Genomic DNA, 122,251 nt, shown 5'->3' with positions numbered 1-122,251 from the left:
GAAAACTATAATTCAAAAAGATACATGCAGGACTTCCCTGGTGGTCCAGTGGTTAAGAATCTGCCTGCCAGTGGGGTTCAATCCCTGCCGCAGGAAGATTCCACAGTCATGGACCAACTAAGTCCAGGCACCACAATTACTGAAGCCCACACTCTCTAGAGCCTGTGCTCCACAACAAGAGATGCCACGGCAATGAGAAGCCTGTGCACTAAAATGAAGAGTAACCCCTTGCTTGCCACAACTAGAGAAAGCCCATGTGCAGCAACAAAGACCCAGCACAACCAAAAATAAATAAATAATTTAATAAAAAAGAAAAGTAGAATAATAAAAAATTGGAAAAAATAAAATAATTTTTAAAAAGATATGTGCACCCCAATGTTCATAGCAGCACTTTTTACAATAGTCAAGAGAAAGAGACAACCTAAATGTCCATAGGCAAGTGAATGGATAAAGATATGATATGTATACACAATGGAATATTACTCAGCCATAAAAAAGCAGAATGAAATAATGCCATTTGCAGCAACCTGGGTAGACCTAGAGATTATTATGCTAAGCTTGAAGTAAGTCAGACAGAGACAGACAAATATATGATATCACTTGCATGTGGAATGTAAAATGTGATGCAAATGAATTTTTTTGCAAAACAGAAACAGACTCACAGACATAGAAAACAAACTCATGGTTACCAGAGGGGAAATCTGAGGAGGGAAAAATTAGGAGTTTGGGATTAGCAAATGCAAGCTACTATATATAAAACAGATAAACAACAAGCTCTTACTGTATAGGACAGGGAACTGTATTCAATATCTTCTAACAAGCCATTATGGAAAAGAACTTGAAAAAGAATATATATATTTAAAAATAAAAATAAATTAATTAAGACTGATTCTATTAATTTTTAATTAATCAATTTTTTGAAGTATAGTTGATTTACAATGCTGTGTTAGTTTCTGGTGTACAGCAAAGTGATTCAGTTATATATCTTTTTTTCAGATTCTCTTCCCTTATAGGTTATTACAAAATATTGGGTGTAGCTTCCTTTGCTATACAGTAGGTCATTATTGGTTATCTATTTCATATGTAATAGCATGTATATGTTAATCCCAAACTACTACTTTATGCCTCCCCTAGGGCTTCCCTCATATCTCAGTTCGGAAAGAATCTGCCTGCAATGCAGGAGACCCGGGTTCGATCCCTAGGTCGGAAAGATCCCCTGAAGAAGGAAATGGCTACTCACTCTAGTATTCTTGCCTGGAGAATCCCATGGACAGAGGAGCCTCACAGGCTAAAGTCCATGGGGTCTCAAGAGTCAGACACGACTTAGTGACTAAACCACCACCACTGACTTCCCGTTTGGTGACCATAAATTTTTTTTCTGTTTGAGTCTGTTTCTGTTTTGTAGGTAAGTTCATTTGTATCATTTTTAAAATTCCATATATAAGTGATTTAATATGTATTTGCCTTTTCCTGGCTGGCTTACTTCACTTAATATGATAATCTCTAGGTCCTGTTGCAGCAATCTATGTTGCTGCAAATGGTATTATTTCATTCTTTTTTACGGCTGAGTAATATTCCAGTGTGTGTGTGTGTGTGTGTGTGTGTGTGTATACCACATTTTCTTTATACTTTTCTCTGTCGATAGGCATTTAGGATGCTTCTATGTCTTGGATATTGTAAATAGTGCTAAAATGAACATTGGGGTGCATGTATCTTTTTGAATTATGGTTTTCTTTGGATCTATGCCCCGGGAGTGGGATTGCAGAATCATATGATAACTCTATTTTCACTTTTTTAATTAATTTGTTTCTTTATTCTTATGGATGCACTGTGTCTTCACTGTTGCACTGGGGCTTTCTCAATTTACAGCGAGTGGGTCTACTCTTTGCTGTGGTGTGTGGATTTCTCACTTCGGTGGCTCTCCTTGTGGTGGGGCCTGAGCTCTGGAGCATGCAGGCTTCAGGAGTTGTGGTGCATAGGCTTAGTTGCTCCGTGTCGTGGGGAATCTTCCAGGGCCAAGGATCAAATCCGTGTCGCCTGCACTGGCAGGCAGATTCTTAACCACTGGACCACCAGGGTAGTCCTATTTTTAGTTTTTTAAGGAACCTCCTCCATACTGTTCTCCATGGTGACTGCACCAATTTACATTCCCACCAACAATGTAGGAGGGTTCTTTTTTCTCCATACCCTCTCCAGCATTGATCATTTGTAGATTTTTTGATGATGGCCATTCTGATGGGTGTGGGGTGATACTTCATTGCAGTTGTGATTTAATGTAGATTCTCTTTAAAATAAAACAAAACAAAAAACACTTCCCTGCAAATGAGGGATAGAAGAGAACTTCCTCAAACCAGACAAAGGGCATCTACCAAAAAACCCTATCGCTAACATCATAATGGTAAAAGACTGAAGGCTTTCTCTGAAAGACCAGAAACAAAGCAAGAGTGTCCTTTTCTTGTATTTCTATTAAGTGTTGTACTGGAAGTTCTATCAGTGCAGTGAGGCAAGCAAAAGAAATTAATGCATCAAAATTTGAAAGGGAGAAGTGAAACTGTCTTTGTTTATACACAGTATGATCACATGTGTAGAGGATTCTAAGGAATCTATAAAACAACTGTTAGAACTAATAAGTGGGTTTAGTAAGGTTGCAGCGTGCAAGCCCAAAACACAAAAACCACTTGTGTTTCTGTTTTCTAACAACAAAGCATCAGAAACTGGAATTTAAAGTAATAGTGCTATTTATAATTGTATCAAAAATATCAAATAATTAAGGATAAATCTGACAAGATGTACATAATCTATACTGAAAACTACAAAACATGGCTAAGAGACATTAAAAACATACATAAACAGAGAGATAGACTTTGTTCATAGGTTCACATAATTCAAATGTCAGTTCTTCCCAAACTGATCCGTGTGTTGTCTTGTTTCCTTGCCTTAGTAGTTGAGAGTCCCTGTAAAACATCCAGGTGGGTACTGCTGCTGACTTGGAGGGCTTCAGTGAGAGAGGGAGGTGGGAACACTGTGCTCACATTGGTGACGCCTTCCCTGGGCAATGATGCTTCTGGTTCCTGCCAGGGTTCTGCCAGCCATTTACCATCTGGTCTCTGGTCCAAGCTGCCACTCCCACTGTTTTCATTAAAGGCAGCCATCCTCACCTTTGCCCCTTGGCCCATGGAGAGGAGAATGTGCAGCCATTGGCCTGGAGGCTCCCCACATGGAATCCCAACTAATCATGCCGTCACGGCCCCTGTGGTCCTTCGGCTGTTGGTGCCTCCTCTAGGCGCAGAGCTGTGCAGAAGTCTCCCGAGCTCTGCTTTGAGGTTTCTGAATGTGATTTTTCATCTGTTTTCTTTTTTTTCTTGTAAGATTGAGTGCTTGATTTAGCTGTGCCAAGTCTTAGTTGTGGCATGCAGGATCTTGTTCTCTGACCAGAGATCAAAGCCAGGCCCCCTGCATTGGGAGCTTGGAGTCTTAGCCACTGGACCACCAGGGAAGTCTTCCCATCTGTTTTCTGTCTTTTCTGAAATCCTGCTGTTTCTCATCTAGTGGGAGTCCCCCTTCTTCAAATGGAGCTATGTATGCTGTTTATTTGGGTGTTTGGCTGGTTTTTATTACCTCTATTATTCCTATGAATTTGGTCCAGGAGAACCAAGATTGTGGTATGTAATCAGTTCAGTCCACCACCTTGAAACTGGTGCCTTCTCTCCTCCTGTCTCTGCACTCCCTTCCCAGGTCTCTTTCTTCCTCCAGGATCCTGACCCCAAATCTCAACACCTGTCCCCGTGATCAGGAAGTCAGGAAGCCCCAAACCTTCTTGAGAAAACAATTCCAGAGCTGCATGATCTTCTTGGTGTTCATTAGTTTTACCCCCGGTCACCCTCAGATGTTAACTTCTGGATTCTAAAGTGGAGTCCAAAGCCCACCATGACCCACCCCTCAGGGGTCCTTCATCCCAGGTAGAGCCCAGCATGGGTTTTGTGAAAATAGACTTTATTATAATAAAATGTCTTTTTAAACAAATGCCCCCACCATTCAACACCCCTGGAGACCAAGGTGGGGGTGGGAGTTCAAACAATCTCCCACCACAGCAATGGAAACATGCAGAGACACTCACCCAGCCAGAGAGTGAGACGAAGGGTGCTAAGGGGAGGAGGGGGACAAACCCCCACCCCACTCTGAACAGGGAATGTATGAAAATAGTTGCATAAATCTGTCCTCTCCCCCAGCCCCCAGACTCCAAGAGGGGCCAGAGGAAAACGATGCAAAAGAGAAGTTGAATCCGATGAGCAAAATAAGGCAAACCCAACTCCTGCTTTCTGCCCACTGGCCCAGGGTCTCAGGTCTCAGGTCTCGCAGTGGGGTGCAGAGGGGCGCTGTGGGGCGGGGTCAGGCCCGCTTTGGCTTGGCCTTTCTCCTTCCCGGGCTTGTGTGTGGAAGCGAGAGGGAGGAAGCTGGGCTGAGGCACTGAGTATGTACATCTATATACACAGCTCTGCCCCCCAGGTCCGGGGCTCGGCAGAATCCAGTGCAAACTTTCCTTCAGGGAGGGAAGACATAAAGAGGATGGCCAGCGCCGTGTGAGGGAACAGGATCTCCCCAAGCCAGGCACGTGGAGGCCGAGAGGGGACTAGCATAGCGCGGTGGACAGCAGGCGCAGAAGGGTGAACCAGGAGTGACAAGTCCGAGTCCCCCGCCGGCTCCGGGACCAGGTGCTCAGCCCCTGGACTCGCTCCCGCACCGGGGCTCATGGTCCCCGCCTGTAAGAAGACGATGCCCATCCGGAGGACCAGCTGCTCCTCTAGCTCTGACCTTCACTGAGTCTGAGTCCTGTCCCAGTGCCATGGTGCTCACTGGGGAGAACCAGAGTCCAGGGTCTTCCCCGCGCAGCTGGGGCCTCGGTCGGGCCACAGCATCACTCCTTCTTCCCCGAGCCCAGTTTCCTGAGAAGCTGCTTCCCCTTGGAGAGGAGAACCCACACCTTCCTGCTTGGGCCCTGTGGCAACCCTGGTTCAACCTTGAGGAAGCAGCGAGGGCCAGGAGCACAGGGCCAGCCTGGGGGCGCTGGGGGCCCCTGGGTTGAGCTAACCCAGTCCTAGAAAGTGAGAGAAAAGGGGCAAGGTCAAGGCCTGACCCCCACCCCACCCTGCCTCCTTTACCCCACGACCTCAGGAGCCCACAGCCCCCAGGTCATCACAGAAGCACAGGCGAGAACCAGAACCCACAGTCCGGCCGCCACCCCATGCAGAGCACCAAGAGGGCACGATGATGGGGGAGCACGGAGCTGGCAGTCAGAAGGGATAGACGAGGAGGCTCAGTTCTGCTTCAGTTCTCTTGGACGGGAGTGAGCCCCTCCCCTCCTCTGGGTCTCTCTGCAGGATGCTGGGCTGATGGAGTTCAAGAGCCCTTGGACTTGACCCTTGGGATAGGTGCTCCAACACCCCCCCCCAACCCCGTCATCCCCTCCCAGCCAAAGGGAGAGCAAGGACAGGGATGCTGGAAGGAGCCAGACACTCCAGGGAAGGTGGCTCCTGCACCACCGCATAGACAAGGAGCAGGCCCACGCGGTGTCCGAGGGCCTTCAGGGAGGGGAGGAGTGCCCACTCCACGGGGGGAAGGTGGAGACTCTTCCTTGGATGGCCCCGGAGAGGGCTGCAGGGAGGCAGGGCCAGAGGCACTCACACTCACCATGAGCTCTCTCCAGAGGGAGCTGCTCCCCGCCCACCCCTCCCTGCCCTTAGCATGCCCCCTCTGCAGAATCTCCTTGTTCTATGAGCCACCATGAGTGGCTCCCTCTGCCACACGCCCACGAAGACTGTGCTGCAAGTGGCCTAAAAACAGGGACTGGACAAACAAGAGAGCCACGAGGAAGCCTCCGCCCACCCGCTGAATTCCCACGTCCCCTCTGTGACCTCCTGTGCCTGGTACAGCCCCGTCAGGTCCTGCCTCCCTGTTCTCCACCCCCGCTCCCTACTCCCTTCCCACCAGGGCCTGGCAGTCTACTGGCAGAACCAATCACAGAGCCCAGGTGCCGGGTGCCCAGCTTGGGGCCCACCTCCACCTAAGACCCTGGTGATCTGGCAGAGCTGCCCGCAAAGAGGTCTACTGGCACCCAGAGGGGGCTTCCCAGGTGGCGCAAGTGGTAAAGAACCTGCCTGCCAATGCAGGAGATATAAGAGACGTGGGTTTAACCCCTGGAGTCGGGAAGATCCCCTGGAGGAGGGTAGCACCCAGAGGTCAAAGAATCTCTTTCCAACTAGCCAGGGCTGATGGCTGGCCAGGGTGGGGAGGAGATCAGAGACCCTTACCACTCCCGCCCAGGGCTCTCGGAAGGGCTTGCTGGGGAGACACACAGAGGGGCCCCAGAAATGAATGGTTTGAGGTTATTCATGGACTCCGACTGTTTAAACCTCCTCTTTTATACCCACCCCCAGCAAGAAAATGGAAAGTTGGACATAAAATCATGCCTCTGATGCCCCTAAGAGGTCATGACACAGAGGACAAGGGTGGGGAGATGGAGACTATTATTACTGGTGGCATTAGGATCACTCTTCTGTCACCAATAATAATCACAATATTATAATACCATAGTCATATAGTATCATAATACACTGATGAGCCACAATGTGGATGTCACACAACATTCTATGAGCCGCATGTGCTATAGAATACGGAGAGTCAGCTAACGTGGGACAGTACACACTAGGATGACATGTGCTCCTAAGGCAGCTGGCACTGCCCTGAATAAGGTAAGGGGAGGGGCTGATCCGAGTTCCCAAGAGGGCTCACAGCAAGAGCTCCCTCCCCTGTTCCTGGAAGAAGGTGGACAAGCCCGTGTCTGAGACAAGGAGCACTATCTGATCGTGTGAGATGAGGAACAGGGTGACGTGGACCCAGGGGGTCAGTCCCCACTTACATGTCGCTCTCTCTACATATATCTATCTCCATCTAGCACTGGACTCTTCTCCTCCTCGTTCTCTGAAGAACAGGGAACAAAGAGAGGAGATGGGTTACCGGCAGACCACGAGCTCTCCACCCAGTCTCCAGGTCACCCGGGTCACTAGGTCCTGCTTGCACAGCCCCTGACTCTGGAACTAGCGCAGATGGAGGCCCAGGGCTTTCTGGTGGGGGCCCGGCCCCCTCAGCCTCTTCGTGCCCTGGCAGCCTGTAAGTATACTCCACCCACGCAGGAATTGGGGCCTTGCTGGGCGTCTGGCTTTAAAAAGCGCCTGAGAGCCAGGGAGCTGCAGCACGGGATCAGGGAGGGTCCCTGTGATGGGGGCTGTGATGGGGAGAGGTGTGGGAGGCTCGAGGGTCCTTTTCCAGGGGCCCTCTTCTGCTCTGGCCAGGGGTGTGGACAGCCGGGTCAGATGAGATGGGGATCAAGGTCTCGGCCTTGCCCCACTGCACAAAGGGGCACACGCTAGGGGGAGGGGGGCAGGGGGAGTCACCCTGGCTGGTGGGCACAACCCCTGGCCGTGGGCACAAACCCCTCCTGGGCACCATGGGCACCTGGACCGCTGCACGCAGCTGCACCCCTCCCACGACGCAGTGTAGAGACCCAACTGCTGAGCCTGGAGCCCAGGTCCTCACTGACCTGGCCCTCGGATGGGGCTGCCCCAGGCTCCCTGTCTGAGCCGCCTGCCTCAGGCCCAGGGCCCTCCAGGAAGTTGGATGGAACCAGGCCCCGCTGTCCATTCAGCTCCCCCTGGGGAGGAGACGCGGGTGAGACAAGACCAAGAGGGAGGGGCCTCAACAGCACCCCCGGACCCTGAAGCCCCGGGGGGGACGGCCTGGGGTCGACGTTCCCATCACGGGAGGCGACTGGCCTGTCCCTCTGGGCTTCCATCAGGAACCTGGCTCCCCACCATGGCTCCAGGAGAGCCCCCTTGGGCACACCCCCACCCCCACATCCTCACATAGTAGAAACCGTCATCGTCCATGGCCCCGAACACAGTGATGACATCCCCTGCCCGGAAGGGCAGCTCTGCCTATGGAGAGACCACGAGGCAGGAGTCAGGCTGGGGCAGGCGCGGTCACCACCCTGCCTTGGCTGGGCTCTGAAGGGGCTCACCTCCACATCCATGTTGGGAGAGCTCTCCCGGGGGTTGTAGTCAAACGCAGCCACCATGGAATGGGGAGCTTTCAGGCCAGCAGAGGAGGCCAGCGCAGGGGTTCCTGGACGGGGAGGAGAAGACGACTCAGGACTCTTTCTAGGCACTCCCACCCCTCTCCTGTCCTCGGCACTGGAGACCTGCCGACCCGAGTCGCCACCTCCACAGCAGCTGTGGCTCCGGGGGAGGCTGGAGGCGCAGGGAAGCCCCTCACCTGCACAGGGCTGGGCGGGCCCTTCCCACTCAGCTGCGGAAAGAAGGGGCCTGTGAGCCCTGCCCCTCTGTCCCTACCCTCGGGGGGCAGGAGAAGGCGGGGGGCTGGTACTGGGCAGGCAGGATGCTCAGCCTCACACAGGGAGAGATGCAGGAGAAGGACCATCAGCCCGAGAGCAGACCCGCCCTGTGGTCTTCACAGTGAACTAAGGGCCAGACAGGGTCGGTGACTTGCTCCAGGCTGCACAGAATGTATAGCCAGGTGCTTTCTGGAATGGGGCTTCCCAGGCGGTGCTAGGGGTTAAGAGCCCGCTTGCCAATGCAGGAGACATAAGAGACAAGGACGCTTTCTAGAACAGAGGTTCCGGTAAAACACTGCCCACCCCCATTAGAATGAAGCTCCCCATGGGACGCATGGCTGTGGGTAAAGGTGGGGCCGGTTCCCTCCACCTGCTCAAGACACACCTCGCATGTGTTTCCTGAGAGCCAGGCAGTGCCCCCGCTGCCTCCCTCCTCATCCTCAGGGGCCCTAGAGAAGAAGAGTATCACACCCACCTTTCTTGGAGCGGCGGGGCTTGGGGGGAGGCCCGGCCGTACGGGCTGCAGAGTAGACGAACAGGCCGTTCCCTGATCCAGACAGGTAAGCAGACGTTAGAGGGAAACCGAGGTGAGGGAGCGAGATGGACAGTGACTCTGGTCTCCTCTCGGGGCTGTGCTGAGGTTCCTGCGCTCAAGCCTCTAAGGCCACTCTTCCCTTCCCATCCCTGACCTCCAGGATCCAAAATACACGGCCAGTCCCCCTGCAGCGGCCCCCATGCCGCGTGGCAAGCTCACTACTGCGGCCATGCGGGCCCAAGTCTCTGAGGGCCCCAGTGACTCTGCCAGTCTCTGAATCAACCAGATACCCTGGATGCTCCTGACGTCCAAATTACTTGGGGTTGGGGGGTGCTGAGTCGGAACTGGGGTGGGGGGCAGTGGGCGAGGGGCCAGAGCCAGTCATACCTGAGCCCTCGGCGAGAACCTCTGGGGACAGATGGCCCTGCTGGAGCAGCTGCTGTGTCCCCGCAGGGCTGTCCACGGCCACCTCAGCCACCATGTTGCAGGGGATGTAGCCCCACCGGCCCCCACCCTCACCCTGGTAGAAGCCATCTGCATCCTTGTCTCCAAACACCTGGAGGCAGAAGAGACCAGCTGTGTCAGCAGGCCAGTTCTGCATGCTCCCTGCACCCCGAGCCCACAGCACCCCCGACCCGGGACTGCAGAAGAATGCTCTACCTTTCATGGAACTGGAAACAGGGGGAAATAGCCAAGAAGGATCAGAGGGATGACAGAAAACAGCTCTATCCGTATGATCAACACTCATGATCCTCACATTCATTCCCCCAGTCCACCCCAGACTGGATCTCCCTGACCTCAGAGTTTTAGCCCAAAGCCTTCAGGAAATCCTTGGAGGTTCAGTAGAGGTCGTCATGCTAACAGCAGCAGTATCACGCTGTGCCATGTGCCAGGCAGTTTCAGCGCCCTGTGGGTACTGAATCCTCTAATCCTCAAACAAGCCTGTGAGGCAGACACTCATGTGATCCTCACTTTACCCATGAGGCCCGAAGGAAAGAATCTACTCCGGGTTTCACAGCTCGAAGTGGCACTGTCGAGACCCCACTCCACATCACCTGGCTCTAGATGCTGCGTTCCCACCCGGGTGTGGCTATGATCCCTCCAGGACAAGGCAGGAAAGGAGGGAGGAAGCAGGACCAGACAGCAAGTCAGTCACCTTCAGGATCTGGCCCTCCCGGAACGGGAGCTCCTCTTCCCCAGCATCAGGGTTGGGTGACATTGACACGGGGTCGTAGTCAAACAGAGCCACAAAGACCCTGACAGGGAGGTCCCGGAGGGCCAGGGATGCTTCTGGAGGGCTCCTCGGGGGAGCTGCGCGGGAGAAACAGCAATCAACTCTGGCCAAGGAAGCGGGAGAGGACCCCTTGGCCTGGCCCAGCCCCCGCAGAGGCTCACCCAGCTCTGTGGAGCCTGGCCTGGGGGCCCAGCCCCTTCTCCGCTGGGAGCCGCTCTGCCCTGGGCTTTCCAGCCCTCTGGGCTCCCCAGACTCTGCTGCCTGCAAAGAGAGGGCAACAGACAGCAGGAGTGATGCACCACCCCTCTGATGGGCGCCTCATTAGGGGCAGGACCCCAGGAGCGCTCCCCCCAGCTCTGCCCCGGCTGCGGAAGCGGCACAGCAGAGCAGGGACACATTCCTCTCCTGGAGCCGTGGCCCAAGCTCACTGGAGCCATCGGACACCCCCACGGGTGGAGGAAGGGCAGGAGGGGAGGCCCCGGCTCCGGCCACCTTAGCAGATGAGTGCAGTAGAGGGACTAAGGTTTAGATCTGAGAGCTGGCCGAGGAGCGTGTGAGAGGAGGGCCTCTTCTCGGTGTCAGGGTTGGGCGATGCTGGACATCGCAGGCTGGGTCCTGAAGCTGTCACTAGCTAAGCGGAGGAAAGGGTCACGTGCCCCAAAGGCAGGGGGCCTGCTGGCAGCAATGGGCGACTTATGGCCACAGAACATCAGCGCATCCCAGTTCCGATCGATCGGCAGAAGCAGCAAAGCAGTGGAATGTGGGTGGGAGGAGGCAGGTGAGGGAGCCCCGAGGCCCCACCCCACCTCTGCTGATGGAGGCGGCAGCGTGGAATGGGAGCGGCTGGTGGGCAGCAAGCAGGGCCACCAGGCGGCGGTAGGCAGGGGGCTGCCCAGGCAGGGAGAGGGCACGGACCCGGGGGGGCGGCTCCTTGGCTCTGCCGGTCGCACTGCGGCCTCTCCGTTCCGGCTCCCCCTTCTCCCAGGCCGGGGAGTACGGATAGGGGTGGGGGCCTGAACCGGCCTTCGGAGGTGCCCTGGGCCTTCCCACGGGGGCTGCACCCCAGGCCCCCCCATCTCCGAGGCAGCCGGAGCTGGCGATGCTCATGTCCCCGCCGCCCATCTCTTGCTCATCCTCAGAGTCATATTCGATGCTGATTTCCAAACACTTGGGGGAGAGGCAGCTGGCCAGGCCCGGTTCCAGTTCCGGGGCTCGCCCCCGGGGGCACTTCCTCGAGGGGGCGGGCCTCGCCCTCCCGCCGGCGTCTGGCGGAGCCCTGGGGCCCTCGGCCGCAGAGGGGCCGCCCCTCTCGCGCGCAGGGCCCGGTGCTCGGCCGGGGGCCTGGGACCCGCCGCCGCCGTTGCTGAGAAGCCGGCTGCAGTGTTCCCGGGGATCCGGGGACCGCCTGCGGCCAGGGGGCTTTTCGGGGGAGCCACTTCCTTTCCTCCAGCTGCTGCCACCGACCAGTCCCAGCGGGTCCTCTGGGCGGTCCCCAGCCCTACAGGGCTGGGGGGACGAAGCGCAGAGGCCAGGTCCGCGGGGCCGCGCGCCGTCGCAGCCCAGACCCGGAGGCAGGGGTGCAGGCGGGCCGGGGTCTCTGGACGCAGACCCTGCCCCTGGCCCCTTCTCCTCCTGCACGGCCTCTCCGGCCTCCTCCTCCTCCTCCTCCTCCTCCTCCTCGGGGATGCTAAACAGCTTCTTGCTGCGGAAGTGCTGGAGGGGCGGCTCCAGGATCTGTTCCAAGATCTCCTCGTCGCTGTCGGTCTCACAGAAGGGGTCGGGCTGGGGCTGGGGCTAGGGGTCCGGGGGCGGGCGCAGGGAAGAGAGGTCCGTGGGGAAAGGACAGAGCTGTGACCTTTGCCCTCAAAGGAGGGCAGGGGTTTCAGGTAACCCAAAGCCCGGCCCCCCAACCCCAGTCGCCTCCCTCCAAGAAGGAAGACCAGAGAGAGTCTGGCCCAGAGCCACACAGCGTGTCCAGGGCAGGGCCACGGGGACCACTAAGGAGCCCGCCCAAGAACTGGGTGCGCAGAGGGGCTGAGTGTAGGGAGCAGGCCAGGCCTGAGATGATGGGGGGGCCTCCCAGCCCCTCCTCGGAAGCTCCCAGCACCGCGAGGGTCTCAGAGGGTGCTGCATCAAGCGGGCTTGAGTGGGAGAAGTTACAGAACGGGGCGCCTCGGTCCCCCCTTCCTTTTCAGGAGGGTCGAGGCTGGGCCTGAGCTACTTCCTAGCTGCCGCCCGGCAGAGGGCCCAGGCCGCACACCGAGAATGCTGCTGGCAAGCTGAAGCAGCTGCTGACTCTGGGGGTGGAGGCCACGGGAACCTGAGGGGCCCCCCAGCCCCTCCTCACCCCAGTACCTTGGCCCCCTGCCCCCCGATGCTGTGGCCAGCCACCTGCTTCGGGAAGGAGCAGGTGATGACACCCAGCTCTTCTTCCTCCTCCTCCTCCTCTTCTTGGATGTCTGACAGATCCGAGTTGCGGCCCTGGTCCACAAGGGCATTCCCCGGACGGACCCCCAGCTCCGCCGCATCCTCCTGCAAGAGGCCAGACATGGGAGGACAGCGGGGAGGTGAGCAAGGGCACGTGGGGACCTTCCAACAGGGTCAGCCCCAGCCAGGATGAATGGGGGGTCCCCCTGCAGAAGGAGAGAGGGGCATGCCCCCAAATTGGGGCACAGGCACTGTGCGGGGTGGGAAAATAAACCTGGAAGACAAAACGGCAAACACAAACAGCCAGGCACACAGCGCAGAGCAGAGCGAGAGTGGGGTGGAGAACGGGCAGAGTGGGCAACCAGCTCTGGGCTGGCAGAGGCAGGGAGGAGGCCCTCGACTCCTCATGGTGGCCCGGGGTGCCCCTGCTCCGTACCTCAGCCCTGGGCCTCAGCCCGGACCCTGTGTCTCCTCCACGGCAGGCCTGGGCACAGGGCAGCCTCTGGGCCAACGCTCCCTGGGTGGTGCCGGGTGCCAGGCAGGCCTCTCCCACGGTCTGCTCAGTGTCCTCCTTGGCCACGGAGTAGGTGGCAGGGCCAGGAATGCACTCTCCCAAGACGGGCTCGCTGGCCTTCCCATCCCCAGGGGCACCCAGCATAGCTGCCCCAGCCTGCTCCTGGAACAGCAGGCATTGAGGAAGGGTCCCCCACCCCGAGCCCAGACCCTCCTCCCAGCCTCCGCCAGCCACCCTCCTCCCCAGCCGGGTACCTGCGAGACAGGCGCTGGGGGCTCCTCTGAGGATCCTCCTGCCGTTTCTCTGGGAGGGCTGGCTGGAGGGGCGCCCGGGGGCTCTTGAGCTCCACAGGGGTCGGGGCACCGGAGAGGAGAGCTGGGATCCCCCAGTCCCGGGGAGGCTGGAGCAAGGGGTGGTCTGGCCTCTGGGCCTGGTCGTGGGCAGGCACAGGGGACCCTGGCCGGCCAAGAGGCCTCAGCCAGGGCGGGGGCGACGGGAGCTGGGAGGGAGTCCGCCGACTCGCCATGGGGTGACATGGTGCGCACGGCCACTGCGCGGCACGCCTGCAGCAGCTGCAGCTGCGCCAGCTCCACCAGCACGCTGCCCGCCGTGGGCGAGGCCACCTCCATGATCTGCGGGGGGGTAGGGACAGAGCACGGGAAAGGGGGGCTGCAGTGACGCCCCCACTGGCTGCTGGCGCTGTGCCGGGAGCCGCACCCTCGGGTGCCTGGTCTCATCTGAGCCTCCTGGCCACGGGGCCTCAGGGCTAGAGTCCTAGTCCATGGGCAACCAAAGCCCAGGCTCTTAACTAATCTGCTACCCAGTGCCCAGATGCCTGGGGCGGGCAACTCCACGCCAGGCCAGGGAGACAAGGCCTCTCAGTGTGGAAAGGAGAGAGACCCATGCCCCGCTCCCAGGGTATGGGAGCGGGCAGAGACCCATGCCCCACTCCCAGGGTATGGGAGAGGGCAGAGACCCACGCCCCGCTCCCAGGGTACAGGTGGGCACCCCCGGGCCGTACCTTCTGCCCATCAGCATAAACGGCATAGCCTGTGACCCGGACACCGTTGGAGGTGCCAGCCGCATCGATCGTCACTGGGAGCCAGCTGATGATCAGGATCCCAGGGGAGGGCCCTGGCTCGACCTGCACATCCAGGGGGGCGTCAGGTGGACCTAGGGGAGGGGGCACAAGACCCAGGATTGGAGCACTCCCGCCAGAGAGGACAGCCCACTCTGCCACTTCCCTAAGGATGCAAGTAGCAGCCAGTGTCCCCCTGGGGCTACCCTCCCGGGCCTGACCTCCCCAGGGCTTACACACACCAGGCGCCTGTGCCCGCCTACCTGCTGGCAGCGTGGTGAACTGCAGGGTGGCAGCCCGCGGCTCTGGCCTCTCCCCGCCTGGTTCCCAGGACCCTCGAGGAGGGAGCTGAGCCTCCACTCGGGCCTGATAGAGGGTACCAGGCCGCAGGTGGCAGAAGGTGGCCCAGTAGGTGCTGGGGCGGGCAGGGGGGCATTCTTCCCCGTTGAGGTAGACAGCATGGGCCAAGCTGCTGTTGCTGGGCACCCAGGCGATCTCGGCAGATGTGGCGGTCAGCCGATGGACCCGCAGCTGGCTAGGAGCCACGCGGGCCCGAGCCCCCAGCAGCAAGCAGCAGCGCAGAGGGTCGGAGCCACCCCGGCTGGTCAGGGCCTGCACAGAGACCCGCAGGGGCCCCGCCTGCAGGTCCAAGTTCTCCAGCACAGCCGTGGGGGGTGCCCCGGACCCCAGGGCCTGCCGCAGCTCCCCATTCACACAGACATGGTAGCCACACAGCTCCACGCGCTCAGGAGGCGGCTCCCAGGCCAGCACCACGCTGTGGGCCAGCTGCTTCAGGACGGCCAGGCGGCGGGGGTAAGGCACGGCAGGGGGCTCCCCCAGGCCCTCTGGCGGGGGGCTCGGGCTGGGCACCTCCCCAGCCGCCTCGTCCTCCGGTCGGGGCTGGCTGTGTCCCCCGCTGCTCTGGCCTCCACTACTGCTGCCGCCTCCGCCACCGCTCAGAAAACTGAGCTCGGGGCCTGAGCTGTGGGACAAGTCAGCCAGCTCCGGAGGCAGGGAGGCCAGCAGGTCGTCGTCGGACACGCGCTCAACAAAATTGGAAGGGACCAGGCCCCGCCGGCCGTCCATGAGCTCCCCTGGGGAGAGGAAGACAAGAGAGGAGACAGAGAAAAACACAGCCCGATCAATGCATTGTAGCAAGGCTTGGTGAGTGATCCGAAGCATGTGATTCACCTGTTGGCACTTTTAAAAGAGCAGTCAAGATGTGGACTGGGAAATTATTGTTAATTTTCACTGGTGTGATAACAGTACTGTAGTTCTATAGGACAGACGTCTTAATTTTTAATGGGCAGATGAATCACCTGGAGATTTGTTAAAATACAGATTGTAACTCAGCTGGGTCTGAACAAGGCTGAGATTCTGCACTTTGAACAAGCTCCCAGGCGATGCTGCAGGGATGAAGGATGTCCAGGTTCTACGGAGATGCACATGGAGGTATATCTAGGTGAGATATCGTGTGTCGGAGTTCCCTGGTGGTACAGTGGTTAAGAATCTGCCTGCCAATGCAGGGAACACGGGTCCGATCCCTGGGCCAGAAAGATTCCACATGCCTCGGAACAACCAACCCCGTGCAGCACAGCTACTGAAGCCCAAATGCCTAGAGCCTGTGCTCTGCAACAAGACAAGCACTACCCTCTCGCCTCAACTAGAGAAAGCCCATGCACTGCAACGGAGACCCAGTGCAGCCAAAATTAATCCATTCAATTAAAAATAAAATATCATCTGTCAACAACTTGCTTTTCAATCCTATTTTTAACCCAGGTGGGGAAAAGGCAGTTATGACAAAATATTAATAATTGTTGAATCCAGGTGGTGAGTACCTAGATATTCATTTTACGATTTAACTTTTCTGTCTGTTGGAAACCTGTCATATTACATGGGTCTGAGGAGTGAGGGCAAGGGCACCCCTCAACCTTCCTGCGTGGAAAGCAGACATCCTCAAAGGGAGAGGGAGGTCCCGTCTGGCTAGAAGAAAGGCAGGAATCTTTAGAGACAAAAGACATACATGCCAGAGGAAAGAGCCCCCTGTGGGTTCTAGAAGGCATTGGGATCCGCAGCAGGCCTGGGTCTAGGAGCATGACCAGCAGTCAATTCTTCTTTTAACATTTATTTGTCTGCGTCAGTCTTAGTTACAGCAGGCAGGGTATTTGTGTCACACAGACTCCCTAGCTATAGTGTGCAGGCTTAGCTGATCCGAAGCATGTGGGATTTTAGTTCCCCAACCAGGGATCAAACCTGCATCTGCTGCACTGCAAGGCAGATTCTTAACCTCTGGACCACCAGGGAGGTGCCTGTCAGTCAGTTCTGACAGCGTTTGCAGGAAATGGACCAGCTCCCCTGAACACTTGGTAACAGAACATTATAAAACATTTCTTATTGTTTGTTTGTGGGATGTCAAGGATCAAAGAACCTGGACAAACGGCCTATCATATCACAGCTAATTTGGGAACAGGAAAAAGAGTCCCAGGGCACAGAGGAGCTGGTGGCTGCTGGGCCTTCTTGGGAAGAAAGGGGAACAAGGGCCAGGTTTAGGGCCATGGGTGGGTGTAGGTGGTCCTGAGCAGCAGGAGGACGTGGAAGCTTCCCCAACATCATCTCTCTCTACTTAGGCTAGGAGTGGGGGGTGGGGGGAGTAAGAAAATGAAGAGAAACAAGAGACTTTCAATAAGTTAGGTAACAGAGTGTAAGTAGTGGGTTGAAAGGTGGCCTTCCCAAAATATGTCCACATCCTAAACCCTGAACCCTGTAAATACAGCAAAAGTATCTTCCCAGACGCAATTTTAAGGAGCTTGAGATAAAGACTGTCCTGGATTATCTGGGTGGGCCCTAAACTCAATGACAAGTGTCCTTATAAGAGGACACGCAAGGAGAGGCGCTGAGAGAAGAGGAGGAGGCGACGTGACTGCAGGTGCAGGGACTGGAGTGATGCAGCCGCAAGCAGGGAACAACTGGACCCCACCAGAAACTGCACGGGACAAGGAGCAGAATCTCCTCTAGGGCCTCCGGAGGCACAGTGGCCCTGCCAACACCTTGCTTTCAGGCTTCTGGCCTCTGACACTGTGAAAGGACACATTTCTGTTGCTTTAAGCCACCACCGAGTTGGTGGAAACTTTTTACGGCAGCACTAAGAAATTCATCCAGGCACTAACACTGCGGGGTGTGATGCTAATGGGAGGAAACATCACACTAAGCAGGTCCCTGCCCTGCAAGGCTGGTGCGGGAGCCGGGGCCACAGTCAGGCTCACGGTCTGGAAGCCCCTGTCGCTGAGAGCAGCACAGCTGTGGGATCAGATACTGATGAAGCCACCAAAGTTAAGAAGAGGAATAGGGTGTCTGACACCCACTTGCCTGCAAATGCCTTTCCAGCTATCCTAGATCGCATAGTTCAAATTCTAGTAACTTGGGGTTAGTTAATATTTATGTTGTTGCTGGTGCTGATGGTGGTGGTTTAGTCGCTAAGTCGTGTTCGACTCTTACGACCCCATGAACTGTAGCCTGCCATGCCCCTCTGTCCGTGGGATTGGACAGAGTTAGTGTTTAGATTTTTTTTTTCTCATTAAAAAAGCCATTTTTCTGGGAGCTATTTAATCCTTCTCTCCATCGTCCATCCCTAGAGAGAGTTTAGTTGTTTTCCATCATTCCCAGCACCTGCTCAGATAACAGGCATGGGGCCCCAGGAGGAGAGACTGAGCAGGCCCCACAAACCAAAGCTTTGGGTGATACAGACCCAGACCTGAGCACTTTGCTGAATCCGCACACACCACTGCAGCTCTCACCCTGCCCTGTCCACCCCTCATCCTGGTCTCCACACCACACCGTCCTCCATGCTGTGAAAGGACGCAGCCTGGTGCCCAGCCAGGGCACCCTGCAGAGTCTGCCAGGCCCTGCCCTATTGCCCAGTCACTAATGCGGTGTCTGCCTCGGTGATCTGATCACCCCACAGGCACCACAGAACTGCCCTGGGCACTGTAGAACCGCCCTGGAGCGCAGCCCTGCCTGGGCCCTGGCAACTGCTGACCACTTGCTGACACCCTCTCCCAGGCCCTGGACCCTGACCCCTCCTCCCCACACTCACTGGGTTCAGCATCAGATCTATACACCACGTGCCCGACCTCGAGGTCATTAGTGCTCAGCGCTGCAATGCCCTGTCTGCCAACAGAAAAGCGAATTTAGCTGAAATTCCCTGTGACGCTCTGTCCGCCCTCAGGACTGTGCTGGGCCCTGTCCAGTCCTGCACAGGGCAGATGCGGAGTCAGACCAGCTGCCCGCAGAGCCCTTTCCCCACAGGCCATCAGGTCTTTCTTTGCCTTTCCGCCGGGTCTGAGAAGTGACGGTGGGCTCAAAGGGTGCAGATGGGTGGAGGGCTTTGGGAAGAGGAGCTTCAAAGTAAACGTATGGATGTGACGGTCCCCGCTACCTCCTACCTTCAAAGAAGCCATCCTCGTCCATGCTGCCGTAGATGTAGATGTACTCGCCGGCGGTCAGCGGCAGCTCAGCCTCTGGGTTCTCGTTGGGGCCCTCGAAGGGGTTGTAGCTGCGGGGAGGCCCGGAGGAGGAGGGGGACGGTGACCAACATCCTGTCTCCTCCCCCCCGTCACTTGGCCTTGGGGACACTTTGTTGTCCACCGTTAACCACAGGGAGCGCCCGCTGCACCCACCCCAGCCCAAGGAGGTGAAGATGACTTCTCCCGCCGTGACCCCCACCATGCCCCCTCCGTCTCATTCCCCCCTCACACCCCAAATGCCGGAGGGCCGGGGCGCAGGGGTCAGGGCCCACCTGTAGCGAGCTAGGAAGACCTGGACCCTGGCTCCGCCCCGGCCGCCCTCTGCCACTGCCGGGAGCAGCGAGACGCTGTCTGCCTCCAGTTCCTCCACCTCACTGGCCGTATCCACCTAGGGGCAAGCAGAAAAGGGCCAGTCCTCTCCAGGACTCTGGGGCCGACCGCAAACTCGGCAGGGGAGGCCCCGCTGTCCTGAGACGAGAAGCAGAGCAGATGCTGGTTGAGGCCAGCGGCGGTGAGCTCCGCCAACGCTTTCTAAACCAAAACGTCAGCCCTCGGGGCCTGGTGGAGCCCAGAGGTCCTGGGTCAAGGGACAGGGGTCAACAGTGACCCCTCCCTGAGCCCCGGCCTCTGCTGCACCAGCTCAGTAAATGAGACCACCGTGCCCAGCGCAGAGGGGACAGCCACTCTGGTGGCGGGGGACAAGGGGGCGCCCAATGACAGTCTGTGTCTTTAAGGTTAAAAAACTGCAATAAAGCACTCTAGCTGGAAGCAAAGGGGCAGAAGGGGCTGAGAAGTCCCTGGGACAGAGGTACTGCCAGGGTAAGCGGGGGCACCCAAAGCCAGCACCTCCACTCATGCCCACAAGGGGACGGTAGAGGCCGCAGCTGGGCTCCACCGCTTCCCACACCCAAGGCTGCAGGGCTCCTCCGGACACCCCCATCCTGCACCACCCCCACCCCCCGCACTTTCTCGGGTTTGGGAGGGAGAGAGAGAGAGGGCTGCGGTTGTGAGTGATACCAAAGAACTTGGCAGTAATACCAGCTGCCATATGTTAAGCATCTACTGCGTGCCCCACACGGCGGGAGGTTCCGTCCTTGTTTTGTTTTCCCATCATCCTCCCCACAACCTCACCGGGCAGGCTTGTTAGTTCAAAACTCAGATGACAGCGAAACCCAAGCCCAGAGAGGGTCAGCGACCTGCCTGAGACACAGCTGGGACCTCAATCCCAGAACCGGTGCCCCTTCTCACAGCGCCACCGGCTTCTGCCACGGACACTCTCGCCACCAACCTCGTGATGTGGGTCCTGGCCCCAAAGGGTCTCCCTCCCTGCAGCCCAAGACTCTGGGGCCTCGTTGGGCCCCAGAGGGGCGGGCTGGGCAGCCCCTGAGTAGGAACAGCAGGCAGGACTGGCAGGCAGGGCAGGCCCCATCAGAGCTCCCTGCCCGCCAGGAGGAATCCACGGGCCCCTCTCCTCCGGGGCCTGGCTAGACCCCCGACACGGGCCAGCAGCCCCCCAGCTCCTGGGCCACCCCCTCCCTCCACCCGCCCCCCCTCAAGGCAGAGCTGGAGCCCAGGCCCCTCCCCAGCACTGACCTCGGGGGTCGGGCAGGACTTGGGGCTGTTGTGGATGGACTCAGAGCGAGAGGAGTTGGACAGAGACTCTGCCCTCTTGGCTGGCGTCCTTCGGGAGACCCCGGCAAGGGTGGCAGAAGCAGTCTCGGAAGACTTCGGGGTGCAGCGTCCTGGGGAGGCTGGTGGGAGGTCGAGGTCTACGGGAAAGATGACACGTGGCCTTGGGGGTCGGTGTCCTGAGGAGTGACCAGTGACCACGCGTCCTCTTGGAGCTAGCGATCAGGCCCTCCGTGGCCAAGTTCCCTTACAAGAAGGGAAATCCTGGGGGAGCTTACTGAGTGGAGATGGAGGTGACTTACATGTATTATATCACAGCATCCTCAGAGCAACTTGATGAGGTGTAGTGGACGCCCCTGTCTCAGAGCCTAGGACACATGGCCCACAGAGCTTTAGCAGCATCACTCCCTGAGTGAGTGGAGCCGGAACCACCTGATCTGACCGATGCCCAGCTGGCTCTTCGCCAGCCCACACTGCCTGCCACTGACTCCTGGTGCCCACCTCCCAGCCAGGACCACAGAGGAGGGGGAGGAGCAGCTACCTGAGATTCTCCAGTGGGCTCAGCTCTTTTCCTCCCCACCTTCCCCCACCCAGAGCCTGGGTCAAGCCAGAACGGGCTCTAACTTGCTGTGTGACTTTGGATGAGCTGCTAGCCTTCTCTGACCCTGAACTCCGCTCGGGACAAAAGCACCAGGCTGACGGCGCTGGGGGTCTACCTCACCTTTGGGGCCGGATCCGCGGCAGGGCTGCGGGGTGGAGCAGCAACAGGGGTGTGGCGGGCTGTCCCCCGGGGCACCGCAGCCCAGGGCGGAGGTGAGCAGGTCCAGGGGGCCAGGGTGCAGGCGGAAGGCCTGGAGCTCCCGCGCCAGCAGGCTGAAGCGCTCAGTCTGGCTGCGGCACTGCTCCTCCAGCTCCCGGACCCGGACCTGGGCCGAGAGGCAGGATGAGCCGCCGGGCCACGCGGCTCCGCTTCAGATCACACTCGCCCAGGCCCCGGGGCTGGGCACGAACCCTCAGCCTGGCCGCCCGGCTGCCCCAACATAAGGTGGCTGAGGGTCGAGACACCGTCACTCCCAACCCCACCTCCAGCTCAGCTTCATGCCCCAGGCGGTAGCACTTTCTGGGCCAAAAGGGGTCGCCCCACCCCATCACCACCACGGTATCACTTCAGGGGTTCTCTCCGCTCCATGGCTCATCACCCTCCCACAGTCAGAGACCCACATCCCTGCCCACAGAAATGTCCCCAGAGACCCCAGAGCTCGGGACGTTGGGACAGGAGTGAGCCAACTCCCAGGAGCTTTTCTCAAGGATCAGGAGAGTCCCCATCAAGGGGCTCATGGGTCAGATTGGCTGGCTTTGGAACCTCCTCCTGGTCTCAGAGATGGGCAGGGCCTGTATGTGCCAGGCACAGTGGCAGGTCTGGGGCCGGGGCAGTGAGAATCCCAGCCCATCTACAGAGTCTCAGCCTGTGACCGGTCACACCCCTGTCGTTGGACAGGAGGGCTGGAACCGCTTAGGCCTGAGGAAGGAGACTCAGCTCAGCCAGCCTGGAGGGGTGTTGAGGAGAGCCCCCCGCCCCCGCTCCCCAGGGAGGTGGGGGATCAGGAGGCTGTACCTGCATGGAATCCAGGGTAGACTGTGGCGGGAAAAGAAAGCCCACAGGAGAGATTAGAACTCTTACCCAGGGGGCATTACCCAGAGAGGGAGAGAGGGGCCCAAGTGGACACAGCTCAGTCAGCTCCCTGGACCGACTAAGCAAGTGCTAACTGGAAAGATATTTCAGGGCCAAAGGTGGAGGGGATCGCCCCAGCCCCCAGAGCATTTAGGGGCCCTTCCTGCAAGCCCACATCCCCACCCACACCCCGGCAACCCCCTGCAGCACTCTCTGAACTGCCCCAGCCTTCCCCCTGGCTGGAAGCACGGCGGCCACCTCCAGGGACCCTACCTCCAGCAGCTGCACAGCGCCTTCATGCTCCCTCTGGGCTTCCGCCTGGGCCTACAGGTGGGAGGAGGCAAATGCTGGAGGAGAGGGGTGAGGACTGGGGTGGGATCAAGGGAGGAGGACAGGCAGGACGAAGGAGGAGAGAGGAGAGGGCAGGGGGCTGGGAAGGGGCTGTGGGTGCCTCCCTCCGGCTCCCACTCTGAACTGCACCTCGAGTCCAAAGGCGAAGGGGCCGAGAAGAGGGGCCTGGGACTGCTTCCTGCTTCCCAGACCCTCCCCCTTGGGGTTTTTTTTCTCCTCCTGTCTCTCTTAATGCTCTCTGCCTGCTCATCTTTTGCCCCTTGTGTGTGTGAGGGCCCCACAGGGCACAGTGCTGGGCCCGCAGTCACTCTCTCTCTAGACTCCCATCTAGTCGCAGGACCAGATGCACTGAATATTCCGAAACCTGTCTCCAAGACTGACCTCCCCAGGACCCAAGACTCACAAGTCCAGCTGTCTATGGGGCTCTCCACTCAAGTGGTTAACACACAGCCCAAACTTGGCCGAAACGGAACTCAGAACTTGGGATGCCCGACCTCGCAAACCTGCTGCCCGTCATCCCTCACTCCTGGCGGGTGAAAGGCCCAACCATCCATGTAGTCAGCACTTGGGTGAAGGTGTGGGGCACTCAGTAGGAAGCCCACAGTGAGTCCTGTCGATACTCTGTTCACAATGTACTTCGGATCTGCCCACTTGTTCCCCGCCATGGATTATACTCTCACCCAGGCAGACATCATCTCCCACCTGGACCCCTGTGGCCACACAACACCTGAATGCCTTGCTTCTTCGCCCACGCCCCTGTTCATCATCTGGAGTGCTGCCAAGTGACTCTCTAAATGACGAATCAGACCATGCCACTCCCCTGCTCGGGACCTTTGAACGGCTTCAAACGACTCAGACAGCAGAATACCCAAACTTCTCCCCTGACTTTGAAGGTCTGATGCTATCTGGCTCTTGCCTACTCCTGCCGTTCCGTCCATCCTACCACATGCTAGCCACACTGGTCTGTACCCCTCAAGCTTCTCCCTACCACAGGGCCTCGGCATGAGTATGCCCCCTCTCCAGAATGCTCATCAGCTGACTCCTTGTGACCCTCGAGGTATTAGAGGCCTTCCTTGCCAAGCTCGCTGAAGAGGCCCCTCACCCCATCCCCGCCACCCTGTGTTACTTAACCCGGTAACTTTCCCCACTGTACTTGTCAATGCCTGTGATCAGCTCACGCATGAATCTGTTTATGTGCTGCTCGGTCAGGGACCTGGCCTTTGCCCCTCACAGTCCCTCCAGGGCCTGGCACAGTGCCTGGCACACAGTGTGTTGGTTAGATAGTGTTAGTTGCCCAGTCGAGTCCGACTCTGTGATTCCACTGACTGTAGCCCCTAGGCTCTTCTGCCCATGGGATTCTCCAGGTAAGGATACCGGAGAGGGTTGCCATGCCCTCCTCCAGGGGATCTTCCCCACCCAGGGATGGAATCTGGGTCTCTGCATTGCAGGTGGATTCTTGACCATCTGAGTCACCAGGGGTTCTCTATAAATGCCCACATTGGATGAGGGTCCAGAAGCTACAGCTGGGGTCTGGCAGCCCCCCGCTCTTTCCGCCCCCGCCCCCGGATGCCGCCCCCACCTGCTGCAGCCTCCGGACCTCCTCCCGCTTCTCCTGCAGGCTGAGCCGAGCCTGCTCATGTTCCACCTCCAGCTGCTGCCGCCGCTGGGCCACCTCCCGCATGTGCTGAAACGCAAGAGCCTGCATCAAGGCCCGAGCCCTGCTCTACTGTCTCTACAGAAGATCTAAGATGAGGGCGCCTCAGACACCATGTGTTCCAGACACTCTGTTAAAAAGGAAACTGCGGCTAGAGAAGGAAAGGGCCACGGGCGCCCGGACTCAGCCTACACCCCCGCGCCCCACGCAGGGCACATGCTTCGCCAGCCCGCTTTCGCCCCGTGCCGCCCGGTGTCCTCACCTTCAGCACCTGCTCCAAGCTCTCCAGCTTGCTCTGCAGGCTTTGGCTCTTGAGAAGGGCCGAGTCCCTCTCCTGCGTCACCCCCAGGAGCTGGCCCCTCAGCTCTGCATTCTCCCACTCCACCTGGACAGGGGGGAGTGCAGGGAGCTGAGAGCGTGAGCCTCACCCCCCAGCACCCCCGCTCCCAGGGGCCACAGGATGCTCTATGCTCTCCCCAACTGGGGAGCTGGCAGAGGCAGCGCCTTGCCCGGGTACGGGGCCCTGGCAGGACCTGGGCAGAGCCTCTACCTGCTCCTTCTCCGTGGCTCTCCCACTAAGCCGAGAGTTCTCCTCCACAAGGCGGGCATTCTCATTCTGGGCTGCCTTGAGCTGCAGTTCCTGCGAGACCAGAGGGGCGCTCCAGGGAGGCTCCCAGCGCCCACCTCCTCCTCTCCCCACACAGGCACACGTGGGACCCTGTCGGCCCCTTCCTGCATCAGCCAGGAAAGGGAAGCCCCACCAAGCAGGAGGGAAAGTGTGCTTTCGGGGCATAAGAGAAGGAACTGGCATTCTGGGGGAGCCCTCCACCTGGTGGGCCTGATGGACCCAAGGAGCCAGCCTTCCAAGGCCCCACAGAGCTCACCAGCTCCTCACATCGCCTCTGCTTTTTCCGGGCTTCCTGCTCCAGACTCTCGCATTTCTTCCTCTTCTTGCTGAGCTCTGATTCCTGCGGGATCAGAAAGGAGGTCCTCACACAGGAAGGCAGATCCACCCGTAAAGGGTCTCCTCCAGCGCCTTAACCCGGGTCTTACCAGTTGCTGCACCCTCTGCTGTTTCTCTGGCTCCCCTAGGACCACAGCCGGGTTTTCCACATCCTCCTGGGGTGTGGCCTGAAAATGGCCAGGGGCAGTGGGCTGGCACCTGAGGGCAAGGCCTCAGGGCAGCCTGCCCCTGGCCCAGCCTGTCCAAAGGGGGTTCCCACCCCACCTCACAGTCAGCAAAGAGATCCCTGCTCAGGAAGGGGAAGGGGTGCTGTGTGCCCCCTCTCCCCCATCTCCAGTTGATCCTGAGTGCTTTGAGATCCAGAGACCCATGATTGCCCTGGGAGATGGGTCCTCTATCCAGGCCAAAGCTTTCCCTTTTTAGCTTGCAGCCCTGCTCTGCACTCAATAACTGTCCTGGGTGTCCTTCAGCGACTGGCAGAGAACTAGGAGGCTGCCTGGGCCCCCAGGGAAGTGGTGTCCCCAGACCTAGGGGTCATGGATCCATAGTCTTGGCCTAGCGCCTACAGACCTGTTCAGACCCTCCTCCCAGCTTCCCCAAGCCCACCCTACGGGCACGCCCCGGTTATCCATCCGTGCAAACTCTGGAGGACAGGTCTTGATGAGTGATGCTCCCTCCCTTGACCAGGCAGAGGGGCCAAATCCCTTCTCCCTATCCTCTTCCCGGAAGGAGGGGGACCCAGGTGCCGTCCAGGACAGAGGATGGAGAGGAGCCAGAACTCTAAGTTATGGAGGTCCGGAGCGGGGTCCCCAGCTTTCGGGCCAGGGGCCGCCTAAGCCCGACGCCCAGTGAGGGTCGCCCGTACCTGGAGCCGGGGAGGACACCGCGCCGCCCCCGGGGAGCCGGGCCGGGTCTGACGGACCGGGCAGGCGCTGATGGGGGCGTCCCCGCGCTGCGGCTGCGGCGGGAGGCAGCGGCGCGGGCTGGGCCCCGGGCGGCTGCCAGGGCAACCGGGGATTTGCGGCCGGGCCGTACCACTGGCGGCGCAGCAGGGGCGGCGGGGCGGGCCGCGGGCCTCAGGCCTGCGGAGAGGGGGGCCCGAGCCCCCGGGGGCCCGCGCGGCTCGGGTACGAGCCCTGGGAGGCCGGGCCGAGGACCCGGCCTGGGCCGTGCGCGCGCCGCCACCTCCTCGTCGGGGCTCTGAGCGCGGTGCACAGGGAGGAGAGAGATCCCGGAGCCGCTCCCACCCCGTTCTCCGCAGACCTACACACCTGCCCTGGCGTCGGCGCTCACCTCTCCCGGGGCCCCCGGGGCGGGCGCCCCTGCTCTGGCCGGGACAGAGGGGCCCGGGGGCCGGGGCGGCGAGGGCGGCTCCCGCTGGTTGCGCAGGGCGATCTGCCTCTGCAGCCGCAGCACCTCCCGCTGGGACTCGCGCAGCAGCCGGTCGAAGTCCCGCACGTGGAGCCACTGGGGGCCCTCCTGGAGTCGGGGGACCGGGAGCCGAGTCGGGCCTAACCCCGACCCGCCCCGCGCCGTCCCCAGCTGAGCCCGCCCTCCGCCGGACTGCATGGGCCCTCGGGCGCGGGCAGGTGCGCACCCTCCCCATGCATCTATGCCCGGTCGCAGATGCATGCCTACACAGCCCCATGCTTCCGCTCGCCCGTGTGCAAACACTCCGGGGAGCTCGTTTACTGGACACTCGCGGTGTCCTCGGCACTGTGCTCAATGCCTTGCGAACATCTCTGCACCCCAGTGTGAGGTTATACGTGAGTTCATACAGCCAAGCCCACTGGCTTGCAGCCTGAAACCTGGAGCCCAGAAATGGCCAGGTCTGGGACTCACGGCTCCACCCCCTTCGGTTCAGGCGCCCGGTCCCCGCTCCCACCTGGGCCGTTGCCAGGGGAACCTACTCCCAGCAGCCTCCACCTGCTCGCTTCATTTGCATCTCATTAACATCTCAGTCTGCATCCCACACCGCCAGGCCGGCGGCCCTAGATAGGGCTGAGCCGGAAGGGGTGACCAGGGCCTCCTCGCACCTTGCCCGCCAGGGTGAGCCTGGCCTGCAGCTCCCTGCACTCCCGCTGCAAGGCAGCAATCTGCTTGTCCTTGGCCAACAGGGCGCTGGCTGTCTCACTGAGGTCCCGGGCTCGTTGGCGCGCCAGGGCCTTCCGGCACAACTCCAAGCTGGCCCCTGGACTGGGCATGGGAGCACTCACCTGGCCGGGGGAGGGGTAAAGCCACTGGTCATCTGAGGGCTGGGGCACTTCTCCCACTTCTCAGCTCCTCCCAAAGGAAGGGTTAGGATGAACACCTTTGAAATGTGGCCTTCACCTGCTTCCACCCTGAGTCCGGATCTACCCTCAGCCTCGCTTGACCCCTTCCCTGCAATCCTCAAGAGGGAGTGAAAGGGTTAACTCCACCTCCTAGCTTAGGCCCAAAGGATGCTGCTAATTGAGGGCTGCCAGTGTGATGGGTCTTGTCCCTGCCCCCACCAGCTCTGCACCCAGAGATGAGTGCCAGCACTGGCAATCCAGAATTCTGCTCTCCCTGCCCGGGACACCCCCCCCCCCCAGCCCTTCTCTCCCTCCTGCTAGCCTGGCTGGCACTGGCCCTTCCTACACCTCAGCTGCTGGGTTCCTGCATCCCTGGGTACTAAGAGTCCACGATGCCCAAGCCCCACTGCCCTGGCACCCCTCTGCCCTGGTCGCCCAGCCTCCATCCAGTGGCCTCCCATCCTCACCACCCTCAGGTTAGTCTCCTGCAGCTTTCGGGCCCTCTCCTCCAGGCGCTTGGCAATGACCGCCAGCTCGGCATTCTTCCGCTTCAGTCTCCGCACCTTCTCCTCCGTCTCTGGGAAGCTGCTCTTCCTCTGACAAGGGGTCAGCCAGAATTGGGGCATGTGGGGAGAAGCCCGGCCCCTGCTCCAGACCCAATCGTAACAGCCTGGGCCTTGGGCTGGACTCTTGGGCTCACAGTGGGGCTCCTTGGCAACTCTAGGTAGGGGTTCACCCTCTCTGGGTCTTGGGGTAATGTCAGCTCCATGTAGCTCCCACTTGGAGGGATGTTCATGGGATGAGAAGGATGCTGAAGCAGAGAGCCAGGGTGTCTGAGTCTGCCTCCCCACCCCCCCCCCAGGACCCAGGACTTGCTTTCCAAGCCTCACCAGCATCTGGTTCTCCTCCTTAAGGATGGCACAGCGCTGCTGCAGCTCCCCCACGGCCCTCAGCAGCTCCAGATTGGGCCTGTCCCCGAAGCCCATTTTCAGCTTGCCCTGGCATGGGAAAGGATAGGGTGCAGCCCCTCAGGAATCACCCTACCTATGGAAATCAGAGCCCTCCGTATGGACGTGTTCCCCCTCCACAGTCCAAGGAGACATGGAGACAAGAAGGTTCTCCCCCATGCCCCAAGCCTTCAGAGTGGAGTACAGGAGGGGCTGCTTAGTACACGAGCATCTCCCAACCCTGGAACCCTCTCTGCTCGTCCCCAGTTCTTCCCACCTCTGCCCAGCGTCGCCTTTCGGGAAAGACCAGCCTGAACTCCCACCCCCACTCCTCCAGGCTCCCCCAGGTCCTGAGTCCCCCAAAGTCCAGGTCCCTTTGTCATGTACAGGAGACAGCTCACACCCACCCCAAACCTTATCCTCCCTGGCTTGGCTCAGCACTGAGCCCCCCTCCACTGAGTCACTTCCTCCAGACTCTGATTCCATCACACACACCCGCACACACTCCCCCAGTATCCCCCAGCCCCCAAGGACAGAGAGGTGCAGAGAAGAGAGACAGACACAGACAGACTGTCAGAGAGAGACTCACAGAGGGAGGGGGAAGGGGAGGGTTCAAGGCAGACAGACAGGCCAAGTCAGAAGGACAGACAGATGGTGAAAAACGGAACCACTGAGATTTCTGCCCAAAGAAGGGAGGACAGACGGTCACTGAGATGGACCCCCAGACAGAAATAGGCCCGGAGAAGACAGGGGGCAGTGAAGTCCCTGACCATGCCCAGGCCGGCAGGCAGGGTGAGAGCCCCAGTCTCGCAGACCCTGGCCGACCTCAGCTCCCTTACCTTAGAGAAAGCCTCTGCCTCCGGGTCCTCCAGCCTCTGACAGCCGGGTCCGGAGCTCAAGGCTCCCCGCGCAGGGCTGGGCAGCCCAGTTCCTGTTCTTCCAGGCTCCATGCCCCCCACAGGCCCCAGGCTTCGGGCTCCCTCAGGCTCGGAACTCTCCTCAGGCCTCAGTTCTCCAACACGCAGATCTGTGGGGGTACCAGCCATGCTTGGGGATGCACCTCCAGCATCACCCCCCCGGCCTGGAGTCCAGCTCTGCCAGGCGGGCAGTGCCCATGGCTCCATGTTTCCTGGGTCCCCCAGCGATGGAAGGGATGTCAGTTGCTCCATGGTTCTGCCAAGGGTCCCTAGGACCCCGGCCAGGGGACATCACCCAGCCAGCTGGAGGGGCCGATGAGGGTCGTGCCAGGCCAGACCCTCTCCTCTCTGAGCTCTTGGCTTCACTGAAATTCCATCCAAGGTTAGCTGAGTGCTTCCTTCCCACAAAGGAGGCTGCGGGAGCAGGGGCTGCCGGAGGAGCTGGAGCCAGGGGTGTGCGATCTGTGTTTGCTCGTGGCTGTGTGCACGAGCCTGTGGAGGAGCAAGGGTGTCCCCGCAGGGGTGGGGAGAGTGTGCTGAGGCCACCGACAGCAGCTCCGGCTGAGGGTGCGCGCGTGTCTCCAGGTCGGCCTGCGCTGGTCAGCACTGCTGTGTGTGTGTGTGTGTGTGTGTGTGTGTGTGTGTGTGTGTGTGTGTCTGGAGGATGGATGCTCCTACTTGTGTGTGCTGGGGGCTGTGGTTTTGTGTGTCACTGCCTGTGCCTGTTTCAGAGTTACCAGTTGTTTCTGCGTGTGTGGGTGTCTACTGCAGGGCTGTGGCAGTGTGTGATGCTGCCACTGGTTGTATCTGAGTGTCTCAGTGCTGTGCTGCTGTGTGCATGGCTGTCATTGTGTGTCCGTTTCAGCATCTGTGAGTCTGACCATCCATCACGATCCCTGAGCCCGGCTAGGGTCCACAGGAGCTGCTGGGGGTGATCCCCAAAGGTCCGCTGGAGTCCTTTATCTCCCGCTCCTCCCTCTGCCGCTGCTGGCCAGCTTGCTGGGCGGTTGGGCTGGTCCTAAGGAGGCCTGGGTCGGTGGGCTGCTTGCCTCATAGTCTCTCTCCCTGCTGGCCTCAGCTCTGGGGACTAAAGGGGTTCCCTGTAGTCCCAGAGCCCCGAGATGGTGGGCGCGGAGGAGGGCCGAGCCTCAGAACCAGAGGGGTGAGCGAGGGCGAGCCAGCCCTTCCCTCCCCCTCCCCCTCCCTTCCCGCCCACCAATAGGAACTCGGCTGCTGGTTTCCATGGGGATGGCGCTGGACTGGTGGGCTGGACCGGCAGGCAGGGCTGGGACAGAGGGAAGAACAGGTTCCTTAGGATGTCGACCCAGTGCCCCCAACGTGTGAGCGCCCACCCTTCCCACACACACACCCACGTCTTCCGGGATACGGAGACGGGGGTCGGGGGGCTGCAGACAGGGAGGCTGTCTCCATAGCTGCCCCAGTCCAAGCCGGGTAGAGACTGAGACAGGGTGTTGGCATGACAGAGATCCAGCCACGGAGAATGGCAGGAATAGAAAAGATGGAATTTAAGATGAAACAAAGAGGGACAGGGAAATCGAGATAATGAAAACAAGAGGAGAGAAACAAGGAGACAGAGGTGGAAATAGGCTGAGATAATTGCTTTTGCTTCCTCCTGGGGGCAACCTGGCCATCTCGGGCCAGCAGGGAAGGCCACGTGGCTCGTTAGGCTGGCTTAGCCCCAAACTGTCAGGAAGCTCACCTTCTGTCTCGTCCTAAGCCTTTTTGTTAGGGTAAAATGGCATTTTGGGGACAAGGATGTGGAACTCCTCCACTCTTAAACCAGCCTCTATGTGGCGGCAGAGACCTAGATGGAGTCCCCAGGAACACGGATGTTGGGAAGGACCTCAGAGAGGCCTCTGGACCGGAGACTCAGTCCCTCCAAACCTGAGGCTCAAGCCAGTCTCTCCTAAGGGAGGGGGCCCCCGTGTGGCAGCCCCGGGGGATAGCACCAGCCGTGCTAAGCCACAGAGCCCGACAGTGGGCTCTACCTAGGCCAGAGCTGATGAACTGTTGGCGGTGGGGAAGCATGAAGAAGACGTGTCATCCTCACTTCCCTAAATCAGTATACAGATCCATACGTGCAGGGTGTATGCACATGCCATTATGTGCATGCGTATGTGTAGTACACATATATAGGACATAACTTTGTCTCTGTGTATGTGGGCATTGTGTTGCTTTACATACATATGCACACGCATATATGTATGCATGCGTGTATGCTATTATGGGTCTGTGGGCCTCCCTGGGTATACAAGTATGCATGTTTCTGTGTATGTGCCACTGCATATATACTTGTCACGTCATCCACGTGCTGTGATATGTGTGTGAGGCTATGTTGTGTGAGTGTATAAATTACAACATGTAAGTCATCTTAAATGTATATGGATATAGCACACTCTCATACAGTCACGGATCTGTAATGACATACAGTGACATGGTTTTGTTTATATCTATATGTGTAGTTATATACATCACCATGTCTCTCTTGTATATTCATTGTGTAGGAACGTGTCACTATATGTGTATGTGTACAGAAGCAATGTGTTTATGTGAATGTCACCATATGTGTATTTGTATGCTCTTCTGTGACACGTATTATATGTATTTGTATCATTGCATGTGTGTTTACTATTGAATATATTTGTGTCCTGAGTGTGGGTATATCCCTGTGTGTCACTGTGTGGCATGCTGCCATGTATATGTACCATTTCAATTTTTTTTTTTTTCTTTTGGCTGCACCTTACAACTTGTAGGATCTTGGTTTCCCAACCAGGGATCAAACCCTGCCCCACCCCCATAGTGGAAGCGCAGAGTCCTAACCATTAGACCAGCAGGCAAATCCCTATACAGTTTGTACTGATAGCTTATGTATATGCGGCCATGTGTGTGATTGCACTCATGTGCTGGTGTGTGCTTTGTATATTAGCATCTGTGCCCTTGTCTTATGTATAAGATGCTTTTTGTGTGTGAGCCACAGTGAGTTTGTTCCCAATTCTTAGACTACCAAGGAGCCCCTAGACTTTCTGAGATTACAGCTTAAAGGTAGGCAGCCTTCGTCTGCGGGTGTGAAAAGCAGGTGGAGGGCAGCGCAAGGTCGGAGCTCGGGTAAAGGGCAGGAGGTCCTCAGAGCCCTGCCCTTGACGTCCTGCCCACTTTCCTCCTTTGCAGGGAGGTCCTCCCCCGGGGATGGCCCTCCGCAGGCCTCCAGCCAACCAAGCCCAGAGCCCCCTTCTGGTCTCTTAGGCAGAGCCAAACCCATTTCTCTCAGGAGAGAGTGACTTTCCCTCCGGCTTTTCTGCGTATCCATGTGCCTGCTAAGCCCATTCGCTTCACCGCACCCAGCAAAAGAGTCTCAGACAAGAGAGAAGGAGTCCACTCTTTATTAGTGTCGGGTTCCCGGGCACTGCTCCCGCCTCCATGCCGTCTTCCCCCCTTTCCCGCCTCTTGCTCATCCGGCATCCGTCCGCCGAAGGCCGGGCCGCTCGGGGGGCACCTCTCTGGCTGCATCGGGTCCAGACGTCCACCTGCCGGCCCTCGGGGCAGCCGAGGAGCCCAGGCCGCGTTTCCGCGCGGGCCACGGCGGGCAGGGGCGGCCGTGCGGGGGTCCGGGCGGCGTGCGGGGGGCGCCCGCGGGGCTCACCTGTCCCACGCGGTCCCGATGGCGGGGGATTCGGCGACGGCGGGCGGCGGCGGCGCGGTCTCCGAAGCCCACAGTACACTCATCCATAAAGTAGGAAACACTACACCCTCCAGTGCTGTTAGTAGTGCTTTCTACTTTATGGGTGACTGCACTGTCTGTCTGTCCGTCTGCGGTGCTCTTCAGGCCGCCGGCTCTTCCTCCAGGCTCCGGCCCGACGGCCCCCCGGCCCTCCCCCTGCGCCCCGAGACCCCGGCCCCCTGCCCACTGGCCCGGCACTCTGCCCGCCCGGGCCCTGTGGGCGGTGACTCAGCATGGCGCCAGACCGGGCCTCCCTCCCCCACTTCCTCTTTGGTTCCCTCTTCCCTTCCCCCCCCCACGAACCCGGCTCCACCCCGTCGCCCCCACATTCGGGGGCACTCAGGTGGAGACCGTGGCCACTCAGGAGGCCTCACCCTAGTCCCGGGTTCTGACCCCTGGCGTGATGCCCTCCAGAGCCAGACCAGAGGCATGGGTCCCTGGCCTCCTCTCCAGCCCAAGGCCGGAATCCCTCACCACCCACCGCTGTGGCTCCCCATGTAGGAGCCCAAGGCCGTCTTGACAGAGATGGTGGGCATGTTGGGTGGAGGGAGACCTGAGCACCTCTCCGTGACACCAAGTCCCCCTTTCCAGCCTCTCCTCACCCTCTGCCATCCCCATCCTGTTCTCCCGCCCTTGTCCCTTGAAGCCTTGGACGCCTCTTTCTTCACTGAGGGCCAGGAGCCATTTTCATTCCCTTGTCTAGAGAGAAGTCAAGGATTTTGAGGTGCTGGCCTACCACAGAAGCTGTAGACCTGAGGGGTCTTGCCCCTCTTTGCCCAGCACTCCGCTTGGAAGCCTTGGCACCAGAGCCTCCCAAGCCCCTCCCCAGCGCCTCCACCCAAAGCCTGCAGCCCAAGCCCCTCTTCGCCCCTTGAGGCCCAAAGTCCAGGAGCCCCAGCTGGGGCTGAAGTGAAGGTTCAGATCCTTACCTAATGCTGCAGGGCTGAAGGGCGCAAGCCCTGTGCTCCAGGCTCCCAAGTGGGGTTCCCTTCAGGGCGGGCAGGGCTTATAACCCCGAGGCCACGTGGGTCAGATCTCAGGGCGCCCAACGGTCTTGGAGCCCGCCCCCACACTGCGGTGCCGATTAGCTGCCCCTCCCCTCCCTGGGGAGGACAGACTGACAGGAAACCAGAGACAAGGCTGGGTATTGGCGGGAGGGGGCTGAAGAGACCATGGCACACACCCTGGCAGGTGGCTTCCGGGACCCCAGACCTGCCCTTCCCCCCTGACACCAGCCACGGGGGACAGTTCAGAAGTCCGGGGGCTGCCATGGGAATAACTCCAGGACGTAAGGGCTGCCTTTCAGGGCCTAAATTCTAGCACAAGAGAAGAACCTTTTCTCTGAGCTCCACCCCCACCGACCCCAGCCCAGAAAACTCCCCTTCCTTTGGGACAGCAGTGAAACTCAGACCGGGCCACGGCTCCTGTACATGCTGCCCAGAGAGGCCACTGAGGAACAGGTGTCCGATGGGGGTCTAGGGCAGCACGTTACGATAACCTCCAGGTTGCCCCCAGCACCCCACAAAGCACCCCTCCCCCTGCACCTCCTGCAGGAGACCAGACCCCCTCAGCACGCTGTGGGGGTCACACCAGGCCTGTTGGCCCTAGACTTGGTGTTTCCACGCCCCGCAGGGCCTGTCAGGATAAGAGGGCAGGGCAGGGCAGGGCAGTGATGAGGTCTGGGGTCTCAGGCAGGGCCTGAGCGTCACTGGGCTTGGAGGGCTGGAGGGAGAGAGCCTTGGAGAGCAGAGGTTCTAAGCTGCTACCGGATGTGGGCACGGGGCCCGCCCACCTGCATGCCACCCCCGCTTTCCCCATGGGGAAGGCAGGAAGCTGCCCATCCCAGGGCCCCTGACTGGGGGTGGGGGGAGCGGGAAACAGGGTGTGGGTCTGGGTGGGGGGCTAGGGTGAGTGATTCTCCAAACCTCTCAGTGGGCTTGGCTCTGGCATCAAGAGGGGTGGATTGGGCCAGGGCCAAGGAGGCGAGGGAGCAGGTAGGATGGACGAGAATCACCCAGGGACTCCTTCCCATGGGCATCTTCTCTGGGTCCCCCATTCCGGGCCAGGCACACACAGACTGCGGGAACTCCCGGATTCAAAGGCCCAGAAGAGGACTGGCCTGCCGGGGAGGCAGCAAGGGAGAAAACTGTCTTGCATCTTTTCCTTCAGGCTTGGCAACCCTCAACCTGGAAAATAATTACCCATCTCCAGGCCCATAAATAGGACAGAGAAGGGCAAACACGGTCCTTCACCTGCAGGCCTGAAGGACAGTGGCGAGGAAGATGAGCTGGCCAGAAATGGGACAGTGCTCCTTTAACAGACCACTGTAGCAGACCCTGGGTGGAGGGGAAGTGGCTGCCCCAGGCGATAAGAGGATAAGAATATCAGAGTCGTGCAGTAACCTGGGTTCCTAGACTCCCACCCTTCAGGGTTCCTCCTCCATGAGCATCTTGCCGCCCCCATTCTGCCTAAAGTATCATGAGAGTCATCACCTTAGAGGTGTTTCATCCCAGCAAACGAGTCACAGGCTGGAGGCCAGGGGGCCTGGCTTCGGGGCCCAGCTCTGCCGCAGGCTCCCTCAGCGTGTGACCTGCGGCAAGTCAGACCTGAGCTTCCTTCTGAGAGACATGCTTGTCCCTCAATAGACCCCAACCCCAGCCTGGCCTCTCTCCTGACCCGAGCTGGGTGGGGGGCACCCCTTATGCCTGCCCCTCTGTGACAACAAAGGCTGCTTTCCCTGTCTGACCTCAGTGCTCTAGGCCAAGGACCACTGATTTTTTTTTTTTTAAGGAGCGAGCTGGAGGCTCAGCCTCTCCAACCACAGAGCTTCTAGGGTCTGGTGGTTTCTGGACGGGTTGGGCCTTTCCCTAATTCCATCCTGAGGCTGGGGTTGAGGACGCGTGGAACTGGTGCGGGGGTGGTCAGGACCTCCATACCCTGGACTTCTCCCCCAGCCCTGCTGGGCCTCAAAGGAAGAGAACGTGGACACCAGAGACAAAGTCAAAGACAAGGAAGGGTCAGGGTCTGAGATAAGAACAGAGACAGTAAGAACCACCCAGGTGAGTCAAACAGGAGTGCTGGGCTGCTCTGTGCTGCACAGCCCATAGGTGTGGCCTGAGTGAATGACTGAGCTCAGGCCTGCACACACGCATGTACACACATGCACACTCTCATACACACATGTACATGTACACACACGGATAGACACATACATACACACACAAATATACAAACACACATGCATGGACATACACATACATATACAAACACACACATGCATGCATATATACACATACACACACGTACATATACAAATACACACACACACACTAGCATGCACATATACACACAGGGCCTGGAGAGTCCAGAAGGCTCACAGTGCCCAGTCTAGAGAGGCACAGCGAGCTCAGACCCACACAGACGCCCTGCAAGTGACACCCCAGCTCAGGCCTACACTCTAAGGAAGACCCCTTGCACACTCCTGGACACAACCTGCTCCTCCGTAGAAAAACCCCGGGGAAGCTCACTTGGGAATCTGAGGCCTGTGCTTGGGAGGGTGACTGTGCGGAGGTGGGGGTAGCTTCAGGACACCGGCGACCTTAAGAGAGGAGCAACTCCCACTCCTGCCTCCAGAGCTCCCCGGGATGAGAGAAAACAGCCTTGCTGATGGCCAGTGGCTGACTGAGGAGGTGGCCGAGACAGGAGACCTCTCTTTGTGAAGGAGAGAGGAGTTCGAGTCGATTCTTCCAACTCCACCCCGTGGTGGCTGGCAGGTCTGGGCTCAGCCAGGCACTCAGTGGGCAGCCTGGGCTCACTGAGACTCTGCTATAGAGTGTCCTCCATGGTCCTTCCCAGTTCTGACACTCCTGGAACTCGCTCAGAGGCAGCGAGAGGGGAAGAGGAGTCAGGACCAAGCTAAGAAGGAGGAGGGATGGGGCCGCTGAAACAAAGCGGGACCAACCTTTCCACCAGGGCAGGGCCCTGAGGCTGTTGGGTCCAGGACCGGCCTCCTGGAGGGCGCCAGGCTCACAATCTCCAGCCCCACCCGACCTCGCTGACCTTGGGGACAGCCTGTTTTGTATGCCAGGCTGAGGCTGCGGGCAGGTAAAGGTGACCCTGAGGAGAAAAGGACACAGCCCTGTCTTCAGGGCTCCCCAGTCTGAGAGCCAGGACACATACACATGCAGGGCATGGGAGCGTCACGTGTCGCTGTGAGCGAGTGGCTTGTACCTGAAGCAAGGCTTCAGGCCTAATGGGGACACAGGACTCTTGCTTGAGCAGGAGCTGAATCTGCGGGGTGAGGGGGGACATACCACGTGCCTTCACACACGCCGACATCTTATAAAACGGTAGCAACGAGACTATGTCAGTTCTGAGTGGGGCTGAGGGGCCCATGGGGCTGGACTGACAGATGCTTAAGTGGCCGGGGCCCATCAGAGAAGGCTTCCTGGAGGAAGTGAGCACAGATGGAAGAGGATTGGAAGGGGAGGAGATAGAGAAGGGAGCAGTTGACTAGGCAAGAAGAAATGGGGAGCAAATGGCCTTTTGAAGGTGTAACACCTGCAAGGGAGAATGGACACCAAGGGTGGGAGAAATTCAAGGGTCTTGTCTGCACAGGAAAGTAGAGAAGAAAACCAAGCCTCCCCTCCAGCTGCACGGGCCCAGGGCCCTCAATCAGCAGACAGGCAAAGATGGCAGCCCAGATAACCTGCCCGGTGCGGAGACATCAAGAGAGAAGCCACGGCCCGCTGCACAAACAGGAAGTCAGGGGAGAGCGGCCCGCCCTCCCTCGGGCGAGGCTGGGGGACGGGCCTGGCCACAAAGGAGGGAGATTGAGCCCCCGGTGCTGCACAGTGGGGCTAAGGGCGATTGGAGTCGGTAGCCCCAAATGTTAGGATGTCACACTCCCTCAGGCTGGGGGGCTACCAAGGGAAGCAGGGGCTCAAAGAAGAAAGCCCTTTGACAGGCCAGGTCCCCAAGGACGCTGCAGCACCTAAGAAGGCTGGTGTCTCAGCCCAGAGCCTGGGAGGACAGGGGAAGGGGCACCAGGAGTGCTGAGCAGCCTCCAGACAAGGAGGGTGGGCATGCTCTGCCCTTGGCCTTGCCTGCACAGCCCAGACATCCTCCAAGTTTAACCTCATGCTCTCCTGTGCTGCTCTGTGATAGGCAGCTGCAGTGAACCCTGGGAGGCCAGCTACGCTCAGGGACGAGGTCAGGATCAGGCAGCAAACTGACCTGAGTGAGGAAACGGAGCTGCAAGACCAGAGACAGGCCAAAGGCAGCCTGAGGTCACAAAGCAACATAGGGCCAGATTCAGGGTTTTGTCCGCATCATCCAGGAAGAGGCAGGGTGGGCTGGGTAGGAAAGAGGGTGTGGGTGTGAGGAGGAAGACCACCCTGACCACTGCCGTGGGAGTGCCCATGGAACCAGACACATCCTCCACCAGATCCCCTAGGGACACAGGAAGGATGGGAAAAAACACCTTCCCGGCTCCCTCCACACAAAGGTACGAAGGTGCCTGGTTTCACTGCAGATCTGCACCTGCTCCAGTTTTAATTGCTACAAATAAACTCTGTGTGTGTGTGTGTGTGTGTGTCCCAAGAGTGGGGCTGGTCAGCTCATCCCTGCCTGGAACCCACTATGGTCTCTCATCAGGCTAATTGCCTACCCCCAACATCAGGACCACAAAAGTGAGGGTAACCCCAGGAAGTGGGAGACCAGGAGTCCGGTCCCCACCCTGGGGCTATTCACAGTGTGACTTTGGACCCATCCCTGAATCTGGCCCCCAACCCCCAGCCTTTGTTTCTTCGTCTATAAAATTGAAGAAGAGGTTGACCAAAGGACCTGTGTGTACTCTAGGAAGTCCCCAAGAGCAAGGGGCCCTAAGGCCCTTGGAGGAAGAAACAGCAGGCCTGTGTCCCAGGACCTGCCCATGGATTTCCCCACTGAGTTCACAGGCAGACCTCCCATAGCTCAGAGACAGCAGTGGCTGGGAAGGGAGCTCGAGCTGAATCCACCCCTCCTGGTGGCTGAGAACAGGGGCAGGGGGCTGGGGGTCTCCTCCGCCTATTTGTTCCCTCCTGCCTGCATCCTGCCCTCTGGGGCCAACCTCACATCCCAGGGGCAGCTGGAGAAGCAGAAGGTGAGGGGGTGGAAAGAGCAGAGAGCTTCGTGAGGACTGCTCTGTGAGCTGCTCTGGGCTGTTTCTTCATTCACCTCCACGGTGTGCACACTGAGCTAGGGGGCGGGGGGTGGGGAAGGACAGCAGCCAAGAACTTTATAAAACCTCATTTGATCATCATGCTGACCCAGTGATGTAAATGAGAGTATCCTCATCTCAGAGATGAGGAACCGGAAACTTAGCGAGGTTAAGTTTCACCTTCCTGAAAATCAGCCAAGAGCCGGCAACCCATTTCTGTTTCCCTAAGGAACTCCGTTCAAGTGCCCCCAGGGGACCAGACGGACTTCAGCGTGGACACTCAACAGGACAGTGAGAGGCAGCCTGCCTCCCTCCCCACCAGCCCAGTCGGAGAAGAGGGTTGGAAAAGAAGCAGGGAGAGGAACCCAGGGCAGACTTCCCGGGCCCCAGGCTCGGGAGTGGGGGGAACAGAGGGGTCTAAGTGGGTCCCCAAGTGGTCAACAGCGAGGGGCCACCCCAGCTTCTTCCCTCAGAACCCGTTAAAGTTGTCGGGTGGGGGGTGGTGACCACCAGGGCTGGAAGCTGCTTCTGCAGCGGCCGCTGCGGCAGCTCACAGCCCTGGAGCCGTTAAAAAAGTGACTCAACCAGAAAGTGCGTTTGAAGCGACGCCCGCCAGGGCCCCAGAGCCAAACCTCAAAAAGACGAAGTGAGAGAGACGGGCCTGCGGGGGCTGGGCTGGGGGTGGAGGCCGCCTGGAGCAGCCTGGCCAAATAAGGGCAAATGCTCCCAGGCCGGCCAATGGGGCGCAGGCCGCTGTGTCCTGGGGTTGCGGCTGCAGGGAGGGGGAAGGGGTGCTGGGGAGAGTCCTGGGGCCAAACGGGGAGTGGGGACAGGGCCGGGGGCCCAGGCCCCTCAGGAGGGGTCCACGGGCCAGTGAGCCCGGGAGTGAAGCGGACGCCTCGTCCCCAAAACCTTGGTGCTGCAGTCGGTAGACCCGCACCTGCAGACTGGGGCTCGAGGGGGCGAAAGGAAGAACTAGCCCTCACCCCTGCCCCAGTTTTGTGCCTGTGTCCCCATCTGCCGTGGAGGAACCGAAGAGGCGCCGTGAGGACAGCTGGGCTGAAAACCAACCCCCCGTACAGCCTTGCCTGGCCACAGACCTTGGGCAAACCATGTTCCCTGAAACTCAGTTTTCCCATCTGTGAAAGGGAGATAATGCCCCACAGGATGGTACTGAGGAGCAAATGCGATCATGCAGGTGGCCAAGTTTTTGAACCGAGTAATTGTCATCCGGACAGAACAAATTATGACCGTGGAAGCTCTAGCCCGAGGGCCACTTCTCCCTTTTATTCTGCCTCCCAGTGGCTGTGAAGATCCCTGGGCTGGGACACCACGTGGTCCCCAGTTCTGGCCTCTGGTAGGGGGAGGAGAACTACGGAGGGCAGGGCGGGCAGGTGGGGGGGGGTCTTTCCAGTCTGAACTTAGGCCCCCCTGCTGCAGGGTCGGGGCGGGGCGGGGGGTCTTCTAGTCTGAGCTTAGGCCCCCCTGCTGCAGGGTCGGGGGTGGGGGTCTTCCAATCTGAGCTTTGGCCCCCTGCTGCAGACGCAGTAGGCACTCTCGCAGGTTGTCAGCAGGCGAGTCAGTGCCCACCTGGACCCCTTCCAGCTCCTCACCGTCTGCCTGGCTCTAGGAGCTCCAGACCCCACCCCCTCCTCCTGCTCCCCCGGGGTGCAGGGCTGAGGAAGTGAGTCTACTCAGATGCCCAGAGAAAGTGCCTGCCCAGGGTGGGCGGAGGCAGCTGCTGGCTTCTCCCGGGCCTGTGATCAGGCCCCACAGGGGGACCACAAGCCCAGGAGGAAGGCTGGGCCTCAGCGGCCAGCCTCAACCTCCCCGTGGACTTCTTCTCTCTCCCAAGCATAGATTTGCATTTTCCCCTCTGCCCTCCGCCACTCAAGCCCCCCAGGGACCAGGTGACAGTTAAACCCCTTCTTCCGGCTAGTGGCCCAGAGCACCCACTTCCTTTCAGGTATTTTCCGGGCTCGGGGGAGGGGTTGAAAGGGCGGCAGTGGCTGAGTTTGGGGAAGAAGGGATGGGGACTCCATTTTGGAGAGGAGCTGGGGTCTCCCCACCCTGGTGTCCAAAGCTGTTCCTTATCTCCCCCCGACCCAGTTCTCTCTGGAGCACAAGACTCAGTGCAGAGGAGGGAGAGGAAGCAGTCAGGAAGCCGCACAAGGACTCGAAGCAGCCTTCTGGCTCCCTGACTTCTAACAGGCCTCCCTCTGCTATGGGATGGCCACCCAAGGAAAGCCCGGGCTTCAAGTCCTGTGTCCATGCCCCTGTAAGGCCTGCGCTCCACTCAGGGGTGGGCAGTGCTGAGACTAGGAATGCCCAGGTCCACAGGGGAGATGGTTTCTATCATATGCTCAGAGGTTCTGGCATCGAGGTACCAGCAGCCCGTGGTAGTGTTTTCTCTGCGCTCAGTTCCTGCTTCCTGAAATCTTAAAGCAAAGAAAAACAGCAGTATCTATAGGTGAAAGGTGCTGAATCGGGCAGTGGAGGACACACAAAGTCGCAGTGGCCCCTCTTGAGGGCAGGCTGAGCCCTGACTCCGGGGCTCGGTCTGTGTCCATGCAGTGAGGCCTGTCGTGACTCTCCCAGCCCGCGCATTCTCTGCGTGACCTGCCTTCACTCTTTCCCCTGCCACAATGCCCTGGACCTCCACCTCCCAGTGGTGAAGGCCTCTGAGCCCCAAGGGCCATGTGCTGTCTTTCTCAGTCCAAGTCTTACTGGCTCCCACAGCAGCAGTTTTTATCAGTGAGGCTATCTGTTCTAGTTCAAACAAGACTGAATCTGAGTGAACTCCGGGAGCTGGTGATGGACAGGGAGGCCTGGTGTGCTGTGATTCATGGGGTTGCAAAGAGTCGGACACGACTGAGCGACTGAACTGAACTGAACTAAGGACTTCCCGAGTGATCCGGTGGTTAAGAATCCGCCTGCCAACGCAGGAGACATTGGTTCAATCCCTGGTCCAGGAGGATCCTACATGCCCTGGAGCAACTAAGCCCAAGCACCACAAGTATTGAGCCCGGGCTGTAGAGCCCTTGCTCCACAAGAGAAGCCACCACAATGAGAAGCCTGCGCCCCCCCACAGCCAAGAGAAGCCTCTGCTCACTGCAACTAGACAAAGCCCACACATAGCAATGAAGATCCAGAGCAGCCAATAAATAAACAATTTTTTAAAAAAAAACTGAAGGGGCCAGCCACTCATGAGCAGCAAAAGTTACATCTGACAGGCTGACATGAATCCAAGAGGGAGAAAACTAATTAGTCCCAGAGTCATTTCATCACATTATACAAAAATGGAGGTCTTATAACAAATGATCAAAGCCAAGTAGAGGTTAAATGACATTCACAATCTCAGATCCAAATAGAAAGGAAGTACATATTTTTTAAAAAATACAAAGTAGGTCATAAAAATTGAAAGAACAAAGAGATTAAGATAAAAAGCCATGGTACTTGAAGGAAAATGTTGCAGTTTTGATAAATTTGTGAATGATAGATACACTTGAAGATCTATTGCCCAAGAAGGTTAGAGTGATGACATTCTTACTTAGAACTTATCTAGAGGGGGATGACTTTACATGGAAGTCCCATGTACAGCCTTAGAAGTCACAGCTCTCACATTGCTCTTACCTGAATGCTTACATTTGATTTTCAAGACTATCCTAAGATAAGAATTGCCGATTCATCTTTCAGTATTTCGATTATAACTTACAAACAGAAAAGTGAACAAATGGTGAGTGTGTAACTCGGGAAATTTCCAGAAAGAGAATCAACCTGTGTTACTAGCATCCAGATCAAAACACAGACCATAACCAGCACCTCAGGGGCCCCTGTGCCCTCTTCCAACCCCGCCTTTCACAAGGAACCGCTGTCCTGTCACCTAAGACCAGGGTTTTGTCAACTGCGTTTTATAAAGAGGAAACTTACTTTTGGAGAAGTCAAGTGACTTAGAAAGGTCAGGGCTAGTGGGCGGTAGAGGCAGCAGGGCTGGGAGGCAGCGACATCGCCCCTGGTTCCAGTGGAGGGTGAAGCTGCCATAACCCTGCGCAGATGGAGGGTGGCAGCCAGCAGAAAAAAGGCAGGGGAGACTGGAGAGGGTCTGGCAGAGGGCAGCGGATCCCTGAGAGCGGCTAGACGGAACAGAGTTTGCGGCCAGGCGGGAGCTGCAGGCCTGAACCAGTTTCCCAATGCTCCACACGGGGATCCTTCTGTAAGCCCCAAGCATCTCCTCCCTGGGCCATCCTCCCCATACTTCCTCCCCGTCCCTGGCCAATTTTAGACTTGAAGACTAGAGATGTAGGTAGTGAGAGTAGGGTGGTTGCGGCGGCTCCATGTGCAGGGACATGTAACTTGCTGGTTCTGTGGAAAAATCACAAAGGGAGCAAAGCTGCTGCGTTTGGGGAGAACCGTGTAAAACACAGCCCTAAACCGGGTGTAGGCAATGCATTTCCTGAGCTAAGGCTCCACCGCTTAATCGTGGCCCAGTCCCTTTACTTCTTAGAGCCTCAGTCTCCTCATCATCCCCTCAGGATGTTAACCATGACACAGGGGGTTTTGTCGGGGATTAAATAAGATAATGGATGTGAAAGCCCTTTTGTCAACTTGTAAAATGCCATTTTTTTTTGTTTTGGGGGATATTTTGGGAGGACTGGGTATTTTGGTTTGTTTTTTTTTTTTTGGCTGTTCTTGGTCTTCGTTGCCATGTGCAAGCTTTCTCTAGTAGTGGTGAGTGCGGGGCTACCCTGCATTGAGGCGCTCAAGCTTCTCACTGTAGTGGCGTCTCTCGTTGCAGCAGCTCTAGGCGCACGGCCTCAGCAGTCATGGTACACGCGCTTAGTTGCCCCGAGGCCGGTGGGATTTTCTTGGACCAGGGATCAAACCCATGTGCCCTGCATTGGCAGGTGAATTCTTAAGCACTGCCCCAGCAGGGAAGTCCCTAAAAGGCTGTTTAAATGAAAGACTTTACTGATTCTAAATATGAACCAGAGTGCCAGACAGAGTGAGATGTTAAGCTGTTCTTAAATATTTTCTACCTGACTCTTATACACACACACACACACACACACACGCACGAACCAGGTGTCATGGAAGGGACTTGAGGACCGAATGGCAGGTCACGGACAGGCTGGGAATATGAAGGTAATGACCAGGCCAGAGGAGTGAGGCCTCGGTGCCCAAACCTGAAGAGAACGGTTTGAATTTAGGCCCTCAGCAGCCCATCCCACTACTCTTAGGGAAACTGCTCCCTCTAAGACCAGAGTCTTCTGACCCTTGTTCTATCAGCTACCTATCCCTGCTTTGGGCTGGAAGCTGCATGCACCGTCAGTCAACCCCTCCATTTTGGGGAGACCCACTCTTTGCTACCCCGTGAACTGTAGCACACCAGGCCCCTCTGTCCGTGGAATTCTCCAGGCAAGAATACTGGAGTGGGTAGCCATTCCCTTCTCCAGGGGATCTTCCCGACCCAGAGATCAAACGCAGGTCTCCTGCACTGCAGGCGGATTCTTTACCGTCTGAGCCCACAGGGAAGCCTAAATCGCCTGCAGTGCAGGAGACCCGGGTTCCATCCCTGGGTCAGGATTCCAGCTTTGTTAGGTTCCTGACAGGGGATGAGCCTCCAGCACCTTCTCGCCTGTCTGGGCTCCTGAGTGGGTTCCAGGACCAGAGAAAGCCAGAAGGTGGATTCAGAGACAGCTCCCAGGAAGAGGCTGCCGGCACCCCAGCCTGTGAAATCCGGTCACCGTGATGGGCCGGCCCTCCCCCACAACCGCCAGCGCCTGTGTCTCTGGCTTCCTGTGGAGCTGACAGTTAGGGCCCCTCTGGTGTGGAGCTGAGGCAGCGTGAGTGCGGTTATTTGTGCACAGCTCCCCTTGCCCCCCCCCCCACAACTGTTTCCATTCTCACAGAACAGCTACGTCCGGGTCAGACACGCAGGACGGCTGCCGGGGGATTTCCAAGGGACTTTCTGAGAACACCAGTGAAAGTGGGGCGTTGGCTACACAGCCCGGGCACTCTTGGTAAAACCCACTTCTTCCCTGCAGGACATGTCAGCTCCAGCCTGGTGGGGCTGCTTCCCAAGGCCCCTTTCAGACTGAAACTGAAGAACAGAAACCACTACCCCTGGAGCTTGGTCAGCTTGCTGGGCTGGGGAAGTCCTAGAAAAACTCAGTTGGGATTGGAGTTAACGGAACACTCCCTGAGCTTGAAGGCATCAGAGAAAATGGTTCCAGATGGAAGAGGACCTGGGAGGGATGACGTGAGCAGCTGGGTCGCGCCCAGCTTCCTTCCCTGGGCCTGAGAGAGCGCAAGGGATGCAGAGGGTCACTGGCGAGGCAGCGTCTCCCCGCCTTCCCACACACTCCAGGTCACAGGTAAGACAGAGACACTGACTCACTAGCAACACCAGGTGGCTGAGAGACACACAGCCCCAGTGCAGGCCCCTCGGCTCCTGAGTCAGAGCTCGGCCCGCGTGCCAGTCCTCACACAGTACTTCCCTGCTACTTTGGTTGACTGTATACAGCTCAGATGGTCAAGAATCTGCCTGCAATGCAGACCTGAGTTCGATCCCTGGATTGGGAAGATCCCCTGGAGAAGGGAAAGGCTACCCACTCCAGTATTCTTGTCCAGAGAATTCCATGGACAGAGGATCCTGGCAGGCTACAGTCCATGGGGTTGCAGAGTTGACATAACTGAGTGACTTTCACACATGTTGTGGATATATATTTAAGAATGGCTAATAAAAGAGTGAATGTTACCGTTTATAAAACTGAAGTTACAGAATTTTCACATCCCTTTATTTTCATAATCACAAAAACCCTGAAGTAAATGAAATGTAATCACTTTCGTTCTGAACAGATGGGGAGCAAGAAACTTAGGGAAATAAAAATGAGGACCCTGGGACTTCCCGGGTGGTCCTGTGGCTATGACTTCATGCTCTCAATGCAGCAGGCCTGGGTTCAAACCCTGGTCAGGGAACTAGATCCCCCATGTCACAACTAAGACCTGGAGAAGCCAAATAAATGACCACAGTAACAACAAAAATGGGGACACTAACAGGATTTATTACAGAAATTTAAATAGATGAGAATTTATGATAAATATTTAATTCTAAAACAAATAATTCACCTTGGCCAGTAGCATGACGTGACTCAAGAACCCCTACTAGGCCAGAGACAAAAGGAGAGGCCCACCTCCTGGGGAGGCCCGAACTAACCAGAGCAGGACCCAACAGTAACCTGAGGGTCTCCAATTAGGGGGACATTGGGAAGGTGGGCAGGGGGAGGTCAAGGGTGCCACTGGTGTGCCTGAAGTATAGGAAGAAATGAACAAAGAAGAGAAAAAAGGTATTAATCATGGTCAAGGGCAAATAATACTTGCACAAGTACTATTTGCCCTCAGGATTTTAAGGGATACCTGCTGTGCCAGGTCTAGAGGGCAGAAGGCGGCAACCACAGACACCAGGACTACCAGGCTGATACGGTTGCCTAGACTCAGGACAGCAGACCTTCCGAGACCCAAAGAAGCACGTTCGAAAGGCTACAACCCTGGAGGCTCAGAGACGGATCACGAAGAGCAGAAGGCCTCTGCTGCTCTGGGAAGACGCCTACTGGGCAGTGCATTCTTACTGCGCCCAGCTAAGGGAAAGAGGGCAAGAAGGCTTCTGCTGTGGGCTTAAGAACATTTCTAGGGGTTCATGTTTATTGCCATCTGACCCAGAGTCCTGCCTATGAGCAAGGGTGCAGCCCTGGGCTGTAGGTAGGAAAACTAGCATCCTACTTCCCACGGAACTCAGTCTCTACCCACCCCCCACAGTAGTCCAAAGAGGGTAAAAATGGCCCAAGGACACATTGGGCTGATCTGTTGACAGTCGGCGGAGTCTTAGTATCGGAGGGCGGGATGTGTTTGAATTTCTGCCCATTTAGCTCCATGACAGAAAACAAACGGCGGCAGAGACGAGGAGGCAAGATGCTGGCAGCCGTGAGCCTTCCTAGGTCTTTATGGCTGTGTCTCTGGACTTGTAGGCCACGCCTCGACTCTTCAGTTCCCGTACGATTCCTGCAGTGGGAAGAGAAACAGCTCTGTGAGGGGAGAAGAGTCAGAAGACAAGGAGGGTCCCCTGGCTCCCACATGGTGAGGGGACGGAGTGGTACGATCTAGACAAACCGGAATTTCTGGACTGCTCATCAGAACTGCGTGGCTGGAGTGTCACCCCCTTGAGGACCCAGGCACATGCTTGTCAGTGACTTAGTAAGAACAGGAAGACAACGGGGGACACACTGTAGCTGTCAAAAGCAAGGGTTCTGGAGCCAGGATGCCTGAGTGGATATCCTGGCTCCTTACCAACTAGGGGATCTTGGACAAGTTATTTAACCTCTCTGAAGCTTTGGTTTCCTCAGAGAGTCATGAGCAGTGGCATTAATTCACATGAGAAACTTCCATAAAGCCTGGCACAATAAATGAACAAGGGCTGTTACTATAATTATTATTACCTTGGGGCAGGCGACCAGTGACGGACACTGCATACACGCCTGGCTTAAAGTTACCTGAAAGAGAAGAAGAGACTGCGGTTAGGAGTCAGTTACGACAAAAGACTACACACAACCTTAAGCTAAAAATGAAAGAAATGCTGCAACTCTAAGAGAAAAGCAGTTGCTTCTTTTGGCTACAAGTTTTAAGTGACAGGGCACAGGACACTTTTCGTGGCTTTCCTCCGACCCCATCTTTCTCACTCTGGGGCCACTTACCCGTTGATTGAAGACTCCCCAACCCAGCCCAGACAATACCTCTAGGCCAGGATAAAGACAAAGGGAGATACTTACTGACTCGCTGCCACTTGGAGACCCAGCTGTCCTCTGGACTCATCATCGCGATGATTCTAGGAAAGGGAAAGAAACAGAGTCAGCCTGAGCTGCCTCCACTGGAGAAAGCGAGGCTGAGGGCACTGCCCAGCCCACCCCGGGCACCATGCCCACCTTTACCTCGTTCCCAGCTAGCACAGCAGTTCTGGGAGAGGAAACCTCAGGAAAAGCCAAGAAATGAGCTTCTACCAGGAAACAAGGAAAACTCTGCACAGAGTTCTAGTGCTGGGAAGGGACTGACTCAAGAGCTAGTACTGAGAGTCCTTGGGCTTAAGTCCCTGGCCCCCAGTCACAGGTCAGTCATCACTCGCCCCCCGAAAAGACTGGTGCCCCAGGGAGTGGGACAGCTTTCGAGGTAGATGGCTGGTTACAACCAGCACGACCACTGAAGGCTGGGGCCCAGGGCAAAGGGGAGGCTGAGTCTAAACAGTAGGTCCCCTTAGTAGAAACAAGTTAGATTTAATCAAGCTCTGCCTCTAATGAGCTGTCTAGCCTTACTTGCATATGAAGAGCTCCCTCAGAACTTAAGATGAAATTAAAAGGGTGAGCTAATACATGAAAGAGCCCTAGCACAGAGTAGAAGCTAAATAAACATTAGCTCTCCTTACTATCCTAATCATTCCTCCCAGGGTAGCTGTAAACCCAGAGCACAGGCCACAGAAAGGGCCAGAAGTCTGCTACTGAGCATGACAGCTAAGCTTCAGGTGCTTTCAGAAGCTACAGAGGTCATTTCTGTCACCCCCCCATTCAATCAGATATTTACTGACTGCCTCCTGGGACAGACCTGCACTGATGTTTGTTGACTGCCTCCTCAGTAGCCACTTCTCCTTCTCTTGCTAACAATCTTGGATTCTTGCTTAGGAAGCCTCCCTCCCCATCCAAATCCTATATTCGCAGTCATATGCTTCGAGTGGAACTGACCTCATCTCTAGAGGTGGCAAGTAGGGTAAGGCCCACTCTGGCCTGGCAGACCAATCTGGGGTAGGCATGTACACAGGCTGTTCTCATGACCAAATGTGTATTCTCCTCTGTCCTTCTGTCCTTCAAAATCTATCCTTCCAGCCTCACAGTGCCTGTTAATCCAATCTGATGATTTAATCTAATCAGAATCCCCACCACTCTCCAAACATACCCTGCTTTACCCACTCCATTCCTTTGCCCAAGTCAATCCCTTTGTTTAGAACGCTTTTTTTCTCACCTTGGCCTCCTCAAAAATCCTATACTTCTTTTCTTTATTAAGAGCCTGATTCATATGCTATCTCCTCCACTTCTGGCTGACTTCATCAAGCCCTCCTCTAATCTTCTTTAGCCTTGGATATACTTACTCTTCAAATCTTAATATGCACCAAAATACATAAATAACTCCTACAACTCAATAACAAAAGACCAAAACCCTGATTCAAAAATGGGCAAAAAACTTGAAGAGACATTTTACCAAGCAAGATATATAAATGGCCAATAAAGATATGAAAAGATGCTCAACCTCACTAACCATTAAAGAAATGCAAATCAAAACCACAATAAGATAACCACATCACACCCAATAGGATACCTATTACCAAAAACAAAACAAAAACAAAGCAACAAGTGAGGACAAAGATGTGGAGAAACTGGAACCCTTGTACTCTGCTGGTGGCAATGTAAAACTGCTGCTACAGAAAACAGTACGGCAGCGTCTCAAAATGTTAAACAGAATAACCCAGCAATTCTACTTCTGGACATATACCCCCAAAGAAGTGGAAGAAAGCAGGGACTCAAACAGGTATTTTTAAACCCATATTCATGGCAGCATTATTCCTAACAGCCAAAAGGTAGAAGCAATCCAAGTGTCCATCAATAGATGCACAGATAATTAAAATCTGGTATATACCTAAAAAGGGATAGCATTACACTTAAAAAGGAAATCCTGACACATGCTACAACATGGATAAACTTTGACGACATCATGCTATGTGAAATAAGCGAATCACAAAAGGACAACTGCTGTATGATTCCACTTATATGAGGTACCTAGAGTAATCAAATTCACAGGAAAGTTAAGTGGCGGTTGCCAGGGGCTGGGAGGAGGAGAAATGAGAAGATGTGCTAACAAACAAACGAAAGAACTGGAGTATCTGAGCGTGTACATGCCTGTCTACACATGTACAAAGTAAAGGTTCCATGAAACATCTTTTCTGCCCAATCCTTTACTCTCCCTTAAAGGAAAACAAAGAAGAATGAAGTGGGCCCACCTTGAAGTAGTTTTAGCAAGCACGGGTTTGGGCCCAGTTCATGTATAAACCCTTCATTGGCCTAGAGACCAAAAGAAACTTAACAGTCCCTCCTTAACCCCCAAAGAATACTGCCTCCTGGCTCCTCCCTTAGGGAAAGAAAACTGAGACCCGTCTAACTTAGGTTTCTCTCATTCCCCTGCCCCCACTGGATAATCTCGCTAAGTGAAAACTTTTTCTCATAGGTCCTCTTAGACATATCTAAAAGTATCAGCTTTGGGGCCAAAATTTACCCTTCATTTTCAAAAAAGATCCTCCTGCATTTAATAAACATGTATTAAGGCCCTATGCCAGGTTGACAGTGCACGAGACAAATACAATCCCTACCAGAAATTCCCTAATAGTCTAGTGAAGAACTGTCCAGTGGAAATATAATGAAAGCCACACAATTCGTTTTTAAAGTTTCTATAGCCATGGTAAAGGAGTAACGACAAAAAGTAAATTAACTTCAGTAATATAGTTCCTTGAACTCAGTATGTTCAGAATGTACTGGACAGCACAGCACCAGTGTGTCTCAAAATAACTGAGACCAACTCATATTAAGAGTCTCAACAGTCTGTCCAAATTTACTTTGTGGGGTGGGGGTACTATAAAGAGTGAATGTAGCAATCCGAAGGGCTTACCCATCAAAAGAAGAGCTGGTGCAGTCATAAACCATCTCCCGGTTGCCCTTCATCTGAAGGTACGCATCACAATTGTCACAGCCGTCGTATTCAAACTGGTCTATAGTCTTGGGAGAGGAAAAAAAAGAAAGCTGAGCCAAAAGAAAAGACACTTTTCCATACTTCTGCCTGCCGAAGCACAAAGCTCCCTATGTTGGCCGTCTCATCATGCCCCCCACCCACCATTCCTACAGCCCCTTGCCTAAGTTCCACTCTCACACCCCTTTTCTTGTTATAGTTATGCCTCTGCTGAAAGCTGAAGTTGCAAAGGCATGTGAGAGGCCCCTGCCCACGGCTACACAACCTAGCAGTGTCCCTGCTGAAGTAAACGATGGCCTCCTGCTCCTCCCCACACTCTGCCACCCTCCGGGCCCTGGATCCGACTTTCTTTTTCAGTTCCCTCACATCTGTTCCGCCCTCTTTCCCCCAGCTTGGTCTCCCGTCAGCCCGTACAACTTAGGTCCCCGACAGACACCTTGACCAGCGAACACAGCAGACACGCCCGCAGATGCCGCAGATCCTTCGGCACCGTCTCCAGGGCCATCCTCTCGCAACGAAGACCAGCGAAGGAATGAGCCACAATCGCCTCTCCCTGCGGATAAATAGTAAAAAATTACCCAGAACACCTGCACTTCCTCTGCCTCAGACTTCCCCTTCCGGCGCGGCGGCCCCGCCCCGTCCCCCGCCTTTGATATGGTTTCTCCCGCCAGGAGGCGGGGCCGGCCGAGAGGCACCTGGGCCGGCGCGGGGGCGAGAGTGCGCCGCCGTCGAGCGTGTGGGCGGGGCCCGAGGGGCGGGGCGGCACGGTTGGCGCCTGCGCGGGAGCACGCCGCGGGTCGGAAGGTCTGACCTGGACCGCTGGTCCCCTGGAGCGTCCCGGATGACAGCAGAGGTGTTTTTTTGTCTTCCTGTCTTAAGAGTGGAGGGCCAGAGAGTCCACTGTCTCCCTCTGGATTATCTCAGCAGAGATGAGAAGTTCAGGGACCGCCCCCCTCCTTCCTACCAGCGAGAGCGTGATTGGGTTTCCTAAAGGCCAGAGCGTGATTGGGTTTCCTACCTGCGAGTGATCGAGTTTCCTAACAGCAAGTGATCGGGTTTCCTGCCAGCGAGTGATTGGGTTTCCCTTTGCGTCCACAGGAATGCTGTTTTGTGAGCCGACTTCCGGGACAAAAAAATGCGTATTTATTTCTAAGAACTCTTTATGTAAGTTTCCTCGTTCCAACTGATAATTTGCGCTTTGTGCAGCTTTTAGCGTTTAGATCCAGTTCCTCTACTTCAGATCGTGTTCTTTCCTATAGGGTGCACAAATGCCTTGCTGTCTGGTTCAAAACTGGCACCAGACAACCCCCACCTCTACCAAACCTTTCCCGATGAAGCAGGAAGGGAAAACGCCTTTTGTGAGAAGAGGATAAGCCCTTGCAGGCTCTATGGAAATCTCCATACCCACGTAGCACCAGCTCCCTTGAGCTTCACGGTAGTCCCACGAGTAGGCAGAGGACGTTCATCTGTGTTTATCTAGACTGGAACTGTGGGATATAGATGGTTTCAGGCCCCGCTGCTGTATCTTCCCAACCAGGCCTCCTGAATTCAAACGGAGCTTCTTCAAGGCCGGTCTGTGCCTGGGGCCAGTCCCATGTTGTGTTCAGATGGGCGCTGGGACTGGGATTAGGATGTTCTTTATCACTGCATCCTCTCTACTTTGAAACACACTTCACCCTGTTTATCCCAGGGGAGCTCTCCAACAACTCTGTGAAGTGGGTCCATTTCATGAGTGGAAAAGTGAGGCAACAGTGTTTTGCAGGGTCACAAAGAAAGTCCCTGAAGCATTATAGAGTGTGAAGTAAACACACAGTAATAGTACAAATGACACACCGAACCACAAGCAGAATCCAGTCACACTCTCTCTCTCCCTGATCTCACTAAACAATGCTTTTAGGGGCTTACCAGCCAGTTCTTGTTGCCGAGACCACCACACTACTCTGTCCTTTCATAAATCAGAGCCTAGCCTCTGATATCAGGAATATTTTTGCCCACGTAGATGAAGTTGACCCCGAGTGACAGTCATGACAGAAGAAAACCATGAGACCAGATCAAGTTTATGGATAAATATATTAGCAAATAAATACATTTCTCATCATAGTGCCTGATTCAAGCGTCTTTCTGCCTGTTCAGATATAAATACCCACGTGGGTTGCCTAGGTGCTAGTTCCCCACTGACTCTGAGGGAAGAGGATCCCCAGGTGGGTGCTGAGCCCACTCTGTTCCCGCATTCACATTCCAAATGGGATAACGCCTGAGGGGGCCAGCGGTGGTTCAGCTGCTCTAGGGCGAACGTCGCCCCGAGGAGGCCCCTCAGCTCTTGCCCACTTGGGACCAGCTGCCCCGGGCCAGACTTCCTTCTCTGACCCCACTCCGCACTGTGTATCTGACCTGCGTGGCTTATACTGGGAAGCTGGGCCTCTGGGCCATCTAATCTCAAGGGCCCCAGACTGCTTCTCCCGTGTTCTCCCCCGTTCCCTCTCCCTGCTCTGAGAGGAAGCGCCCAGAGGAAAATTCCTTGTTCAGCTGGAATTCAGCCTTTTCTACCTTCATCTGCTCCTCCCTCTTCCTAAATAAAGTCCCGCAGAAATCCTCATCTTCCATGTCCTTGGGATTTTCAGCTAAGCGATCTCCAAGGAAGAGTGAGCCCCTTCCCACTACCCCCACCACTCTCCCCCAGAGGGACTGGAGCTGCTGGAACGACAAGGGAGCCTGAAGATCAGAGGCTTCAACCCAGGTTCTTCAAGGTCCTGCACCACTTCAGGGACCGCACACCCTGGCTTCTCCTCTGACTGAATATAGAGGAGCTGACAGGTACCAACAAGGAGGGAAAACTCCTTGTGCACCAGGGCAGGCCCTGCCTGGTGAAGCTGCAAAGCCCATCATCTCTTTGCAAAGAAGGAAAACGATAAGAACCAGGGTTGCCATTGATGCAGCAGCCTTACGAAGGGAAGCCAAAGCTGGTGTGCAAGACTGTCTTCAGGAAGGAGGTGAGCAGGGTTCATTCATTCGGCTGAACCCATTTGCTGGTATGAACATGAGGCCTGGGATGAAGGAGAAGTGCTCAGGCTGGGGAAGGAGCACCACCTTTATCGCACCTGTCTACCCATGCCTAGCTTCCTGCTCTCAGAAAAGCGCAGCCTGCAAGGGAGCCCACCTACACCAGTGGGAGCTGGTTGCCTGGCTGGACACAGGTGGTTCTGCCGACAAGGTCTGGAGCTGGGAGCAGGAGAGGACACCTGCCACCCACCATCACCACCCTCTGCCAGTGGCTCCAGGAATATGGCCCAGAAAAAGGGGGGGGGGAGGGTTGTTTTCTGAAGTCCTTTCTTTTCTGAGGAGCAGGACTCTGTGCCAGGTAGGGCCCCGAGTCATCCAGCGAGCTCTCTTGGTTGGAGCCAGGACTGAACATCTCACACGGCCTGTTCACACAGCTCCTCCAGCTCTTCTTCTGTGCCTGTGTTTAGAGAGAGGGGAGGAGAGAGGTCACTGAGGGTCAGGCCAGCCTCTTGCTTGTTCTACCTGTAAGAGAGAGGCAAGAGCAGGGAATGGGTCCAGAAGGGGTGATTAGATTGAAAGCTGAGAGCGACTCCCGTTGGGACACAGGGGAGAGAAAAACAAATCCAGAGTAAGATACATATATAGCAACCAGTGTGTTACCAACACTTACTATTCATTCATTCACCCAATGAATATTTATTAAGCACTAGTGGATCTGGCCTGCAACCTTGTGCCAAATAGAAGACAAAAAGACTAAGCAGGGCCCTGGCAACCTTGTAGGAGAGCTGTGCATTTAGGAAGCTGCAATTATGCCAGTGGGGCCAGACTGGGCTTTTAAGAGATGAATCAAGGGAGGAGAGAGACCATGTCTTAAGTGGAGCGTCAGGAAGGGCTTCCTGAAAGTGGAGATACACGAGCTGGTCCTGCAGGAGTAGGGAAGAATTCCATCTAAGGGAATAGGAAGGCAGCAGAATATTCTGGGCTGCAGAAACTGCAGGAAGTGTTTACCTAGTTTGGCTAAAGCTTGGAGCAGGGGAAGGAAAGGCGAAGAATGGAAAATAAGGTTGGGAAGGCAGATGGGGGCTAGCTGGTACTAGAGCCTTGAAGGTCAAACCAGGTTGGATTTTTCTTTACCCTGAGTAAAACAGAACACTTGAAGATTTCTGGACAGTTTATTTGAGGAGGATGCTGCCCACAGAAGGGAGGGGAGGTGAGCGGGGTCCCTGTGCTGCATGGCTCGGCAGGACAGGACACTGATGCTCCGTGGCTGTTCTCCATGGCCCTGTGAGAGGGAAGGAAGGACCCAGGAGGCTCCCACCTCGATCTTTAGGCTGCACCTAAGACATGGGCAGGGACCAGCAGTACTGGAAAAGAATATGGTAAAGCTGGCAGAGATACGGTTAACAGACTGGATCTCAAAGGCAGGGGAAAGAGAGGCACTGAAACCAGTTATGAGTTTAGGAGAGAGAGGAGCTGGTGGGTCTGGCAGTGGCAGCAGCAAAGTATACGTGTGACAGGATCCACATTGGAGCCATCAAACACATGGTCAAAGTCTACGTCACGTGGCCCTGTGGGAACAATCCTTTTCTATATGATAACAGTTTGCATGCCCATCTCTCCACAGACCTGGGTCTCCTGGTTGACAAGTTCCATGTCCTGAGAGTCTGGGACCCAGCACATAGCATGCGTATAATGCAGAAAGAAAAATGGGAGGAAGAAATGAATGAATGGATTACAGCCGCTCCCAGGTCCTGCCTGTGGGATTCCTAGACCCTGAAATCTTACAGTTCAGGACTCTCGGGGCCCCTTTAGGGGCGGAGGCATCCTCCTAGCAATGGCAAAGAATACTGTCATTGACACAACAGGAAAAGATGGAGAAGAACTGGAGTTGGGGGACCAGGAAGAGGAAGGGGAGGATTTGAGCAAATAAACACCAAGTTAAAATTGAGGATCTACATTCTCACCATTGGCTGCAATACAGTAACAGGGATGCATGGAGTCCCCGAGAGAATAATGTTGGTCTTATCAACAAAGGTACACAGAAGGGAAGCCCTAGTTCCTTTAGTTCCTTTAACCCAGGAGAAAGGAAAAAATCACAGGGCTGCTGGGAACCACCTGTGATCTCGCTCCACTTTTCCCCCATCATTCACATAACTCTTCTCATATAGCCCAGAAATATGGGTGTGTGTGTGTGTGTGTGTTAGTCACTCAGTCGTGTCTGACTCTTTGCAACCCCATGGACTGTAGCCTACCAGCCTCCTCTGTCTATGGAATTCTCCAGTCAAGAGTACTGGAGTGGGTTGCCCTTCCCTTCTCCAAGGGATCTTCTCAACCCAGGAATCGTATCCAGGTCTCCCACAATGCAGGCAGATTGTTTACCATCTGAGCCACCAGGGAAGCCCAGAAATATGGTTATCTCTAGTTATGTCTCCTATAAGATCTCATATAGCCTGGAATTATGTTTTTCAGTAACTATCTGTCCATACTCTTCTTGGCTTCCTTTGTATTTACAACTAATATTGAGCTGTATGCATTTGTATAGCTGTACCAATTTTTAAAATATTGAAACACTTGTGTTTGGATTTCCCTCGTGGACTAGTGGTTTAGAACATGGGTTCGATCCCTGGTCTGGGAAGATCCCACATGCCACGGGGCAGCTAAGTCGGTGCTCCACAATGAGAGCAGCCCGCATGGCAATGAAGAGCAGCCCCTGCTTGCAGCAAGTCGAGAGAGCCCACATGCAGCAACGGAGTCCCCGTGCAGCCAAAATAGATAAATTATTAAAACAAACGAGCAAAAAGAAACACTTGTGTTTGAGTTGCTGCTGCAAACCACCCCAAGTGTTTTCTGGTGTCTCAGCCACACTCGGACCTCACCTAGACCTCCCTACAATCTGGCAACTGAAGGATTAACACCTGGCAGAGCCAGACCATTCAAGCCAGCATCCCACCCTACGCCAGTATTTGAAATGTCACCCCGTGGGGCCCTTCTCAGCTTCCATCAGCCCCTTGGATAACTCCATATCCAGCTCCAGTCTCCTCTCCCCACCAGACCCACCTCCCCTGAGAACTCACCAGGCTGGGCTGGTAGCACCTGGCAGTGTGGGTAAGGGCATGGCCTGCCCTCCGGGGTGCCAGAACTCCATGCGGAAGGCCCCTCCCCAGATGGGTGTGGTCCGAGGGGCTGGCGTGGTGTCAGACACAACCACACTGGCTGGGAACTTGGGTATGTAGGGCCTGGGGCTTCTGGTAGCAGCCTCCTCTCCAGGCCTGGATGTCCGAAGATCAGTGGGTGGGCCTCTGGGGACCAAGGGTGTGCCAGGCTTGGGCCATAATGGGGGAAAATCTGGCAAGTTGGGTGGGTAGTCAAGTCCTGGGATCGAGAGGCTGGGGTGGGCTCCAGGGGTCCCCCTCGCCGTCTCCTCTGTGGGTGTCGGACAGAAAGGCTGGATTTCTGCAAGTGGAAGAGGCTGCTGGCTGCGGGACTGGAGCTGGAGGCGTCGGGTGGCCCGGGGGCTGGCTCCGTGAGGGCCCGGGGCCGCTGCGGGGCGGGGGGCTGCCCTGAAAGGGCTGCTGGGCTGCACCTGGTCGCGTGCAGATCGGGCGAAGGTGGCTCCGGCTGGAGCTGTGTCCGAGGAACGGCAGGCCTGGATGGGGGGACTCCAGTTTCGGGCTCGGCCTTCCTGCCGTGCCACCGGAAGCGTCTTCTGTAGTGGTGGTGCCGGTGACGGTGGTAGTGGACGTGGCTGGAAACCTGCGTTTCCCCCACGGGCACCACTGAGTCCAGAGAACGGGGCCGGGAGGCCATGCTAGGCTGAGCTGCCTTCCCCGGGGGCTCCCCTTCGGGGCTGCAGTAGACCAGGGGGTCGAAGTCACTGCTCAGGGAGCTGCGGAAGGTGGAGCTGCTGCCGTGGATGCCCTGCAGGCTGACGTCCGTGCAGTTAACCACCGAGTCGCTCGAAGAGCCGTGGCAGGGCCCCGAACTGGAGTCGCTGGCTGGCCCATCCGCCAGGTAGCCGCTGCGTTCTGTGCGGTAGCTCTCTCCGGACCCGCTGCTGTCGTGGGGCCTGGTCCGGCGAGGGGGCGCGGGGCAGGTGGCAGGGTGCTGGGAGGTGCAGCGGAGGTGACTCAGACCCCAGCCCGGGGCGTAGGGGCGCGGGGCCACCGCCAGGCGCTGGGGCTCGCCCGGAGCCCGGGGGTGTGTGGTTCTGGGTTGGCGGTGGTGCCGCGCGCCCACGCCTGGCTCCTGAGACGGGAGGAAGGGGCCGGGCCGGGTGGGCCGAGCCACCGCGCTCCGGGAAGGGCCCAACAGGTAGGCGGCGGGCAAGTGGTAGTGCGCATGGCCGGGGTGCTGGCGAATGAGGTGTAGCCTCCGGCCCGGTTCCTGGTAAGCTCGAGAGGGTCCCAGGGACTGTGAAAGCGAATCTCCCTCTGGAAGAAAGAACGAAGAGCATAGGTGTTTGACTCCACCGGCCGAAGGAGGGTGCATTCAGGAAAGTGGGGCTCTATTGCACATCTTCCGCCTGCAGTCGCCCACAAGCTCCGTCAGAGTCTGCAGCACCCAGGATGCTCCTAACCTGCCTGCACCCCGGGACACCCTTGCCCCTTCCCATCAGCTGTCCCCTAGGGGTTCTGCTGAGCACGGCTGCTCCCATCAACGGTCCTTTGGGGACTTTCACCCAGGTCCACCGGAGCCCACACTGCACTTTTGGGTGAATTAGAAAAAGGCTCTCTTTCCTCCAGATACTTCCCTTTCATCTTTTAGACTATGGTCATAATATCCTGGTTTTGTTAGAATAGGATACTTTACTGCCAGAAAAGTGGAGTAGTAAATATACCCACCGGCCTGATTTAGAATCAACAAAGCTGTCATGTATACACAGAAAAGCTGTCTGTCCGGCTCAGGGGAGGTACCCTCAACCAGTGCACAACTTCTATTTTTAAAAATTTTATTAACTGCTGTTGTTGTTTTGGCTGCACTGGATCTTCATTGCAGTGCTTGGGTTTATGTTTCTTAGTTGCCCTGAAGCGTGTACGATCTTAGTTCCCTGACCAGGGATCAAACCCACATCCCCTGCATTACAAGGTAGATTTTTAACTACTGGACCACGACGGAAGTCCCAAGGGCACAGCTTAGAGAACGTCTGAGTCAGTCCTGCCTTCTGCTCCACTTCAAGGCAAAACATTTGCCCAGAAGGAAGCCCCTTCTCTACCCATCTGCCTGCACACAGGGGAGCCCTTGGCCCACCTCCTACCTACGATGTTGAACATGCAGAGGGGGCAAGTGCGATGCTGATGCAGCCAGGGGTCCACACAGGCACGATGGAACTCATGGAGGCAGGAAATGACCCGGAGCTCCTGGAGAAAACAAAGGGTCAGAGCCAAAGTTGACGGCAGCTACAGCCGTGGCTAGGAAGCAGGGCATCCCTGACTCCCTCCGCCCTCCCCTTTTTAAAATTCATTTGTTTATTTTGGGCTGCACTACGTCTTCGTTCGGAGAAGGCAGTGGCACCCTACTCCAGTACTGTTGCCCGGAAAATCCCATGGATGGAGGAGCCTGGTGGGCTGCAGTCCATGGGGTCGCACAGAGTCGGACATGACTTAAGTGACGTAGCAGCAGCAGCAGGTCTTCGTTGCTGCTTTCGGGCTTTCTCTAGTCGTGGTGAGCAGGGGCTACTCCCCTGTTGCGGTGCACGGCTTCTTGCCGTGGCTTCTCGTGTTGCAGAGCGCCGGCCCTTAGGGCACACAAGCTTAAGAAGCTGTGGAGTGGGCTTAGTTGAACCCGTGGCATGTGGAATCTTCTCAGACTAGGGATTGAACCCATGTCCCCTGCATTGGCAGGAGGTTTCTTAACCCCTGGACCACCAGAGAAGTTCTTGGCCTCTCTTTTATTGCCAACACCTGCTTTCAAAGACCTCCTAGCACAACAGAAAAATTACGGGCTTTGGTATCAAGAGAATCTAGACTTTTGCCACTGCATATGACCTTGGGCAAGTTTCTGAACAGTTTTCTGCTGTAAAATGAGGCTAAAAAACTAATCCACCCCGACCCCTCACTGTCAAGAGGGTGACAGATGCCTCTAGAGCACTCACTGCAGAGCTTGGCATGTGGTACACACTCAGAAGTTCTCTTTCCCTGGAAAACCAGGAAAATGACCAAACCTCAGGGTTGTCCATGCAGGATACACAGGACACAGATGCAGACTGGACGCCCACACCAGCTTCACCCACCTCCCTCTCCAGCCTGGCCTCACCTGGCCCTCGGAGAACTCCTCCAGGCAGATGGCGCACACCGGGGCGGAGCTGCAGCTGCTCCCGGAGTCTGGCCACTCCTTGCGGGCGCCCCGGCAGCCGGCCCGGTAACTCCTGGTGGCCAGCTGGCTGATGGCCCAGGCTGTTCGCTGCTGAAGGGGGTCCTGGGGAGAACAGTGGGCCAGAATGGGACCAGGGCTCCTCCCCGTGCACCCTGGCCTGTGCTCAGGTCCCTGTCACGCAGTTAGATCACACGACCACTGGACCACCCAGGGAGTTTGTACTCTCGGAGTCCTTCCACGGCCCTGTAAGCATTTCATCCCGTTCCCCCATGCATACTATTACCTTTCCTTCCCTTGATGACCCAAGAGAGGAACTTTTCTCCCAATTGCCCCACCTTGACATGGCATCTTGAATATCTAATAGGCACGTCCAACTTCACAAGCCCCACACCCCTAATCCCATGAATCACTTCAACCACACACTTGTTTTTCCCCAGTCCTCCTCCCCTCAGTAAATGGCAATTGTTCTTTTAACCGCTCAGGCCAAAAATAACGGTGTCATTCTTAACTATTCTCAACTGATCCCTCCATGATCAATCCATTAGAAGACCTGTTGGCCCTGAGGTTCTATAGACGTGATGGTTCCAGGAGTTAACTGTTTCTCCTAATAATATTTTGCCCATTTAGAACTTTACTGTTAGAGTGGAAGAAAATCCCTATGGAGGAAGATCCATTCATACCGTGGAGTAAGGATGCTTTGGGCATGGGTAATAGCTGGTGGTAAGGCTGTGATGGTTTTGATCATTTGTTAAGGAATGCTAAGGCGGCTCTGGATTGGCTGGAATGCTGCCATCTGATGGGCACTCGGGATCTTGTGTTTTTGAACACTAGGGGAGTAACTGTGGGTGTGGTGGGCCCGTTTTATGGAAATCTATAGAAGGGAAGGCTGTGTTGTACAATGTTATGATCCGTTAGGGTGGATGGAGTCTTCCTAATACTGGCACCAAATACACTCAGTTAATCTTTTTATCAAATAATTCATTAACTACAGTAAGAGTCTCCGATTCTTGAATGGGTTATCAGTTCAGTTCAGTTCAGTTGCTCAGTTGTGTCCAACTCTTTGCGACCCCATGAATCGCAGCACACCAGGCCTCCCTGTCCATCATCAACTCCTGGAGTTCACCCAAACTCATGTCCTTCGAGTTGGTGATGCCATCCAGCCATCTCATCCTCTGTCGTCCCCTTCTCCTCCTGCCCCCAATCCTTCCCAGCATCAGGGTCTTTTCCAATGAGTCAACTCTTTGCATGAGGTAGCCAAAGTATTGCTGTTTCAGCTTCAGCACCAGTCCTTCCCATGAACACCCAGGACTGATCTCCTTTAGGATGGACTGGTTGGATCTCCTTGCAGTCCAAGGGACTCTCAAGAGTCTTCTCCAACACCACAGTTCAAAAGCATCAATTCTTCGGCACTCAGCTTTCTTCACAGTCCAACTCTCACATCCATACATGACCACTGGAAAAACTATAGCCTTGACTAGACGGACCTTTATTGGCAAAGTAATGTCTCTGCTTTTGAATATGCTATCTAGGTTGGTCATAACTTTTCTTCCAAGGTTATAGGTTTTGCATTTTCCTTTTTAGTTTACTAAAGTAGTACTACTAATTCTCTTATTTCAAAGAAAGAAAGAAAAAGAAAACCTGTTGGCTTTGCCTTCAAAGTATAGGGAGAATCTAATTCTCATCACTTTGACTCCTCCCTGAGCCAAGCTATGATTACTGTCACCTGGAATCTGGTAATAGCCTCTGTGCTGGTTGCTCTGTCTCCAGCCTTGCTGCCCTGTAATCTGGTCTCACCTCAGTGGCATGAGTGATCGTGTTAAAAGTTAAGTCAGATCATGGCTCTAGTTCTGCTCAAAACCATCCCATGGTTCCCATTTCATGCAGAGTGGAAAAAAAAAGAAAAAACTCATGACAACAGCCTAGACAGTCCAATACCACTGGGCCCCCATGAACTCTGTCCTCACCTCCTGCCCTGCCCTCTTACCCACTGTATTCCACTGCATGCCTTCGTGCTGATCCTCAGACATACCAGGTACACTTCTGTCTCAAGGGCTTGCAGTGTCCTGATTTCTCACCTCAATCACTTTCTCTCCAGGCATCTGCACACATCACCCCCTCACCCACTGAGGGTCTTTCCTGTAAAGTCATCCTCTCAATGAGGCCTTCCTTGGCCCTGCTTTTAAAAATTAACACTGCTCCCTTTGCATTCCTTCCCCTTTTTTATTTTTCTCCCTGGACTTACCACCATCTAAGGTATTCTATATTTTACTTATTTTGTTGTCTATTTCCACTAGAATGAAAGCTCCCTGAGGGGAGAGAGCTTTTGTCTTTTGCTCACTGCACGAGCCCCAACACCTGGAATGTGCCTGATACATAACAGGAGCTCTCTATTTGTTGAATGTTTTGTTGAATGAATGAACAAATGAGGACACCTGTGCGGAGAGGCTGCTGGAAATTAACGAAGTCATTTGCAAGCGGGGAGCGGGGGGAGGAGACAGAAGCAGGGGGTTGATGTAAACTGTTTCACGGGCATAAGGGCACCTTCTTTCCTTACTTTTCCCTTCCTGCTCCCCACCCTCCCCCACACATGCGCTCGCCCACCTCCACCAGGAAGCCCTCCCTGCTCACCGGCCTGCTGTGGCGGGGGCGGCACCGGATACGCAGCACCAAGGCCAGGATGACCACAAAGATGATGCCCACCACCGTCAGGAGGATCCACACATCGTAATCTGGCTGGGGGAGTGAGCAGAGAGAGAAAGGGTCACACCTGTAGAAGGAGAGAGGCCAACTCGAGAGAAACACAGGAGACACACGGAGAACGGGGGGGGCCTCTTGAGTCTCCAAGAGGGGGTGAGGTTGCGGGTGGGGTTAGGTGGTCCCTTTCTACCCACAGACACTCACTGGGGAGGGTCCTCCAGACGCCAATTTTGAGAGGTACGATCTCAAGGCCTGTGTGCTTGGGGAAAAGGGGACAGCAACCCCTCTGCAAGGTGGGAACTTCCCAGTGGGTGGAGAAATACCAGCCAGGCATCAGGGGGCCCAGGGCCCAGGGGTTCATTCTGGCTCTGCTACTGTGTTCCATGAAACCAAGATGCTGAAAAACCACTTCAGAACTCAGCTGGCCCAATCTGTTCATCCTGAAGATGCGGCCCAGAGTGGGGAAGAAAGGGGATAGAGTTGGCCTGGGGGGCTTCTAAGGTCTCTTGCGCTCCAGGAGTCTGAGGGCTTTCGCTGACAGTAGCACAGGGAAAGGGGGGGGATTGCAGGTGCTGGGGCCAGGGCTGGAGACTTGGCCCGCTTACCCAGGTCGGGGGCTCCTTCAGCTCAATCCTCACGTGGGCCTTTCGGTTCTTGTACACAAACTCCATCAGCTTCTCAGCATCGTGACCCCAGATCAACACCACAGGCCATGTCAGCCCCAAAGGCTGCTGCAGCTGCAGGAGAGGAAGGGCCCACGAGGGCGGCTGTGTCCTGACTTCTGCTCCTGCAGCATCTCTCTCTTCCTCCCTCCAGCCCCCGCCTCAAGCACCCCTCATCCAGGGTACCTGCTCAGCAGCAGCGCGATCCTCCGTGATGTCAAAGAGGACGGCGCTGGCGCCTCGCTCCCCCGCCATCCGGGCCTGCAGAGACACAGCAGAGGTCTGGCGAGGGTCAGACACAGCCCGTCCACACCCAGCCTCACCCCCTCACACATCCACCCCTGCCTAAGGCGCACCCCACACCTCCGCACGCTCACACCTCTAACACATGCAAGGGGTCAGTGGGGTTAGGGTCTCCCTGCCCCGCCCTGAGCTCACCCAGGGCCACTGCCTTCAAGGATCACATTCAGTCCTTCCTTTTGTAAGGGAGCAAACCCTTAACAGGGTTCAGTAGGTGCTAGGGGGTGGACTAGGCTCCAGGCCTGGGGACAAGTAAGATGGCCCTGCCATGAAGGTACCTCTAGTCCGCCTTCGCTAAGAAGGGTGAGAACCGAGAGCAGGGAGTGACCACAGTCCCCCAACCCGGGCCGTTGGGGGTGACTGGTCCCCTGTTCAGAAAGGCGGAGAGCTCCTTCCAAACAGAACTGGGCTTTCCAGGGTCCAGCCTTGCCCGAGAAGAGGAGGGTGCAGGGCATCCCCTCGCCTCCGCAGGCCGATCCAGGAGCCCGGGGCACTGCTCTCCCCCGGGGTCAAGGACAGCCCCGGGCTCAGCCCATCTCTGTCTCCCCGCCGCTGTCCAGTTAGCCAACTACCCCTCGGCTCCAGTTCAGGGCCTTACTGGAGGCCCCCGGCCGGTGCTTTCTGCCCTTCACCCCTCCCTGAGGTGGGCGACAGAGCCTGGGCTGGGGAGGCACCCAAGGGGCTGTTCCCACAAGGACGCCACACGCGCGCTCGCCAAGCTCCCAGAGTCGAGCCAAGCGGGCGAGCAGACGGCAGAGCCAGAGAGAGAACCAGAAGCGGGAGTCGAGGGGCTCTGGGGGTGCAGGAAGACGTGGGAGCTGAGAGCTGAGGCTGCGGTGGGGGCGCGCGGGCAGAGGACCGGCAGACGGAGCGCTCCGCGGCCTCCCTTGGGCGCACACGCCCTCCAGGCCTCAGGCCTGGGGCCTCGGGGGCCCGGGGCCTGCCGAGGGCCTGGGTCTGGGGCCTCGGGGCCGGGGCCTTCCTGCAGGCGCTGAAGGAGTTAACCGCTCCGCACGCGGTGGAGGCAGAACAGGAGCCCCCGCCGGGCTTGCTTACTCGCTCACACCCCCAGCGCTTTGATCTCGGCTTCCCTTCCCGGGAGAGCCTGTCGGGGCAGGTCTCCGAGCAGGTCTCCCGCCGGGCCTGCCGGGGGGCGCGGCTGCTGCTCCCTGCTCCCCACTCCCCGGGCAGCCGTAGGGGCCCCTCAGAACAGGCAGGGACGCCCCGGGAGAGTGGTGGAGACACTCAAGCGGGGCTTTTTCGGTCTGGAGGGCAACTTCCCCCTTCCCTTCCTCCTTCCCTGCGGAGCTGGTCCGGGCCCTCCACCAGCGCCCAGGCCCAGGCTCGCCAGGCTGTCCCTGTGCGAACTGCTGAAGAGGCGGAGAGCTCACAGCTTTCATCCTCCTCTAGCCTGCTTATGCGCTGGAAGTCTCCCCTAGGAGACCCCCTAGGCCATCTAGGTGACCCCAGGGGAAAAAAATAAAAGTGGTCCAGGGACTTCCCTTGTGGTCCAGTGGTTAAGACTCTGCTCTTTTAATGCAAGAGGCGTGGATTCCATCCCTGGTTAAGGGACTAAGATCCCACATGCTGTGAAGGTGGCCAACCAAATTAAAAAAAAAAAAAAAGTTGTCCAATCTTCAGAGGCCTCCAAACCAGAGCATGGGAGCTACCCCAGGGGAATAGGAGAAGGACTCCTGCTAATCTCCTAGTCCATAAACTGGCCAAGAGGTGGGGTGGGGGTCACCCCAGTAGTCACAGAACTGAGACTCCTGGATCCTCAGTGCCACCAAGGCCTTCTGCTTCTCATCCCCAGGATGAGACCTTGAACCCAGCCCAGCCGGGAAGAGCAGGAGGGAAGGGCACAGACTTCTTCCTCTAGAGATGTTCTGACTTCCCCACCCCTCTCTCTTTGAAGGGTTGGGGTAGGAACAGTGGAAAGTAATTACCCTGACGTTCAAACACCCCAGCCGAATACAGCCCATAATTACAAAGTTGTAAAAGTGATCAAAGAGAGAGGGTTGGCCAACAGGGAAAACAAACAGGACTTTCAGGCAGTGGGTGTCCATGTCCAGAATTCTAGGAATCAAAAAGCAACATTTAGGGCCAGATGGCTGTCCCCTTGGGGGACTACCCATGCTGCCCTGCTGCACCCCAGCAAGAGGGAGGGAGGAAGAGAAGCACTTCTTCAGAGACAAGAACCTGGAAGAGAGAGGATGGGCAGGCCCTCAAGATAGATAAGCTTTAGAAAGACATCCCAGAGGCCTCTCTGGGAGCTGCAGAGGCAGCCGGCCTTCTAAGAGCAGCAAGCAGGCTGCCCACTGCCTAGAGCAGGGAGGCCAGGGTGTCCCAGGACTCGGGCATGTCTACGCTTTGCACTGCCCAGCGCCTTAGATCTTCCTCTCCAGACACATCACTGTGGATCTCTCCCTCATCACTGACTGACTGAGCACCCACTGTGCCCAGGACACCAAGCCGGGGAAGGCCAAGCCCTCCAGAACAACTCATAATCTAGCTGCAGAGACAAGGCATATACGTAAAATTATAATGCTGATAACATTCTAAAGTACAAATAAATGAAACAGACCAGTCATTTCCAAACCTTTTTTCACTGCAGAAAGCCCTTTGCTCCATCTTCCCCCCCACCACACACACACACACACACACACACACACACACTCACACGCACGCACACACGCACGCATTGACAAATCTTCAACACAAAAGAGATAAAAGCGAGTTGAGGTTGACGGTGGGACTGTGGGTAAGAAGGACCCTTGGCTTCTCCGCTCCCACCCCAGCCCCAGACAAGGCCCTTCCATGAAGCCTGGTGTGTAAAGCATGGCCAGAGACCCTGGGAGCATGCCTGGAGATGAGGGCTTCTGCTCTCAGTGGCCTAGCTGGGCTGAGTCAGCCAGGACAGATTCAGTTGAAGAGGTGGGCTTCATCTCGGCTTGAAAGTGAGGGTAGGAGGAAGTAGAAGGGATAACACCTTTATTGAGACCCACTCTGCCCAGACTGAATCTGCTATCAGTTATTAGCTGTGAAACTTCGGGCAAGTCACTTAACTCCTCTGTGCCACAGTTTCCCTTTCTATAAACTAGGGGTAATAATTGAACCTACTTCATAGGGTTGTTTTGAGGGCTATATAATTTAATCCATGTAAAGCCTTATAATAAGTGCCTGGCACAGAGTAAGTGTTCCGTAAGTGTTAGTTATTATCGTATTAGCTATTATCATGTGCTTTGCATGCGTGATTTCATTTGCTCCTCACAACAACTCTATAAGACAGTCACCAGCCCCACTTCTGAATTGAGGAAACTGAGGCTCAGAGAGACTGAACAACTTGTCCAGGGTCACACAGCTGATAAGCAGTGGAAGCAGAATTCCCACCCAGGATTTCAGCCTTCTGAGTACCTGGTTACCAGGGGGTGGTCTCTATCGTAAGAGAAGCGGGGCTTATATCCATCTTTTTGTCTCCAGAGCCAGCTCCTTCCACCAGGCCAAAGGCCACTGTTCCAGTCCAGGCACAGGGTGGTAAGGGCCTGGGGAATCACAAGGGTGCTAATAGAGAAACAGAGACGGGGACTTCCCTGGTGGTCCAGTAGTTAAGACCCCACACTTCCAGTGCAGGGGGCTCTGAATTGATCCCTGGCTGGGGAGCTAAGATCACACATGCCGTGAGGCATGGCCAAAAAATATTAAATAAGAAGAAAACAATCTCGGTGACTGGGCAGGAGGAGGAAGGTGGTGGTGCTGACAAGAACGAAAGTCCAGAAGAACTACAGTTAGGGTTTCAGAGACGGAGCGAGGACATGAGAGAGAAAGACCAACCTTGATAACTGGCACAAGAGAAAGATGCCGATGACCAGGGCCACAGTGACCGCTGCAATCATTTGTTGGGTGATCGCTGTGTGCTAGGCACAGGGCAAGAGCTTCCATCTGCACTGTCTCTTCCACCCCTCCTAACTACTACGTGACGTCAGCCCCATCATTATTCCCCTTTTACAGACAGGGAAACAGAGGCTCCAAGAGCTGAAATGTTCAAGTCACACTGAGGGCAGTGGAGATGCCGGGATCCAGGCACGGGGCTGCCTGGCTCCCGAGCCCCAGTTCTGGGGATCATGACGGCACCCCCAACACTAACTGATAACTCCAACGCAGAGCTGATGGAGGTCAGTGGTTTTCAAATTTCCTCACCAAAGAGCCACCTTTCCCCTATTCCTCCCATGACCCTAGTATTAAATATGTTTAACCAAGCTACGGAGAAGGCAATGGCACCCCACTCCAGTACTCTTGCCTGGAAAATCCCATGGACGGAGGAGCCTGGTGGGCTGCAGTCCATGGGGTCGCTAAGAGTCAGACGACTAAGTGACTTCACTTTCACTTTTCACTTTCATGCATTGGAGAAGGAAATGGCAACCCACTCCAGTGTTCTTGCCTGGAGAATCCCAAGGACGGGGGAGCCTGGTGGGCTGCCGTCTATGGGGTCGCACACTGCATTTCTTAGGCACAATTCATTTTCCTATGAGAAAACTTGTATTAACACACGGAACTGATAGAATTCCAACCAAAAGCAAAAAAAAAATAACACACTGAAGAGTTCAGTTAAGCCTGTGGGATGTCTAAAATATTGGGGGGTCAAGGTGCTTCTCCTGAGCTGTTGGTTTTGCGTTTGATTTAGCTTAGGCACTACTTGGCACTTGACAGACACTATATTCAACCTCACCTTGGTCACCGGGGTAGGAAATCAAAGTCCCGTTTTATGCGAGTGGAAACAAAGGCCCAACCAGGTTTCTTAAGTACTTCAGAGAGCACTAACCGATGTCCCTCATGACCCAGCGTCTCTGCACATGGCTCACGTCTCCTACAGAAACTTAGTCCTCTAGGGGCAACAAGAAGCCTCCTGTCCTACGTGGGCGCATCCTGACGGATTGCTGAGTGTCCACGTGCATGTGAAGTCACTCTCTGCTTCAGACGGACAGCAGGGCGTCTCGGAACCCGTCCTCCCCATCCGTCCATCCCCCGACCCCCTGCTCACACTCCCCTACCTGACAGCAGGCAGTCATTTACCAAATGAACAAGGAGTGACATTTGGCGTACTTTGTCAAGCGATGGAAATGAAATAGCCAGAAGCAGGGCAGCTTCAGCCTAACAAAACGCTGCTGCCAGCAAGGCCCCGCACCGTCCTGCAGACACACCACACTCTCCAGCGCCTCCGGTGGGCCCTGACCCCCATCTCCCCCTCCCTGGGAGCCCCTTCGGCATCAGCATAACCAGAGAATATCCTCACCCATCTGTGGGCACCACACTCTGCCCACTGATTTCCCTGGGGAATCAGCGAAGAACCCAGGCTCTTCCCTTGAGACTCCTGGCCCAGGAAACAGCCCTCAGGAGGACCACGAACCCCCCCGGAGGGCCTGGGCCTGAGCGCAAGGAAAAGGCCCACAGGGTGGGGCTGTCACCCTCCTCTCTCACCCCCACCCCGGGAGCAGGACCCCCGCCCCGAAGTCTGCCTGACCGAGCCACCCACAACCTAGCTACACTCTGGCTTGTGTCAGCATGAGAATCGTGCCACAGAGCTTCCATTTTCCCATCCAGAACAGGAGGCAATAATCCCTGTACCAGGGATTAAAAACTTGGGGCTGAGAACAGGAGGAGGCTCAGTTCAAATCTCAGCTCCGCCCCTTGCTCACTACATCCTCTTGCAAGTTACTCAAGTTTTCTGACCCTCACTTGTCTTCTACGTCAAATAGAGGATAACAATGTCTAGTTTTCCTGATCGTTATGGAACATAAATGAGAATTAATATGCAAGAAGTATCTGTGCTGGGTCCCACCCTCATATCAGCACAAAGAAAACAGTAACTGATGTGAAAGCAGGGGTCGTGACTGCAGATGTGTGCGGGTCCATGAGGTGGCAGGCTGGTGAGCAGCGTGTCAGCCAGAGAGCCCGTGACAGTGGACAGGTGGCAGCGGCTGCCAGCTCCAGCCAGGGGCGCCCCGTGGAAGTGCATCCCACCACTCTGCAATCTCAGAGGAACAGTATTTTAAGGGGCACTGGCTTCTGTTTCTGCTGTCTTTGCATGGTGCTCAGTGAGTATATCTGAAAGATGGAAAAGCCCTCTGGCTGACCCCTTCTTAGCACTGATGCTGGGCAGGGGGCAGGGGGCAGGGTGTTGGAACATCCACGTGCCAGGGAGGAGGCAGGATGGGGTCCAAGCCCTAGGTGACACCAGGAGGTTCTGCTGCTACATGGTTGGTGGAGAAAGGGCGGGGGGCTGCATTTCTACATCTCTTAGACCCGTCATGGGCTATAAAAACCTCAACTGAGCACATCACTCTCAAGAAACGAGTAGACAACAAGCACAGGACCTCTCACAGCCCAGAGCTGGGTGAAGAGTGTGTGGGAGTCAAGGGTGACTCTACCTTGCTGGCCAGTGACAGGCAGGGGCGGGGGGCCCGTTGGGGACTCTCCAGCTTGACGATGCTGATGAACCCAGGCTCCAGGTTGTCGTCATCGCTGGCGTTGCACAGGTATAGGGGGTGAGACTGCAGGGAGAAGGAGAGAGACAGGTTAGGAGGCTCTAGGGAGCAGAAGGCGCAGCTGGGAGAGCCGGGCACTTCCTCACTGTTCTCACAGGGGCCTGGCAGGCCTCTTGGTGCCACAATAGAGGAGGCTTCCTATCAGATGGTCTCACAGCAAGCTAGGAGCCCCCGGACCAAGGATGCTCAGAGGTGGGGGCACACAGGAGTGAGGGCTGTCCAAAACGGGCACCTAAGTGAAGAGCCTGTTGCAAAGCTGCTCCAGCAACCCTCAAGCCCTGCTTTTCCAAATGGGTCAGCTGCAAAGGGCCCTCCTGGCCCTAGCCTCTCCCACCTCCTAATTCTGCTCCAAGACCCCAGGTGCAGAGCCTCTCTCAGTGCACTCAAAATCGTGCCTTCCTCCCCTGCTCTCCAAGGGCAGTGCTGGGCACCGCTGGTGCCTCCTGTCCCCACGGCAGCTGTTGCCATGGAGATGCCCATCGCTCCTGTGGCCTGGGTCTTCTCACTGGGTGCTATCTTGCCCCCCTCAACATCCCCCTTTGCCTATCCTGGGAGTAAGCAGGTTGCTGATAGAGAGGAGAACTGTTTGGGGATAAGGTTTGGCTAAGAGTTAAGTCTCTTAGCCAAATTCCTGGGAACACAATTCCTAGGAGCTCATCCTGTGCCCTGGAAGGGTGGATAGGAGGATGCAGCCTGCTCTGCCCACCTGTTCTGAGGGTATGGCAGGTCCAGCCAAGACCTGGGGCCTCCAGCCTAGCTGGTGCAGAGCAGTGACTCAGAGGAAGCAGGCCAACAGGCCGAACAGAGACTACAGGTCCCCGTGCCAAAGGGAGGAAACTGCCCTTCTGCACACTCTCTTCTTCTTCAGGGTGACTTTTTTTTTTTTTTTTTTTTGCCACACCTCATGGCACGCAGGGCTTTTCCAGTGGCTCAGCTGCCTGCAATGCAGGAGACGCAGGTTTAATCCCTGGGTTGGGAAGATTCCCTGGAGGAGGACAGGGCAACCCACTCCAGTAGTCTTGCCTGGAGAATCTCACGGACGGAGGAGCCTGGCGGGCTAGAGTCCATGGGGCTGCAAAGAGTCAGCCACGACTGAAGTGCTTGAGCACGCACACACGGCATGCACGTTGGATCTTCATTCCTCGGCCAGTGATTGAACCTGCTACCTCTGTCTTGGAAGCATGAGTCTTAACCAAACTTCCCTGGACTGCCAGGGAAGTCCCTCCTTCAGGGTGATTCTAATACCCACTCAAGCCTAATTTTCCCAGAGTACTGTGAGAGCAAAGCATAATGCTATGGGCCAGGGATTCCCACATGGTAGAAACCCAGCGTATCCTGTCAAGAATGGGACTTCCTACTAGGGAGTTGCCCACGATTCCCTGGCTCCTGCTGTTGAAGTCTAAAGGACTTCCAGGAAGAACCGGAGAGAATTTGGTCACAGGAACCAGAGACAATTTTGAATTTATGAAGATGTTTATGAACATGATAATGCCAATGCTGGATTTAAAAGCACAATCACTTTTTGAAAGCACTCATACTGTGTCACTGCGGCTGCTTGAACATAGTAGGTTCTCAGCACGTATGCACTAGCTCACTTTGAATTGTATCCCTGTGAATAAAAATCTCTGAGCAGGGGGTGTTGAGAGAGGAGTGAGTTCCATTCTTGCTGCCAGAAATTAAGGACTATCAGGCCGGTGGTGATCAAGATTTAGTGTGTGAGAATGTTTCTATATCCCCCAGCCCCCAGAAATGCTCTGGGGCATAAAGTTGGGGGCTGTAGTGAAGCTGTAGCCCCATCTCAACAAGCTCTGCTAGTCTGTCCATCTGCTCATTCATTTCTTCATTTTACCAACACCGAAGGCCCTCCTGGTGCCAGGCACTGTTCAATGAATGGAGGAGGAGTCAACAATGAATACGGTAGGCTCTTTGCCTCAAAGAAGCTCAGAATACAAGAGCACTGTGCTGTAGTGATGCAGGTTCCTTCAAGGGCCGCCTGGAGGGCCTGGGGATGGGGACCTACAATCCCACGGGGGAGGGCAGAGTGACTTGTGCTCCTTTGGGGACTTAAATGATGTGTGTTCACCCAGTGGACCCACAACAAGGGGGAGGGTGGCTTCGTGGCAGAGGAAGCAGCCTGTGCTGAGGGTTGGGAGGGACTGCAAACCAAAGAAACCATGGACCGAGGAGCCTGGCGGGCTGCAGTCCACGGGGTTGGGAAGAGTTGGACATGACTGAAGCGACTGATCAAGCATGCAGGGCATGCACGTAGGATCTTAGCTACTACGTAGGTGGTACGGATAGTCCAACTTTCTCAAGATAACTCCAAGATGCTTCTCCCTGACCAGAGGTCAAGGGGGACAGGAGAAAGTCACTTTGGAGAGCAGCAGTCTTTGGAGAAGGATTTGCAGAAATGTAACCACCACACTGCCCCCAGGTCTTCTCGCAGGGGTGGGAACCAACATGCCCTCACCTAGAGTGCTCAACAGAAGGTGCTGAGATGGAGGGGAAATATGGTGCAGCGTCACCAGACTTCCCTGGTCCTGAACTAACAGCTACAGAAGGAGGAGACAGAGGAAGTGAGCCATCAGTAAACGCCTTTGGCTTGCCAGAGCCAGCAGATGTTATCTCGCTACCAGGTAGGTGAGCGCACCCCCACTTAGAGGAAGAAGCTTGAGGCTCAGAGAAATCAAGGTCACACAAGATTAGAACTCAGCTCTGCCTGACTCCACTCCAAATGAGACGCATAGTTGGACTTCGGGCTGGTCCAGGCATTAAGAATCCAGGGGACACGGCTTCTATCCCTAGTCCTGGAAGAGTCCACATGCCACAGGGCAACTAAGCCCATGTGCCGCAACTACTGAGCCCGTGCTCTGCAACAAGAGAAGCCACTGCGATGAGCAGCCAGCGTACCACAAGGCTCCTACAGAGTAGGCCTGCTTGCCGCAACTGGAGAAAGCCGGCCCGCAGCAGTGAAGACGCAGCGCGGCCGTAAACAAAGTAAAAAGAAAAAAGAAAGGAAACACAGGGTGAGTTTGCTGTTGTCCATCCAATGATGAGGATGACGATGAGAGTTCACGTGTATTGAGTAAGCACGGTGGACCCGTGTCCTAACCACTTTTGTGTATTCTTTTTATCCTCCTAACAACCCTAAAATCATCTCCATTTTAAAAATGAGGAAACAGAAGCACAGAACAGTTAAGGAACATGCCCAGGATTACACAGCTGAGAGCAGACCATTAGAGAGATAGAAAGAAGTAAGATGGTTAAAAAAAAAAAAAAAAAAGAACAATCTTCGTCTGACTTTGAAAACATGGTACCTTCCCCTAATTCATAACCAAGAAAATCTGCCTTCCTAATTATAGATTCCTAAAGCATAGGACCCAAACACAAGTCCCTGAAATACTTGTGGTGACTTCCAGGAATATTCCAGGCTCTCTTTTAGTGAAGAGTGCTCTATGGTCCCCCCGGGTGACCCCAGCCAAACCCTCGACTTTGATTTCCACACTGAGGTGGTTAATTAAGTAAGTGCAGCCCAGACCTCTCTTGAGTTCCAGAACCTCACAAGGGGCCTGGACATTTCTGCCTGAAGAACCTTAAATGAGACACCTCAAACTCAGCATTTCACCATTAAACTAATCATTTTATGCCTCAAAAGTACCCCTCCAGTGTTCCCTATCTGAGGGACTGGAAACACCATCCACCTATTACTCAAGTTAGATGACTTCTAGTCTCCTCTGAGCTCCTTCATCTCCTACCACCACCTCCAACAACTGATCACCAAACTCTTTTCTTAATATTGATTTATTTGGCTGTGTCAGGACTTAGTTGCAGCGCATTGTCTCTTCATTGGGGCACATGGGCTCCAGAGCTGCTCTGAGGCGTGCGGATCTTAGTTCCCGGACCAGGGACTGAAGCAGTGCCCTGCGTTGCAAGGCAGATTCTTAACCTCTGGACCACCAAGGAAATCCCCAATCATCAAATTCTAGCAATTCTATCTCCTAAACATTTCTATTCTTTGTCCTCTTTCTGCCATTCCCATACTAACTCTAACACAAGCCACCATCCAATTTACCGAAATAACCACTTAACTGGGGTCAACCCACCCTGCTCAGTTCCCTATACTAAAGCCAAAGTGGTCTAATGTGGGCATCTCTCTTCCTCTGTGGGCTTCCCTGACACCTCAGTTGGTAAAGAACCCACCTGCAATGCAGAAGACCCTGGTTTGATTCCTGGATCAGGAAGATTCTCTGGAGAAGGGATAGGCTACCCACTCCAGTATTCTTGGGCTTCCTTTGTGGCTGGTAAAGAATCTGCCTGCAATGCAGGAGATCTGGGCTTGATCCCTGGGTTGGGAAGATCCCCTGGAGAAGGGAAAGGCTATCCACTCCAGTATTCTTGCCTGGAGAATTCCACAGACTGTATAGTCCATGGGGTTGCAAAGAGTCAGACATGACCGATCGACTTTCACTTTCACTCACTCTTTCTCTCTAGGAGCTCCTCATAGCTCTTAGAATAAAGTCTGCACTTTTAAACACAGTTCAAAAGGCTCTGCCCACTCCACTTCAAGCCTTCATGCCTCCTCATGGCTTACCACCCTTCTAACACCTCTCCGCACTGGCAGCCCATGCTCCAGAAAGAACTTGTTTCATGTCTTCAAAAACTTTGGTGTTGCTGCTTTGTCAAGGTAGGTTGGTGACCCTCCTCGGAGCCCTTATGTGTGTGCTAAGTCACTTCAGTGGTGTCCGACTCTTTGCGATCCTACGGACTGCAGCCTGCCAGGCTCCTCTGTCCACAGGCCCTTAAGAGTACTGTAATTCCCCAGGCCTAGGCTTACCCTGGCCTGCCAATGCAGGAGACGCAGGTTCTATCCCAGGGTGGGGATGATCCCTTGCAGGAGAGCATGGCAACCCACTCCAGTATTCTTGTCTGGAGAATCCCATGGACAGAGGAGCCTGGCGGGCTATAGTACATGGGGTCACAAAGAGTCAGACACAACTGAGCGTCTAAGTACACACACACAGACTTACCCCAGGGTATTTTAGTTATCTACTCACTTCCTCCCTCCCTCCCACAGCCTGTGACAGACCTCCACTGCCCCTCCAGTGCCTGCTACATAGGTTTTATTTCTTTGTTTTCAGAAAGTATTTATTTGGCTGTGCCAGGTCTTAGTTTCAGCATTTGGGATCTTTTCATTATGGCATGTGGGATCTAGTTCCCTGACCAGGGATCAAACCCAGATCCCCTGTATTGGGAGCTCAGAGTCTTAGCCACTGGACCAGCAGGGAAGTCCCTGCTACATAGGTTTTAAAATTAAATATTGAATGCCTACAACCAGATAACTGACAGTAACTTATGAAGATAGCACGATATACCAAAATCCTGATAACCATGGCTTTAGGAGAGGAATTAGAGAGGAGATGGAGAAGAGATTTTGGTGTTTTTCTCTGAGTACTTCAATCATAGGACAATGTACAAAAGATATTAATTTGAGTTTTATTTTGTGTTGTTGTGGAAGAATAAAGAAGAATGAGAGCTATTTATGTACTGTTCCTGTCTTTTCTCTCCCCTCATTCCAAGAAGAGAGCCTTGTGTTCTATTTCCTTGCCTTGAGGGGGCATTTACCAAAAGCAAAAGTTGCTAAAGGTCTCTCGTCCTGACTTTGGAGAAAGACTGAGGACAGAAGTCACTGAGGACAAGGGAGTATCCTGAGGGCAGAAAGGAGTCTGTCTGCGGAGCTGGGTGGGGGTAGCGGGTAGTCAGAGTTCCCAGAATCTGGAGGATGGGGAGGGGCCTGGAGAGTGCCACGTGGTGGGAATCTACAGCCTGTGCCCCAGAAGGAGGGACCCTGGAGGCTCGACCCTGGCACAGATGCTGTGCTCACCTGGACTCCAAGGGCACACTTGTGCTCGGACAGTGGTCACGTTGGTGGCGACCAGCGTGGACAACTAAAAAGTATTAGTTACCTCAGTTTTGGCTGCTCTGTGAGGGGGATGCTCAGTCGCTTCAGTCATGTCTGACTCTTTGCGACCCCATGGACTCTAGCCCCCCAAGCTCCTCTGTCCATGGGATTTTCCAGGCAAGGATACTGGAGAGGGTTGACACACCCATCTCCAGGGGATCTTGCCGACCCAGGGATAGAACCTGGGTCTCCTGCAAAGTGGGATAGGACCTTTAAGTCAGGAATTCCATTTGAAAAAAATAAAGTACCATGGTGTTTCTTGCAGAGTCGTATCTGCGGCATGAAAATCATGCTGACTGTGCTTGTGTATGGAGTCTTTCACAATGAGGGTTTCTCAAGTAGCATTCTCAGTTTAAAAACAAAAGCCAAGAAAAGCTCATTCAACTCCCTAGCAAGGCAGGGTTGGTCTTACACCCCGGGGTATAACACCGGGGCTGTTTTTACCCCCTCCTCCAGGGAATCTTCAGCTGGGAAGAGGGCACCTGAGAAAAAAAGCAGATCTAAATGCATCCGCCTCCTCAGGAAGCAATGTCTCCTAATAACGCAGATGTAAACACGATTTCCACATTGGCCCCCCGTCTGGTCAGTGACAGCAGGAGAGGACCAAGAGAAATGGGCTTGCAGGACCTGGGGACGGTGTGGCTGGGAGGGCTCCTAGAACCCAAGCCAGCTTAAGGACTACTTGCATCTTGCTGAAAGGCCAGGAGACCCAATGCCCAATTCCAGACACTGCTATGAGGAGAGGAGCAAATTACAAGGACTTCTTCCATAGGGTCCAGGCCACTCCGGCTGAGAACTCAACTCTGCACATGTACTTTAAGCACCGAGGTAAGGGCATAGGTCTTTGCTGGTGTGCGCTGTATTTCCTGCTCTGGTCTGTATGTTTCTGTCTTCCATCACCTTATTTGTCTGATTTTTCCATCCCCTTCCCAGCCTTTAGGTTCATTTTCTGACTCCATCATTTAGCTGTGTGACCTGGGGTAGGTTGTCTTTTAGCTTTCTTGAACTTCCCATTCTTCACGTTCAGAATGGAATAAAAACTGCCTCCTGATTATCATGAAGTCTGGAGACAATGTCCCTAAGTGCCTAGCATGGAGCCTCTCGACACTCACTAAGCGCTCATTACTATTTTTTAAATATTTATTTGTATGTATTTATTTATTTGGCTGCACCACGTCTTATTTACAGCCTGTGGGATCTATAGTTGAAGTATACGAACTCTTAGTTGTGGCATGAGGGGTTTAGTTCCCCTGCATTGCAAGTACCAAGTCTTAGCTCCTGGATTATCAGGCTTGTCCCAACAAGTGCTCATTAAATGGTCATTATTTTTTTGACACCGTTGCATCCGCACTAGTAAAATGCCTCTTATTCTCGGAAGGGACAAAGCCCGTCCTGACAGCTTCTCCCTTGGTGGTCGTCACAGCAGCTCTGAATGGCAGTGTTCCTCTCAGCCCAGCCTGGGACAGCTCGTTATCCACGGTCACTTCCCTCCTGGGCTCAGCCCTCCAACCCCACTGAACAAGCTCTTCCAGTTCTCAGCCCGCCTCCTTCCCATGTGATCTCATTACCTCCTCACAAAGGGCATTCCAGGGCTCAACTGAGCCCCGAACTTGACGCGGGTCTTATTTAATCCGCGGCATCTCCTCCTCTCGGGGTGTGTGCTCTTGCAAGCAATTCTCTGCTGTCTCCTGTTCCCCAGCCGCCCTCGTCCCCGCCCAGCTCAGCCGCAATCATCTCTTATTCTCGGAGTCCACTCACAGACCTTCACCCAGGCCTTGGACGGGTAACTTTACTGCCTGCTACAATTTTGCCTTTGTAATCAGGAACATTGGCCAGGCATCAAAGGCACCTTCTCCCCATTTCCTCTTTTCAGATTTTATAATCATCCTCTCCCGTGCAACCTCCATTACCTGAACTTGGAACTACCTGACTTTTATCTCTGGCGACAGGACCCGGGAGCATCATAAAGTCACGCCCCTGCAGCTGGGCGTTGGGAAAAGCAGCCTGGCCTGGAGTTGCTGCTGCTGCCGCTGTAGTCTCTGAGGGCCAGTGTGGGCATCTTGCCCGTTATTTAAAGAGGGCAATGCTCACCTCTACAGGGTAGATCCTAACGGGAATTATTTAGGATTTGGAAACTTCTAGACTGCATTTCCATCCATCCTTAGACTGCATCTCTCCCTCTTTGGGGTGGCTGAGTTTCCTAATCAGTTAACTTGGGAGGCTGGAGGATTGTCAAGAGGAGTTTCCTTTTATCTATTTGTTAAAATGCTTTTACAAGGAAACTGTATTCCTCCTTGATTGTGTGATTTTTTTTTTTAAAGGTATGAAAGAAAATAACGTTGGTGGGAGGAGAGAAACAGAAGCATACCCTTGATGGAAAGGGACTAGCAGAGACAGGAGGGATGATAGAGGCCTCCAGTATCTCTTGCTTGATCCAGAGAAAACTTCCTGGGGGCAGGGGTGCTGGTGAGTAAGAGGGCTGATAAGAGAAGAGACGAAAGGACCTGCCAGCTTCCAGTCTGAAGTGAGGAGCTGAGCTCGCCGAGGGTCCAGTCTGGGGCTTTGCATCTGGTAGCTCTTGGTGGGCTTCCCTGGTGGCTCAGATGGTAAAGAATTCACCTGCAATGCAGGATACCCGGGTTTGATCCCTGGGTCAGGAAGATCCGCTGGAGAAGAGAATGGCTACCCACTCCAGTATTCTTGCCTGGAGAATTCCATGGACAGAGGAGCCTGGCGGGCACTGAATCAATGGACATGAGTTTGAGCAAACTCCAGGAGATAGTGAAGGACAGGGGGGCCTGGTGTGCTGCAGTCCATGCAAGAGTCGGACACGACTTAGCAACTGAACAGCAAGAAAAACAGGCCCTTCATATTTGGCGAAAGAATGAATAAAACTCAACTTGAATCCAGTTGCCATACAGTTTATAAAAGAGATGTGAATTGCTAACAGTTGAGCCTGGTTCAGACCTGTACGGTGCCTTTAAAAGTTGCTTTACACAGACAAGGAATGTGAGCCTCATGCTCCAGACAGCCCATGGTTACATAAGGGAGTTAAAGGAGGCTGAAGTCTCCTAAATTCAACCCCAGTTCCCTGAATATTACACCATTTCACCTCCAGGTCTATTATGTTGGGAAGTATTCTGTGTGGTATAACAAACATCAACCGAGTACTAGAATGCCTGGACGGAAGGCTTCAGGATCTACATTTCTAGAATTTTCCAACTTGAATCATTCTTAACAACAAGACAGGAGCCGTCTGCTCCTTTTCCCTCTGGGCCTAGGCTCTCTCTGCCCAGCAGTCTTAGCTTTCTTCTTCCCCTCTAGGGCTTATCTCATCTCTCCTAGCCACAACAAGAAAGTCAGACCCAGACACTGCTCAGAGATGCTTTCCCAATGAATCGTCCATGTTTGTCTAGAATGAGAAAGGTGTGTCCTGAAATTAGAGGTCACACAAGCTCAGACCCAGATAATGGACATTCAGGCAGACTGCCACCTCTCTCACTGTCTCCTCCCACATTACAGTCTTCATTCTTCAAGTAAAAAAGTTACCTCCCCTTGTCTCAGACCGTGTCCAAGCTCCATGATGTGACTGGACTCCTTTACCCTACGATGGTCCTATGGTGGGCCTTTCCTGACCCCACCCTCTGCCTGGCATCGTTGTAGTTCACAGGGTCATGCATGCTCATGCTCAGTCGCTCAGTTGTGTCCCACTTTTGCAACCCCATGGACTGCAGCCCACCAGGCTCCTCTGTCCATGGAATTTTCCAGACAAGAATACAGGAGTGGATAGCCATTCCTTTCTCCACATGATCTCCCCAACCCAGGGATCAAACCTGCATCTCTTGCATGAGCAGGCAGATTCTTTACCACGGCATCACCTGAAAAGCCAAGGTCATCACCACCTATCTGTCATTTCTTTTAATAAAATACACACAAGGAGGAAGTATAATATTAAGTATTACTCTATTTTTCTGGAATTTTAAAATGACACGTGCACACATTTTAAAAAGTTACACATATTAAATAGATACAAACTGTAATTTCTTTCTTAAAAAAATCTATTTATTTATTTTGACTGCACCAAGTCTTAGTTCTGGCATGTGGGACCTAGTTTCCTGATCGGGGATCGAACCCAGGTCCCCTAAACTGGAAGTGCGCAGTGTTAGCCACTGGACCACCAGGGAACTCCCCAAACTGTAATTTCTAAAATATATCTTACAGATTAAGCAGGAAGGAAGGAAGAAGAAAGGGCAGAGAAAGAAGAAAGAACTGACTATCTGAGCTGATTTTGAAATAAGCTGGTATCAGAGAAGAAACCTTATTTGGTGGAAATCAGAAAGGAGAAAAATCGCAACCACCATAAGGTAGAGGTTTTTTAAAATTTTTGGCTGTACCCCATGATGTGCGGGGCTTAGTTCCCTGACCAGGGATCAAACCCACGCCCCCTGCACCAAAAGGTGGAGTCCTAACCCCTAGACCACCAGGGAAGCCCCTCAAGAGGTAGAGTGTTTGTCCATCATATTCCCATAGAGAAACAGAGTTTGTCCCGACTCAGTCCAGAAGGACCTCTAAGTTACAGGGGCACCAACAAGCTACGCATGATGTTAGGAGCAAATGAGAGGGAGGAGCCCATCAAATGTCATTTTAGTTACATCATTTTAGTGTGTTTTGGAAGGAAGGCTCGGAAATAGAATACTAAGGCTCTGAGGCCCACGAATATCAAGACCTTAGAAGACACCTCAGTCATGTGGTTTGGAGTCTCTCCCTCCACCAGGGGACGAATTTACCTGGCCTCAAATGCTAACAATCCTACCAAGAGATCTGACATGTCAGCTGCATTTTGCTGCTCAGCTAGTGACCACTGTCATGGGAGATTTTGATGCCCACACTGACCTCCATCCTGTAGGAGGCACCGAGACCCCTCATTTAGCCAGGTCTTGTTCAAAGAGTCCCCTGCAGGAAGGCTGAGGTCTGGACACGGGTGGCAGCATCACAGGGGTTAATACCTGCTCCGCATACTTCCAGGATAAGCATCTAAAGAGGCTTTGGTCAGGGCCCTTCCCAGCCCGGCCTTCACTCTTCCCACACGTGAAAGTTCACTGAACTCTCACACTTAACCCAATGTGCTGTCTGCAAACAGCCTTGACACAGTCCGCTTTATTACTTTGCTTTTCTGTTCTAGCCAAATGCATGCCAGAGAGGGTAGGAATTTAGAAACCTGCTGGAAGCAGGCAGTGTTTGTTTTTAAGTAATTATTTAGATTCAGATTTTAATGCTGCAAAGGCCAAAGACTAAAACCAAACAGTCCCTGTGGAAAAAATTTTAAAAAAAGACCAAAGACATGAAATTCGAGGAAGTCAGATTATTCACTTAAATATGCCATTGGTGTATCAGGAATATCAGCAGGGCTACTCAAGCATTGCTAAGTTCAGTGATTTCAGTGCAAGTGTGTGAAATGGCTACATAAATCTGGCCGTTTCACACACACTTTCGTGTTTTTCTGCTCAGAGGTTGTAGGGATTTCCAGATGCCCTGCAAACTCTGCTTCACACTGCTGTCTTCCATGACTGGCTTGGAGCCCCTCCGAGGGTGCATATTGTATTCAATACTATATTGTTCCAATACTTTGGCTACCTGATATAAAGAGCTGACTCATTGGAAAAGGTCCTGATGCTGGGAAAGATTGAGGTTAGGAGGAGAAGGGGGCAACAGAGGATGAAATGGTTGGATGGCATCATCAACTCAACAGATACGAGTTTGAGCAAACCCTGGGAGATAGTGAAGGACAGGGAAGCCTGGTGTGCTGCAGTCCATGGGGTGGCAAAGAGTCGGACACAACTGAGTGACTCAACAACAAATTGTATTCAAATGGGCCAGGTCAACCAAATCCACTCCCAGGTTGTTTTGTTGTTGTTGTTGTTTGTTTTCTTATTGTTGTTTTTTAAGTCTTTATTGAATCTGTCACAACAGATTCTGTTTTATGCTTCTGTTTTATGTTTCGGTGTTTTGGCCAAGTGGCAGGTGGGATCTTAGCTCTCAGAACAGGGACTGAACAACCCCTTGCGTTGGAAGGCAACGGGCCACCAGGGAAGTCCCTCTGCCCAGGTTTTAATGGCCATACTGTGAGTGGGGATGAAGTGAAGCTAGGGAGTATGCTTGGCTGATCCCAATCCCCAGATCCTGGGCGGTCACAACCTGTTCCATTTACATTGCAAAGTGGAAAAAAATATGGATCATGGGCCCTGTGCTTCAATATAAAAAAACAGCAGAGGAAATACAGGGGTAGCTGCCTTGAGCAATTACATCAGGAGGAGGAGGACACAATGGTTCAGGCCACAGCCAACACAGATGCCCAGAGTCTCTCCTCGAAAGCCACTGGGGTTTGAGATCAGGCCAAAGAGGCTTCTGTTCAGAAGAGGCAGCAGCCGGGGGAGGCTTGTGTTGGAGACAGCCCGAGCACTCCAGCCTGCCTGCTGACCGTCCTTTGGCCACAGCTCTGAACCCCCGTCCACGGGGTGGCCCTGGGGAAGAGGCCTGCTCTGGGGACACTGTTTAATGATTTGCCAGCAAAGAACAAGGCAAACAGACTGCTGGCAGCTGCCTGGATGCAATGGGAGATTCGATTTTTATTCCCACCCACAGTGCAGCCTTCTAGGCAGGGGATAAAAGAAAAAGTGAGAGAGGGTATCATGAGCGCCTAGGAGAGACTACCATTTTGGGCTCGGCATTTCACTTGGGCTCGGCATTTCTATGGATGGAGCCTGAACATCTTGGCATTGGTGCCAGTTGGTATTTCCATCCTCTGAATACTTGAGTAATTCCTAATAGCATCTCTTGAGCTCCTAGGAACTATAAAGTAAGATATTGAAATGGCTTCTTATGGCAGAGTTCTAGACATGAAAGAGAATGAGACCAGAAAAACACTGTCTTTGCTTTAAGAAATCTTTTACAGGAAGTGTATAATACGGGAAAGTAGTTTGGTTCGCTAATAAATTCCTTTTACTTTCTTTTCCCGTGAACCTTTCCCCTATCTCCTTGGCTCTACAAAAAAAACCAAGTGGCACCTCCCATTCTCCTGTGAGCCAGAGGCTCCGAGATCTAAGTCCTACAGCTCCCCACCCTTTTTATCCTTGACCTCGCAGCCCAGCCCAACTGGGCCCTTCTCTAACGCTCTCACCAGCCTTCAGTCCCCCCAATTACTTTCTCCCGTAGAGTCTCCTGGGCTTCCCTGCTGGCTCAGACAGTAAAGAATCTGCCTGCAATGCGGGAGGCCTGGGTTGGGAAGATCCCCTGGAGAAGGGCCTTGCTACCCACTCCAGTATTCTTTCCTGGAGAGTTCCAAGGACAGAGGAGCCTGGTGGGGCATCCAGGGGGTCACAAAGAGTGGGACGTGACTGAGTGACTAACACACACGTGGAGTGTCCTGAAGTGATATATTCAAAATTCTTAAATAACAGTTACCTCTTATAATTAGTTGTATCAGTGTTCCCCTGAGACCCGCCCTCTCTCCAATTTTCCTCCAGGAGAACACCTGGTTCTTAAGAGATGTTTGACAAAACTACTTCACTTCCTGTAAAGTCAACCCTGAGCTCCTTCAAGTAAGAAGGACTTGTACATGCTAGATGTTAAGAAAAATGCATGTTGAATTATCTGTTCTAATTACCATATTTGAGATAAATAAGTTTGGTGGTTGCCTTGTCATTTGATCAGGATATGATTCTTTTCATATTTCTGCTTTCTCTTTAGAAACCTTCTGTATATTCCCTGTAAGTTTACATTTTAAAGCCAGTTTTATTGTATTTTTACCTCTAAGCAGGGGAGAGTTGTCTTCTTTCCCTTTTATATGATGCCTAAATCTCTATAACCCTGAACAAAATCACTTATTTTAGGAAGAACTTTCTGCTAACAACCCATCCCCAGGTACTCTTATTTATTGTCTTTCTTCAGTATCAATGTGCAGAAATGAGCATAGTCCTTAATGCATTGCCTCACCCCAAAAAAGGGACTAGATTCTGCTCTCAAAAGACTAAAATCTGACAGTAGATCTATAGCCATGTATACACCCACTTATGTACAGGAATCCCAAGGCCATCTGTGAAGCAATACACAGGGAAAGTAAATCCACAGAGCACAGCACATACGTGCAGGGAGAGCATGAAATGAACACAGAGACTCACTTACTCTCACTATGTCACTTTAGGTGATCCCCTGTCACTTTGGGTCCTTGGTCTGTGCCGTAGATCTGACCGGAAGCTCTTTCAGGGCAGGAGCCGTTTAGAGACTATTAAAAACAATTCTATTATTTATCACCCCTCCAGAAATGACTCAAAGTTTTGCCTTCCATTGGCTTTAGCCCACAGGCTTGGCTGAGTATCCCTGGTGGCTTTAGTCTCTACTAAGATTTTACAAGAACTTGGACCAGTGATCTGCATGGAAAATTCAGAGTTGACTTACTCTCAACAGTATTCCATGTTTTTTCTGAATGGTTTCTTTTATCTTACCTTTAGTGGAATGAGGGATGAATTATATTTTTTTCTCTATTTTCTTAAAGACTTTTTAAAATGTGGACCATTTTTAAAGTCTTTACTGAATTTGTTACAATACTGCTACTGTTCTGTTTTTAGTTTTTTGGCCACAAGGCATGTGGGATCTGAGCTCCCAGACCAGGGATTGAACCTGTGCCGTCTGCTTTGGAAGGCGAAGTCATAACCACTGGACCACCAGGGAAGTCCCTCTCTTTTTTTTATACCCTACAAAGTTGATGTATCTGAAGCCCAAAACATAAAGACTGTAGTTGAGGGGCCATTTGCTTTCACTGCCCCCTTGCCTTCGTTTCAGGTTCCCAGGAGCCCGATCAGCTGTCCAGTCTATACTGGCCCTGAAGACACGGCATGAGGCTGCCTCACACCAAATGTGACTGTGTGTTCAAATATTCCAACATCCCCTGACTTGCTCTTCGTGAATTATAAGTACTTTGTTACCTCATAATTGCCCAAACCTCTTTATTTTTCTTTCTAAGTGCAAATGGTAAGAGATACCAAAATATAATCAAAGTGCTGATAAACGGAAGAGGAACCCTCTCAGTTATCAAGTTAGCTCTGCTGAACACAAGTCCTGTTTGCATTTGTCAGGAGATGCGGGGAGGTACCATCATCAGACTGAGTGGGTGAGGGAAGTTCTTAGTTAGGGAGGTGAGCCAGATTCCTGGGTTGAGAGTTCATAGGGCAGTAAGGATCAATAGGAGCACTTCTGATTTGTACACTGATTATCAAGGTACAAAGCAACACTACCCTTTGTCCTTTTTATTTTTACTCTGCTAATCAAACCCTTCAACCTAAATTAAGACTATTATTCAGCTTTGATGTTACATTTTATATTAGCAAAGTGCTTTATAATCCTTCAATTAGCTATTTTATTCTCCTTTATTACTACCACCCATTTCAACAAATTAGGTTGAAGACACAATGCAATGCATAATGGACTTGCAACCAGGAATCCTGAATTTCAGGCATGAAGTTCATGTATAATGAAAGGAGACTGGATTGACCACAGGAAGAATCACCGAGTAAAAGAACAGAAGCACCAAAATTGTAAGAACTTTCTTGGGAACTAAACCTCCAACGATTTAGGGCAACACTTGAATTTTTTTTACTTTATTTTGGTAGCACAAAAACTGAGAGCTTTCACTAGCTTCAATCAAAACTGTGACTAGCAAACACATCTTTAACAGACAATTCTCGACTGAATGTGGGGTGGCGGGCGCGGACGTGTCTGAGCCCAGTGGCGCCAGTTGGTTCCTAAGAAAAAGGACTGAGGCTGGAGGGAGACAGATATCTCTAAATTCCTTCTCATTTGTTGGATACCCATTCTTGGCACCCTCTTCACTTGCTGTTCGTGACATAACGCTGCTTCTCCTAGGGCCCTCATTTGTTGCCTCTTTTTCTTCTCTTCTTCTGCTCGTTTAAATATAAGGATATATTCTCTGATTTCTATTACAGCTCTATAGCTTCTTATCATTTCAATATCTTCGATGATAATTCCCAAATTTTCTTCCAAAGTCAAATTCTCGTGCACTTCCAAAGGCCTGTTTGACATTATTTCTTAATCATCTTACTGGTACCTTCTATTCCACCCTAAACCAGTAAGCCCTCTTAATTTACCCATTTTTGTTAATGGCACCATCATTTTCCTAGAGATCCAGCCTGAGCACCTCAGGGTCACTGTATCCAATCACTCAGACTCATAGTTGGAAACCTACCTTCTCTATGTCTCTGGGGTCTGAACAATTACAATAAACTTCTCACTAGTCTCCAATGTCTCCCTATTCTAAATCACTATACAATCTCCTAAAGATAGCCCTGATCATATCACTGTCCTGTTCAAATACCATAATGATTCTTCTCTGCCTTCTGAATTAAACTCAAACTCAGCCTATTAAATCAGGGCTCTACACTGGCTTTGCAGTCGGACAACTTGGTTTCATATCTCAACTCAGTCACATACAAGATGTGTGTGACTTTGAAGGGTGGCCTAATCTCTTGAGTCTTGGTTTCCTTGTGGGTAAAAAAAAATGTGGGTACCACCACCTACTCAAGATCATTGCAGAGATTAAATGAAATAAATGTAATTAAAGTACCAACCATTTCTGCACACAGTAGGTACTCAAAAAGTACTAATTCCTTCCTCTTTGCCTCTTCCTTTTCAGCTTTATCTCCACTTCCCTTCTAAACATACTATACCACTTGTCCAAACCAAATCGTGTTACTCACTCACCTCTTATATCCTCTTGGAATGCCTCTTGCTTCTATCTGTCACTTTCAAACATCCTACTTACCCTTCAAGGACAAGTTTACATGCCACCTCTTTCATGAAGACTCTCTTCTTCATCTGAAATGTCCCAATTGACTTGTTTGTATTTATTGAGGCACTTTACATCTTCAGCATAAATTTGTATTCTCATCTACCACATTGAGGTCAGGGGTTTCTTTATATCCCCATATATAACACAGTGCCCTAACAGGGAATCAATAAATGTGTGCTGAATTAAAACTGAAAGCTTGAGCTTTTGGTCTCCCGAGACTCCATTCATTTGTGATTCATACTTCACACTGAGAACTCTTTAGAAACAATCTCTGGCGGGATATCAGAATTTCAAACAACTCTAACAGAGAAGCTGAGTCAGTCTAGGATTAAGTTCAGTCCTAGTTCAGCCAACAGGAATTGTCTGGACCCTGTTCCTGCTTGAGATATCATAATTTGGCAACTTGTGTGAGCCATGGGGGCTCATTTGAACACATTTATTCATTTTTAATTTTTTGGCCATGCAGCACGTGGGATCTTAGTTCTCCAACTGCAGATTGAATCAGCACCTCCTGCACTGGAAGCACAGAATCTTAACCACTGGATCACCAGGGAAATCCCTCATTTGAATATATTTAAATGAGAACATGTGTGTATTTAGTAGCTCAGTCATGTCTAACTCTCTGTGACCCCACGGACTGTGTAGCCCACCAGGCTCTTCTGTCCATGGGATTCTCCAGGCAAGAATACTGGAGTGGGTTGCCATGCCCTCCTCCAGGGGATCTTGCCAACCCAGGACTCCTCCATTGTAGGTGGATTGTTTATCATCTGAGCCACCAGGGAAGCCCATGAATACTGGAGTAGGTAGCCTATCCCTTCTCCAGAGGATCTTCCCAACCCAGAAATTGAACCAGGGTCTGTCTCCTACATTGCAGGCGGATTCTTCACCAGCTGAGCTACCAGGGAAGCCCCAAATGCGAACATATACTTATCTTCAGAGTCAAGCAAAAATGCATAATACCTCTAAAAATCAACCATTACTAGGTTGACAACGACAATCACTTCACTGGTACAGAAAGGAGTCCTGAAAAGCCATCCAGCTTCATAGGCTCCGAGTGTGGCTCAGCTAAGAGGTAACTATACCTCACTCTGGCTTTCATCCAGTCCATTTCCTCTTGGCTTGGTTACAAATGGGTAATTATACGACATCAGCCACCATGGGGTGGCGGGAACATAAGGTGGCTTCATGGTGCCATATAATGTGGCACCAAGTGTCTGAATCACCAACCACAGGTGCATCGGCGGCTCTTCCCCCACCACACCTCCCCCCATAAAAAAAAGCACCTTATCTGATATCGCTGTTGACTCAGTGACTATACTGAGATCTTGGGCACTTTCCTTAGCTTCTTCTTAGTGTTTGTTCGAGTGGGTACCTCTGTGCGGATGACTATAAATGAGTTCTTACAGTGCAGGAGTCATCAGGCACCCAGGCACCAGGCCACACTTTTGCTTTAGGTAGGCATACCTCAGAAGGTGGCAGCGTATCTCATTGCTAAGCCCACACCTACCTGAGATGCTTCAGAGGCTGAACTCCCTTCCTGGCCAAATTCTTAACTCGCAGAGTTGCTGTCTGTCACTAAATTTATCCTTAGCCTGGACTTTATCAAGCCTGTTTCTGGAGACATCTTTCTCCCTAAAATAGCAACTGCTACAATTTCCCCCCAAACCATTTATAACAGGGAAGATAAACAGCTCCCCAGTGTTCCTTGTCAAGATACAGAGTCACATGATGTTACTATTGAGTAGGATGCTAAACGGGGATGTGTGGAGATTCTCCCCATGGATACTTCAGGAAGGGGCTATAATATGGCCTCTTAGTTGGCAAGTATCTCCCTCCTAAAATTGTGTGAGGTCCTTCCCAGGAGTTACAGTTTTATCGGGAGATAACACACAAACTAAATGGTGGTACAAAATGATTTATTATCAAGTGACACATGGTATGGTAAGTAAGTGTTAGTCGCCCAGTCATGCCTGACTCTTTGCAACCCCATGGATTGTAGCCTGCCAGGCTCCTCTGTCCATGGGATTCTCCAGGCAAGAATACTAGAGTGGGTTGTCATTTCCTTCTCCAGGGGATCTTCCCAACACAGGGATTGAACTCAGGTCTCCTGCATTGCAGACATGGCACAGTACAGCCAGTAAGTCCTATGAGCTTTATGGAGGAGACAGATCTTAAGCTAACTCTTAAGGTTGCTGCTACTGCTGCTGCTAAGTTGCTTCAGTCATGTCCATCTCTGTATGACCCCATAGATGGCAGCCCACCAGGCTTCCCCGTCCCTGGGATTCTCCAGGCAAGAACACTGGAGTGGGTTGCCATTTCCTTCTCCAATGCATGAAAGTGAAAAGCGAAAGTGAAGTCGCTCAGTCGTGTTTGACTCTTCGCGACCCCATGGACTGCAGCCTACCAGGCTCCTCCGTCCATGGGATTTTCCAGGCAAGAGTACTGGAGTGGGGTGCCATTGTCTTCTCCGTACTCTTAAGGTTGACAGGATTTAAATAGGAGAGAAATAACCGCATGAGTAAAACAAGTGGCATCTGGTCCACAGGCATCTGTCAGGGACCTCCCTGGCAGTACAGTGGTGAAGACTCTGTGTTTTCACTGCAGGGGGCATGGGTTCGATCCCTGGTTGGGGAACTAAGATCCTGCAAGCTGCATGGCCAAAAACAAAGACACACCAACAACAAAAAAGACACATCTATAGGCATCTGTCAAATGGATTTGGGATATTTCCCATCTATGACCTTGAGAGAAAAACAAGGCCCAAGTGAGAGGAAAAGTAGGGTTCTTGACCAGTTTTTCTCAGGTCTTCAAGGTACATGATGTGACGACTTGAAAAAAAAAGAGGTCTGCAGAGACAGTTTGGATAGCTGAGGTAAGGTCTGCTTGCAAAGGCCACGACTGACAAGGCAAGAATTAGACCTTGCTGGCCATCTGTGAAAAAGGAATCATGCTCAATTCTGAAGCAAGGGGGGCTCGCGATCAAAAGAATACTCTAAGCAGAACAATGTAGTATCAGAGTAAAAACTGCAGTGGAATGAAAAGAAAACCAGTGGTGGGAAAACCAATAAGATCTGTTCCAGTAACCTATTATTGGCATGATGAGAGCCTGAACTCTGGTGGTAATGGTTAAAGGGCAAAGGGATGAATCACAGAGATTATGACCCAAGTGTTGAGAGCACTTGCTGACAGATTGAACTATAGAGGTGAAGGAGTTAAAAGTTCCTAAGCCTAGAGAACTGGGGCAAAATGTTGCATCAACCAAAAGAGGCATATTGGGGAAAGAAGTTAATTTTGAGCAGGGAAAATTTAATTTGGTCTTGTGAATGACAAATTTGAGATGAACATTCAAATCCTATATAGGAATTTGAAATAAAAACTGGAGTCTGAGTGAAAAGACAGGCCCGGAGCTATTAATACAAACTGGCCAAACACTGTTTGTACCTTCAGATACAGTAGTATTGATGTAACATATTAAATGTTAAATTTAATGCATGAAAACACTTAAGGTTAAAATGACTGCATAAATGAATCCTATTAAAAGTAGAGCTTGTGGTTGTTGGTTCCCTTGAGCAGGTCCACCTACAAAAAATCCAGAAGGGCAGACGCTGTGTAGGCTGCTATGCTACAGTGAAACTTGAATGACTTAGCTTCTAAGATGATCGAATGTAAAACCTGAGAGGTCCTGTAGATCAGGGAAGTGGAAAGAAGAAAAATGAGAGTTCCGAAAGGCAAGGCAACCTTGGAATCTTTTCATTGAGGATGACAAATAAACCAATCAAAAGCATTGGTTCTAACCTACTGTATTAGCACATGAAACTCTGCTCAATGTTATGTGGCAGCCTGGATGGGAGGGGAGTTTGGGGGAGAACGGATACATGTATACATATGGCTGAGTCCCTTCACTGTTCATCTGAAACTATCATGACACTGTTCATCAGCTATACCCCAATACAAAATAAAAAGTTATAAAAATTAAAAAGTGTTATAAAATCCATGGACCTAAAAAAAAGCATAGGTTTTATTCCCCTTATTAGTTCTGTATATATTATTAGTTCTGTAGTCCAGCTAGAGCATTTTCCAAAAGCACACTCCCCACCTGGTATCTGCAACCTGCTGCTTAGAAGAGTTGGCAAGCCATCTGCCTGATGCCTGCAGATAAGTGACCCAGCCTTCAGGCCACTCTTGATCTCTGCAAGGAGGACAAAATCTCTCATAACTAAGTGTTCGCTTTCAGAGAGTAAAGCCTCAGTCACTTCAACACAAGTTGGATGTTCTGGCCCTGTGAAGATGGTCAATCTCTGTTAAAGTCATCATGGTTATAAAGCAGGCAGTAACCTCAGCACACTTGATCTCAAAATGTGGTCCTAAGACCTAGCACCATCACTATCAGCTGGGAATCTGTTCAAAAAGTGCAAATTTTCAGGGCTCACCTCCGACATACTGTATGAGAAACTCAGGGATAGGGCCCAGCCATCTGAGTTTTAGGAAGCTCTCTAAAACTGATTCTGCTATGTATTAAATTTTGTGAACCACTGACCTCAAGGGGCCAAATAACTTGAGGAAGTTTCTTTACTAACAGGTCCAAGGAAAGGAAGGAGGCTGGGGAGCCAGAATTTAAGGTCATTTCCCAAAAGACAGGCTCTAGTCAGGTGGAAAGAGCAGGGGCTTCCTCTATGATTCTCCATCATATTAAACCTGTAAATGACCTCAGAACTCACCAAGGCATTGAACTGAGTGGATCAGATAGTGTGCCTCAACGCTTCCTCCTAGAAGTGCCTTATACATTTTGTATTTCTACAATTCTACTGTACAAATGTGATTTAACACACCCTTTCAAATAACCACTGTTTACCATGAACAAATAACAATGCTGAGCAAATGGTAAAGAAACTTGATTTTGTTTGCTCTAGTGCCTTTTTTCTTCTAAAGGACTTAATTTCTTTAAGACTGAGCGTCTTTGGAAATACTGTCGACCTAGGTAAAAGAAAGGATTTACTGGAATTCGTCCTCGGCAGGCTGGTGAATCAGAAGCTGAGCCCAGGATGGAGTACAAGCGTGCACATCCTCAAGGCATGCCCTCTCTTTTCTTTCATCCACGCTCTTCTAAAGCTGCATTCAGAATTAAAAACTTGGGTGGTAGGACAGAGGCAAACCCCAAGTCCAAAATATGAAAAGGGGATAAGAAGGTGACCCAGAAAGATGAGCAAAATGGAAAACGAAACAAAGAAAGTAAGAGGCATGAGATGAGAACTTTCTAACTAACAAATCATGAGGACCCCAGTCAAGTTAATTATATAAGGCCGCCCCCTCCACCCCTGAATACCCCTTTGTCTCTGGAAGAATATCTTGAGCTCTATCACTTTCCTTCAGTTGAAGTTAAGCAGGGCAAGTGTTAAGACATTGCTTTGTGGAGGAAAAGAATACAGCTGCTTTATAGTTGGGATTCTGGTGTAAGGGGCATAACCTGCGGCTTTGATGCTTATCCGTGATTACGAGGAGTGTAGGATTTTATTTCACATGTTTACTTAACTTCTGTGGCCTAATCTAAATTTTGCTCCTATGCTTTGTGGAACATGGGCTTCCCAGGTGGCATTAGTGGTAAAGAACCTGCATGCCAATGCTGGAGACTTAAGAGACTCGGGTTCCATCCCTGGGTCAGGAAGATCCCCTGGAGGAGGGCATGGCAACCCACTCCAGTATTCTTGCCAGGAGAACCCTATGGACAGAGGAGCCTGGCCATCTACAGGCCATGAGGTTGCAAAGAGCTGGACAGGACTGGAGCAATTGAGCACGCACATTCTTGAACCATATCTAGAAAGAGAACTGCTAGGCTGGAGAGGATGCACACATACGGAACAAACTGCTTCAGCAATAGCAACCTCACAACTAATCTGAAAAACTTAAAATACACTCATCAATAAAGGTGCCTCTGTAATGAAAATGCTTAGAATAAGCTGAGCTTGGTTTTCGGTTTTCCAGCTCTGTCTTCTAGTACCAGAATGCTCAGTAGGAAGACACGTCCGTATTTCCACCTCTGTAAAATTCTACTTATCAGAATAATTCTAAAAGAGGCTTAGTGATTTCATTCACTAAACACCTAGAGCATTCAGTGTGTGCCTAGCATAAATATGCAATTTAATGAAAACGGCAAAAAAGTCAATGGATGAGAAGATGAAGGGAAAGAGGTTAATTTTTTTTAAGCACTGAAAACAGTTTCCTCGCAGAATTGGAAAGGAGTTTCCCGGATCAGCCTTGTTCACACTGCCATGAACACCAGTAGAGACTCGGTGTACACCACGCTCGGCACTGATAAACACTCACGGTGGTATTTACCTCTAGTATATGTCTGGTATCATCTTCAAGTCTCAGTCAGTAAGCACCTTGAGGGCAGGAATGCTTGTAATTTTCATGCTCCTTTGGGCTCAGCACTGTGGCTTGCACTTGGGATCTAGTAACACTGAATAACTTTAAAACTTAACTGCAGGCATGAGGTACACTGAGGACTAAACTGAAAATCTGTCTGGAGGGACTTCTCTGGTGGTCCAGTGGCTAAGACTCCACACTCTCAGTGCAGGGGGCCCAGGTTCAATCTCTGGTCAGGGAGATCCCGCAAGCTTCAACTAAGACCCAGTGCAGCCAAATAAATAAATATGTGTGTGTATATATATATATATATATATATTTTTAATAAATATATTTTAAAAAAAAATCAGTTTGGAGTAAAGGGGTAATAAAAAGGTCAATGCTTAGTTATAAAGCTTTCAAAACATGAATGTGGGTTAAAAAAATTGAGCTGAAAAATAAATTTCCAATCCCAGATAATATAATTCCTTCCTCACTATTTTATTCCCGGTGAAGGGTTTTCTGGGGTTTTTTCGCCTCTTCTTTTGTTTTGTCCTTCCAGCATCATTCAGGTGTAGAACAAAAGGAAATGAATGGTTTAGTTGCTGCTCTAGCGCTGAAAGCGTGCAAGGTGGCCACTGGGGCAGCCTCCAGCGGCCATCCCCGGTGGCTTCAGCCTTGGTGGCTGTGCAGAGAGTTCCGGGCTCCAGTGGCCACCGTAGGGCCAACGCTGGACGCCTGGCTTCTAAGCAAGAGAGATGAAAGGCTTCTTCTAATATAATAACTGACGGCCTCTCGGTGCCGTTTGAACTGTTTACAGACTGAGTTAACGATTACAGGCAATGTGTATCTTGGCCAGGCGCCCGAATTTGTTACCCACCCATCAGATAGTATCAAAAGAGCCCTTGCATGCCTGACTGGAGTCCTTCCAAATCACCTCACAGGGATGCCGACACAAAAGGAGGAGTGTTCAGAATGTGCTCTCTCTCTCAGGGCCTGAGTAAGAAAATCAGAGTACCGAGCATGAAGCAGGCACTGAGGGCCCGAGCTTCAGGATGGCGCAGGGCTGGGGAAGGGTCAAGGTCAGCTCTGGGGTCAGAAGAACCAGATTCTTTTCGAAGCAGTTCAGGAGGTGTAGGCAGGAGTCTTCACGGCTGACAGCTAGAGGATGATGGGGGTGGGTCACCTAGACCTGGAGCTGAAGCAGAAATCCGCACTGCCACACGTACAGAAACCTGGAGGACGGCAGCCCTGCAAGGCTGGGTTTATTACTGTGGGGTAGCAGACGCAGAAGGGGGGACATTTTGTATTTTCTTTTTCTTTTTTCTGAGAGCAATGTATAAGTTGAAAAAGAGTATCACCTTGAGAATAAGATAGGATGAGAGACTTCAAAAATGATAGTAAATAAACTTGGAAGCTAAAGGTGACCCTTTCATTAGGGTAACTCCCAAGAGACTGGCATCTGTTTGAACACTGTCAAAATGTTTTTTACACAAATACAAATGAGTTTCAGTATGAGTATTAATCGTGACTTACAATGGGAAACCAGCCAGCTTATGACGGGGAAACAGACCTAGCACCAATAATGCCAGAAAAGCTTTCTGGGGTCAGCAAATAGTAAAAGAGCACTCAAGCCAGGGAACATTGAGTCTAATTATCTTTGATTATATGCTAACTTATAGACTTCAAAGGAGAATAGTAGAAACTTTGACTGTTTCTTTATTAAGTACCTATTGGCCTCTGAATACATTTGCAAGCAGAGGAAACGGAGACTAAGACCTATAAGTCTGAATATAAGCCAATATGTAAGATAGTTGCATATTCACTCCAAAATTATTATTACTACAAGTCTCTTGAAGGGGAATACCTATTTTCAAACTCTAAGGCGGGGTTAGATTTATGGCTTTTTAATGTCCATACATGGTCTGATGTCGAGGGAACAGATATTGTATACTATCACAAGAAAACCTGGGGACAGTGGATGCAATTCATGCTCTTCTATCCATGTGTGTACGATAATAATGCATGAGATCATTATTACATGGTGCTTCCTTGAATTCCTTTGCTGCTTCCGTTGGCCGTGGTTGTTTTCTTTTCCCGTCCTAACTTGCTGGTGATGCTGCTGTTACGGAACAGTGAGTGACCCACACTGTGCAGTGGGAGATAGCCCTTCATGTTCAAAGACAGTTCTTCAGACTATCTACTTTGAGGTGGAGATGAACTTGACATTGCTATTTTGATTACAGTGTAGGTCAGGAAACTGACTGATTTTTGAGATTCATTCTAATGTTTTATACTTTCTGCAACAGAAACGAGCATTTACTCATACCATCCCTTGAGAAGAAACACAAGTGGATGTTGTTGTAGTGTTTCCAACATTCTCTGGACTCCTACCTAGTGAGGGTACCCTTTTCTCCTAGGGAAAGATTAGAGTTCATGTTAAGTTTTTAAAATACAAATTTTAATCTTGGTTGCACTGAAACTGTAGGGAGAAAATGAGTTGGGAGTTAAGTTTGAGAAGTAAAACTGCAAAAATAAAACCTCTCCATTGATGGTGAATTTTATGAATAAATTCCAGACGATCCCAGAGAATCTAGCCCCAAACACTTTGAGAAAAACAGCCTCAAAAAGGGAACAGAACACGTCTCCAGTCTTTCCCTATACTGGTGGTTAAAAATGACTTGACATCAGTTAGAAGGAAAAAAAAGTAATGCACTGGATATTATACAAATGGAGAGACATCATTAGAAAATTATTAGGGAAACAGAAGAAATCAAGTGAGAAAGAACTTTTCTTGCGCAGCTTTTAAATGCAGAAAACAACAGTTGGGCAATCCTCTTCACAGAGTGTGGCTGAGAGTCTGTCTGGAGTATTTACTATCCCCGGCTTAGGGCACTTACTTTGTAAGGGAGATTAATACACAGGAAGTTCAAAGCAGGGCTGCGAAAGGATAGAAGAACTTGAGGAAGTGATTCACAGGGAAGGGCAAGGGCCACCTAGATGAATACCTTCGAGGATAACAACGGAAGACCATGGGGCGACAGTTACCGCCCCAGCGACTGGGCCGCTGCTGAAACACTGGCTGCACAATGCCAGCTGCGTCTCTGAACTTTAGGGCTCTTTAAGGAAATGGCACCTGTTCATCTTCCAAATCCTCTCACCTTCAGGGTTTCGAAAAATCTATGGAGGCTCAATGGTTCAGCTCTTTTACAGATATTCTGCCTTATCTAGAGAGCTGAAACTCTGCCATAGGGTTCTCCAAAGTGGGGCATGGTGCTGAGTAGGCAAGTATATCAAGAGGAAAACAATGTTCCTTATCAGGCTTCCATATAGTAGGTTTGTTTGGACAGATTGACAATATATGGAAAATAGATAAGAAATACTGATTTCCTTCTTCATGAGAATACTACTATAACCTCTTTGCCTTGGTACCTAGTAAAACTGGCAAATATTAAACAGGATGTTATGGTAAGTTCCCTAACTTTAAATATACACGACTCAATTATTCCAGAGATCTGGACCCATGGTAAGATGCATCCAAACCTACTATCATAGCAATAGCTATGAAATTATTCCTTATTTCGAGGGACAGTTTATTGCCGTGTACCCTTGAACTCCTATAGTCACAGTTCCCTGATAAGCAAATCGACCATGGCAGTGAAATTAGAAAGCCATAAAACACAAAAATCTGAGAAACATCCTTTTGCAAGGAAGATCATGTAACTTAAGTCTTTCACCATAAAGATCAAGTGTTAAACTAAAAAAAAAAAAAAAAGACTGGTTTTGCAGCTTGAGAAAGAAAAGAAATGTGGTTTCCCTCGCTAAAAGTTTTCTAGATGATACAGGAACTTCTGCTTAGAAATTACTTTCTAAACAACTGCAAAGGGATGACTATAAACATTTCCTCAACCTATTACAATAAAATCCTCCAGGAAGCTGCCTAACCATTAAGGATAGAGAAAACCGCAGATGCTGTGATTTCAGTTCTTTTCTCTCATTTTCTGTATTTTGTAATTTTCTCTGAAAGCTAAGCTTTCCTTCGATAGGGAGGGGAAGGGTCCTTTTCTGATGGGCAGGCACAGCCGTCAGCACGCAGTCTGGGGTGCAGTCGCCTGTTGATGCAGCCTGCAGAAAGCAGTCTCCAGGTGAGCCACGGCAGCAGCACACCGAGGCGTTCAACAAAGCGGTGGGTGTTTGATGACATCCCCTGAGCACATACAGTGAACCTCGTGCAGCACATGACATGGGAGGGAGCAGACCTGCTCATCGGAATGCCAACTGAGTAACACCAACGTAATATGGAGGAAACAGAAGTGACAACTTTCCATAGTGAGAAGAGACATTTGATCTGACAGTGGGCACAGATTATTTTTTTTTTTTAGTGGCTATGAGATGCAAATGAGAGAAAGGAAACAGAAGGACCATCATGTAGGTTAAAATTCTTAAGGAGCAAGACAGCCAATGCAACCTGGGTGAGATGAGGGAGCAAGGCTTAGAAACTTAGCTCCCACACACTGAATCTGAGACAAGGCTGAAACAGAGAGAAAGACCTCAATTTGTGGAGAGATTAGACCTGATTGTTTGCTGCTAAGTGATATTAACTAAAGTCCTAAGTGGAAGAAGGGATTTCAGGAAAGAGAAAGGGGGCGGGGGAGAGTGTACTAAATGTATTCATTCAGATGTGACCATCTTCTCAATATGCAAAATTTCTCAAAGGCCAGGTGATTAATTTGGCTGCAGGGTCTCCAAAGGCAGCTGTTTTCAGACACTGATCCTAGGTTTGCTTAAAGGAAGGAGTTTTCCCTAAAGGACTGAAAATACACAGTCATTTTCAGTGTATCATACAATCACATATATTAGCATAGTAGATTCAGGGTGGTTGTTTTTACATAAAGCTAAAGATGATGTTAATTTCAAATAATTTTCTATTAGTGGTTAACAAACACCATCCTCATCTTCAATTTCTGTTGAGTTCCTTTGGTTCTGATGGAAATCTCAATTCTTTTTCCATCTTTACATTTATTTGGTGACATCTAAGCTTAGGGAAAAAAAAAAAACAAACCTGTCTATGCAGAGATGCTGAAATTAGGGTGGGGACTAAAAAAGAAAAAAACAACTGAAAAACTAGAGGGGGAAAAATATATGCGTGTATAAGCAAACTTGACTGTAGAATAAGTATTTTAAAATATAATTCATTAACTAATTAACTAGAGTTATGAAGAATGTGTCCACTTTCCAAAACATACAAACCCCACAAACTCAAAGAAATAAAAAAGGACTAGCAGCATTTAAAAAAAAGAAAGAGACAATAATTGATAATTCTACTCAGTTTTCAAAAAGAACTGTCAATCAGGAAACAGGATAGTCTGACTAGCACAAGTTCTTGAAGATAGAAGGCACAAAATAAAAGTTTGTGATTTATTCAACCCTCCAAAGACCTGAAGGAAGTCCTTTTAAATTCAATTCATACTAATGCAACCCTTTCATGGTTTTTTTAATTTAAATTTTTACAAAATTTATTTCTCTGGGGCTGTGCTGGGTCCTGGTTGCTGCACAGGTTTTTCTCCAGCTGCCGCGAGCGGGGGCCGCTCTCCAGTTGCGGTGCACAGCTTCCTTGCTCCATGGCATGTGGGTATCTTCCCAGACCAGGGATCAAACCTGTCTCCTGCATTGGCAGGTGGATTCTTTACCACTTGAGCCACCAGAGAAATCCTGAAACCTCTTCTAAAATGTGTGGGTACTGGGACTTCCCTGTCAGGGCCCAGGTTCAATCCCTGGTTGGGGAACTAAGATCCTTAAGCCATGGTGCAGCCTAAATAAATGAAATGAAATGTAATGGTACACTTTCCCATTTAAGTACACTATTCTGAGCATAATTTAGCCTTTATTTAGTATCTTTGATATCTTGTAACACTAGAAGGATATCATTATGGTCATTTTTAGCATGAAATAATTTACATTCTGATGTACAGGAAATTGGAATGTACATGATCCCTAGAAAGTATTTATATTATTTCCAGAAGTTCTTATAGTATTTGTTTTTTTAGATCTTTTATATCTGATTCATTCTTTTATCTCTAATTCATAAGCAAAGAATAGAAAAAAAACCTAGTTAATTTGGTGTTTATTCTATTTAATGAAAAATTTCCTTTAAAACTCTGGTTCCAAGGTAAAGAATAGAATTGGAAATTAAAAAAAAAAAATCAAAGTATGAGGTATTAAGTTTGCTACCAAGATTGTCAAACTCGAATAACAGATGTCCAAAATAGAAATCTCTATTGTTCATTTTAAACACATTTTTAAAAATGGAGGCTAGCAGTTCATTCATTCTTAACACACCATATTGCTTAGGATCTCAAGACTTTGTCCAACAGCCTCAATAAATGTATAAAGATATCAAGAGGTAAAGGTCAAAAAAGGAACTAAGAACATCAAACAAGACCGCTGGAACTGACCCAAAACATCACATGCTGGGCTCTCCTTTTTAATGATAATAACAGTGATACTGAGTGTTTATCCATGACTTTATTTCAAAGAGCTTCAAACGCTTTGCAGACATCTCTCACTAATCTTTACTAGGCCTTGAGAAGAAAAGTTTTCCCCAAGAAGTACCTTCAGAGAAGGATGCTTCCCAAAACCAATAGAAGAGAAAACATTTGCCTCTTTCCATCATCCCCCAAACACACTTGCCTCCGGACTCCCACTATGTCACACTGCAATTGAAAGGGATTATAATACCATGCAAGTGTTGAAAGGATAATAATGCTAAGTGAGTTTGTTTCTAAAAGAGTTAGAAGCTACGTGTATTTAATCATAACAACGAACAGCTAAGTAGAAAAGATGAGAAAACCCATAATTACATTTATCCCATTATTTACCTATTTGTGGGGGAGGTTTCAAATTGGTAAAGTTACAGGATGGAATACAGATTTCCCATACTGCATAATATTAGTCCCTGAGATGGCTCAATGATGATCTTTACCTGAAAATGATTTCCAGACCACAAGTACTTGATAGGTGCTACGTCTGAAACTGCTTACTCTCATTTTGATCCAATACTTCTCAGATGGGGGGCTGGGAGTCACAGGGACTTGTGGGATAACTTCCAAGCAGGCTATAGAACCTCATCTGCTGAGCTTCAAAGACCTACATGTTGAGACCAGCACAGTGCACGTATGAAAAACTGGGTGAATTGGTTCCCTTGATAATCCTGAACTCCTTTTCTTCCAGCCCTTGAGAAATTGCTGCAAAGCTGGACAGCTGAACCTTCAGCAATCTGAGCAGCTGTTCCAGGGTAGCAGTCATTAAAACAATACTCTAAAAAGTTCAAAAATGAAAATGTAAAAGTGATGTGTGATACGGTTCTAGGATCCTCTGACTCTGAGAAGTAAAAACTTAAGACAGTAGCTGTTGTACGCTGTGTGCGTGATTATTACCTCACTGACCACGGAATGGTAATGGGCTTACCAGTGTGCAAAGGTCCTGGGAGGACACGAGATTCACCAGGGCACAAGGAAGGCAGTTACAGAACGTCGGTTCCCACCCTAGAACCTCCACATTATTAGTCACTCTCTAAGTCACCATGGCTATCTGTTACTATTATGGTTAATTTAATCAGCTCTTTGGCCCACAAAATTTTTAATCTAAAGCTTAGTCTTCTTAGCTGCATAAAAAACACAAATGGTCTTGCTTAGTTATTTCGGGATAATGCCAATTGAATTCAAACAGGTCAACTGAGCCCAAATCAATAACCCTCAAACTTAGTATTTCTTACAGTAATTAGGTGAATAAGAAATAGTTCACATCAAATTACTGTTGATAATAGTACCTTACATTTGCAATCTTCAAAGACAATTCTCATATATTATTTCATTTCAAGTAGGCAGGCTATTTATTACTATTATCCCCATTTTACTCCTGAGGACACAGACTCAAAGAGGTTAAGCAAGTTTCCTTAAGGTCACAAAGCTAAGAAGGACCAGAGCTGAGACTGAACACAGGATTACTGAGAGCTCTTTTCACTCTAGGATGCTGCCACTCATTTTAGAATGTACTTTATGCCTTATTATCATATTATATCATATGTGGATACTGTGCAAAGAGCACTATTCGGTGGGCATAATTATCTTCAATTACCTGATTGGTGATAGAAATTATGCACTTAGGCCAGAAGGTCTCCAGTTATACATAAAGTTAGAAGATAATGAAGTAACTCTACCCTAAGGGAACCCAAGAAATGCTCTGATAATTCAAAAGGAGAAAAGTCCTCATCAAGGGAGTTCGATTGCTTCCACAACAACTGCCTAATCAGGGAGCATTCAACAGGTGGCCCATGGGGTAATTTACATTTCTGGGAAAAAGAAAAAGCAGTGGGGACAATGGCAACTCCTCACTCCTGGAAATGCTGCCTGGCGTTCTGACTTCAGAGACACACTCCTGCTATCTTTCGGGTAGATCATACCTTCCTTCATGCTTACTAGGTGTATAACTGCACAAGAAAACTTCCAAATGATAAATTACCAAGTGATTCATCATCATTAATCAACCCTCACAAAAATCTTGGAAACCAAGTGGACCAGGGAGTTACATCTCCTCCATTTGTAACAGTAACCACTGAATGCTGTGCAAAGACTACCTTAGAGGTCAATGGGAGAACTAGCATTAGTCTTCCTGAACCGGAACATCCAAGTCCCAACCCGGGGTGTATGCACCCACTGTTCGGGTGTCAGCTACTGTAGTTTCTGGGTAGAGGTTGGCAACAGGAGAAAATCAGAACTTCTGGCAGCATTTACAAGGCAGGTGCAGTCATAAAGAACTTGACTTTTGATTCCATTGTCTCTGCCAGGACAGGTGGTTTGGTAGAAGTATGGAATCCTGCCAGACAGGCTCCAATTCAAACATCCCTTTAGAAAACAAAACAATAAAAATGGAAACAAAATGCCAAATCCTGTTCCATACCTTGAAGACTGATACTGCCTGAAAAACGGCATTTTCTATAATAACATTAATGTGGTTCAATCATACATCAACTCAGGAAGAAATGACATGACGAAAATGAAAGGTCTGCTGCAGGTTGGGTGCTTCCCTTATACTTCAAGTTATTCCTGTATATAAGCTAAAGGGACACACGTTTCAGTGAATTTTCTCCATATATTCTTAGTGTTTAAAAAGCCTCAAACCAATATAGTGTGGACCCTATATAAACTATGGCCTGCAGGTGACGCTGATGTGTGGGTCCATCGACTGTGAGAAGCGTGCCGCTCATGGAGGATGCTGATAATGGAGGAGGCTCTGCATGCACGGAAAGCGGGGGTGTGTGGTCGATTGCTATACCTTCCTCTCAGTTTCGCTGTGAACCTAAAACTCCTGGGCCGTGCCGTGCCGTGCTTAGCTGCTCAGTCATGTCTGACTCTTTGCAACCCCATGGACTGTAGCCCACCAGGCTCTTCTGGAATCGTGGAGTGGGTTGTCATGCCCTCCTCCAGGGCATCGTCCCAACCCAGTGATTGAACCCAGGTCTCCTGCATTGTAGATGGATTCTTTAGGTCTGAGCCACCAGAGAAGACCAAACCTAAAACTCCTAATTAAATAAAGTCTTGGGACCTCCCCGGGGCTCCACTAGCTGGGACTCCATGCTCCCAGCGTGGCAGGTGCTAGAGTTCAATCCCTGGTCGTTCACATACTGCAACTCAAGATCCCATGTGCTGCAGCCAAATACGTAAGCATTTAAAAAATAGAGTCTTAAAACAATCAAAAACAAGTAAATGAAATAAAACCCCTCAAAATTACAGTCTAATATCTGCGTAGGAGTAACACAGGCAAGTTAGCACTACCGAGTAGAATAAAAACCTTTGGTAAATCCTGCTTACCCCACCCATTCTGACTGAGTTTCCTAGTACTATAAACTAGTGTACTTAAAGTTTTGTGAGAATGGTCAGTTAATGAGTCCATCAAAGAGGCTGTATTTCTCTCTTAAAAAAAAAAAACACAAAAAACTATAGCATGTTAGTTCAGAACAGAGTAAAATATAAAGAACTGTTTCTGATGGCAAGGACAGATCACTGACAATTTTAGCAGGTCTGTCTTCAGGGCAAGCCCTTGTGATTGATGATGTAGGCTCCTAACCACAAGGTGGCCACAAGAAGGCCCCGAGGAGGAATGCCCAGAGAACCCTGTGGGCACTGTAGCTGCCGCTACTGAAATTGTGAGCATTCTTGCTGTTCCTGGAATTCTATTTCCAACCACTACTTTGTGGTTGCAATGAAGGGATAGAAAGAGACTGGAAATCTTCTAGAGCAATATTCTTTTCTGTTCATATTCACAGAGCCAAGAGTAAAATAACAACAATGTACTTTACCCAGGGCATAATTCTGCCTAAATCTGCTTGATCCACCACTTTATTTTTCCTGATTCTTGTTTTTGTTGTTGTTAGAAGAAAAGATAATCTGCAAATGGGTTCCAGAAAAACTGGAAAAAATTCGTGGATTCGAGAGAAGGATATTTAAGGAGCCATAATCTGAGAACAATACCCTGTAAATGTCCCTAAACGCAAGAACCAAAATATCAAGTGAATCATTGTTCTTACCCAGAAAATAATTTCTTAAAGTTACAGTCTTAATTTTCCTTAAATGATAAATTCCCCCTAGTCAGGCCCCAGAGATGAGACTACGAAGCTGGTGCTTAACATGGTCGTGCCTTTTTACGCCTGACTCAACCCAACAGTTTAAGTTCCTCCTTCATTTACCTGCCAAGACCTGAGTTCAGGCCCTGGGGTGCTGAGGGTTTCCTTTGTGGGAGAAAGTGACATCATCACCACCTCGGAGGCAGTGGGGGAATGCAGGGAATGCGGCTCCCAACACTGGTGATATCATCAACCGTCCTGGGAGAAGAGTTGAAGTACTGAAGGTCAAAAAAGAGGGGGTTTTGTTTCGAGTTTATCAGTAGTTTCTGATGTTCCCTAATATCAGATTTTAAAAGGGTAGGTGGAATAAAGGTACCTTTCCCCTTGCTAAGAACGTCAAGAACCAAACATACAGGAGTTAAGTCGTGACAGAGCTGCTCAGCTCATTTGTATCTTACCGGGGTACCTTACATCCAACCAAGGAAAAATAGAGCCTTGGTTACATTAGGCTCTCTCCCAGCCCTTAAATGAGTATATTCTTTGGGAAACTTGCTAATGTTGCAAGTTTGCATTCAAAATAAACTCTAGGCACTCACATAATCCCCCAGTCTCCTCCAAACTTTCTTTGATGTCCAACAACTAAGGACAAGAATCTTTGATTAGAAAACAATTTCTTTGGTTGGAAGAAAATTCTTTGCAGGGCGTGAACAGCAGGAGAAAGAAAAGATTTTTCTGAAGTGCAAACTAGTTGGAAACCCCCTGGGGAAAGAATCTGATTCCCAGTCTTTGAGAGGAACGGGCCTGCCTGTACAAGCCGCCTCCGCTGCTGGCCTCTGAGAAGGCGCTTTTGTGTCTACTGTAGGGCCCTCAGCAACAGCACGGCAGCCCTTCTCTTTATTTTTGCCAGCGGAAGTTTTCCAACTCTGGGGACACACAATGCAGAAAGTCACGGTTTAATAACAAGGCACAGTTACTAATCAGATGGCCCCACTTCCACTCCTTCCAAATGCCTCCATATGCTCACACACTAACGCTCTAACCCCCAACTCCATACAGGAACACCCATCAGCTTTTCTGAAATTAGTCTAACTAGTCAGCTTACTTATAATAATTCAACTTTACAAATTATTTTAGGAGCAGGTTCATAATCTTCCTTTTACTACCATGGTTCTGGGCTCTCTCTGGCCTTTTCAAGCCTTTCCAAAGGTTTGGTCACATTCACTTAGACATAAGCCAGTCATTGATGTCAGTGTGGTTTGGTCACTGGGACAGCCTTGATGAAGGATTTAGAATAGGGGTCCTCAATCTACTACGCGTATTTTAAAACTCCCCCCATAAAAGTCCTTTCTATGTGTGTTAACTGAATGCAAACACAGTATAGGACCAAAGGACTAAAGTGCAACTGAGCCTAGAGCTTAGTTTGGCTACTAATTTGTTGTGTGACTTTAAGGAATTTGGTCAGAATTTTTGGGGACCAAAAAAATCTGTGACCACCTACCAAATAAATCTTATCTCAAGGGGGAAAAAATAAGCAAATTACGTGCCCTTTTGTTTAATAAGTCTATTTCTGAAATAAGTATAACTTCTAAATGTCTAGAGCTGGAAAGAAACTTAAAGGTTATTTACTTATCCCACCAACCCTAACCCAACAGATGAAAGGTTAAATGACTTGCCTTTATCTTTTAAATGGTCACAAGGCACCTGTGAACTTTTCGTCTGTCCAAAGGGAGACAACTAAATTTCAAATAATCTCTGACAACAATAAAGATATGATGTATACAATACAGTTTACCAAGTTCACAGTAGGGAATAACCTAATGTTTTTGTCATAGCGGACAGGTAAATTACACTAAAACCAAGAGAATGAGAATAACAGTTAATATTGACTAAAGTCAATGATAATAATAAAAGCCTTGGTATTGAAGGCATTTTCTAAATATAGATGACATTCAAATATTTTTCCTCCAATTAAATAAATTAATTTAAAAAATATTTTTCACCTTCTATATAGTCCTAGTGTTTATTTTTTCTTTTGTGCAGTTTATGAAGATTTAAAATGAGCCAATGAGATCATCAATTCAAACAGAACTCCCAATGTGTTGAACTCTGTTTAAAGCTAAAATTTTTTATTTAATTTTACTACAATTTAACAGGAACTTCTCATTTTAGAAAGCCAGTTTGCGATTTGAAAAGAAAGCCAATTGTGTTTAGTTATTTGGACCTCTAAAGAAAATGCTACTGATGAGTATTATACATACAGGAATATTTATACAGGCAATATTATAACCTATACTTAACTGATAAAAGTGAAAATTAGAAGGTATGACTGTTTGGGCTGTAACTGTCCTCTAGATTTCAACTACTTGAAGTTGCCTGGGTTAAAATTTTACGTTTTTTGTTTACTTTTTCTTCAATCATAGAGGACCTCGAGACAGAATCACCACAGTCATTTGAATGACTCCTGAGAAGATGGAAACTGGCACTATAATGGCATTTATGCCTGCACTTCATGTTTGGCGTTCATCACACACTGCTTTCCACTGTTAAAGCTGCATCTCCTCAGTCGGTCTAGGCAAGGGGGCTGGCCTTGGTATTCCCATAGGACCTGCCACAGAGTATGGAAGGGAAGACCCCACAGTAGAGACCCCAAGAATAAGACATGGAGAGACTCCAGAGCAGTCCCCACTCTCAATAAGGATCTTGGCCTGGAGTTCATAAAGAGCCTCTGTTGCTTTGAAAACACAATGCAGGACAAAAGGCCGCCTGGCGCAGTGAGTCCCTGGCATAACTTCCTGTATGCACAGGCACGGGTAAAGTAATGCTGAGTTGCAGCAAGGTATTTTTCTGTCTGTTCACTTGTTTTTAAGTACGCCTTCTAGTTGAGTAGGGATCAAAGACGAAAGAGACCCTACGGCACTCCATAATATCTTCTTAATGGAATGTTCAGGGAGAAAATCTCTGCCAACATCTGCTTTTTAATCTTCCCACAATGACCCAAAGAAGTTTAAAATACATAAATAAGGTTTGCTAAAAATGCTGGCCAGTAAGATATGGCAGTAGATTGACTGGCAAAGCACTAATCTGAGTTTATTTCTTCCTCTGTAAAATGAAATGATTGGATTAGGGTTTTTTCTAACTTGAAATCTGATGATTATATTTTAATTTCAAATGGGGGCTATTCCTCTGCCCTCCCACCCAAAACTGTATTTTACCCCAGGTAAGGAAAACTGAATAGGAACTAATTTCAGTAAAAGACCAATAAAGTCCTTCACAAAATTTAAAAAGAATTAGGCCACAAGATTTTTAAAGTTAGATTAGCCAATATGATTCTAAGCAGAAGATATAACAGCGAAAGAACTCAAAACTGGAAGCATGTGAAAGATTTCTTTTTAAGAATGGATAACTTGTAATACTGTAGAAAGCAGGAGAAAAAAGAATGGAAATCTATGATCATTTTTTAGGAAACAGCAAGATTAGTAGGCATAAAACATAAGGTCTTCAGTCTTCTCCAAATTATTTTACAGAAATAAAGCAACAGAGTTTCTCAATTATCAATTATCATCAGTTAGTTATGCACAATAGTACCCTTTTGATATATTAGCATGCACAAAATTGATAGGTAACGATAACTGACTATGCTATTTAAAATTACAGTAATATATGGTTGATTTCCATCATAATAGAAGTGCTCTAGATTTTTAAAAAACAAACAGGGGTCTTGAAGATAGTTATATTGCCATCCCGAAGAAAGATCACTGCTTCAGATTCAGGATCATAATATCTAAATAAGATAATTTCCTATCTCCAGGAAAAATGTGAGACTTTGTGTTTACCATTTTAAAAACCCTAATTTAAATCACTTTGATTATTTTGGTGTTTCTGAATTTGAAATTAAATACAAACTCTAATATATTAAAAAATATCAAAAGAAAATGAACTGTAATGTTAAGAACCCAGATAAAAAGAAGAGTATGTAAAGTAGCTTATCTGTTATTTAAAAACAAACATGCAAGAAATAATGAAAGTTTTTTAAAGAGATTCAAAGTTTTCCGTTATAGCAAACAGAAACTGAATGGCCCAAGGCCTCCTACCTTAGGAAAAACAATGGGGCTTAAAGGACAGAAGACAGATGTGGAAAAGTCACTAGTTAGCTGGTTTTACAGCTCTGTTCTCTGACTTCAGGGACCAAACAGGCACCCAGGGCCACAACTGTTCTGCTTATATCAAAACAAATTAGTACAATATCTTTTATTCTTATGTGCCTTTGAGTGAAACCACCATGATGAAGGGTTGTAAGGAAATGGCACCCCACTCCAGTATTCTTGCCTGGAAAATCCCACGGATGGAGGGGAGCCTGGTGGGCTACAGTCCGTGGGGTTGCAACGAGTCGGACATGACTGAAGGGACTTAGCACACACACACACACAGGCATTTCTTGATGCAGTTTCACTTAATATTTGGAGAGCACAATTCCTTAACTACACATAAGCAGTCTTTGTCAAATACCAATTTTTGTATCTAAGGTCATCTTAGGTCAGGCCAACCTTCTTATAACTGCACCATAATACTGTTGTCTGTCTGACTTCTATTAATGTATACAAAGACTTTTCAAATTAACTAAACTCAAGGTAAGTTAGTTTTGAGAATTTGGTTTCATTTCTGAAATAACTGGGATTATTCTAGGATAACAGCTCTTAATCTAGAATCTTTAGATTCTTACATGTGTCTCAGAGATTCTCTCCACTGGGATTTTATGCAAAATTGTACATTAAGTACATATGGTCAATAACTTCCATCACATTTTCAAAGGGGCCAGTGACCCCCCACCTCCAAAAAAAAAGATTGAAAGCCACTGTGTTAGGGTATCTCAGGATCAGAATTGGGATTCACAAGCCCCAAGGACTAAGAAGGTAAGGTCCTTTGGATGCATGCTAATATCTTATAATTGGGTTTCCCAGGTGGTTCAGTGGTAAAGAATCTGCCTGCTAATGCAGAAGACATGGGTTCAAGATCCTTGGGTTGGGAAGATGCCCTGGATGAGGAAATGATAGCCCACTCCAGTATTCTTCTTGCCTGGAAAATTCCATGGACAGAGGAGCCTGGTGGGCTACACCCCAGGGGGGTCGCAAAGAATCAGACATGACTGAGCACAGCACACACGCACACACCATCTTATAATCACAGATTTTACATCAGTACCCCAAGACATTTTTCTTGGAAAATGAGAATTTCCTAAAAAGTAGGGATTGGGCTAGTTATTAAAACTAAGTAAGTGCTGTGTAAAGGATATTGATTATACCAAACAAATCGCTTATAGCCATGTTTACAGTTTGAAAATGACCATCAAGGAGACAGTATGCTGTCAGTGATAAGTCAGAGAGAGAACAGAGTGCAGCATGCTCTACCAAGCCCAAAGCACTCACAATAATCGACTTCAAAAAATGTACTTAAAAAATGTGATGAGATAAATAAGTCTGTTTTATCCTAGAGTGATCTCTGACCAATCACAGCCACTCGGCACCACCATAATGTTCCTTATATTCATTCAATAAATATTTATTGAGTACCTCCTATGGGAAAAGTACCAAGTACACTAAAGCCCTGTTCCCCAAAACACAGCTCTGAACTGAAGAGATGAAAGCCTTGCTTTCACAGAGCTCACAGCCTCCTGAGGGGAGACAGCATAAAAGTGTGCCACATTGCAGGAAGTTTACAAAGCAAAGCAAAGCAGGGGCGGAGAAGAGGAGCCCTGGGGGAACAGGAAGAGTCCCTCAGAACAGGCCCAGGAAGGCCTCACCGAGAAGGTGTATTTGACACTTGGGGCTGACATTTGAGGGACTAAGAGAAGAAAGTGCTTGGGATGTAAGTGGGACGAGGCAGTGGAAAGGCCCTGAGGTGGGAGCAGGCCTGGCTTAGCTGAAGGACAACAAGGTCACAGCGACTGGAGCAGAGTGAGGGCTGAGGAGGCAAGAGGTCCAGGTGCCAGGCCAGATCCTGCAGGCCCTCAGCAGCTCATTGTAAAAACTCTGGCTCCAACTCCAGCAATTCTCAACAAAACAATGAATGCAGGTCACAGAGTCAGCTCAGAGGGCTTCCGAGACATAAAGTTGGCACCCTGCTTCACCAATAGCTGAATCACCAAATTGAGCAACACAGGTCCCAATAGAGGATATTGGGACCATATCCCACATCTCAGCCATTGACAGAATTTTAGCTTTTGAGGATTTCCCTGAGAAAAGCACATCCTTGGATAACTTAAAAAGTGGACTATTCATCTATCTCCTGCAAAGTATACAGGGTCCATTTATTTCTGTGTAACTTTGTTCTAAGATAATTAACTTGCTTTCTCTCTCATTAAGTTTCCTTTTCTACAAAATGGAATATCACCTGTATTTGGTTTGCAAGTATTTGTGAATCATTTTAAGCTCCTTGGAAGAAAATCACTACAGAAATTTGATGGAATATCATCATACACTTCTCTAACAACAATACCCTGCTATCAATTCTGGTTCCTGACAGAACATTTATAATAGTACATTGCTCATTTATAACATCTTTTCCTCTATTGGAGAAGGAAATGGCAACCCACTCCAGTGTTCTTGCCTGGAGAATCCCAGGGACGGGGGAGCCTGGTGGGCTGCCGTCTGTGGGGTCGCACAGAGTTGGGCACGACTGAAGCGACTTAGCAGCAGCAGCAGCAAGGGAGAGGGGGAAGCACATAAAAGTTCCAATAAATACTTCTCAGTGGATAAAATGTAAAGGCTTTTTTTTATTGAAAACAAAAACAAAACCTTGAGCCTCAGGGATATCTTTAAAACTGTGTAAAAAGTTAACTATGACTAATTTGTAGATAAAGAAAATTACAACACACACACACACACACACACACTGTTTACCACAAAAACCAAGGAAATGCCTATTCCTGGAATCAGCTCAAAGGACACTAAATAGCCTGATAGGGGCAATAACCAAGGGCACAGCTCATTCATTACTTCCTACAACCAGACAGATTTATGAATTTGAACTTACAACAATTCTGCGGGATTTCCACATGAAGTACAGAATGATTATATATACAAATCTGTCTGATGGGTACTTTTACATAAGTGAGATATCTCCTTAACCTGAAAAACTATCAATAAAAATATCTGCAGCTTCCTTCTCTCTTCTGGGTGCCACGCTTCTGACAACAAAGCCCAGTCAAGCTGGGATCCCAGGAGGCAAGCACCTCGGCCTGCCTGTGTGCATAGAGGGTTTACATCCGATGGTATACTTCTGACTCCATTCCAAAGTCAACTATAAATTAACTGAATTTTCTGCACCCCCCCACTAACAGAAATAACTGAGAGTTGACTGTACTTCAAATAGTTATACTTCTTTTAAAGGCTGGCCTCAAAGCTACAAAATCTTTGAAATCTCTGCTTCCAAGAAGCTCTGACTTGAGCAATGACAGCTAGATGCATGCTACTTCAAAGCTTATTATTTCATGTTCCTATGTTAGATAACTTACTGTTATAAAATGAAGAGAAAGGTAATGATAATTGTTACACTAAAACAGATATACCAAGTAAATAACATTCTGATTTACAAATGTCTTTGTAAATGAAGCTCAAATGAAGAGAAATAGAAGAAATACATATAGTTTGGATTAACTGCAGAGAACAGTACTCATCATTTGCATTCTCTTCTGTTCTGGAAATAAATTCATCATTTATATAAGGCCTACCCTGGTGTTCATCTGCAGCATTTTAGATGTACAAAATTTTAGAGTGAGAAAAGCATGAGCTCTGGGGTTCAAGCTCCAGCTGTGCCACTTACTTTTAGACTTTGGCAAATAGCTTGAGACTCACTTTGAGCCTCCATTTCTTTACCTATAATATGTGAAAATAAAAGTACTGTATGTCTACTGTATGATATCACTTATATGTGGAATCTAAAAAATACAACAACTAGTGAATATAACAACAAAAAAAGAAGAAGACTCACAGAGAACGAACTAGTGGCTCTCCCAGTGGGGGCAGGGAGGAGGAGCGGCAATACAGGGCTGGAAGAGTAGGAGGTACCAGTATTACGTATAAAATAAGCTACAAGGACATACTGTACAACACAGGGAATATAGCCAATATTTTATAATAACTATAAATGGAGTCACACCTTCAATAATTGTGAATCACTATATTGTATATTTGTAACTTATATGCTGTCCAGTGTGCGCTTAGTCGTGTCTGACTCTTGCGACCCCATAGACTGTAGCCTGCCAGGCTCCTCTGTTCATGGGATTCTTCAGTCCAGAATACTGGGGTGGGTTGCCATTTCCTTCTCTAGGGCATCTTCCCAACCCAGGAATCGAACCCGGGTCTTCTGCCTTGCAGGTAGATTCTTTACCGACTGAGCTACGAGGGAAGCCCTGTGACTTATATAATATTGTACATTAACTCTACTTCAGCTAAAAACACAATTAAAAAACATCCGCCCTAGTCTTAAAAAAAAAAAAGGACTGTATTTCTCTCTCGAAGGTATAGTGAAGATTCAGTGAGCTAATACATGTAAAGTGCATGGCACGTTAAAGTTCAGTTATGCAGGTGCAAATCTAAAGCCTAGAAAGGTAAAAACTATCTTGTCACCCAACTACTTAGTGGCAGGATTGGAGCTAAAAGTCAAGTCCCTTTAGTTATAGTTTAATCACTTTGTCAACTGCAAGTTTGCTATACAGCATTGTCTCTCTGGCTTTGGCCAAAACTTAAACTATGAAGTTTTCTCTTCCTCCCCAAAACGTTCACTTCAGGCCCTGACTACAAATAAAGCGAGAATGCAAAGGTAGGATAACTATGTGTTGACTAATAGGTAAACGAAGGGGCAAGCAGAGACACCGCAAGGGGGAATTTGTCCAGGAGGTGTTCTCTGCTGCTGGCCAAATGCTGCACTACCACAGCTTCCACTGTAGGTCTGAAGCCTCAGGGCAGCACATTCTAATCTTGATCATAACTTTAACCTGGAGTCTAAGAAAATCCAGGACAACCAGCTGAGCAGGAAGAATGTGATGGTGAAAGAATCAGTGACCTCTCCTGAGCTACACTAAGATCCTCTTGGGCTTCTGCTTTGAGGAGAAGGAAAATGAATTTTGGGTTGTCCCTCTAAGTCACGTTTATTAATAAAGAGCAAGAATGGAGAAAGAAAACAGGACTGTAATCATTTTTAGAAGTGGTAGCAACAATATCACTAAGAAATAATATAAACAAATGTTGATAAGAGGTTAACAAACCAGAAAGCTGGGCAATGGGACAGCACATAAGCTCCAGCTCATTTTCCTTCTACAGTTGTATAAACCAGGAGAAAAAAAGAGTATATTCGAAAGAATGGTCAAAACAATAACAATAATAGTGTAATCGCTCCCAGTGTCTTTATCACACTGCCAAGTAATTAGTTTCCTTGACATGAATTTGTGTGTGTGTGTGTCCCCCACATTCTGCTTTTTCTTTGAGATATAACTGATATATAACACTGTATTATTTGCAGGTGTATAATATGATGACATACATATATATTGTGAAATGATCCCCACAATAAGTTTAGTTAACATCCATCATTACTTGTAATTATAAAAAAAATTTTTTTTGGACCTGGATTTTTGATGGCTAGTTAGGGAAATACTGAGATGGAAGAGTGGTAGAAGGTTATCCTAAATATAAACATTAAATGGGAAACAGATTTAAAAAGGAGCAGGAAATCAGAAAAGAGGGCGAGACAGGATTTTGGCAAATGTAGAGGAAAGCTAAGAAGTAGACACTTTAAAGACAATGGCAAACCCGTACAGGGATTTGAAATAATACGGTTGTGCAGAGAAGCAGCTCTTGGGCCAAATAGGAAGGAAAACAATATAATTTGGTCAAGACTCAGATGGGGAGTTTTGAAACGGACAAGAGACGATTTGAGAAATCAAAGAAATATGGCCAAGGCAACATTTCCTCTTTTATTTTGACTTTCTTATAGTACTTTAAAGAGAATATTATCATTTAAGACTCTGAACATATACTGTACAATGGATATAACTCTTGGTAAAGAGAAAACTGAGGAATAAGAATCAGGACAAAAATCCACCAAGACCTGGTCTTGTATATATAGTCATCAGATGAAGCTGAGACAGACAAAATTATTTTAGGAGAAAGTTCTGTGGTCTATTTTATTATTAAACAGAATAATAATATCTGGGGTACACCGTCACAGATGTTTCTCTTTGTTTAAGGAAAATCCAAACTAATACAAATGAAAATCCAGTTAATTTGGTCCTTATGAAATAGTACATACAATGAAATAACTGAACAAAATGTAAAGACATGTCAGATATTAGGAAACTTCTGGAAATTACAGAAACCACAATAAGGCAGTCATCATTATTTTTTTAAATCATTGTCCTCATAACTTCACATTTCCCAATGCATTGCATGCCCAATTTTACAAAGCCTTAACTGTATCTTTGAAGATAATCAAGCTTAACAGGCAGCTAGAATAATTCATAGGTAGAAGGATATATAGAATTATCCAAAATTCTGCAACGCCAACAGAGAAAACTGTCTTTGGATTTGTGATACCAGGGGACAGATATCCACCAAGAAAGCTAAAGTGCAGCAAAGCACAGCTCTAGGACATTTAAACAGAACTTGAGCTGAGTGGAAGGCTTGGTTAACCACAGTTGAGTAAACCTGTGTTGCAGTGTAATCTGATAAGGAACAAACAGCATGGATTCTAGAAGTTTACACCATGTGTCCCTAACACGCTAGACTTCTTTGAAAGAGTTAATCAAATAGTGGATAAAAAAGAACTGATGCAGCTCATTCAAAAGTTTTTTTTTAAGTCTCTCATAAGAGATTATTAAGAAAACTTAGTAATTATTGTGGATTAAAACTTGATTAATAGACAATAAACCAGGACCAATACTGAAAATCTCCAAAGATTAATACTAAGCTAGTATACAAATTTATTACTGACCCTGACACAGAAGAAGCTTGCACGGAGAGAAAAGGTGAAGAAAAGACTGAAAGCTGCCAATGATGCAAACTATCTACTGGAAAGCCTGGAAAGGTCCTGCTAAATAACAATGAAGTTCGCTCTTCACAAAGTGAATAAGCAATACTTAAAGGACAGTGATAGACTCAAAGTTAATATGTGGAGAAAAAGGATTAAGCAACACTTACCAGTATGAGAAAAAGGGCAAAATAGAAGACATGATAAAGATTGACAAAGTAATAAATCACAAAGAGAATGCCAGCTAATATCTCTTACATACCTTTTCCTTTATGAATATACAGAAACTTTACATAGAGATGTATTATAATAGAAGACAAAAAATTTAAAATAAAAGAGGACACTATTTAACGCAGCATATAATTAACCCATTGAACATGCTGCCACAGGATATTAAGGCACAAAGCTTAGTACAGCTTCCAAGGCCTCAGAGCTACCAGAATATGATTCCGTCCTGAAATAACTTAGGGCAAGAAATGAAAATGGAGTACATACCTCATGCTTCAGGGTATTAACCAGGCAAAGTCAAGAAGGAAGTTTCCTTCCTAATTGTTGTATTCAAAATGATTTATGGTTTCAACGTTTAGATATTCCGAAGTCTGTCCTAAAGTTCAAATTAAATAGACTCTTTTCCAAAAATTCTTACACTATTTTTTCCAGATATATTCTTTTTGCCTATTTTTCTAAATAGCAGAGCCTTCCTTTTCACCCAATTCTTCTTCCACTTCACTTATCCCAGCTTCAAAATATTGCCCAAGAAGTGATCATGAAGAGCCACTAAGATATACATAAAACTCCGTGTTGGGCAAAGAGAGTTCTATAATTTGTTAAATTTTCTCAGCTTTTCCCTTTGGGTGGACCAAAATTTAAATTTATACTATACTTTGGTTCTGTTCATATCACGCAATAAAAATCTGAGCTTGATTTAACATTTTCACCTGTAACCGAGAGCTACAGCAAGAAATGTCCTTTGATAAAATGAATTTTAATCAATAAGTAATATAATTTTATAGAATAAGATACTAGAATGCCACATTAAAAAGGCAGAGCCCTCCAGGCTCTACCTTTGGAGGGTGGGGGTAGGGGGTATGAGCAATTCATCTATGAAATGCTATGGCCTCAGTCAGTTCATCAATTAAACACATATAGAGCAGGCTATGAATGAGTTATAGGCAAAATTCACAACTGCAAAGCCTAAGAAAGTGTCTGAAAAACTCTGTGGGTCAATAAAACACAGATGTTAAATTTAAAATTTTTGAAAATAATAAAATTAAGTGTAGACAAGTCTAAAGTGATCAGGAGGCAGGTTTACAGCTTGTGTCCATTTTGTAATCCAATCCTCTCCATTTGGGGCTTAGCAATAGGGGGCCACACATGGTATAAGGCCAACCGTAGCATTCAAGCTTGACTGAATTTTAAAAGTGACACAATGATCAAATATGCTCCGAAGGCATTCTAGAACGTCAGTGTGCTGCTGACCATCAAAATCAACCTTAGTGCTCACCTCAAATCTAAAACAGGATATAAGTACACTCTTTGAGTTAATTAAATACAAGCCCATATATTTCATCTATTAAAAAAAAAAAGTGTCTAGAATATATCACTTGCAAAGAAAGGTCTTATTATGTAATATAGTGTAATACCAGAGTTAAAAATAAGCAGATGATCTTATAAAATACAGCATTTACATTTCTTCTAGAGTATAAACTCAGAATTTGCTTTAGAATGTCAATAAGTAACATGTTTAACAAGATGAAACAAATAGAAAGCCAGGCAGCAGAGCCCTTCTGTGGAATTCGATTTGGGAGACAAAAGAAGGAAGGTATATTTCAAACAGATGGAAAGTGAAAAATAATAAAAGTCATCCTTACCTGCATTAATTTTCCTTCTGCTGGAGTTATTTCAGCAACACCAGCAAACACGCCTTCCAAAGTGAGATTCAGTTTTCCTGTGGGGTCCATTTTCAAGGGGATCACTCTGATAATAGCCTTCTGCTCAGCTGATCTTTCAGACTCCACCGCTGCTGCCAGTACCAGTCCTGTGCGTCCAAAGCCTGCCTGCAGGGTAGCCATCAGCAGCCAGGGCCAGAGGGCAGCCAGCTGTAGCTGGTGGCCACCACTCATGCTACCAGCTGCAGCGATGCACTTCGGCCATACATACTGCTTCCAGTAGCTAAGACCAAACGCAGGTTCTCACATCCAGACAAATGGAGGAAAAGAAACTTCTGCGTCCGTTTCAGAAAGCCGAGTCGTAGTTTTGGCCCTTCCTTTCTCTAAAGTATATTTCCAAGGACAGGTGGTATTCCCGCTCAAGCAGGGAAGAAGGTTATTGTCAGCCTACTTCTGCTTCAGGTATGTCATTTTCTCCCATCTTCACTACGATTAGTAAAGATATCGCACTTCTCTTTGGAATTTTCAGTGTTGCTTGAGGTTGAATGTCACATCCTGAATTTTTATTATGTCAGATCACCTGGTGCTGGTCTTCCATATGCAACAAGTCCTCGAGCCACTAAACCCAATGTTAATGAACAAAACAAGGCAAAGTAAACGACCAAGGCCGTGCATCAAAGGTGAGAGTGAAAAACTCCAGCTCAGAAAATGAAGAGGTGGCCCCTTTAAGTTACAAAACTTGTCAATGGTAAAAGACTAAAGATCACAGAGCTTCTTTTTTAAGGGGAAGAAGAGGGAACAATATTTCAGACCACACCTTGAGAGATGGCCAAAGATGCTACATGTATTCATAAAAGTTTCAACATTAAACTGTATTTCAGTGTAGCCAAAGTTCCAGGCCCACCGAACCTATAACACTTTTCATGAACTTAAATATACTATGAGTTTTAAATTTTCTACCTAGATTTGCCAGTAAGTTAGGTGCTAATTTATGTCTTCACATATTCACAGGATAAATCTGAGCATCACAATCTTTTCCAATTTTCATAATTCGAAGAGTATTTGAAAAGGTTGGCTTTCCAATTATCTTTTCCAGTTGAAATTCATATTTCTATCTTTATTTTCCTTTCTATCTTAGGGATTCCTCCTTTTATTCTCCTACTTGAGAATGCCAAGCACTGTGATTTCCCATGAGATGATTTTGGAAACTACTTTATTATCCAGATCTTATAATCTGTAATTTTCTGGGTTCATAGTAAAACAAAGGACTATTCCTAACACGTTTTCAAATTCCTTGAGGGGGTGGGGAATAAAAGATAGGGGGAGTAAGGAGGTGATTAGTCTACAGGCTCTAAGTAGAATGCCCTGAAAAAGTAAAAATAATCCTGAGTAGAGTAGATCTGTGCTATTTCTAGGCACACTTGAGAATTTGGGTCTTTGTACAAACAAAATCTTATTCTAAGATTTCAAAATGTGCACCCTTTAGTAAATATAAATGCACTTCAACCACAAAGCCCACTGTGTTCAGAGGTCAAGTTAAAAAATCTTATTAAGTCTTCAGAATAAGTGCTGAAAAGCCAAGCAATTGAATATGAACCTGTTATATAGATTCCTTTCTTTCGCTGAGGCAGAGGGAGAAAAAAAAGAATTTCAAAAGAAATCTGCAAACCTGTTGTGCTGTCGGGCCCACTGGAATCCACGGGGGTGAAACAAATTCAATTATGCTTTTATAGATCCTGCTCAAGAAAAGGTTTCAACTGCTTAACCAAGTACAGTTCATTCTTCCACCTTCTTACTCTGCAACCAAACCAAGTGCCCCACACTGCAGGTAGGAGCCGAGAAATTCCGCAGCCTGAAAAAATAATCCATGCAGGTCAAAGGCAGAAACTTACTCCAAGGTTAGAGCTACTGTCCCCAAAGAATTCTAAAAACACTTAGAGAGGATCCAAAACCATTTCTGAAATCTCCTTTCTAACAAAAGTCCTTTTTCTCCCCAAACAGCATATAAAAATGATGAGATCTTGAAAGAGCAAAGAAGCAAATACATCAGCAACAATTCACTACCAGGAACACAGACAATCCCAAAGGGAGAAGGCAAGGTCTCTGAATCATGGATAGACTTGGAAAGTTCGGAAGGATTCAAGTGCTTCCCTTCCAGAAAGACAATTCTGGATCAACTCCCTAGAGGAGGAAGCCTGTGGTTTGTAATTGGTGTTCTAGCTCGGACTCCCTCCCCTGGGACTGCAATCACGCTCTCTACCTGCTGACACAGTGAGGGTGGAGCAGCCAGAGGCAGCCGCCCCGTCCCGCCCCCTCCTCCTGGCTGCCTGGGGCACGGTGCGCGCACACTTCACCGGACACGTTCCTGAGCTCGCTCTTCTCTCGGCTCCCCAACTCCCTCTATTGAGCCACGGCCAAACTGCACCCAGTTCAGTCCTCAATACCTTTCTCTGAGGAAGCAAGTTCCCACAAGTAAATCAAGGCCACCTGAACAGATAGGTAAGCAGATTCTGCACCCAAGAGACAGAGATGGCGGGATGAGGAAATAAAGACCAAAAAAAAAAAAAAAAAAAAAGGAAACCCATAAGATAAAATAATGGACACAACGTTTTGCAAATATAAGTTCAAAGGGATGTCTCCTCATCCAGGTTTCAGTGTCTATAAAGGCCACAAAGTCAGAATAATGTGATCCTGTGCTGTAGTTCTCACTCACTGATTTATTGCTGTCTTAAGTCAGCTACCCTGGCAAGAATTCTGTCCATTTTATGAAGTTTTGCTTCAGCTCCTGCAAATTTAAATTCAGTAGCTCTTTTCTAAACTGTGCCTGTACCAGGCTTTTACATTAGGTGATGCCAGAGGGCTGGAATCTGTTATATTCTTCTTACAACCCTGGGATGTGAAATAATACTATGGATCAGACCTGGGCCTTCAATGTGAAACTGAAAGTAAGTCTATATCATAAATACAAGTAAAGGGGTAAATATATATGCTTAATAAGAAGAGTGTAGACAAAAAGAAAACTAATTTTTGGTTAATTACCACATTTGTGAAAAATAATCCTTCTAGTAACTTTTACCCGGAGAAGGCGATGGCACCCCACTCCAGTACTCTTGCCTGGAAAATCCCATGGACAGAGGAGCCTGGTAGGCTGCAGTCCATGGGGTCTCGAAGAGTCGAACACGACTGAGCGACTTCGCTTTCACTTTTCACTCATGCATTGGAGAAGGAAATGGCAACCCACTCCAGTGTTCTTGCCTGGAGAATCCCAGGGACGGGGGAGCCTGGTGGGCTGCCGTCTATGGGGTCGCACAGAGTCGGACACGACTGAAGCGACTTAGCAACAACAATAGCAACAAGTAACTTTTACCACATTTGTGAACCATAACCCTTCTAGTAACATTATCTTTAGAAAGAATGCAAAGGTTTCTGATGTATGTTTCTAAAATTTGAATTTTCAAAATGACCAGATTGTATTTGACTGTGGCCAGACATTTTATTTTTAACCTGATGCCAATAATCTTTCCAAACTGTACAAATGAACAATGATGTGAATATGATTAACAGTACACTTAAAAAAGGTTAAGATTTATGCTACATGCTTATTGTGGTTAAAAAGTACATTTTAAATTGTGGCAAGAAGCACATAAAATTTAAAACAATTTCTAACGTGCACAAAAGAATTGTGCAAATTGATCACCTGTAAAATGTGGAGAATAATAACTGCATTGTAGCTTTGTTGTCAAGATTAAATGACATAATGCCTCTGAAGGCAAAAGGTATGAGTGACCTAGTCACCTTGAGAATTTTATCCCTAAAGAGGGTTTACAGTCTAATTTGAAAAGATACATTTACCCCAGTGTTCACAGCAGCACCATTTACAATAGCCAAGACATGGAAGCAACCTAAATGTCCATCAACAGATAAATGGATAAAGATGTGGTACATTTATACAATGGAATATTACTCAGCCATTAAAAAAGAATGAAATAATGCCATTTACAGCAACATAGATGGACCTAGAGATTATCATATTAAGTGAAGCAAGCCAAAGACAAATATCATATGATATCACTTATATCTGGAATCTACAATATGACACAAATGAACTTATTTGCAAAACAGAAAGAGACTCACAGACATGGAAAACAAACTTACGGTTACCAAAGGGGAAAGTGGTGGAGGGGAGTAAATTAGGAGGTTGGGCTTAGCAGGTACAAACTACTATATAACAAAGACCTATTATATAGTACAGGGAACTATTTTCGGTATCTTGGAATAAACTATAATAGAAAAGAATCTGAAAAAAAATGTGTGTGTATATATATATATATATGTATCTGAGTCACTTTGTTGCACACTGAAACTAACACATTGTAATTCAATTATATTTCAATTAAAAATTTAATAAATTTTTAAAGAGAGTTTATTGGTATAGTTTTGGCATTTTAGGCCTAATAACACCTAGAGCTGAGAGATAAATTCTAAAGTAAATTCTTAATTTAGCACTTTTTCTTTACTGGTTGGACCATAAGAACATAATACAAATATAGACCTTTTATAGCTCCTTTCCTAAAGAATAGAAATAGATCTAATTCTTCTGGAGATAATTTTTTAAAAGTCTGCTATGGTTTTATGTTTTTATGTATTCCATATAAAGTATAACAAAAAATTTTAAATATATTTTATTACATATCTGATATATGCAAAAACATCTTTAAACTTTAAACAAACAGTAACCTACTGATTGTTTTTGTCTCGCCTATTCCTGCTTGAAACCTGCAAAGGAATTAAGATACCCAACCTAAAAGGCTTAGTATGGATACTTAGTTGAAAGGAAAAAAATACAGATGTGGTTGCTCTCTCTTGAGGAAACCCTGAGATCTGAGAACGATGATAATAGGTATCATGAGGCTGGGTACCTCGAGTTACTCAGGATCAAACCAAACAGCTCTATAGGGCTTAGTTCACTGATATATTGTGCTTATTAAATACACAGTATTGACAAGAAAAGTCAGCAGAATTGATAAACAAGATAAATTATTCTCTGGCTTCAAAGTTTTGGAGTCATCCCTGAGCAGTTTTAACTTCCATAAAGATGGCATCACTGTGGTAATGAAGTGCCCACATTGACACCTACCACCAACCTTCC

At 50.4% G+C, this 122,251-nt stretch overlaps 3 protein-coding genes and 3 long non-coding RNA genes across 13 annotated transcripts; 3 read left to right on the top strand and 3 right to left on the bottom strand.

Moving 5' to 3' along the window:
- Positions 1 to 3,976: 3,976 nt before the first annotated feature.
- On the bottom strand, positions 3,977 to 30,291 carry TSPOAP1 (TSPO associated protein 1). Of its 5 annotated transcripts, XM_025281232.3 has the most exons (31): positions 29,048 to 30,291; positions 28,152 to 28,259; positions 27,729 to 27,857; positions 27,025 to 27,204; positions 26,282 to 26,467; positions 25,078 to 25,155; positions 24,909 to 24,992; positions 24,575 to 24,664; positions 24,287 to 24,409; positions 23,950 to 24,054; positions 22,293 to 22,343; positions 21,963 to 21,983; positions 21,069 to 21,273; positions 20,312 to 20,487; positions 18,991 to 19,106; positions 18,638 to 18,747; positions 14,459 to 15,289; positions 14,139 to 14,290; positions 13,372 to 13,749; positions 13,040 to 13,279; positions 12,532 to 12,708; positions 11,092 to 11,970; positions 10,338 to 10,437; positions 10,099 to 10,253; positions 9,330 to 9,498; positions 8,883 to 8,954; positions 8,075 to 8,178; positions 7,920 to 7,991; positions 7,598 to 7,708; positions 6,917 to 6,978; positions 4,957 to 5,095 (listed from the first exon to the last, which is right to left on the bottom strand). In XM_025281232.3, the coding sequence occupies exons 1-30, from the start codon at positions 29,375 to 29,377 to the stop codon at positions 6,949 to 6,951; spliced, it is 5,562 nt and encodes a 1,853-aa protein (XP_025137017.3). In that variant the 5' UTR covers positions 29,378 to 30,291; the 3' UTR covers positions 4,957 to 5,095; positions 6,917 to 6,948. The 5 variants fall into 5 exon arrangements, with proteins under 5 accessions (XP_025137015.3, XP_025137016.3, XP_044795570.2 ...); XM_025281230.3 differs by lacking the exon at positions 6,917 to 6,978 and having other exon boundaries at positions 3,977 to 5,095; XM_025281231.3 differs by lacking the exon at positions 6,917 to 6,978 and having other exon boundaries at positions 3,977 to 5,095; positions 12,568 to 12,708.
- Positions 15,094 to 15,780, top strand: LOC112583807. The gene is made up of 3 exons (XR_003108050.3): positions 15,094 to 15,359; positions 15,537 to 15,647; positions 15,722 to 15,780. It is a non-coding gene; the product is annotated as an uncharacterized LOC112583807 (long non-coding RNA).
- Positions 30,292 to 46,107: 15,816 nt separating the features above from the next.
- SUPT4H1 (SPT4 homolog, DSIF elongation factor subunit) lies at positions 46,108 to 51,725 on the bottom strand. The gene is made up of 6 exons (XM_006053925.4): positions 51,707 to 51,725; positions 51,332 to 51,448; positions 50,818 to 50,924; positions 47,886 to 47,941; positions 47,556 to 47,609; positions 46,108 to 47,121 (listed from the first exon to the last, which is right to left on the bottom strand). Exons 2-6 carry the CDS (start codon positions 51,398 to 51,400, stop codon positions 47,054 to 47,056), a joined length of 354 nt encoding a protein of 117 aa, XP_006053987.1. The 5' UTR covers positions 51,401 to 51,448; positions 51,707 to 51,725; the 3' UTR covers positions 46,108 to 47,053.
- On the top strand, positions 51,706 to 52,995 carry LOC123332719. The gene is made up of 2 exons (XR_006549694.2): positions 51,706 to 52,059; positions 52,155 to 52,995. It is a non-coding gene; the product is annotated as an uncharacterized LOC123332719 (long non-coding RNA).
- Positions 52,996 to 53,105: 110 nt separating this feature from the next.
- On the bottom strand, positions 53,106 to 120,289 carry RNF43 (ring finger protein 43). 4 transcript variants are annotated; one of them, XM_025281228.3, is made up of 9 exons: positions 117,085 to 120,289; positions 70,292 to 70,414; positions 63,753 to 63,827; positions 63,510 to 63,641; positions 62,836 to 62,940; positions 60,148 to 60,309; positions 59,150 to 59,252; positions 56,970 to 58,325; positions 53,106 to 54,352 (listed from the first exon to the last, which is right to left on the bottom strand). In XM_025281228.3, the coding sequence occupies exons 1-9, from the start codon at positions 117,334 to 117,336 to the stop codon at positions 54,309 to 54,311; spliced, it is 2,352 nt and encodes a 783-aa protein (XP_025137013.3). In that variant the 5' UTR covers positions 117,337 to 120,289; the 3' UTR covers positions 53,106 to 54,308. The 4 variants fall into 4 exon arrangements, with proteins under 4 accessions (XP_025137013.3, XP_025137014.3, XP_044795568.2 ...); XM_025281229.3 differs by having other exon boundaries at positions 118,772 to 120,287; XM_044939633.2 differs by lacking the exons at positions 70,292 to 70,414; positions 117,085 to 120,289 and adding an exon at positions 64,923 to 68,168.
- LOC123332718 lies at positions 62,797 to 64,007 on the top strand. The gene is made up of 2 exons (XR_006549693.1): positions 62,797 to 62,931; positions 63,721 to 64,007. It is a non-coding gene; the product is annotated as an uncharacterized LOC123332718 (long non-coding RNA).
- Positions 120,290 to 122,251: the final 1,962 nt, after the last annotated feature.

Source organism: Bubalus bubalis, chromosome 3, assembly GCF_019923935.1.
Source record: "Bubalus bubalis isolate 160015118507 breed Murrah chromosome 3, NDDB_SH_1, whole genome shotgun sequence".
Lineage (NCBI taxonomy): Eukaryota > Metazoa > Chordata > Mammalia > Artiodactyla > Bovidae > Bubalus > Bubalus bubalis.
This window is presented reverse-complemented; position numbering and strand designations above follow the sequence as displayed.

Coding starts and splice junctions, on each gene's coding strand:
- TSPOAP1 (XM_025281230.3), bottom strand. CDS start 29,377: ATGGAGCAACTGACATCCCTTCCATCGCTGGGGGACCCAGGAAACATG. Junction 28,260..29,047: donor AGGCAGAGGCTTTCTCTAAG/GTAAGGGAGCTG, acceptor TTCCCATGCCAG/GGCAAGCTGAAAATGGGCTT. Junction 13,280..13,371: donor CCCCAGCGCCTGTCTCGCAG/GTACCCGGCTGG, acceptor CTGCTGTTCCAG/GAGCAGGCTGGGGCAGCTAT.
- SUPT4H1 (XM_006053925.4), bottom strand. CDS start 51,400: ATGGCCCTGGAGACGGTGCCGAAGGATCTGCGGCATCTGCGGGCGTGT. Junction 50,925..51,331: donor TGCTGTGTTCGCTGGTCAAG/GTGTCTGTCGGG, acceptor TCCTCTCCCAAG/ACTATAGACCAGTTTGAATA. Junction 47,942..50,817: donor ACCAGCTCTTCTTTTGATGG/GTAAGCCCTTCG, acceptor TCCCTTTCCTAG/AATCATCGCGATGATGAGTC.
- RNF43 (XM_025281228.3), bottom strand. CDS start 117,336: ATGAGTGGTGGCCACCAGCTACAGCTGGCTGCCCTCTGGCCCTGGCTG. Junction 63,828..70,291: donor GCCTGTCACTGGCCAGCAAG/GTAGAGTCACCC, acceptor GTGTCTCTGCAG/GCCCGGATGGCGGGGGAGCG. Junction 58,326..59,149: donor CTGCATGTTCAACATCGTAG/GTAGGAGGTGGG, acceptor TCTTTCTTCCAG/AGGGAGATTCGCTTTCACAG.